This window comes from Cryptomeria japonica, chromosome 2, assembly GCF_030272615.1.
Source record: "Cryptomeria japonica chromosome 2, Sugi_1.0, whole genome shotgun sequence".
Taxonomy (NCBI): domain Eukaryota; kingdom Viridiplantae; phylum Streptophyta; class Pinopsida; order Cupressales; family Cupressaceae; genus Cryptomeria; species Cryptomeria japonica.
Window position 1 is genome coordinate 378,843,445 of NC_081406.1, and position 144,179 is coordinate 378,987,623.

Consider the following 144,179-nt stretch of genomic DNA (forward strand, 5'->3'; position numbering starts at 1 on the left):
GGAATCTTGATGTTAATGGAACAACCATGTATAAAGTTGCCAAAAAACTTAAATATGTCAAAACTAATATTAAGACTTGGAACAAGAAGGTCTTTGGTGATATTTTTGATTCAAAGAAAAAATTAAAGGAGGAACTAGACCAGAAACAAATTTCCATCCAGAAAGAAGGCTACAAAAAGTATTCCAAAGCCATGGAAGATAAGGTCCTTGACAACATCCACACTATTATTTCTAGGGAAGAAATATATTGGAGATAGAGATCCAGGGGTATATGGCTGAAGGTAGGGGACAGAAACACTAAGTTTTTCCACATGACTTCCCTAAAACATAAGGCAGCAAATAGAATCACAAAACTAACTATTGAGAACAACACTCTACTTAATAAGGATGACATCAGGGATGAGGCTGTTAGATTCTTCAAGCAGCTTCTATCTAGTAATGAGGACCTTGATCAGACCCATCAACTCAATCTGGTTAATAATATTCCTAAAATCATAAACCCTATTCAGAATAAGACCCTTGCTGCCATCCCGTCTACTGAAGAAATAAAAAAAGTTGTCTTCTCTTTTCAAGGGGATAAAGCTTCGGGCCCTGATGGATTCCCTATGTTCTTCTTTCAATAATTCTGGAATATTGTGGGGAAGGATACGGTTAATGCAGTGAAAGAATTTTTTGGATCCAGAAGAATCCTTAAGGAATTGAATTCCACTTTTATTGCCTTAATCCCCAAAGTTGCTGGGGTGGATTCTATGGGCAATTTTAGGCCAATTAGCTTATGCAACTCTTTCTATAAAATAATATCCAAAGTCTTGACTACTAGAATTTTGGCGGTGCTTCCCTTCATCATATCTGAAGAGAAAAAAGGCTTTGTTCCTGGTAGAGAGATTCTTGACTAAATCATTCTTGTTCGTGAGAACATTCATTCCCTCAATGCTGCTAAGTAAGAAGGTTTCTTGATAAAGTTGGATTTGGCAAAGGCTTATGATAGACTTGAATGGGATTTTCTATTTAAAATCATGGGGGCTTTTGGTTTTGATGATAAGATTATCAAAATTATTAGAGAACTAATCACTACTCCTATGTTCTCTATTTTGGTTAATGGATCTCCAACAATTTTTTTTTAAAATTCTAGAGGGCTAAGACAAGGAGACCCCATATCTCCTATCCTTTTTACCATTATGGCTGAAAGTATGAGTAGAATGATTCATAAGTTGAAACAAAGCAAAACTATCAAAGGTCTTCAACCTTCCTCTACCAATGTGTTTTGCACTCATCAACAGTTTGTTGATGACACTATCGTTATGGGATATTCTTTAGTCAAGGAGGCTGAACCCTTCAAAATAGTTCTCAACTCCTATGCTTTGGCAACTGGTCAACAAGTTAATTGGGACAAATCAGCTATGTACTTTCTCAATACTCCAGTCATAAGACAACAAATAATTGCCAATATTATTGGATGCAAAGTGGAATCACTGCCTTCCACCTACCTGGGTCTTCCTTTCAGGTTGGCACCCCCAAATTACTTTTGGAATATGATCATTGATAAAATTAATAAGAGACTTCTAGGATGGAAAGGCTCAATGTTATCTCAGGCTGGGAAAATGCAGCTCCTCCAAGCTACCCTTCAAAATCTCCTTGTTTATGCCCTCAGTCTGTTTGGGATTCCAGCTAAAATTGTTGAAGCTATGGAAAGAATTTAGAAGAGATTCTTATGGTCAGGAGTGGAAGAAAAGAAGAGAATACCTCTGATTACCTGGGACAAGGTGTGTAGACCAAAGAACAAAGGAGGGTTGGGGATTAAAATTATAAAAACTTTTAACAAAGAACTTCTTGCCAAGACGTTATGGAGAGCCTATGACACTAAGAAAGACTGGAACCAAATTTTGTTTGACAAATACATTAAGAATCAGACTATCCAAGGAATCCTTAATTCTGAAGATATCCCGGCTAGATCCTTCATCTGGAATAGTGTAACCAAATCCATAAAAGTTGCAAAAGCTGGAGTAGGATGGGTCCTTGGAAAAGGTGATAGAATAAGGTTTTGGGAAGACCCCTAGATGAAGAATGAAGCCTTATTTGATCAAAACAATAGTCAAATTATTGAAGAATGTAAAAGGAGGTTTGGGCTGATGGTTTGTGACTATTGGAAGGAGAATAAGTGTGTTAAACTTGAGGACATCCATCCTGGTTTTTCCTCTCTCCAGAAAGAGTTGCTGTCCTTTTCCCCTAACAAAAACTATTATGATGTTTTCCTTTGGAAAAGTGATCCTAAAGGTGAATTAACAGTTGCTTCTGCCTATAAAAACACTTTCTCTCAAATCAGCAATCCCATCTGGAGCAAAGTCTGGAACAACATCTTGATCCCTAAAGTCAACATTTTCTTTTGGCTTGCTTCTCATAATAGTACCCTTACTATTGATAATTTAATCTGAAGGGGCTTCAAATTCCCTAATAGATGTGAGCTCTTTCAGAAGGAGGGGGAATCAGTTGATCACCTGTTTTTTCATTGTTCCTTCACAAGGAAAATCTGGTGTAAAATGTGGGAAAAATGGAAAATTAACTGGGCCATGAACAAAAGCATTAAGGATATCATATGGCAATGGAATTATCCTACCAAATGTCAAATCATTAAGAACCTATGGTCTTTGACCCTCCCCATGATATGTTGGGGCATTTGGAAAGAAAGGAATAACAGGATATTTAGGGAAGATAAGTGTAATACTCAAGTAGTCTTTGAAAAAATATGCAGGGCTATAAAGGAGAACATCAACATCCCTCACAAGAATAATCAGCAATGGGCTATTATTGATATGAATGATATGGAAAAAGACATTCTTACTGAATGGAATCTAATTCATAAGGTCTACAGATCGGACAACAAGAAGAAGAGACATAACATTGTTTGGAGGTTTCCTGATTATGACTGGATAAAGGTTAATTTTGATGGGGCTGCCCAAGGGAACCCTGGAAAGGCTGGTGGAGGTGGAGTTATCAGAAATGCTCAAGGAATTTGTATTGCTTCTTTTTCTTCCCCTTTTGGAACCCAAAATAACTATGTGGTTGAAGCTATGGCCATGCTAAAGAGCCTCCAGTTAGCCCAGGAATTCAAATTTAAAAAATTTTGGCTTGAAGGGGACTCTTTAAATATTATACAAGCCCTCAAAGGTATTAGTTCAGTTTCCTGGAATATTGCCAATATTATTAAAAAAGCTAAAGCTATCCTAAATAACTATGTTAGCATTATTATAACCCACACATTTAGAGAGGGCAACAAGGTAGCGGATATCCTTGCCAATGAAGGGATTAAATTGGAGAAGGGCATCAAATATATAGGGGAAGATCACATCAAGTGGGAGATTAAGGAACAATTATACTTTGATCGCCTTAATGGATCAAGCTAATATCTTGATTGATTTTTAGGGAGTGAGTACCAATGATAGATTTTGGGGGCGGATGAACTACCAAATGATGAGTGTTTCTCGGCATCATAACCAAGATCATATGTGTGTGAAAGGTAATTGTAATAATAGCCGGGTTCATATGAACATGATTAGCAATCTCAAAATTGTGAAAGACTCTTTCCAAGGGGAAACCAGAAATTTAGAGCTTTACCCATGGGCTGAGATTTGTAACAAAGGATATTGTCACCTAGAAAGTAGAATGGGAGGCAACCTTAACAGGAATGAACCTTCAGGTTGTGAGCACTGGAAGAGCGAAAGAAAGGTGTGGAGAAGGCTCCATAGACATGGTTTCACTGATTATATGGAGAAGCTCCATGGTAGTAGAAACTCTGTGTCTCACGGGTTCGCTAAAAGCTAGAGCAATAACAGGGCTACCCTGTTTGGGGAAATCTGGCAAATTGATGAAAGTTTGATCTCGGAGGTCACGGGACTCAAGATGGAGGGGACAAAATTCTATAGGGATAGAAAGTACACTGCTGAGGCCTTCAAAAATTTCCCTAAGATGGAGGATGAGAAGGGCAACTTGGTGAAGAAGGACAACATATCATACTTCACCCCCCAACAGGTTAAACCTTTTTGGCAAAAAGTTCTTAGGGCTTTAATGGAATATTTAACTGTGGATGGCAGGTTTACGAAAATTTACAATTATCATTTTGCCATCCTGAACCACTTCCGCCATGGGGCTAAAATATCTTTGCCCTTCTATTTTGCCTCTTCTCTAAACGAGAGCCTGGCCGACCATGTTAAAAAGCCCAGCTCCTACCCTCTAGTGCACCAGGGACTCATTCTGTTGATTTATGAATATATTAAGGATAAGACTAGGGCTACCAAGGATGACCCTTTAATCACCAATGCTCATATTTTTGAGAAATGCATAGACTCTGATTCGACTGGGGAGACCAGCACCTCTACCCATAAAAAAAGGAAGGTTGAAATTGTGCAGGAAGAAAAGGATGTGCTTTGTGAGGAAGAAGGAAAGAATAAGGAAACTATTTCTGAAATGGAGATTAACAAGGAGGAGAATTATGGGGAAGGAGAGGAAGGGGGCAATTCTGAGAATCGTCAACCTAACCCTGAAGGCTCAGAAACTGAGAAAGAGGCACTGAAGCCTAAGGAAGGTGAAAACCCTAATGTGGAGGAGACAGAATAGAACAAGGATTCTACGGACACCATTCTGGATACCGCCCACAATTGCACCCTTGAATTCTTCAATTTTCAGAAGTGGGTGGTTGAAAACATTACCAGCATGTAGGGTAAACAAAGGGAGCTGGAAGTTAAGATCAACAAGCTGATCAACATGTCTAACTCTAGGAAACAACATGAGGAGACGGAGAATAGTGAAGCGGAGGAGGAAATGGAAATGGAAGACTAGCTGGAGAAAGATTTGATAAAAGGTGACCTAAAACATTTGGAGGACGTCATCAAAATAATGAAGGAACAGGTGGAGGAGGATAAGGACAATGTCAATGCCCGGATGGCTAGAAATGAGAAAGCCTTGAAAAGCCTTATGGACCATAGCCTCTAGGTTCTTAAAGTCTCCTCCCAGAATATGAATGCACTGGTGAATCATCTGGAAAATAAAAACTAGGAGAAGAACCTAGTAGTTATTGAAGATGCTCCTACTTCCAGCCTAAGCCACCAGACCCCTAGGCACAAAACTAGGTAGACTACAACAGAGAAGGATATGAAGATGAAAGAAAGCCAGATTGCTCAAGAAAATACTGACTTGAGGGAAGCGGCCAAGGCAATGATGCTTTTGGTGCAGGATGCAGAAGAAACCATGAATAATTTCTAAATTTATGTTTATGCTAGACTTGGGGCCAATTTCTTGCTGGCCTCTTGCTATCCTTTCCTCTGTTGTTGGTTTTTTTGCTAGTTTTTCACAGCCATTGTGTTTTGTTTCTTTCCTGAATATCTTTCATATGTAACTAGGTTTTGGGTCCCTTAAAACCTATTTTTATTTAATCAAAAACTATAGTATATATCCATTACATGTCATGATAATGTCACATAATTGTTCAAATTTCTACTCAAAGACTAATTCCATTATAAACACATAAGATTACAACTTACTAAGTACATTACATCATAACCCTGACATTTACAACACAAGTTTACAATGTTGTCCTAAAGATGAAACAACCAAGAGTCTATACTCTTTTCACATGATTACAATATTGTCTAGAAATGGCATAACCATTCCTAAGTCAATGGTACATTTGACCCATTACATCACAAACCAAAAGATGAACTCCATATAATGCCTAGGTGTAGTGTATAATCATGGATACACTACATGCTACTATTACATAATCCATATGATTCTAAGTTTGCTCAATCTTCAAATAGTTCCTACACTATTACACAACAAGTACATCTCATATGACGTGAAGTTTTATACATAAATCTGCTCCATAGAATCCATAGCCATCATGAAGAAAGATCCAAGTCCATGCATAAGAAGCACAATAACAAGAAGGAAAAGACCCCAATGGAAAAAATCCTCCAACCACCCGACTAATGTGGAACCTACAAGGAATCACCCCCCAAGCTAGGAGATGTCATTAGGTCGCAACTCACACACTAAACCTAGGTTGATGTTTTTAACTAAAGGGACTATCACCAATATACTTTCACACACACACAACCACACACCAATGTGAACAATGATCAAGAAAACTCCAGAGGCCAACACAACATCAATACAAAGATTCAAAAGTGAAACATAAGGGGAACACATGTACAAGGGAATGTCATCACATGCCAAACCAAGAACAAGGCACTTGCCTATGGGCATGCAGAGCCATCTCAACCTTTGAGAGACCAAGGGATATTGGCTTATCCTCTCCATGGTATTCTCATGCTCAACATAAAACATACTCCCTAGGAATGAGTCATGAGGCACTATCAATTTTATTATTTTAATTGTCTAACTACCCATACCCATTCATTAATTAGTTATCACTTGATTTAAATATAGTAAACTCCCTTACATCCATGAGGTCTAGACTTCATGCATCCTTACAAGGAACCTATTTATAGTCCATCTCTCATGACCCCCGAGTGTCGTAAAAGAGCCCACTCCGTTTACATGGACCCATAAGCAACAATACAAGAGGCTCAAGATTAGAGAATAAAACTGAGATAGAGCACATCATGCAACACCCAACTGAGTGTAGATACATACTTAAGAAACTCAATGTCAACACATGAGAAAGGATAAGCCACTTGACCCAATAAATACATAATTCAAGTCATTAAGTTGCTGCAACCAATTAAACATAACCCAACAAGGTCTTCACTCTTGATGTTATTAAATTTCAGCAGTAAAAATAATTCAACTTCTCATGAAAATAGCATCATGAGGCATCTCTAAATGATATCTTAATCTTGCATCAAACAATGAATGAAATCTAAAAGTAAAATTTAATCCAAACCACACCTAAATAAATGGCCTCCGATTCCCAAAGGCAATAGGCATAACACAAAGACTCCCACAGTGAGAAAAAAACAATAAAACAAGTTGGGGTTGTGATCATATCACGCTTAGCCCGTGCTATAACTCATGGGCTCTCCCCAAATCATAGATAAAATTCACAAATAAACACATATAGACTCCTTGGTTGAACATTGCTTGACTCTTACAACCAATAAACATAAACACACGGCTGGAACAAACAGTTAAAACAATCAAATAACTATCGCTTATTACATAAATACATATATTAAAACCATGACATACTCAGGCAATTTGAGAAGGAGAAACAATTCAAGTTTGAACAATAATTGGAAAAAATCACATATTCTTAAACACTATATTGCTTCCCTACCATCGAATTGGGCAACTGAAGCACAAAGGAGTGGATCATTAACAAATTGATACACAAATAGTAGACTAAAACTAAATTTTGTAATTAGTAATGCAGGTCAGGTGAATGAATTTTACACCCCATGCATCTGTAGGCAGGATAAAGTTATTTCCAGCAGGGAAATCCAAAATTGCAGGTTTGATTTAATTAATATAGTGGTGTTGTGCAACAACATCCACCACGATATTGGTGGTGTTGTGCACACACCATATCATGGGTGGTGCTGCTGCACCTCCACCCCATGGTGTTGCCATGACAACACCAAGGCGTGGGGGTGTAGGCACCCACCACAATATGGTGGATGCCATGGCATGCCCTATATCATGGGTGGTGTCATAGCACCCAACCCACAATGTGGGTTACAAAAAAACATAGCCTAAAAAGAAGAGAAAACAGGGCAACAAAACAATTAGTTGGCAGCACCAAACAAAAATAATCATGGGTGTAGAAATAAAATATTGGCAATAAATTAACTTTCCCAGAACATAATAATCCCTTCCACAGCTAGGTCCCATACTCAATTTTTACAAAAAAACCAAAATTATAAATAGAGAGCTACAAAATCATGACTTCTACATAATATATGAAGGTTTAAACAATAATTTTTTTGACATTACTACAAGATCTTAACACCAAATTTAAGAGGAGGGAAACTGCTGAATTCCTTCACAATGAAATTCTCAAATTTAGATTTCCAAACAAAAATTCAATAGAATCTAATTGAACTCAATTTCTTCCCATTTATAGAGTAAGGAACTCAAAATTTCAACAATAACAAAACCAATAGCTAAATCAATCCTTTAATATCCAATTTCTCAAACAATCCAACGCAAGAATACACAACATTCAAATTTTGAAAACAAATATAAAAAAAGAAGAAGAAGGTAAATAACTAGGGATCCTCTGAAGAAGAGCTTCCCTCTTTCAACAACAATCTCTTCTCCAAACAGATTCCCAAGCACAAGCTGCCAGCCAAGCCAAAATTTCCCCAATTCTCCAAATTTACAGCTAGAGAGAATAATTGCAGAGAGGTTAAAATGAATGCCGAAGAAGCACAATTCCATTCACGTGAAGGATTAAATCCCCCCAAAAAAGCAATTAAAACCCTAGCCAAGAAAAATAACCAATGGGGATATTTAATTTAAATATTCCCCTACTACCAACTCATGAAATTTGAAAATCTATTTTCCCATTTTCTTTCATGAGATTTTAAAATAAATCAAAATAGAAAATTGAACATTAGAATATAAAAATAGGATATTTATTTATAATTTACCCCTTATTGACATTATTATTCTATTTCCACTTATTAAATATACTGGTAAATAAACTTGATTAAATAGTCAAATAGATCGATTAATTAAATAATCGGACTCCACAATAATAGCTAAATAGAAACTAAATTCAACATTAAATAAATAATATAATTAAAGTAATCAAAGTAAATAATTAATTAAAGATTAAAATTGACAATAAGTAAATAAAATTTAAAAAATGAAATAAATAATTAACTCAATAATTCAAATCAAGTAAAAACATAAATCATTAAATTTGATCTCAAAATCCCAATTGAATATTAACTCATGTTCAAACGCATAAAAATAATAAATAATTAAAAATCATTAAATATTAATAATTTAAAATAACACTATTAGTAATAAAGTCATAAATTAGTATTATATAGTCACTTAGTCACAGTCAATCAATTACTATGATTTAAATAAATCAAATAATAAATCTATCACTATACTCAATGAACTTCAATCAAATAACCAAATAACTGAATGATCAAACTCACCATGCCACATACTCACAAGTCATGATGATGATGACGACATGGCGAACTTCACCAAGACTAACGACAAGGACTCAACATCAAACCTAGACCTAGAGTGTGGGTAGAGAACCAATGACATCTCTAAACCACATATTTTCCATCGGGAAGAGAGATGATCGCACCTGTAATGCTAGGGGAGCTCGCACCCGGTTGCCCGGGAGGAATGAATGTGTTAGTACCTACAACCCTACAGTGACAACAAAGATACATGTGCATATACATATATATACAAGACAAGTAGGTGGAGAGATATCCCAATGGCACATCCCGCTCGCAATGAGTGATGTGACATTGATCCCCCCACAAATACAATCAAACAATCAAACAATATCCATACAATGAACATATAACTCATGGAACATCGCATCATAAGTAAGTCAAACTAGGGTTAGTATATCCATTCCAAAATGAGGCATGATCCATAAAGTCCATCAAAGCACATGATAATCCAAAATGCCATTACTAACCATCTAGAAATCATAACTAGTCATGAGCACAGTCAATAACATCAATAGTATAAGATCATGTTATGTCTATCATCAAAATCATCAACTGAGAACGTAAATTGTCATAATCAAAATCCATGCACCACATAAGTGAAATCATAACTAGAATATCCATCGCACAAAATAAAGGTCTGATCGAGTCAATCCAAAATGAAATAAGAGTCTACTCAAGAATGGGCACTGCATTCTCTTCCTAAGGTAGAATCTTCATTCAAGGCTACTATTTTTCAAAATGGTAAGTAGAGATATAATCGCTGAGAAATTTTTTAAAGGAAGGTATCTAGATATGAAAAAGAGATGAAGGAAATTGAAGAAGAAGAGTGAGATCATGAGGAGATTGAAGCACTTATTTCCAAGAGATTACCTAAAGGAGCTTGTAAGTATGAAGGAAAATTGCCTCTTAAATGTTTTTCATGCAATAAGATAGGGCATTTTGCCTCAACATGTTTGGAAAGAGTTCCTAAGCCAAGACCTAACAAGGCTAGATTTTAGAGGAGATGTTATTATGCTACTAATGAAGGTGTGACAAATGATGAATCTGATAAAGGTGGTTCAAGTGATAATGAATGGGTGTTTATTTCTATCAAGGAAGATGATCCAATACCTATTGATTCTGCTAGCTGCATGAATGTGGAAAGAGTGTTAGCTACACAAATTGAAGAGAAAGATGAATGGGTGATTGACAATGGTTGCTCTCATCATATGATAGGTGATAAGAGTAAGTTTGTGAGTATGAAAAAGTATGAAGGTGGTGTTGTAAGATTTAGTGATGATAAAGTTGGAATAATCCATGGTAGAGGTTCTATTTGTCTTTATGGTGAGCACAATACTAATGATGTCTTATATATAGAAGGTCTAAAGAATAATCTTTTGAGTGTTGGATAGATGGTTGACAAGGGTTATGATCTTGAATTCAAGAATGATAAATGTATAATCTTTAGTAGCTCCTGAATAGAGATTGCATCAGGTACAAAAACTAAAGGTAATATCTTTCACTTAAATGCTGGTGGTAAAAGTTGTTTGATTGATTAGATTGATGAAATTTGGTTGTGGCATAAAAGGATGAGTCATCTGAATTTTAATAACACTATCTGGATAAGTTCTACTCAGGCTATGAGAGATCTTCCTAAGTTGATGAAACCTACTAACCCTATATGCAAGGAATGTCAGATAGGGAAGCAAACAAGAATTTATTTTAAGGGTAAGAAGCATTTTTCAAATGGATTGTTAGATCTTGTGCATACTAATTTATGTGGCCCTTATAGAGTTAGAAGATTGCACGAAGATAGATATTTCATGTTTCTCATTAATGACTATTCTAGGATGATGTGGGTTACCTTCTTGAGGGACAAGTTTGAAGCTCTAGATAAGTTCAATATTTTCAAAGCTATGGTTGAGACTGAGACAGTTTTGAAGCTGAAGTGTCTGAGATTTGATATAGGTGGTGAATTCATTTCCAGTGAGTTCAGTGCATATTATGAAGAGCATGGGATAATAAGACATTTGTCTGGTCTAAGAACCCCTCAACAAAATAGATTTGTGGAGAGGAAGAACAAAACCAATCAAGAAGCTTCTAGGATAATGATGTTTCAAGGAAATGTTTGACATATTTATTGGAGAGAAGCTGTGAGTACTATTGTTTACACTCTTAATCAAGTGCATATCAAAGGTGATATTGTTGGTAATTTGAAGGAATTGATAATGTGTTGCATTAATTTTTTATCATTAATGGCAACACTGGTTATTTTGGTTGTTTACCAGTTTTCGGTTGGTTCTGGTAGAGTGGTTGGATTATGATATTGATCTGGTATGTTCTGGTATGCTTTGGTTTGTGGAATTGATTTGGATTTGTCATTCATTCTATTCAGATGTGTATCATGATTAGTTGGATTAGGATTTGATAACTCAGGAGCTATCATTTGTTATAGTAAGCCTTTTGGTCACTGGTAATGGTTTTACTGATAGAGCTTTGTTGAAGATCTTTTGATGCACGTGATATCTGGTGTTGATGTGGCTTCTAGATGGATTTTAGGATGTTGTTGGTTATCTTGTTCGTGTTCCTATTGATCGGTGGTGTTGGATTTGGTTTATGGCGACCTATTTTGGGTTCGATGCTATCTAGGTTATGGACCAGTTTATGTAACATGTTGGAGGATGTTCCCGATGCATTACCAATGGGATTTAATAATTGGTTTACATTGTTTTTGGCCTAAGCTGACTTGGTTGATCATTGGATTGCAGGTTTATGTTATGAACTTGTTGTATTATCTTTTAGGTGTCCGACCTAATTGTTTAGGTCCTAGGTTGGTATAAATATGATGTAAGATTGCTTTGTAGATCATGGGAATGGTAATGGGATATAGGACTATTTGTGTGTGAATAATGTTGTAATAATATGAAGAGGTTTTGGTCGATCATAGGTGATCAAATTGGGTTGGTAAGAGAGGTTTAAGACCTCCAGTACTAAGCTTAATTGGAACTATTCTCAGCCATAGGAGATGCCATCTTTGCAGTTTAGTCTTCTTTTCGGATTGTAGTCTGGATTTATTTTGTAGTCAATGAGGCTCCTTTTGTGATGAGTAGTGCGCTCTAGGCTATTGGCCTTCCTTTATGTGTAGGCCCCTCATATTGTAATCACATACTTACTGTAGAAGTATTATCTGACCGTGGGTAGGCTTCCCACCGTGGTTTTTCCCTTTACTGGGTTTTCCACGTACAAATCTTGGTGTCATGTGTTCTGGATGGATGGTAACTATTTTGTGATGTCTTTTTATGTTTAATTGCTATATCAGTTATTTCGGTATTTGGTTTATGTATTCTGATATTGATTTTACGTGTTCCGGTAATAAGGTTTTGAATGATTAATATTCTTTAATTTGTTGACAACTGATTCACCCCCCCTCTCAGTTTTCCTCTAGTTATATGAGTTGTATAACAATTGGTATCAGAGCTTGGTCCTCTCTGTAGAATCTTAACCACTTGAGGAAGATCCTATGGCATCTAGCAGTTCAAATTCATCAAATACATTTGCAGCTGTTTTCCAGAGTGATTCCTAAAATTGATGGAACAAATTATAGGGTATGGAAGATTCAGATGGAGACTCACCTGAGATGTCTTTGAACAAACATTTGGGAGATCACTGATAAAGGTGTAACACCTTTTAATCTGGCATCTAGCAATGCTCCTCCGATAGGCCTAGATAAGGAACTTAAGAATGATTGTAGAGATAGAGAAGCCCTTTTGTGTGCACTTTTTGATCAACAAATGATGGGACTAATTGACAAATCAACTGCAAAGGCTATATGGGATGAATTGGAGACTCTGAATGAAGGTGACCCTACTATTAATATTGCTAAACTTGATGTTTACCGGGTGAGGTATGAGAACTTGAAGATGGAAGAAGATGAAAGGATTACTACTTTTATGGAGAGAGTTAATGAGATTGTTTTGGGAATTCAATGTTGTGGTGGATCTCTGAGTGAAGATGAAATAGTTTCTAAACTACTGAGAGATTTTCCACCGGCTTATAAGATGAAGGCTACTACAGTTAATGAGCTGAGATTTATGGAAAACACCTCTATTAATAGGGATACCTTGGTTGGGAAGTTATCTACTTTTGAACTTGTCAAATTTGAACCTTCTAAAACTATTAAATTTGAACCTGCTGTTCATGCATCTACATCATCTACTGACAAGAGTGATTTGAAAGCTTTATGTGTGAAGGAACCAGAGGATATAAATAAAGAAGATGAAGAGTCTGAGCAACTTGAATCCTTATTTGCTAGAAGAGTACCTAAAGGACTGACATGAAGTAAGTATGAAGGAAAATCACCTTTTAAATGCTTTGCATGTAATAAGATAGGTCGTTTTGCATCTAGATGTCCTAAAAGAAATTCAAGATCTGAAGAAAGAGCTAGAAGATATTTTAGGCCTAACCATGATTATCAAAACAAGCATAAGTACATGAGGAACAAAGACAAATCATGCTACTTTGTTGATGAGGAAGGTTTGACTGATTCTGATGATGAACCGACACAAGATTCAGCTAGTTGATCTGACAATGGAAAGTAATGGGTATTTTTGGCTATCAAGGAAGATGATCCGGTACCTGAAGAGAAAGCCCTTTCTGCTAAAATTGAAGACAAGGATGAATGAGTGATTGATAGTGGATGTTCACATCATATGACTAGAGTTAAAAGGAAGTTCTTATCCATGCAAGAATTTGATGGTGGTTTGGTTAGATTTGGAGATGACAAAGCATGCATGATTAAGGGAAGAGGAACAATATCATTGGATGGTAAGAATAACACTAATAATGTCTATTATGTTTAAGGTTTAAGGCATAATATTTTGAGTGTAGGACACTTGGTGGATAAGGGATTTCAATTATAGTTCAAGGATGGAAAATGCAAGATTATCAATAGATCTGGATTGGAGATTGCAACCGCTACATAGACTAAAGGTAATATCTTTCATTTGAACTCTAGTTAGAAGACATGTTTGATTGCACAAATTGATGAGAGTTGGCTATGACATAAGAGGTTGTGTAATGTGAATTTTGATTGCATTGTGAAGATCAGTTTTACTAAGGTAGTTAGAGATATACCTAAGATTGTAAAACCCTATATTCTAGTATGTAAGGAATGTCAAATGGGAAAGGAAGTCAGAACTTCTTTTAAGAGTATACAAGACAAATCTAATGATGTTCTTGATCTTATTCATACTGATTTGTGTGGTCCTGCTAGAATCAAAAGTTTTCAAGGTGATAGATATTTCATGCTAATCATTGATGACTATACAAGAATGATGTCGGTTACTTTTCTAAGGGAGAAGTCTGGAGCATTTTAAAAGTTAAAAATATTTAAAGATAAAGTTGAGACAGAGATAGGATTGAAGATTAAATGTTTGAGGTCAGATCATGGTGGAGAATTCACATCCGGTGAATTTAACAATTATTGTGAGAAGAATGGGATAAGGAGACAATTGTCTGCACCCTAGACACCTCAGCAGAATGGAGTTGTGGAAAGGAAGAACCAAACTATCTTGGATGCAACTAGAACTATGATGATGGAAGCTAATATGCCTCATGTCTACCAAAGAGAAGTTGTAAGCATGATGATATACACATTCAATAGAGTTCACATCAAAAGAGACACCAGTAAAACACCTTATGAGTTATGGTTTGGTCAAACACTGACAGTTAAGTATTTCAGAATCTTTGGTAGTAAATGCTATATTAAAAGAGATGATTCCATTGGAAAGTTTGATCTTAGATGTGATGAAGGAATATTTCTTGGTTATTCTAATGAAAGCAAAGCATATAGATGTTATAACAAAAGATTGCAGAGAATTGTGGAGAGAACAAATGTCAAGGTAGATGAGCAGAATAGAAGTCAAATCAGAACTTATGAGAGAGAACCCATAGTGGAAATGATCATAACTGAACTGGTAGTAACTACACCAGAACAAGATGTTGAACCAGTTACTCCAACAGTATCAGAAAATTCAACAGTAACTGAAGATCAGGGTAGAGGAACGAAAAATCAGAAGACTCATAGGTATGTAAGGTTGAATCATTTAGAACATCAGATCATTGGAGACAAAAATAAAGGAGTGATGACAAGACGAAGATTGGCAGTTGATGAGGTAAGTTTTATTTCTCAAGTTGAACCAGCATCAGTGTTTGAAGCTTGTAAAGATGAATGTTGGATGAAAGCTATGGAAGAAGAATTAGATCAGAAAGAAAAGAATAAAACATGGACTTTAGTTCCCCGACCTAAAAATAAGAATTTTATTGGAACTAAATGGGTTCTTAGGATTAAATTGAATGAAGATGGACAAGTTGTGAGGAATAAAGCTAGAATTGGTTTGTAAAGGATATTCTCAGAAGGAAGGAATTGATTATGGTGAAACCTTTGCACCGGTAGCTAGGATTGAAGCTGTGAGATTATTCCTTGCTTATGCTGCACATAAGAACTACAAGGTTTATCAGATGGATGTTAAGTGTGAATTTCTGAATGGAGATATTGAAGAGGAAGTTTATATTGAGAAACCTGATGGATTTTCACTTTCAGATGACAAAAACATGGTTTACAAATCAAAGAAAGTTTTATATGGATTGAAACAAGCCCCTAGAGCTTGGTATGCAAGACTGGATAAATATCTTTTGAAGCTTGATTTCACTAAAGGTAATGCTAACAGTAATTTATATTATAAGATCATTGATGATGACATATTGATTATTGAAGTCTTTGTTGATGATATCATTTTTGGAGGTGAAGATAAGTTGTGTATGGAATTCTCTAACAATATAAATAATGAATTTGAGATGTCTATGATTGCGGAGATGAAATTTTTCTTAGGTTTATAGATTACACAAACTGATAAAGGTATTTTCATCTATCAAACTAAGTATGCTAGAGAGTTGTTGAAGAAATTTGGTATGGAAAATTCTAAACTAGTTGGTACTCCTATGGTTACAAGTGATAAATTGACAAAGAAAGATGCATCTACACTGGTAAATCCTACAAGGTACAAGTCTATGATTGGAGGTTTGTTATATCTGACTTAGACTAGACCAAACATAATGAATGCAATTTATATTTTATCAAGATTTTAGAGTGATCCTGAAGAAAATCATGAGAGTGTGGTAAAAAGGATTTGCATGTATTTGCAGGGATAAAATTGAATATGGTTTGTGGTATCCTAAAAATGACGACTCTACATTATGTGCATATATACATATGTAGATTGGGCTGGATATGTTGATGACCAAAAGAGAACATCTGGTGGAGCTTTCTTTCTTGGAAAAAAAAATTGTTTCATGGATCAGCAAAAAGCAATCATGTACTTCTTTATCTATTGCTGAAGCTGAGTATGTTGTTGCTACTACTAACTATACACAAGTTCTATGGATGAAGTAAATGTTGAAGGATATAAAGGCGGATTGTAATGAACTGGTAGTTATTCATTGTGATAACTCTGCTTTTATTGATATATCAAAGAATCTAGTATTTCATTCTTAAAAAAAGCACATATCTATCAAGTATAACTTTTTAAAGGAGAAGGTGGAAGCAAATGAAGTCAGACTAGTTTATATGAACACTAAAGAGCGGATTGTAGACATCTTCACTAAACCTTTGCCTTAAGAATCATTTGAGTACTTTAGAGATAGATTGGGGGTTTCTTCCCCTCTGATAGAGACTTGAGTGATGTTGATTGTCATTAGTTTGGTATGCATTATCAGAGCTATTACTCATTATGGATTGATGTGGTGGTTCTACTACTCAGGGGGAGTAGTCAATTGTAAGAATCAGAGGATTTATGATTTTTCTTTGATGTTTATGTTAGATTTATGGCATTGATGTCAAAGGGGGAGAGTTATTTTGGTGAAAAAAATAACGGAGAGATATATTCATTAGGGGAGTTTGGTTCAGAGCTTCATTGCCATATCATTTTGTGGGAGATTGTTGATTGTCTTCCATAGGGGAGACTTGTTTGGTATTTCTTGGCACTTGGATGTTTTTCACAACTAGTGTTGTCATCAATGCCAAAGGGAGAGATTGTTGGAAATTTGGAGGAATTGATTATGTGTTGCATTGATGTTTTTCCATTGATGGCAACACTGGTTGTTTTGATTTTTTATAGGTTTTCGGTTGGTTCTGGTAGAGTGGTTGGATTATGATATTGATCCGATATGTTTCAGTATACTTTGGTTTGTGGAATTAATTTGGATCTATCATTCATGCTATTCAGATGTGTATCATGATCAATTTGTTCAAGATTTGATAACTTGGGAGCTATCATTTGTTCTAGTAAGCCTTTTGGTCATCAGTAAGGGTTTTATCGACAGAGCTTTGTTGAGGATCTTTTGATGCATGTGATAAGTGGTGTTGGTGCACCTTCTAGATGGCTTTCGGGATGTTGTTGGTTATCTTGTATGCATTCCTGTTGATCAGTGGTGTTGAATTTGGTTTATGGCGACCTATTTTGGGTCCAGCGCTATCTAGGTTATGGACCAGTTTATGGAACGTGCTGGAGGATGTTCTCAATGCATTACCTATGGGATTTAATGATTGGCTTACATTATTTTCGGCCTAAGACAACTTGGTTGATCATTGGATTGTGGGTTTATGTTATGAAATTATTGTATTATCTTTTAGGTGGCTTACCTAATTGTTTAGGTCCTAGGTTGGTACAAATATGATGTAAGATCTCTTTTTAGATCATGGGAATGGTAATGGGATATAGGACTATCTGTGTGTAAATAATGTTGTAATAATATGAAGAGGTTTTGGTCCATCGTAGGTGATCGAATTGGGTTGGTAAGAGAGGTTTAAGACCTCCAGCACTGAGCTTAACTAGAACTGTTCTCAGGCATAGGAGATGATATCTTTGTAGTTCACTCTTCTTTCTGGATTGTAGTTTGGATTTATTTTGTAGTCAGTGAGGATCCTTTTATGATAAGAAATACGCTTTATGCTATTGGCCTTCCTGCATGTGTAGGCCCCTCATATTGTAATCACATACTTACTGCAGAAGTATTATTTGACTATGGGTAGGCTTCACACCATGGTTTTTCCCTTTACCGGGTTTTCCACATACAAATCTTGGTGTCATGTGTTTTGGATGGATGGTAACTATTTTGTGATTTATGTTTATGTTTAATTGATATATCAGTTATTCTAGTATTTGGTTTATGTATTCCGGTATTGAGTTTATGTTTTTCGATAATAAGGTTTTGAAAGCTTAATGTTCTATAATATGTTGACAACTGATTCAACCCCCCCTCTCAGTTGTCTTCCAGTTATCTGAGTTGTCTAATAGATACCTATAAGACTCCTTATGAATTGTGGTTTGGTCATGCTCCTATTGTTAAATATTTCAGATTTTTTGGAAGTAAATGTTATATCAAAAGGGATGTAGATCTAGGAAAGTTTGATGCTAGATGTGATGAAGGAATATTTCCTGATTATTCTACCAAAAGAAAGGCCTACTGGTGTTATAATAAGAGACTGAGAAAGATAGTTGAGAGTGCTAATGTTAGAGTTAGTGAAGGAAAGGAAAGACAAACAAAATCCTCTGGATATGATTCAAATGATCAGAATGATAGCTCAAATAAAGGGAAACAAGTTCAAACTCAGAACCAAGTGTGGATAGTTTCAAAATAAGGAACAAGTGCAAGTGCAGAAGAAAGAGCTCAAGAGTCTGAAAATAAAAAAAATTCTAAAACTCGTAGGTATGTAAGGTTGAATCATTCTGAAAATTAGATTATAGGTGATAGAAATAAAGGTGTTTAGACTAGAAGAAGAATTGTAGAAGAGGTGTACATTGAGCAACTAGATGGATTTTGATTGACTTATCAAGGAGACATGGTTTTCCAGTTGAAGAAAGCATTGTATGGACTCAAGAAAGACCTAAGAGCATGGTATGCTAGATTGGATAAGCATTTGTTGAAGCTAGGATTCAACAAAGGTACTGCTAATAGTAATTTGTACTTTAAGATTGATCATGATAATATTCAGATTGTTGAAGTTTTTTGTTGATGATATTATTTTTGGAGGAAATGATAGTTTGTGAAAAGAGTTTGCTAATGAGATACAAAATAAATTTGAGATGTCTATTATTGGAGAGATGAAATTATTTCTAGGACTGTAAATTACCCAGTTAGAAAAAAGGAATTTTTATATCACAATCAAAGTATGTGAAAGAGTTGTTGAAGAAGTTTGGTTTGCAGGATACAAAACCAGTTGGAACTCCTATGGTGATCTGATGTAAGTTGACTGAGTATGATGATTCTCTGAAGGAAAATTAGACTAGATATAGATCTATGATTGGTGGATTACTCTATTTGACTCAGACTAGGTCTAATATCATGAATGTTATTTGTCTTGTTGCTAGATTCCAAGCTGATCCTAAGGAATCTCATGTTGTAGCTATTAAAAGAATCTCTAGATACTTGAAAGGAACTATTGAATTTGGTTTATGGTATCCTAAAGATGATGATTTTACTTTGAGTGCTTTTATTGATGTTGATTAGGCAAGTGATGTTGATGACCGAAAGAGTACTAGTGATGGTGTATTTTTCTTGGGAAAAAGGTTGGTTTCTTGGTTGAGTAAAAATTAGAATTCAATTTATTTATCTACAGCAGAGGCAAAATATATTGTTGCTACTAACAATTGTACTCGTGTAGTATGGATGAAGCAGATGTTGAAAGATATCAGAGTTGAGTATGATGAGCCTATTGCTATTTATTGTGGTAATTCAAGTATAATTAACATTTCTAAGAATTTGTTGTTGCATTTAATGAACAAGCATATATCTATCAAGTTTCACTTTTTGAGAGATAAGGTAAATGAGAAGGAAGATTGGAGTGTGTTCCTACAAAGGAATATATTGTTGACTTCTTTATGAAGCCTTTGCTTAATGATACTTTTGAGTATCTCAAAGAGAAGTTAGGGTTGATTGCTCCTCCTAATCAAAACTAAGATGCATTGGTATGTATCAGTCTGGTGCATTTCCCATTCATATCTTGTGACAAGAATTGATGAGTAGAGGCTACTACTTAGGGGGAGTAGTCAATAAATCAGTTTTATGGTGCAAATATGTGCCTTTTCCATTGATGTCAAAGGGGGAGAGATTCATGTAAAAAATTGTGTAGGGAGAGAGAGTAATATGGGAGAGTTGTTGATTTCTTTGTCATTGATTGTTTTTCACATCATATGGTGCCATCAATACCAAAGGGTGAGATTGTTGTAGATTGTTGGTAATATGTTGCAAATATGTTCTTGAGAGATATTTGAGGATGTTTGAGAGATGTGTTGTCATTGATGTCAACATATTTATCTATCTGTGATAGTAATGCAGTAAAGTTCAATGAGTTGGTTTGTTCAACATGTCAATAATTAGAGTTTGTGGATTAAAGGGTTTTAGAGGGATATCTATAGTTGATTCAGTTCAATTTGCAGAGGTCCACATGAAGATTTGATTGAGCTATGAGTATTTGTGTTGTGGTTAGTTTCTCTGTTGTTCAGTGGTGGTCGTGTTCAGTATTTTGATTTGCATTGCTCCACATTGTAATATCTTGATCTAGAGATTTGGAGTTATGTTTGGGACATTGATGTGTGTCCTCAATTAAAGTGGTTCATGATTTGGAGATCTACATGTTATTTTTCCAAGTGGACAGTCAATGCAGCTTGTGTTCTTGTAGTTAGGTATAGTGATAATGATGATTCTAGTAATTAGAGTTGGTGCAATGTTACTGTAATAATTAACGATGCTTGTGGATGATCCTAGATCATGTGACTTTTGTGTTGGTGGTTTGCACTAATCATTGAGCTTGTAATTGATGATTTTCTTTGATATGATGGTGTTATTTAGTTCTTGGCCAACTAGATGATTGTAGCATTTTGCGGATGATCAAGGCATAATTATTGGAGGTGTTCCATGTTCAAGGTGGTTGATCTAGGTCTATGACATGTCTTAGACAACATTGTCTTGGTCTGCATGTGTGGTTATATTTTTGTAATTAGGTGGTGAGTGTTGAGCCGACCTTGATGATCTTCACAAGGTTGATGTAATGTATAAATAAATTTAATATCCTTGTAATTGAGTGTGTATGGATGAGAATTAGAGTGTCTAGTGTGCGAACAATGCATTGATCTTTTGGTAGTAGAGAGGAAATGTGAGAAGAAGTAAGTCGTTATGTGTTTAACCAAAATTGTAACTAGGCATTAAGGAGATGCTATTTTTTAGTTCATGATCTTCTGGATTGGATTCAAATCTATTTGTAAGACAGTGAGTCTTCCTGGGTTGTAGCCCTTGTTGTATTTTGAGCAGTGAGCTCTAGGTAGTGTGCCTCAATGCATGTGCACTCCCCATTGTAATATTTTATATACTTCTAATAGAGTATCATCATATTGTGGGTAGGCTCCCACCATGGTTTTTCCCTTGACTAGGTTTTCCACGTCAAAAATATTGGTGTTGTGTGTTTTCTTGATGTGTTGTTGATTTATACTTTAAATTGTGTAAGTATTTGAGATAGCTGATTCAACCGCCCCTCTCAGTTGTTTGTCGGTATCAAATATATTTCATCACCTCTCATTCCAAAGTGAATTGTGCTCAAATGGAAAAGATTATTCAAATTGCCCAAGCTAATGTCAGAGCCACCAAGCATGATGCACCAAGCACCTTAGATAACATTAACACTACAATGTTGGTAGAGTATACCTTTATCTTTCTACCTGATGATGATGATAAATCAAAGGACCTTGTTTATGATGCCCAATCTTTTTAGAATACTTGTAACACTTATAATCTTAGGAGTCAAAACAAGGGTCCATTCACAACCTCAATCCCACCTAAGGATGGACAGGTTCCCTTTAGACCCAAATGCTAGCAACAAGCCACCTCCTCCTAAAGGACCCAACAATGCTTTGGTAAAGACTGTTGTAGGTCAGAGTAGTTAGTTCTCAAAAGGGAAGTTTGATGTAAAGAGGGAAATGGAAATCACCAATGCAACCATGTCATTGATGGAAATTACCAGGAATTGTCCAAAGTGGAAAGAGGCATTGTGGAAGTACTTGGAACAACCCAAACCCTCCATTACTGAAGCTAGAATGGTTGCATTCAATTATTCTAATATGACAATGTACATAGAAAAAATAGAGTTTCCCCCTTTCCTTCTGAGCATCAAGATTTTTTGGCAAGAATCTACACAATTGTTTAGTATATTTTGGATCATCTGGTAATGTCATGCCTTTTTCTATTTGCCAAAAACTAGGAATGACCCTTATCAAGAGCAATAACAAGGTGGTCCAATTGGACAAAACATAAGTCAATGTGATAGGGGAACTTAAAATGTTCATATATAACTCAATATTGATCCACATATCTACACATATATAGATATCCAGGTAGTGGATATTCCTGAAGTATATGGAATGTTACTAAGTAGGATTTGGACTAAAACCATAGGGTGATACATTTCAACTGATTTTACCCATTTATGGAACCCTGGAGAGGAGAAGCCAATAGAATCAGAGTTGATAGTGAACCAAGGTTAAAAACTATAATCACTAATTATGATGAACTCAATGAAGTCACCTTTGTGGAGGTAAGCTCAAGAATTTATTGCATCAGTGAAATTTTAACTTTATTTCTCAGTACTAATGTGTCTAAACCTATGAATTTGTAAGAGAAGAGGATTCAAGAGTTTGTAATGAGGATATCTCATGATATCTCCATGTTGGGAGATGCCATACAAGTCAATGAGTTGTTATTGCTACAATGGTGTGGGATACATCATCAAATCACTTGCTCACGTGTGGCATCTACTAAAATGTTATTGCAAGAATTGTGACACCTCCTCAAGAAGAAGGAACTAATTATGACACTACTTCTAAAGAGGCAGGAGATATGCAACCAAGTGATGCTGAAAGAGAAGAAATTGCCCTGCTCGCCATTAATTTTCAAACACATTAGGATAGAGAGGTGGTTAGCCAGCTATCTATGGAAGTAATGACTCCATATATCCAAGAGTTAGTTTAGCATGATCAAAGCACAAAAATCAATAGATCACAACCAATTGATGAGGAGAAGCATAAATCAAACACTCATCTTCCACCTTTGAGATAAGAGACTTGTTTAGAACCTATCAAAGAAGATAAAAAGGAAACATCAAAAGTTGAAATGTGAACTTTAAGATTTAATGGTTCTTGTAGACACTAAAAATTGGTAATACACTTGCATTCTTGATTTTTAACCTAATCACGTGTATAATCTTCATTATTTAGGCGATCCTGTCTTTCTTCACCTTTCCCATTTTCCATCTAGATCATTTCATTTTCTTCCCATTTTCAGTTTAGGATTTCATTTTGTCTTTATATTCATCCCCTTTATATCAGATTGTTCCCTTTTTATTGTGTAGTGTCATTTTACCTAATTTTGTCCTGATTAGGTCATTTTTCTCTTGCATGATACTATCCTGCTTCGCCTTTCCCATTTTTTGTCCAAATCATTTCATTTTATCCTCATTTCAAGTTTATGTTTTTATTTTGTCCTTAACTTCATCCCCTTGGCATCAGATCATTCCCTTATCCATCTGGTGATGTTGATTTTGTCCCGAACTTGGCTCTGATTAGGTCATTTTTGTCGCCTTTTTGGTCCTATCGCTTCTTGCTTCCCATTTTCTCGCAATTCCTATTTTATGACATTATTTGACATCTTCTCTTACCCCATTTTGTCACATTTTCCCCTTTACCATTCATTGACCCACTTTGACCCAGTTTACTCACTTTTACCTAGTTTGTATTGGCATGTTTGGCATAACTGATGAAGATGAGATGATCGTGTATGACTGTACTGGTAGAGGAAGATGACATGATCAGTTATTTATATTCATTGATGTCAACCAGGTTCAACTGATGTTTGATGATGTTTATAGTTGGTTTTTGGTGATTGACCTATGGTCTAAGTGATTTGGTCTACTAGAGTAAGAGTTTGACAATTTGATAGAGTTTACCGGCAAGACTGTGAATTAGGACCTTAACCGGTAATGCAGATAAGTTTTGATGGAATTGGGTGATTGACAATGTTTGATGACTTGTGGTTTGATACATAAGCTTTTATGACGAATTTGTGTATGTGACCGGAACCGCATCCTATGTTGATTACCGAAAGACATGTTTTGAATTTCTAATGAAGTTTTGCCAAGGTTTAAGAAGGGTTTAAGGACCGGTAAAGAATTCTCTTAACCAGTAACGATTTTTGGTTTAGCGGTGATGTACATCAAGTTCATGTGCTAATGATAATGCAACACAAACCACGTGATGATTTTAAAATATGTTTTGGCACGTTTGGAGAATGGATTTCTTAGGAATGTGCAAAGTGCTTAGCAGAATGTGCTAAGGGTTTGACTTTGTACCAGATCGACTTGATGTGATGATTCATGATCATTCAGTAGCTGATATTGATTTGTAATTGATTCTAATGATCACTATGATGATCTGTAATGAGTTGTAAAGATCTATGATGATCTATGTTGTATGTCTTAGGGTTTTGATGCTGACCTAGTTGTAAAAGTTATTTATGTCGGCAAGGTTGATGTTTTTAAGTTTTGATGATTTGGAGAAGTGTGTGAGAAGATCTGCTAAAGAGATGTAGACTTAAAAATTAATTGGATCTGATCAAGGAAGCAGTAGAGTGCTATACATAGATCATTCATTGTTGTTCTCTAACAACTACAACAACTAAAATACCTTAATCGGGTAGGTCCTAACATGCCTCACATTGTAAAATCCCCTAAAAGGGTGACTCAATATCTTAGTTCTAAATCCTCTTGCGACGTTGATCCTAACAGATCAAATCTTCTAACAGGGTTGAGGTAAATCCCTTAATTGGGTGACTCCTAACAGGGCATCATTGTAAGCTTCTAACTGGGAATCATTGTAAGCTTCTAACCGGGCTTGGCTCCTAATAGGGCGCATTCCAAAAGAGTGCAAAATATTTTTGGGTACCAATTGTCACCATGGTTTTTCCCTATTTGGGTTTCCCTGTGAAAAACATGGTGTTCATGTGTGATATGATTTTCTTGTGATGTTCATGTTTTACTTCTATTAACCGGTAAAGACAGTTTATGTTTGTTTATTAGAGATCTTAAAGTGATTACCGGTATTGATGTTTACATGATTGATGAAGCATTCTGATCAGTTACTAAGTTGGTAACTATGTTTGTTGATCTAATATTGAATTGATGGTTCATCTGATTGATAAGTTGGCATAAGAGGAAATGATTATCTAGATCTGATAAGGAAATCTATTATGAAGATTTGGTTTAAGTGTTGAATGTTTTTAGACCTGAGATAAGTCTATTTTGGTGTTGAATTTTTTTAGTTTTTGCTGATACTGATTCACCCCCCTCTCAGTATTAACCAGATCCTTTAGGTTTATCAATTGGTATCAGAGCATTGGTCCTCTTTGTGCAGAAAGCCTAACAGCTTGAGGGAAAGATTTTGTGAAAAAATGATGAAGGAGGGTCCCAAGTTTACCAAGGATAACTAACGCATATGGAGTGATCGGATGAAGATCTATATTAAAGGAATGGGTTCACAATAATGTAATCATGTGTTAACCAAGTATGTTGCACCTACTACTAGTCATCTTGGAACCCTAAAATTTTCAAATTTTAGAGTTCCAGATTCATGCCAAAAAATAGATTTCTATGTTCAATCATGTGTCACATCTATAATCAAGCAGGTTCTTCCATTTCCAACTCTAAGAAACCAGGTTTGGTGCATGAACAAGGTGGTCGATTTCCAGGTATGTATGTGGTTGCAAAGGCAAAATCATTCCAGGTATGCCTTTTTGAATCATAATTTCTTCTCACCTAAGCACTATTATGTCAATTTAATTGTTTATATGTATTTTGTATATCATAAATATGTTCTATGCCAAATTTTAGATCCTCTTGATAACAGTTCTTGTTTCTCTTGAGGCTAATCGATGTGCATTTTCTTAGAATGTATAAATCACAAATTGAAAGGTCATATTCAAGCATTGATAACTCTTTCCCATTAAACCCTTATGTCAAACTAATTATTTGTGCATATTATCTTCATCTTAGTGAAGCCTGATGTTGAATTTCAAAGTGTTGTGAATCTATTTTCTATTTTTCATTAGCTAAAACCAAATGGATTTTTTTCAAAATTGTTGTTTGCAGGATTACAATGTTGACCAAGTGCTCTCATTGGATTTTAACATCTATTGGTCGGATAGATATCTTATCAAATGAAATGGTCCACATGATTCCCTGTATGGAAATAAAACTATTTTCCAGGTTTCAAATCTTCGTTAGTCTGTTTCTCATTTTTTTGAAGGCAGAAGTAAAGACGGTTTTCAAATGTGTCAGTGAAATTTTTAGGATTAAAAAGTTGTCAACTTTCGTGATTAAAATCTCTGCGCTCAGAAAAGATCTTGGAAAACTATTTGGTCAAAGTTTCTTTGGTATATGGGACTATGTGCCTATAAGATTTCATGACAATTGGAGAAGTTCTGACCTTCCTTTTAATTGTTTTCTGACTGATCCCAACATAAAAATGCGTCAGATTTTTTTAAAATTTGAACAATCAAAGGACAACCCACTTAATATTTTGATGTCAAATGCTTCTATTTTAATTTTCACATAGATCAGAGCTTGTTTGATGTGTTATTTTAAAATTTATATTGCCCGCGACTAGCTCTAGCAAGCCAGTTTACAGAGCAAGTATCAAAATTTGGCAAGCTACTTGAAATTTGAAATAAAACCCATGTTTTATTTAAATTATCATAACTTTTGGCCAATTTTCGTGGCATTTGGATACCTAGTTAGTCGGAAATAAAATTACTCCAAAATAGGTTGTAGGAGAAATTAATTTTTTTACTTTCTTGCATAGTTTGAAGCAGTTTTAAAAGGAGAAGTCTTCATTGCCATGGGTATCGGTGTAGGATATAATGTGCTAATCCCGAGAAGGTGTGCTACCACGTTGAGGCTATAAAAGTAATATTATTTTAATTTTTGACAAGGGTAAGTATATTAATTTAATAGTTTACTTTTGTTTTAAATTAGAGGTAGAATGATTATCAAATATCATTTTTACTTTCATATCTTAAAGTTAATTATTTCTCAAATGTTTTTTATTAAATATAAATATATTTACATTTTGAGAATTTATTTTAAGTGATTTTATTTCTTAGTTCATTTCTAAGAAAAATCACTTAATGATTTGGGAAAATACACTATAATCTTTTGCCCTAAAATAATGAACAAAAAGATAAATATATCTCTATTAGGGCAAAATTATTTTTTGCATAAGGGATCATATCATTAAATATTTTATTTTTCTAATTATCCCTAATATAAAAAATTTCATTAGTAAATTGATTATGTCATTTTGTGTGCAGAAAGGTTATACTTATTTCCAACCGGGCAGTAAGTATTTCTCACTTGAGGTTTATTGTAATGATTTTCTATTTTTTAATATTTTAAATCATTATCTTGAAATGGCATTATTACATTTAATCTTGGTATGTAAATAATATTCCAATATTATTTATTTTTTGTTATCTTTTGAAAATTGAAGAGGAAATATTTTGCTAATAGGATGAAAGATATTTATTTCGAAAGTGCTTTAAGTAAAATCATGGATAACATTGGATTTTAGTATTTTAATTTTTCTTTTATCCTCTAGTAAATATTTTTACCTTTAATCAATAAATTTAATATTTTAGGGTAAATTATATTTATTCAAATGAATAAATATCTAATTATGTTTTTTATTGTGCAGAAAGTTTTCATTATTTCTTCCATGGGATAGGAAGTATCCCTTACCTTAAGAAATTCATATAATCAATATCATACAAAGAGGCATAATGATTTTTATTTTTTGCAATAGTACTTTGATAAGGATTAAAATATTATTTTATTTCTTGCCTTTGAAAAGTTATAATTGTAATATTTTTATCAAAAGGGAAAAGTGTATGTGGTATATGATGACCTAAATAGGTTTTGATATATTATTATGTCATCTTATATTCCCTTAATGTTCTTTTCACCCTAGGTAAATAAATTGAACATATTCATTAGGGTAAATTATTTACATCATATGATAATGTTTGATTGATATTGCAAAGTTGGAATAATTATCCATGGATATCATTTTCCAAGGGAAGTATTATTATTTAGTATAAAGTATTTTACCTTCTGTTATTATTTGGAAATATATACTACGGTAAATATTTTGTTTTATTATATGAATTAATGTTTTTAAAGTCCCAAATATAATATCACTTTGCAAAATATCCTCTTGATGATATACTTTGATTAAGGAGGATTAATCTTGCATTAGGGAAAGGGATTATTAGTCTTTCATAAGAAAAACCTAATCGAGAGTAATTAATTTTTTAAATCAATGAATTTGATTGGCTTATCTTGTGTGCAGGAGATATTGAGAAGATGATGAATATTTGACGAGGAATTTTATCAAGGCAGAGAATAAAAGACACATTATTAAAGCATCATTTAGTATTTTTAAGGGTTCTCATTTGTAATTATTTATTGAGCCAGAGGGTGTGTCCTTTGGAATGCAACTGTCTGTGGCTCCCTTCTGTGTATGAAAGGGTGTGTCCTTTCATATATGTCTTTTGATTCACATACTTATAGGGAGTCATTTTTTGTATGAAATAAGGGGGGAGAAAGATGGCTGGGAAGGACTGTAAGTTATTGTTTATTAGGGAAGTCTATAGGAAGAAGAAGTATCTTTTTGTGCAAACAGACTACAATGGAGTATCTTCAAGTGCATCTTATGTATGCAATCATTTCCTAAAGATCAATATACAAGGTTTGTTGTTTCTTTTCTAAATACTGTGCATACTTTTGTGTTGATGAGTTATGTTTGTCCTCTTGATAAATCTGTCATTTGATTTGCTATGATGTGCCATCACATGCTGTTACATTAAATGTGAGATTGGGTTTTCATTGTTTGTGTAACACATACTGAAACCTTCATAGTTGATGATTAATATTGTCTCTGGAGTTGATAAGATCTCTTGTCCACAAAGTGTCATAAATATCCCTGGATAGAGGCACTGGTCTGTTATTTATCTTTTAAGGTCCTAGTTTTTTAGGCATTTAAGGTCCTTGATAGAGAAACATTCCTCCCAAACCTATATGAATTGATCTTTGCATATTTATTTTAAGTCCTGAAAGCATCTTATTGACAAGATTCAATCATAATCATTTTCATTTCTTTTCAAAATCACATAATAAAGCATAATTGTAGAACAATCATTTGCCAGCTTTGCATTTGCTAACCATAAAGCTTAAATCCACTTTAAATAACTCTTTTTGTGCTTGAGAGGGAGAGGTATACCCACCTAGGTTCAGTGGAGCCTTAAGTGGAGAGGTATTTGGTCTTTGACCATCCTTGTTCATTAGCTAATGATAGTTGGATCAGTTAAGGGCATGGAAAATCCTTAAGTCTTCCAATCTGTGGTTTTGGGAACCAACAAGTCCCTTGACATCGGATGAGCTCAAAGAACAATAGGAAAATATTCAGGCTCTTGAAGCAATTGTAAGTACTTTCTCTGACTCTGAGTATATTGATGTTCATGGATTAGAAATTGCAAATGAAGTATGGGAGAAATTAAAATGAATATATGGAGGAGATGAACATGTACAAAGGGAAAAGGAAGAGAGTCTGAGAGGAAAATTTGATGGTATGAAAATGATTGATAGTGAGAACATAACTCAATATGGACAAAGGATTAAGGAAATTGTAGGTGGAATAAAGAGTGTCAGAGGTAAGATTGAATATGATCTTATTGTTAGATACTTGATCAGTCCCAAAGATACTGAGAGGGGGGGTGAATCAGTGTCTAACTGGTAAAAGAAATATTCAAACTTGTTTGCAACTTTACAACCCAAATTAACGTACCAATAAACAAGAAATAAAGCAATAAAGAGAAATAATAGTATAGCCATCAATGCACACCATAACACAAGATATTTTGGCGAGGAAACCCGGTAGGGGAAAAACCTCGGTGGGATTTGTGACCCACAATATTTACTCACTGGCCAATATGAATAAATATTACTGATATAATAGGGGCATGCACATGCAGGAAGGCCAACAGCCTAGAGCTCACTGCTAATACAAAATAGGAGTCCCACTGACTACAAAATTGGATGATTAAATCCAATGACAATGTATTGCTCAAAATAGCATCTGCAATGCTGAATTCGATACTAGTTTAAGCTCTGTCAAATACCTCTACCATAAACCTTTCTTTGCTCTGCTTTTCTCTTATTCGCTCATCAAAATTATTACATCAAAATGCATATACAGATATTCGCTCTCATAATCATTACCTAAATACATAATCTTCTTCTCTACAAAATGACCTACAAGATCTCATACATATATGAGTCTTTACAATACATCATGTCAGCTACAAATAATTAATTACATTACAATATAATTTGCATAAACAAAACTTTATCTTATGTAGGCCTGGGTGCCGGTATGATTCATTGCCAGTGTAAACTGAGTGCCAGTGTGAATGAACTTTGTGTAGCTGTCGGTGCTAGTATGCGAAGTCTATTTCCGGTGTAACCTGTGAACTATATTACTATGTGTGTGAAAAAGTGGTCTGTAGCGGCAAGCACAACACTTCAATTAAGTCATTACATGCATGGTTAGTAAACAATAATCAATAAGTAATAAACCATAACAAAGCAACTAATTGCCTTCTAAAAGATGTGAGTATAAGATTGCTCTCGTATTTTTATAAGCAATACAAGTGACTAGACTACACCAAGATGAAGGATTTAATCTATATGATATTAACTATATGGATGCAAAATGGATTAATAATTCAAGCAAATAATCTATTCAAGCAATAATGGATGTAAAATGGATGCAAGCAATCTAAAAAGCACAATAATATTCAATAACTCCAGAGCGAAATTAGTGTGATAATAATCTCCAAGTGTGTTCTCAAAAATCTCTGGGGTCAATTGGAATGAGAGCTAAAGACTGAATTTATAGAGAATTACCAAGAGAAAAGCTCAATTTAGGATTAATTGAAAACAATTGAGAAATCAGGTTTAGTTAACCTTGAGATAGATTCCAATTATAGTTTAATTGAAATGAATTCAAATTAGAAGTCTAAATTGCATTGGAAATAATAATAAATTAATTCCATGAATTTGTGATAAAAATAGATAATTATTTTATTTGTTCAAGAAAAGAGTCTTTTCAATGCAACTGAACTTCTTTTTCTAAAAAGCTTTGAGTTCCAATTTTAGAGAATAATTCAATAATTCAATTAATTGCTTTTATGATTTCAATTTCTAAATTTAGAAAAAGAAATAATATCTCAAGTTTGATTTCTCTCTCAATTCAATTTTTTTTGTTTAATTTCAATTCAACTCTTGCATTGTAATTAATTCCTCTTTTGTAATAAATTAATTCCTTTTGCATGATTAAATGGCAATTTCATTAATTAATTAAATATGCAAGGATATTTAATAAATTAAAATAGGATAATTGATCAAAATGATATTCTTGGAAATGATTCAATTAATTAAATTAATATTTAACTAATATTGAGTAATTGATTTGCCATGTGATATTTGATGGTTAAAGAATTAATAATGTGCTCAAGATTGATTTAATGCCTTTGGTTAGGACCTTGGTGATGTTTTCGAGATTAGGGGCTCATGGTTTAGATGACCAATTTTAGGGTATTACATTTGCCCCTCTTTGAATTAATGTGTGAGCAACGCGTTGGTTCAAAGAATGTGTGATGTTTAGGAGATGCCACTTCTGAACTTGAATGATCATGAACTAGATGAAGAACAAGGTGTTTAGCTTGATTCGAAGTGACAAAGATGAATGAAGTCTGATTAAAGCGATACCGTTCCTGAACTTGATTGAACTGAGGAATGATATAAACAAAAGATATCAAACTTGAACTTGATTGATCATGAAGTGGATCTTACTAATCTAGAACTTGATTGATCTAGACATAGTGAGTGATGATAAAAATCGATCTTGAACTTGATTGATCAAGACACGATGAAGATGAACTATTCAACTTGATCAAGAAAGAAATACTGAACACCTGCTTAGATTTAGTGCAATCAAAGATACTCTTTAAACTTTTGATTGAGTTTAAACAAATAATCAACTTGATTTGAAGTGATGAAACCGATTAACGTTAAGAGATTAATTCAGATGAAAGACAAATATTAGCTTGATTTGAAGCGATGAAACTAATATGCCCTTAGCGATTGATTCGATTCAAACGATCGAGAGATCTCAACTTGATGTGAAGTGATGAAGCTGAGATGCCCCTTAGCAATAAGATTTGATTTTCTTTAGTTTATTTTGCTCGACATTTGATGAAGATTTGAAAAATTTATTTCTCAACTTGTGAGATGTGAAGTCATAAGGTCGTGAGTATGCCCCCTCAGGAACGAAATCGAAAGATAGCAAGGGATTGATGATTATAGGCAATTGTGTGGCGATAATAAGTTATTTGAGCACAAATTGATTCTGAGGAATATTTGAAGAATCAACATTGATTGATGAAAAATTGAGCACATAGTTGATTGTAAAGTTGATGTGTAGAATTGAAATGGATATTTAGCATTGAAATTGAGCACAATTTGAAGAAAAAATGAGCACTTGATGAAAAGAGCGCTAAGTGGTCCATATTATGAAATTGACTAGCAAAATGATCTTGAATTTCGATTTCGATCCCGAAAATGGATTCAGAACGGTCAAATTAGCTAAGGGTACAATTTTCATGTCCATCGGAGCAAGTTGAAAAATTAGGTTTTTGGCTATATATGGGACAAAAGTGTCATTTTCAAATCATTTTAACCCTCAAAGTTTGAAAATTCAAAAAGCCTTCTACAAAGAAAATGGTGGTCCCTACTCGTTAGCATCGATTTGAGCACCAGAGACATCATAATCGACCCCAAAACTATGAGCCAGTGGTAAGTGATCGATCTTATGCCTCTTTATGTTTTCAATTTTGAATTTTTTTGCTCATTTTTCAAGTTTTTCGCATGTGTGGCGTCGGGTTTCATGTTTTATTGTGCGAGATAGGATTCTATCTCGTATGAGTAACTGGTAAATTATATTTTGTCATTTCAAATCATTAGACTTGTCGTTCGAGATGCACCCTTGTATCGTACGACAGGTTCGTAAAAAGACCATTTTGTCATGCGGAATCTAATAAATTATCATTTGGGGTTGTTTTGTCATACGAAAGCTATTCCTAACTCATGCGAGATTCTATTCCTCTATGTTTTGTCATTCGGGAGACAGTGAGCATTTTTGAAGGTCTAAACATGAAATTTTGATTTTGTATTTGACTTAGTTGGATTTGCTTGATGTTTTACTTCTCGTGTAGGCTCATTTGGAATGTTTTCTGATGCTTCATTGTTGGGTTTTTGCAGGTTCGATTACCTCTTGTGCTCTTTAGATGCATTTATCCTCCTACTATGGCATTAGTTTGACATTTATCTAAGGTTGAGTAGGCTCATATTGATGTATGTGGTTTGACTCATCTTCTTAGTTTACCAGATATCCGTGTGAATCATGGTATGCTCATGACATTGGTAGATTGTTTCCATTTAGAGAATAACACGTTTCATCTGCCGGTGGGGGAGTTGACTATCACTCCCAAGGATGTATATAGGATCCTCCATATCCCTTTTGCTAGGGATAAGGTGGATTATGATTCAGGGCACCTTCCAGGATTACAGGCAATGAGGCATGTCTTCAGAGATCCTGACATTTTAACCCGTTCCATTAGTTGGGACATAGTGATCAACAAATACATCGAGGATTTTCCTCTAGCGTGTGTTCTAACAAGATTCATGGGCTATTTTCTGATGCCAGATAGAGGATAATAGGGTTTCCAATGTGGTTGGGGTAGGATGTTGATGAGATTGATGGAGACCCCTCAGAGGCTTGGCTGGGGTTCTTGCTTGCTGGCGCACATGTATCGCAAGATGCATGAGATCATGTATGTTGGCATATGGAAACTCCAATGAGACATTGTGTGTGATTGAAGGTTTTGTCATTGATGGCAACCTTGCAATCCTATGGCACCGGCAAGACATTATACTGGCAAAGCATTACACAGGCAACCTTGCAATCCTATGGCAGCGGCAAGACATTATACCGGCAAAGCATTACACAGGCAACCTTGCAATCTTATGGCACCGGCAAGACATTCTATTGGCACAACATTATTCAAGCAAGACAGTGCACCGACATCAGCAAGAACAATCTACACCAACACCGGCACAAAAGAAAAGATGTATACCAGCACAGAGGCCGATAGGATTTTTGATATGTAATATTTTGTTTATTATTGTAAGCCGACTTGGCAAATTGTAAAATGACTCTTGTATATAAAAGATATCATTGTAGACATTTGTAGGATATGGATAGGAAGCATAAAGAAAATTATTAGGTAGACCTAATGTGTGAATTATAGCTCAAGGGTATATGTAAAGAACAAAGCAAGAATCGGTACTGAATCTGGCATTGAAGATGCTATTGTAAAGCAGTACAGATCATTGGATTTGCATAATCCTCATTGTAAGTCAGTGTGACTTCTTATTGAGTAGTGTGCTCTAGGCAGTTGGTCTTCCTGCATGTGCAGGCCCCTATTGTAAGTAATATTCTCTTATTGGCTAGTAAGTGAATATTGTGGGTCACAAATCCCACCGAGGTTTTTCCCACACTGGGTTTCCTCGTTAAACATCTTGTGTTATGGTGTCCTTTTCATTTGGATGTTTTTGATTCTGTTAATTACATTAATTCTTGCATACCGGTATACTATTACTTTATGTTCTGCATGTTTTGTTTTAAGAAAATCTCATTATCGGTCAGATATTGATTCACCCCCCCTTCTCAGTATCTATGGGAATCCTAACAATTGGTATTAGAGCTTGGTCCTCTATTTTTAGAAGCCTAACAGCTTGAGGAAGATCTTGACACTGGTAAAGATGGAAAATCTGATGAAGCAACTTGAAGGAGCTCTTACTGACTATGATGCAGAGAAGTTGAAGAATATCAAATTAGAAGATGATTTAAAAGCAGCTCAGGACATTATTCAAGCACTTCAAGAAAATATTACTGTTACAAGAAATAAGAGAAGAGAACTTTGTGAAAAATTTCAAAATGAGAATGATGAAAAGGAATCACTTAATGATATGATAAGAAAATTGAAACAAGAGATCATGACAACAAAAAATGAAATGCAGGATATGACTATGAGATTTTGCAAAGAGATTGAGGATAGAAAGAAGAATGAAGAAGAATTGACCAGAAGACTAAGTGATATAGCAAATGAGAACACAAGACTTAGCTATGAAAATGACATGTTGAAGACAAATCTGATGCATACTCAGAATGACTCGAATGAACTAATGAGACAAAAAAAAATCTTGGAAAGGGAATTGGAAATTGCAAATCAACACAAAGAAAAATTCAAGAAAAGCTCAGAAGAACTTGGTACCTTATTGAAGAATCAAAAACCCAAAGGTGACACTTTTGGAATTGGATTTGAAGCTAGAGAAAGCTCTGGTACTGCAAATACCTAGGATCACAACAAACTGGTAAGACCTTCTAATACTTACAAATTCAATGGAAAATGCTTTAACTGCAATAAATATGGTCATAGGGCAAATGAATGTAGATCTAGGAATTATCAGAATATCAATCCTCCCACCAGTCAATGCTCCAAATGCAACGAAATTGGTCATAACTTTGAAAACTATAGAATGCATGTAAGATGTTATGTTTGTGGAAGATTTGGACATTTATCAAATCAATGCAGAACACAAACCGGCATAGGTAATGGGAAAGCTATTCAAAAAAATAATGTAACTAGTTATGCATGTAACAAGATTGGTCATATTGCTAAATTTTGTAGAAGTAAAGGTACACCAGTAGACAACAAAAGTACTAGCTTGAAGGGTAAAGAAAAGGTTGAAGAGGTTAAGCAAGAATTCTCAAAGCAATGGATTAGAAAAGGTGATCTAAATATTGGGGATACTCCTCCACCGGTAGAACCAACAAATGCTCCACTGATAGGACAATATGATACTCCATCGGCAGGACAGAGCAATGCTCCACCGGCAGGAAGTTCTTCATCTAATTGAAGTAAATTATCTTGAGGGTTTGGAAAACTAAGGACACATGTGCTATTATTCCCTCGGTTAGAGAAAAGAAGTTGAAAATCACTCATTACCAGCAAATAAAGTTAAGCTAATACATTACCGGCAAGCAATTAATGTGGTAGGTAGCAGAAAAGACTTTATAAAATAAGGTTTTGGCTCCATTTCATTTCACCATGATTTCAAACTTTCAGAGAGCACGAAGATTTCTGAGCTAAGGCATTCCGAGCAAAGAGGCAAAGCATTTCAGCAATCAATCCATCCAAAGGCAGAAAAGGGTATTTATCATCATGGCATCCTCCTCTGGACCTGAATTCATAGCAAACCCTATAGTAGTCGAGGTTATAAAATGCCCTAGGCCCGTGTTTCAGCTAGTTCCCGAGGTAGCTAAGAAAGATGACAATACAGGTGCTTTTTCCCAAATTCCAAAAGGTGTTGTTTATGCAGAAGATCCTAGAATGTATGTTCATTGCAACATAGAGGAATTAGGTGATGAAAAAATTAAAAATATGTATAGGACTGTTATATGTGACAATTTGGGAAATGTGAAACCTGAACATAAAGTTGTTGAAACCCTAGGATTCCCTAAAATCCTCTGCATTCCTGAATTTCCCAAGGAAGTGGTTAGGATAGTTTTAAGCAGGGTACATGGCTCATTCTTTTGGCTTGATTCAGTTCACAAAATCACTAAGGAAGCTATGAAAGCAGTAACAGGGTTACCTTCCACCGGTAGCAGACCCAACAAGACTAAGAAGGTCTCCAATGACCTAGTAATGAACTTAACTAGTGCAACATCAGATAGAAGGTCTCTAAGGGTTAATGATGTGACCGATATAAATGTTAGATTTGTTAGCATGATTTTAGGGTACAAAGAAACTCATGCAAATAGACTCAACTCAGTCTCCAGTTTATGCATTAAGAGTGCTCATGATATGGTGAAAGAAAATGTGAAAATTGATGTATGTGAATGGTTAAAAGATGAGTTGATTGATAACTTATAGAAAATCAAGAAAGATAAGAAAGGAACCTTCAGGTTTGGAAATCTATTAGTATGCCTGATGCTACACATAACAAAATAGGTTCCCAGTATAGGCAACAAAGATTTTGGATATGACATACCGGTAGGAAAACAATTATCAGACTTATTCAACAACATGGGTGAAAACAAGGAAAAGAATATCAATGAGTATTTTCAGGCACTAAAGGTCAGAATGAACAAAAGAATCAGACTATCATAGGAAATTGTTAACAAATACAAGGATGATATATGTTTTGTAATTAAAAAGGATGAGATCTGGATGGAAGTAGTCATCCCTAGGACAATCTAGGTAACAGAGATGGGTTATGAGACCGATGATCATATCATTGAAACTTATGCCAAAGCACTTCTGGAAGCACCCAGGGAACCCAAGGAAGAAGTATTTGGTAGTGCTGAGACCATAGAAAGCCAAATTCAGTCAAAGAAAAGAGTGAAAAAGGTTGAGGCATTTGTGAGAAAAGGATCCAGACAAACAAAAGCCATAAAGGAAGATGTATTAAAGAAAACTGGCATAATCGAAGATGAGTTGGCAGCCTAACAACCTGAAACGCATCTATCACTGGTAGGTACTTCCTCAAAAGGAGATATGCTAGCAAATTTCAAAAGAGTTGTTAGGAAAAGAGATCCCTCACTGGAAACCACTCCTTCACCTAGAAGGATAAGGCAGAAGCAACAAGCTATGAGATCTCCAGTCAGAAAGGTCACACCTAAAAAGAAGTTGACCCCTAAGAAGAAGAAAAAGACAACAACTGACTTGGCACCTCTAGAAATTTTGTTAAATGAGATCACAAAGGAAGGAAAATTGAAGAACATAGGGAAAATTTATGACACCCTATCGGATGATGAGAAAGGGCAAGTTGAGGAGAGTGTAATATTACACATGGACATGTATAAAAAGTTTTTGATGCAAGTCTTAAATGAAATTCCTGATGAACTATACAAAAGACTTGAGGCCAGAAGGCAAGGAATAATTGAATTGGATAAGAAAATTAAAATAGAAAAACTACTTGCAGTATATCCGGTAAACTCACCTAAATAAATTGATGATCTGATAGCTCAGGCCAACTGGATAGTTTTTTCCACTGCACACTAGCAAATTTCACTGATGGCAGGTAGGGTTACAGAGGTTTTAGAGGAAACAGAAGATGGTTGGGATATATTCTTGGTTGAAAAAGAAAAAAAAGAAGAATATAGGAATCCCAAGCCCATTAAGGTATATCAGAAGGACAAAGGGAAAGGTAAAGTTGGTGGACCACCAAGTATCAAGATTAGAGACAACTTACCCCCACCTCCTTCAAATACTCCACCGGTAAAATCAACAACCACTAAAGATCAACCAGCAGCTGAGAGCATGGATACAAAGGATAATAATCCTAATCCTAAAGTCTTATATACTGTGAATGTTGATACTCAGAAGATCAATATAGTGGTAGATAAGGATACAATAGATAAATCAGGTATAGCCAAAGAGCCTTCGGTAATAGGAAATACAGAACAACCAGTAGCGGATATAGGGAAAAAGGTGGAATCTAAAACACAAACAGAGAAACTGACAAAGCTAAAGGCTCCAGAACAGATGCCACCAGTAAGAAATGAAGCAGGAAACTAGTGCTTAAGGAAATGCAGACACAAACTAACCTACCAGAGGTCAATACAAGCTTGGTCACTTCCACCCATACTCAATTTGTTGGGTCACCATCAAATGTGACTGAGGTATTACTTGAATCTATCAAGAAAATAACTGATTATAGCTCACAAGCTTACAAAGCAATAGATGATTCAATCCCATTTTTGAAATCAATAGCTCCTAATTGTAATATAGACAATAAAGATTCTTTAGGATAGTTGGATACACTTTGTAAATATATTTCTGAAAATTTTGAGCAAACAAAGGTAGAATCTGTAAAGGAAATTGTAGAAAAAGAGAAACAAAAATTCTTTGAGATTAAAGAAGTGTAACAGGGAGTTTGACACACTTCTACCAGAACTGTGTAATTTGTTAAAAGAGTACAAAAACCTATATAAAGATACATGTAAAACAAACTTTTTGACTGTAGATATTGACAAAAAGATAGGCAAGGCACAGGATGAGATAAATAAACTTGCAGACAATTTTGTCAACTCACCTAATTCATTATCAGTTTTTGAAGAGAAGATAGAAAATTTTGAGAAAGAATTGCTCAAATTGGAAAGAGAGAAAGAGGAAATAATAAACAAGGCAAAACTTTTGAGATCTAAACTAAGTCCAAGATTGGACTATTTAGCATCTCTACGAAAGGAAATCTCATAGGCATTAACAAAGGGAAGCAAAACACCAGCAAAGCACTTGTAGTATCTCACCGGTACAGTAAAAAGAACTGAGACAGCAATAAAAGATAGTAAGAAGTTTATGGATGGTATAAACTTAATTTTGGGAGATCTTCTTTAGATAATAACTACCCAACTACAAGGTTGAGGTTATGGATTGGTACAACTACAAACTCTACTAACCTTTGTCATTGATGCCAAAGGGGGAGTAGTAGGATGAGAAAATTTAAAACATAGGGATCATATGCTTAGGGGGAGTTCTCACATTTTTGATAGCATTTTTGGTCTACACATTTTTGGATATCTTTTTGAAATTTCCCATGAGTGTTGCCATCAATGCCAAAGGGGGAGATTGTTGGCATATGGACACTCCAATGAGACATTGTGTGTGATTGAAGGTTTTGTCATTGATGGCAACCTTGCAATCCTATGGCACTGACAAGACATTATACCAGCAAAGCATTACACAGGCAACCTTGCAATCCTATGGCACTGGCAAGACATTATACCAACAAAGCATTACATAGGCAACCTTGCAATCCTATGGCACCGGAAAGACATTCTACTGGCAAAACATTATTCAAGCAAGATAGTACACCAGCATCTGCAAGAACAATCTACACCGGCACCGGCACAGAAGAAAAGATGTATACTGACATAGAGGCCGACAGGATTTTTGATATGTAATATTTTGTTTATTATTGTAAGCCGACTTGGCAAATTGTAAAATGACTCTTGTATATAAAAGAGATCATTGTAGACATTTGTAGGTTATGGATAGGAAGCATAAAGAAAATTATTAGGTAGACCTAATGTGTGAATTATAGGTCAAGGGTATATGTAAAGAACAAAGAAAGAACTGGTACTGAATCTAGCATTGAAGATGCTATTGTAAAGTAGTACAGATCATTGGATTTGCATAATCCTCATTGTAAGTCAATGTGACTTCTTATTGAGTAGTGTGCTCTAGGTAGTTGGCCTTCCTGCATGTGCAGGCCCCTATTGTAAGTAATATTCTCTTATTGGCCAGTAAGTGAATATTGTGGGTCACAAATCCCACCAAGGTTTTTCCCACACTGGGTTTCCTCGTTAAACATCTTGTGTTATGGTGTCCTTTTCATGTGGATGTTTTTGATTCTTTTAATTACATTAATTCTTGCATACTGGTATACTGTTACTTTATGTTCTACATGTTCTGTTTTAAGAAAATCTCATTACCGGTCAGATATTGATTCACCCCCCCCTCTCAGTATCTGTGGGAACCCTAACAGTTTATAGAAATGGTCAGAGCATGGCTGCAGGTGTATATATTTTACAGGTTTGGGCTTGGGATCATCTTGCCATTTGTCGGCTAGTAGTAGATGATAGTAGAGAGCTCGGGCAACCAATTATATACAGGTATGCCAGTTATATTACGCAGATCCAGCTGGGCAAGACAGATTTTTGGTAGTGATAGTTAGATGATTTGATAGCCATAGTGTGGAGACATTATAGAGGTTTGGAGCCATGGGATGATTGGTGGCTAGTCCACAGGGACCTTTTTGTCACGTGCCCACTTATTGGGAGATCACAGACTATTGTGGAGCGGTTCGTCATTTCTCGAGTGATGAGGCAGTATGGCCGGCCTCAGGGGATCTTGCAGGAGTTTACAACATATGCGCATTACATGGATGAGGAGAGATAGGGATGGTCTCCATGATTATCTTATGCCCTATCCATGTAGGAGCTGACCGGTCTACAGTGCCTTAGATGGCATTATATGGATGATGTAGTAGATGCAGGGGTACTACCCCAATACAGAGAGTGGTTCCAGCAACATCCTTTTCCTAGGTTTACTGATCTGGGTGAGAAAGCACCATGCATTGAGGATATTGAGGATGATGCTCCTACATAGGTACAGTGACAAGGTCTGAGAAAAGGATAGAGAGCCGAAGCTCTGAGGCAGACAGGTGGGGATCTTGGTGCTAGTAGCAATAGGGTTCCAGCTGAGGGTGGACAATAGAGGGGTGAGGGCAGATCCCTTGGGAGAGTAGGAGTGAGATTGGGTGGAGCTGAGGAGCGAACAAATTCGAGACAGGTCCGGTAGTGGTGAGAGAAGCAGGGTGGTACTGGAGGTGGAGAACGGCGAGAGAGTAGGTGACAGACACAGGATGGTCGATGAGAGCATGTCTTGTAGAGCTGCAGTCATAGTTGATAGTGGCTCAGACTCAGCTGGCAGAGTGAGATCGTCAACTTATGGAGCTGAGAGTAGAGCATGATCGTTAGGTCATGGCGATGAGAGCGGAGTGAGACACCCTCTAGCAGGAGGTTTTGCATCAGAACAGGAGGACAGCCTAGTATGTTACAGCATATAGCATGGGAGTTCCAGTAGCGTAGCAGGTGATTCCTTATTCAGAGTATATGGCACATTTTGAGGGAGCTCGGGCACCTCGACAGGATCCCGATCATCAGGCTCCTCCTCCACCAAGCAATGAGGGAGAGGCTCAGAGCTAGATATTCTTGTTGTAGCTCAGAAATATTTTTTTGTAGACACACCCATTTTTTTGTAGCCTATACGATTCTTTCTCTGATGGGAGTTTGTTTATGTCATTCGACATCATTTTGTACCTTTAGACTTGACATGATATATATATATATATATATATATATACGAGAGATCTGATTTGACTTCATCGTACTTGTGTTGATTCGTTTATGAGATGTCTTTTCATATGCAAATCAATGAATGTGCAATCAAGTAAGGAATAATGCAATTCTTTTTTTTCTATGCAATAAGATGAATGTCGATGAGTGAATAATGAAATGTATGAAGGTATATTAAATGTGATGTATGCAGCTAAAATATCTCAAAACACAAGTACTCGATCGAAGAAATGATGATAAATAGACCACTTAGTGTAAGAAATGATGATGCTTTCAGCTCTCATTCTGGAGATAAAAAGATTATTACCATACTGAAATCACTCTAAATTCACAAAAATGTAGAATGATATGCAAAATGATATGTGAAATGATATGTAAAATACATCCTAAACCTAGTCATTGGATTTAAAATACTTAAGATTCATCACTGAACATAACAAACAAATAGGCAGGTTAGAGTTTCTTTCTTTTTCAATGTGCAATATTTATTATCTTGTCCGCAATGACCCTTTTTTCATTCATATCCTTGGACAGATTTCGCAGGGACCCGAATTGCATCATAAAGAAATTCCCTCAAAACAAACAAAGAAATGATATGGACCTCCCTATAGCATACAAATAAGCGGAGTCGACGTATGTGAGGCAATTTCACCTTGTTGTGAAGGCTCTTATCACAGACACCTAGCTAATTTTTATGTTTCGAGATCATTAGGATCATTCCTACAAGCAGAAAACAAAGAAAATATTATGCCCCCAATCCTTGCTCCTCTTAGTCACAATAGACTTCCTCGAGTATCTTAGAGGGATAATAATCGAAAACCAATATAAAAGACAACACACAAAGAAAATTGTTCATTCATATCTCAAACTGTTTAGTGATTGTTTTTTGTTATGTTGTTTTGCTTGTTTACTCAGTGATAAAAAAAATCTTTGGTAGTTAGGAGACAGGTGACCGACTCAGAGTGGACGACCATGAATCATTGACGGAAAGATGAATTGGTTAACACTGCTTAGGATATGTAATATTCTCTGTCATGTAACCTAAGACTAGGATGCTGATCAGTTTCAAGTCATGAAGGTTCCAATGAACCAGGATGTCACAAAAGTGACTGAAAAATATGTACAAGCGAAAGCAAGGATGCATGAAAGCAGGAAATGCCAACGTTGCGTTGATAGATGGAGTGCTTGAGTACAAGAGGCGCCTATTTGCCAGATTTTCACCTGCTTGGCAGAGATTCATTTCTTTTTTTTTACCAAGATGCCTGTTTACCAGGTTTTCACCAGGGCATTTTCTCTCTTTATATTTTCTTTTCTTTTCTTTTTCTGATTTGTTTGTATTTTATGATTTTTTTTATTTTTTATTTTTATTTTTTTTTGAACTTTTTCAGCTATACATGTTGATAGTATAGAGAATACTAAGGGAAGAATTTCTTCAAGTGGATGGTGTTAATCGGTTCATGGAGCTGTTCTCCTTCTGATTTTGAGAGTTGATAGGAACTAGAGCCGAATACTACAGTAACAATGTAGGGACCCAGCCAGTTGGGTTCAAACTTCCCTTTATTGTCGCGAAACTATTGATTTTTTGGATTTTCTCTCAGAACTAGGTCACCAACCTAAAATTCTCTTTGTCAAACTTTCTTGTTATATCCTCTGGACATTCTCTTTTGATACACTCTAAGATGATCAAACTCCACTTGCCGACGCTCATCCAACAATTCAAGTTCTTGCAATCTAGATATTCTATGATCTTCATCAGTAACAAGACCTTGCAAAGAAACTCTTAGAGATGGTATTTCTACTTCAATAGGTAGTACTACTTTGGACCCATACACCAAAGAGAAAGGTGTAGCCCCAATAGGTGTTCTGATACTTGTTCTGTAAGCCCATAGTGTAGGATTGAGCTGCAGAAGCCAATCCTTCCCAGACTTGTTCACTGTTCTGTGCAAGATAGTTAGTAGGTTTTTGTTAGATGCCTCAGCTTGTCCATTACCTTGAGGGTAATATACTGATGACCAGTGTTGCTTTATTTTAAATTTCTTACAAAGCTTGTCCAAATATTTATTCTTAAACTGTCCTCCATTATCAATCATGATGGAGGAAGGTATCCCATACCCGTAGATGATATAGTTAAGGATGAATAAGGCGACTTGTTTACCGGTTGCTTTAATGAGCAAAACTGCTTCTACCCACTTGGTGAAATACTCAGTGGCAATTATGATGAATTTATGTCCATTGGATGAAGTAGGATATATCTGACCAATGAGATCAAAGGCCCATTGCTGAAAAGGCCAATGTGTAATAAATGGTATGAGGTCCCTTGCCAGGGCATGTATGAGATTTCCATGAAGCTGAAATTTCTCACAAGTCTTAGCAAATTGGATGGCATCTTTTTCCATGTCTGGCCAGTAGTAGCCAGCCCATAGTAGTTTCTAAGCTAAAGTAAGGCCATTCAAATGAGATCCACAAATACCTTCATGAACTTCCAATAATGCACATTTAGATTCTTCAGTTTGTAGACATCTAAGTAAATGTACCATCCAAACCTCGTCTAAATAAATTGTTAGCTATAATAACATACCATGAAGCATTTTGAGTTAGGTTTCTTTTATCATTTTGGGTAAGATTTCCAGGGATAATTTGGTCACATAGATAGGAATAGATGTGGTTGTATCGAGATAAGTCGTGCCCAATAATAGAATAGACTATTTGGGTCTCAGGAGAATCATAAGCGGGGTAATATAACTCTTCCTCCAGGAAATCAAAGCAAAAATTGGACTCCTATAACTCAGGTATAGATGCCAAGGTATCCATAGCATCTGCTACTCTATTTGCAGATCTAGGAATCTACTAGAATGATACAAAAGAAAAATACTTCTTGAGATCATCGACCATCCTCTTTTAAGGAATTAATTTCTCATCCCAAGTCTGATATGTATCGTTGATTTGATTAACCACCAGCTGACAAATCTCCATAGATATACAATTCTGCAACCTTCCATTCAATAGCTAGTTTTATCCCATTCACCAAAGCTTCATATTCTGCAATGTTGTTTGTGCAAGGAAATAAAATCTTATAAGACTTTGGGATTGAATACTACTGAGGAGTAATGAATAATATGCCAGCACCTGAACCATTTTGAGTAAAGGACCCATCAAAGAACATTTTCCAAGGTTGTTGAGTAAGGTGCATTATAGATTCATCTGGAAACTCTATTTGTAGCAGTTGAGTGTCTTCAAGTGGAGCTTCAACAAGTTGATCAGTAATTACCTGTCCTTTTATGGCTTTATGTTCCACATATTCAATGTCAAACTCTGTAAGATCTTGACCCATTTCGCTAATCTTCCTGTAAGTGTTGCCTTATTGAGAAGATACTTGAGTGGATCAATTTTGGCCACTAGCTTGACTGAATGTGCTAGCATGTAGTGTCTCAGTTTTTGTGATGCAAAGACTAACGCCAAGCATGCTTTTTCTATTATAGTGTAGTTCATTTCATAAGACACCAATATCCTACTAATGTAATAAATAGCTCATTCCCTTTTATTGTCATCTTGTTGCGGCAGAAGTGCTGCCAGTGATGAATCAGTTGTTGATATATATAAGATTAGTGGTTTACCCTGAATCTATGGCATCAATATCAGTGGATTTGACAGGTACTCTTTTATTTGCTGAAGATGTTCGCACTGCTGATCCCAGTTGTAAATTACTCCTTTTCTCAATACCTTTGTGAAAGGTTGAGCTTTGTCTACTAGCTGAGAAATGAATCATCTGATAGATTGGAGATGTCCCTGTAGACTTCTCATTTGATTGATGTTCTTCAGAGGCAGCATTTCCATTATAGCTTGGACCCTCTCAGGATCAACCTCTATTCCTTTCTTTGAAATGATGTAGCCAAGTAGTTTACCAGATGTCACTCCGAATGCACACTTCTTTGGATTTAACCAAAGTTTGAACTTTTCCATTTTGTCTAGTATAGGACCTAACTCTTGAATATGCGTTGATCTTTTCATAGTCTTCACTAAGGTGTCATCAACATAATCTTCCATATTCTTATGCATCATATCATGAAAAATAGTTGTAACTGCTCTCTGATAGGTCGCTCCTATGTTCTTTAGCCCAAATGGCATGATGTTCCAGCAAAAGGTTCCCCATACATAGGTGAAAGCTATCTTTTCTTGATCTCCAAGAGCTATTTTGATTTGATTATATCTGGAGAATCCATCCATTAGTGAGTACATGCCATACCCAGCAGTCATGTTGACTATCATATCAATGTTTGGCAATGGAAAGTTGTCCTTTGGACAAGCTTTGTTAAGATCTCTGAAGTCAGTGCAAACTCAGATAGACTTGTCTGCCTTTGACATAGGTACTATGTTTGAAATCCATTCAGTACAATGTATACCTCTGATGAATCTAGCTTTGAGCAGTTTTTCTAGTTTAGCCTTGACTAATAGTGCTACATGCGGGTGCATCTTACGGAGTTTTTGCTTAACTGGTTTTACTCCCGGTGCAATTGAAAGATGGTGCATAATGAGATCAGGATCCAAGCCCGACATATCAGAATATGTCCATGCAAAGTTTCTTTTCTTTTCTAAGAATAGCTGAGTGAACTCCTTCAATTCTTTTGTTGATAGTGATTGAGCTACATGAATGACATGTGGTGTTTTTTACATGAATGATCTGTGGTGTCTCTTGACTCCCAATGTTCACTGGCTGAGTTGGCTCGATCAATATGGAGGACCTTTCCTGGAAATGACTTGGCAATATATCAAGTATCTCACCTTTAGGTGCCTCAGAGAGGTTTTCAGCTTTAGGTACGTCCTTTATTTTCTCTTTTTTAGATTCTAATACCGCCATAATGTGGTTTTCACCATCAGATCTTTTATTTTTATTTTTCTTATTTTTGCGACTATGATACTTGATATCCGCTTCAGTCATATTTTCACTCTGTTCATAGGTGGAAGAGTCTATAGGTTCGACTACATTGAGATAATAGGCTAACGTATAGTCATTGGCAAAAGTAGTTTTATTCATGGGCTGGTTTTGTAAAGTATAGTCAATCAATTCGGGGTGTACTAAGGATAAATTTTGGATAGGTTCAAGAGCATTCACGGTATTGTTATGACAGCAGCGGATCGAAAAGTCAAGTTCTAGAAGAATACCTTGCGTAAGTGTCTCGAGACCAGGAAGAGTTAGATCATGATTATTAAAGTTCACTTTAATATTTAGTTGATCTAATCTGATAGACATACTTGTAACATCATTCACTATGCCAGACTGGACGTCATATCGTGGTTTAATAGTGATAAGATTAGTAGATAGATTTTCATTGTTTGTATCAGTTGATTCATAATTTGAGGCTGAGTAGATATTATCCTGAATAGGACTGCCATCAGAGTCATCAGGTGAAGTTTCTGAGTCTTCTTCAAGTGATTTAATAAGTGTATGTATGGTATCAACACCAACATCTTTAATACTGCAAGTTCCTTCATGTTTTGGCTCATTTGTCACTTGTATCTGACACACCTGTTAACATGATCTTGATGTTTTTGTGATTTGTTGTCGTCTACTCCATTCAGCTTCTTCTGGGCTAATAACTGGTTCTTGTTCTGTAGCTTCCAACTCTTCTTGTGTAGTTCTATACCTGATTTGTTCTATTTTAGGATAGGGGTACATAGATGAGAAGCTTTCTGGTATTCTTTCTTCTTTCAGTTCTTGTTCATAATTTGCTTGTCTCTTTTGTCTAATTTCCTGTATTTCTTTCTCTAGTTTTATGCGCATCAACTCTTGAGCATCATCTATGACAACGCTAGACTCTTTTGGAGTTTCTGTAGTGGATGTGTTTGAGAGGTGGTCAGGACCCCATTCATACTCATTTGAATTAGTCTCTGAATCATCTACTTGCTGCCTGCTAGTATATGTGACTAGAACTTTTAGTGGTGCAAACAATTCTCTGATTCTTACTACTTCATCTCTTATATCCTCAGGGACCTCAATTTCCTATATTATTGTAGCTAATACCATCAAAGCTTGAGCACTAAATGTTTCTTCTTTCTTGACTGTTGATTCCTCTTTCTCTTTTCTACATTCTACTTTTTCTTGTTGAGTGTCTACTTCCTATAATGTTAAAGGCGATATTCTTTTCTGCCACTTAGACTTAGAAACATGTTTTTGGTCTGATGTCTTTTTCAGATTGTATCCTAATCCAGCCTTATCATTTGTGGATTTGGTTTGTAGTTGAATTGGCTCAATAATACCTTCCTTTTGTTTGCCTAGAGGACTAGTACCTGAGTACCCCATGCGTTGAATCATTTTTAGCCAAGACCATATTTGTTTGAGGAAATCTCACAATGTCGTACCTCCTCATTTTGACTATCTTCCTTAAAGAGTCAGTTAAGAACAACATCCTCTTCTATTTCATCCACCAAGGAGGTAGAATACTATATAAAGAGACCATCATATATGGTATTTGGAGCTTAAGTTTGTGTTCTCATAGCCTCTGATGGCTTGCCCAACTATTTTGGTGATGGAGGGAGAGAAACTAATGAAAGTACCGGTTCTATCTTGCAGCCATCCATGCCGATATTTGTAATCTTCAATCTCTTTTCTAAGTCTTTCATTAGTGCTTCTGGATCTGTATTTGGAGAGGCTACCCTATTATGAGGCACAAAAGTATTTGCACCTTTTGTCAATGCATTATAGATGACATTTGTATCAACAGGAATACTGACTTCAGCTCCGTTATAAGGAAACTTTAAGAATTGATGGTATGTTGATGATACTACCCTCATTTCATGAATCCATGGCCTGCCTAGTAATATATTATATGACAAAGGAATATCAAGTACTTGGAAAAGGACATCTCTTTCTATAGGTCCCACTCTGATAGGTAATGACACCAGACCTTTAGAAGTCCTTTCTTCCTCATCATAGGCTTTTATTGTTATTTTCTTGCCAGGATCAATGACAATTTCAGAGAATCCTAGTTGTGTAAGCAGACTATAAGTACATATATTCAACCCTGTGCCTCCATCTATCAAAATACGTTTGACTCTATGTTTGTGGATCATGGCTTCAATATGCAATGGATGGTTATGTGGATGATTTAGTGAGTTGTCATCTTCTTCAGAGAAGGTCAGATAGTGAGGTGAAGTCAGATGACCCACCATATACTGAAACCGATCAATGTCTAAATATTTTGGAATGTTGGTGGTGAGCAATGCTTTATCTAGGATCTCTTTGTGAGCAGATGAGAGTTTTAGCAATTCAAAGATTGAGATTTGAGCATTTATCCTTTTCAACTGTTCAATGACACTATATCCAGAAGATGATGATGAAGTTAACCTTTTAAATTTGTCCAAGGTTGATTCTTTTTGTTTGTTTGGCAAAGCTGGTGGGTTTGATGTTGCTTGAGCCGGGTCGAAAGAACTAGCTCCTTGGAGGGTGACTTTCTTTTGAGAATGGGTGAGAGCTCTTACATATCGTGATTCATTTGGTTTATATTGGACTATAATCACATTGCAATATTCCGAGTGGGAAGGCTCAATCACGTTGATAATGTTGTCCTGACTGGCATAAGTATAATTTACCTTGGCACCTCCTTTGGTCGTTGAAGAATCACCTTGTTTGTAAAAAGGCAAAGGGTCTTTAAATGCTTTATGATCTGCATTAGTCAGATGATTCCCAACCACAACTTTACCATCGTCTATGAGATCTTGAATCTCATGTTTTAGCTTCATGCAATTGTTTATGTTATGACTTTTATTCTGATGGAAGTCACAGTATTCATTTTCTCTCTACCATCTTGGTTTAACATTTGGATCATATGGTCTTGAGTTATCTGGTAGTGTTATCAAGTTGTTTGCCAATAGAGTTTTGAAAGCGGATTCATATGATTCTTCGAGAGGAGTAAAATAACACTTAGGTTTGGAAAGCCAAGGCTTTTCTTTGAACCATTCTTTTGTTTTCTTTGGTGGATTTTCTGTTGCAGCCTCAGTAGCTTTAAGTGCTTGTGTACCACTAGACAAGTTGAATATTGTGGGCTTTGTGTTATTTTGAATAGTGTCTACTACTCCATTGTTAACAACATTCTTGTTATTGTCTTTACCAAACTTCCAATACTTGTTCTTCTCTTTAGAGCTAGATCCTGGTTGTGTTTCTTTCCAAGGCGTGATATCCCCTTTGTTTATGAGAGCATCTTCCATTCGAATGGCATTATCTACCATTTTGCTAAATGATCGGTGTACTTGCATTTGTACACTATACTTCAGTTCGGGGACAAAGTTTTTAACAAATATATCCATTTTCTTAGAGTCTGGGATAGGTCAAGAATACCTAGAAAACATCTTTCTCCAGCGTTGGAGGAAAGTAAGAAGAGGCTCCCCTATTTCTTGTTTAGTATTGCAAAGCTCGATCATAGTCACAGGATGTTGAATGTTGTATGAGTACTATTGTGAAAATAGTTGGATTAGTTATTTGAACGTTTTTATTCCCTTGGGTAGACTTGAGAACCATTCCATTGCTTGACCCCCTAAACTCCTCAGGAAAAGGTGCATGAGGTATGTTTGATCGTGCATGAACTCCATATAGGCAGCACAAAACTCTCTGACATGATCTTGGGGATCTGAGGTACCATCATATTTGTCAAAATTTAGGATCTCCACTCGTGAAGGAAATGGAGGCATGAATAGATTCTTGTCAAATGGAAAGGGACATATTATTTCCAGAGAATATTATTTTGGGGACTTGTCCTTATTCTTCAATTCTGTGACCTCCATTAGTAAAACTAGTAATTGTTTGTGTACCATGAGTATAGGTGATTCTTTCTTTTTAGTAACGAGTGTCTGAACATCATATCTAGTAGGAAGTTTGGCACCTTGTTTTGCTAGTTCTAAGAAACAGTCTTCCTTCTCTCGGGTCATGATATCTTTCATCATTTTTCTAAAGTCTTTGTCCTTTTGACAGTCACAAATTTCTTTTTCTAGAGGTTCAATGTCTTCGTTAGCCTCACTTGATGATGAGGAATCATTATCATTTTTTGGGAATTTTATTATCGTCCTTTTTTCCGTCATTGTGTTCCATCTCATATATAGTTAGGATCATAAAAAATAGGTCCGCCTGATGATGATGGTATTGTTGGCATTTTTTATGTTCATGTTGTGATTGTCATTGATGGATACACACTTGCATTAAGATCCTCTTTATATGTGAGTTATAGCACAACCGGTATTTGTTCCAACCAGTATGTTGTATTATAGTCTTTAGACTAATGATGTTTTGTAGAATGTGTTTATCAGTCTAAAGTGGCATGTGGACCCCAAGCAGTTCATGGATACCAAGTGGTACGAGGGATTAAAGTGGCATAACACATTTTTACTAGTCTTCATTTTGACAAACTGGCAACCGGTATTTTGTATGAACCGGTAATACTCTGTGATGAGTTACCAACCGACATTTTTGCGATGAGTTACCATCCACCGATCGTTTGATGGTGCCGACTCTCTGGCGGTGCATTTTGTGTCATTTTACCATATATGTCCAGATGCATTGAACCTAGGAAATTGTATTGTAATCTTATTGGACCGACATGAAATCAGATTCCTTTATAAGGACATCATGTCCAGGGTTCTAAGGTTGTTGTTGTTGAGGTTGATATTGTTGCTAGGGTTCAAGGTAGCTGAGGAGTTAGAGAGAGTATGAATGTGTAGAAGACTGAAGTAATGCTGTAATGCATTAAGATCGAGCTATCAAGGATCTAGCCAAGCAATCTGTGCTATTTGCTAGATCACTCACTTGTTGATTACTCACATCTTCGACAAGTCTGTAGCCCTTAACTGGGTAGGCCCAAAAGCCTCTTGTAAATCCTCTAACAAGGTGGTTCACATCTGTGGATCTAAAATCCTCTAGCAAGGTAGTCTTTAATCAAACTTATCTCCTAACAGAGATTGAGATTCATAACAAGATCTGTTCTGGTAAAGAACGTTGTAAGACCTTAACTGGTTTGACATTAACTGGTCTGGTTTCTATTCTGCAGATAGTTACTTGTGAGTTCAATCTCACCGTGGTTTTTCCCATTTGGGTTTCCATGTCAAAATCTCTTGTGTTATGGTGTTTGTGCTTCTGTGGGTGAATGCATTATTAGCTATTTGGTTTGCATGTTTGTTAACCAGTTTGTTTGCTAAATTGTTTTACCAGTTTATTGTCAGTCTTGCAAAGTGTTTAAGTGCAACTATTTTTGGCATACTAATTCACCCCCCCCTCTTAGTATTAATCAATTGGTATCAGAGCCTACCTTTCTATAAGTTTAACCACTTGGAAAGAGATATGGGGGAATACACCTTGAGGGAACTTACTCAATGACTCACTCAATCTGAGCAAGCCTATGATGATCTTGTGGTCAAATACAAGGCATCTCAAGCAAAAAGGAGAGAACATGCAGAAAAGTTGATGGAGCTATCTAAAAATAGTTCTACAAATGAAGCAGACATGGAAGCCCTAATTCCAGAAGTAAATAAGTTGAATGAATCAAACTCCAACCTGAGAAAGATGTTGGAAGGACTGACTATCTGGATGTGTCAAGAGCTTGAGAACTAGAGGAAAGCTGAAGATCTAGTGAAAGAAAGAGATCATGAGATCTCCAAGCTGAAACAAGAGATCAGTGCCCTAACTACTCAACTCCATGCTAGCAAAGTAGAAAAGGATGACATGCAAGGTGAACTGAACAATGCCATCTCTGAGAATGAAAACCTGATGGAAGCAAATGCTACTATTTCCAAAGAACTCTCTGAGTCAAAGGAAATACTTGCTAAGTTCAACAAGAGTATTGTCAAGCTTGAGCAAAAGCTTGAATCTTCCAAACCGGTCAAGAATACCAATGGACTTGGTTATTCTGGTCATGAGGAAGGTGAGACCTCTGGTACAAATGTTGGAGCATCAAAGAAACAACCAGCATCAAAGGATAAAGGTAAGCAAAAGTTTAAACCTGTTTGCTTTAACTATCTTAAAAAAGGACATACTGCAAATGTGTATAGGAGTAAGGATTACAACAATTTTCCTTATTTCCTAAATGTTAAGCCTAGATCCTATAGATTCAATGGTAATTGTTATGCATGCAACAAGTATGGGCATAGAGCATCTAAATGCAGGTCTGTCATGAATGACACTAGAAGATATCCTCAGAGGACCCAAGGAGCTAGTCCTAAACTTTTTGTGAATTGGAATCACAACCAGTTTAATGTCTTCAATCATTAGCCAAGAAGTGGTGGCTATCAAGCGGCAATCGAATGGAGAGCAAATTGTATGATTTGTCATGGTCATGGTCACACTGCTGCAACATGTAGAAGGAAGAATGGAAACATGAATAATGGACCTTGGAGAGCACCTGGATTGGTTTGCTATCACAGCAACAAACCAGGTCACATTGCCAGATTCTGTAGATCAAGAAAGAACATATTTGATGATATACCGGTCACTCTGGAAGGAGATATTGATGTTCAAATAGTTCAAGCGAATATGAACAAAACCTAGAAGAAGAAACTAGTAGTGTTACAAGAGGAACCCATTTCTGCACCTAGTGTGGAAATATAAGAATCGACAAACTAAGCCTTAGAAAAGCTTAGGGGGAGCAAATAGTGAAATGTCTCGTACCCTCGGTTAACACCGTAAAAGACCTTAACCAGTGTGCGATGCCTATCAATTGGTAGAAGACTGGAAATAGTTAAAAAAAAAAGGCAAATTAGGGTTTACGCCCTAATAGAGGAGCATTAATGGTGGTAGGTGAGAGATATGTTTAAAGGCATTTTTCAAATCATTTCTCACTATCTGTTTTCGAGCGAAGAAATTTTTTTCAAAGAGCAGAGTGACAAAAAGGTGATTTGAGCTGAGATCTTGAGAAATTGAAAAACCGCGAAGGAGATTCAAACTCAAACTGCAAACGGTCAAGTGAAGAACACAAAGTGGTGATTCAACAATTGACAGAGTGTGGAGTGAAGGAGAATCAGAAAGGCCTAAATTCATGTGTTTTAAAAAGGTATTTCTTGAAGTTCTTAAAGTTTCTATCATGGCTTCCGCATCTCATACCAGTTCTAGCACATATATTCAGTTTGAAAGTTTTATTCAACGAAAGTCCAAGTATAATGCCCTATCGCAAGTTCCAATAGGTGTGATAGTAGAAGAGGGAATTTCTAACTACATAGACTACAATATTGAAGACCTAGGGTCTCTAGCTATCCACTCCCAATTAGATTTGTTTTGTGGCAAGGATAAGAAAATAACACCGGAGTATAATATCTTGGAGAAGAAGAAACTCCACAATGTTGTCTACTTCCTGGAAGATTTTATAGAGGATCACATAAGGATCATTTTGAGCAGAGTCTATGGTGACAAGATGTACCTAGAAAGAACGCATGTTATCATGCCATAGGGAATTCATGCAGTCACTAGTTTCTGCAATACAGGGAATGTGCCAGCCCTAAGAATGGTTAGCAAAACTAAAATGTCGAAGCTCACCGATTCAGTGAGTGACTCACATGGCATGATAGTCAATTCAATCAAGGATGATCTGGTGAAGTATGCATGTATGGTGATTGGTTACCGGACATTCTCAACCAGCAGAATTAACTCTATATCTGTTGCAGCGGTAAATGCCGCTTATTGGATCATAAAGGAGGATGCATCATTTGACCTATGCACCGGTATGTAGAGGCAACTCCTATTGAACCTGAAATCAATCAAACAAGATAATGCACTGAGGTTCAAGTTTGGACAACTATTGGTTGGATTGTTCTTTTACTTTCAAGGATCCTTCCCAGGAGTGGGAGACATTCAGTGGTCTGTGGACCAACCGGTTACCAAACAGATAAAGGAAAGTTTGCAAGTAGTGGGAACCAGTTAACTTGAAGTTCTAAACAAGTATTTTGATGAGTTCAGATGAAAAATGAGCCAAAGGATGAGGATCTCAGGTGATATCATCAAGAAATATCAAGATGACATCTGTTTCACCATCCAGGTGGACAAATGCATAATGGAGGCTGTTGAGCCTAGAATGGAGGAAGTGGAGCCAATGGGCTATGAGGTGATGTACGATATGCTGGAAGGGTATGCCTCTACCCTTATTGCCTCACCTCTTGATCCTAAGGCAAAGAGAACCAGAACCTATCTGGAAAGGGTTACATCGGTCGAGGAACCCTCTACGAAGAAAGGAAAAGAGCCTGTAGTAAAGAAGGCAAAGGTAGTGCCTACAGCATCAGCACTAGTTACTACTACAACTCCAAAAGTGACCAAGCAGTCACCAGCCAAAAAGAAACCAGATGCAGCATCGGCTAAAGTCTTTGAGAGGAAAAGGAAGACAAAAAGCAACTCTCCGGACTCAGAAGAAACTATGTCTGAGGAGCAACCCAAGAAGGTGAGCCAGACAAGAAAGAAGACAAAGAATGAACTGGCATCATCTGCACCGGTAAATATTGATATCTCCTCCTACAAACCTTTGACACATTGTCAAAGAACTATCAAAAACATTAGGAGAAAAGTATTGAATGAATTAATTGATTATTTTGATGACTTTAATGATGATGAAAAGGAGGCGGTGGAAAAAGAAATAATTCAATATTTATGTGTTAATGACCGGTCCCCTTCAGAAATTAGGTCTGAAACACCGGATTCTTTGTATAAGTCCTTAGACAATAAATGGTGCATTTCCATAGAGCAGGAACAGGAAATGGGAGAAAAAGTTTTTGCTGAACATTTTCCTGATGTGAACTGTTCGATGTAATGAACATATACAAAGGTTTTTTCTTCATGAGAAGAAGAAGACTTCTGTTACTGGAAGGAAAAGGAAAGGAAGTGCTCAAGGATACACACACTCATGCTCTTGATGCTTTGAAGATGCATCGAGTGGCTGAAGCCAACCGACAAACTAAGAAAGAACCGGTTATATCCAAATTGGGTAAAGTACTTGATGATGAAGGAAATCCGGTTGATGAACCGGTCGACACTATTGATGTCGATGCCCTAGATGAAGAAGATGTTACTCAAGAAATACCATCTGAGGCAACAAGACAAGATCAACAGGCTGAACAGGAGAAGAAAGCCGAGGGCAAACAGGAAGCAGCTAAGGAAGAAGAAGAGAAGCGAAAAAAGGATGAAGAGGAGAAGAAGAAGAAGGAAGAATAAGAAAAGAAGAAAAAGGATGAAGAGGAGAAAAAGAAGAAGGATGAAGAGGAGAAAAAGAGGATGAAGAGGAGAAAAAGAAGAAAGATGAAGAGGAGAAGAAGAAGAAGGAAGCAGAGAGGAAAAAAAAGGAAGAAGAAGATAAAGAACAGGAGAAGAAAAATGAAGAAGAAAAGAAAAAGGCTGAGGAGGACAAGGAAGCAGAGAAGAGGAGAGAAGAAGAGAAGAACAAAGTGGAAGAGGACAAGGCAAGAGAAGCAGTGAAGAGCACCCAGATGGAGACTCCAAAGGCAACCGGGAGTCAAGCTAAACTAGCTAATCTCACTAGTCCTATAGATCTCTAGTCTGCAAGTGAAACAGAGCTAATGCAGAGCATCAAGGTATCTCAATAGCACCTTGAAATCATTTGACGGAAGAAGGAGCAGGATGTAATCCAAGTAGCTATGGATACACTTACAGGTTTGATACCCGGTACAAATCTTCCAAACATTGATTCATCACTAGCTAGACTTAAGCTCCTATGCACAGTAGTAGATGATCAGGTGCAGAGCCTTGAAGAGGCAGCATAGGCTAATGTCAAGAAGGAGCATCAAAAATCTCTTAATATAGCTCTTGTGAAGAAGTTGAATGAGCTCTAGACTAAAGAAAGAACAAAAGGATATAAGGGATGCTCTAGATGAGGGGAATTTGCTACTTAGCAAAATCTGTCAACCCCATATGTTCTATGATGATGTGCTAGCTCAGAAGTAAAAGCTTCAAATAGACATACAGTCCTACATGAGCATATTCAAGATGCCTTATGATTCCTTTGCAACTTATGGGCAAACCGTTAACCGGTTTCACATCCAGTCAGCCAAAATGGAGCAAGAGATCAGCACACGGTCTAGAGATCTGTAGGAGTTACAACTAGTTCTACTCCCACGTCTGCAAATTCTTTAGAAGTGTTATCTGAACCTAGATGCCTTGACAGTTACATAGGAGATGAGCATAGTTGATGCCATGGAAGAACAGGTCTCCCAGATGCAAACAGAGAAAGAAGTAGCCACCTCACTACTTGAGTCCTGGTCTCTATCGATGAAACAATTCTTCCAGGACTATAAATCTGTTTTTGACAATTATTATTCCTTCTTGTCATAAAATTTTATTATTTTAATATCAAATGGAAATAGGGTTGTTCAACGGTACTTTGTCATTGTTAGCAAAGGGGGAGAAGTACTCTATCTATTTTGGAGAGGTATAGGGGAGAAGTATCTAGATTTAAAATTTTGCTATATGCTTTGATATCTCAATGTTTATGCTCTATATGCAAAATTGTTATACATCGTATTGTTAAAGGGATAGTGTATATGCTTAGGGGGAGGAATTTTGCAAATGGCATGTTTTTGTTGTAAAACACTTAGATGTCAAAATTTTATTTTCCTAAGTGTTGCCATCAATGCCAAAGGGGGAGATTGTTGGCATTTTTTATGTTCATGTTGTGATTGTCATTGATGGACACACACTTGCATTAAGATCCTCTTTATATGTGTGAGTTATAGCACAACCGATATTTGTTCCAACCGGTATGTTGTATTATAGTCTTTAGACTATTGATGTTTTGCAGAATGTGTTTACCAGTCTAAAGCGGTATGTCGACCCCAAGCGGTACGAGGGATTAAAACAACATAACACATTTTTACCAGTCTTCATTTTGACAAACCGGCAACTAGTATCTTGTATGAACCGGTAATACTTTGTGATGAGTTACCATCCACCGATCATTTGATGGTGCCGACTCTCTGGCAGTGCATTTTGTGTCATGTTACCAAATATGTCTAGATGCATTGAACCTAGGAAATTGTATTGTAATCTTATTGGACCGAAATGAAATCGGATTCCTCTATAAGGACATCATATCTAGGGTTCTAAGGTTGTTGTTGTTGAGGTTGATATTGTTGCTAGGGTTTAAGGTAGCTAAGGACTTAGAGAGAGTATGAATGTGTAGAAGATTGAAGTAATGTTGTAATGTATTAAGATCGAGCTATCAAGGATCTAATCAAGCAATCTATACTATTTTCTAGATCACTCACTTGTTGATTACTCACATCTTCGACAAGTCTATAGCCCTTAACCGGGTAGGCCCAAAAGCCTCTTGTAAATCCTCTAACAAGGTGGTTCACATCTGTGGATCTAAAATCCTCTAGCAAGGTAGTCTTTAATTGGACTTATCTCTTAACAGAGATTGAGATTCCTAATAGGATCTGTTCTGGTAAAGAACGTTGTAAGACCTTAACTGGTTTGGTTTCTATTTTGCAGATAGTTACTTGTGAGTTCCATCTCACTATGGTTTTTCCCATTTGGGTTTCCACGTCAAAATCGCGTGTTATGTTGTTTGTGCTTTTGTGGGTGAATGCATTATTAGCTATTTGGTTTGCATGTTTGTTAACTGATTTGTCTGCTAAATTGTTTTATCGGTTTACTGTCAGTCTTGCAAAGTGTTTAAGTGCAAAGATTTTTGGCATACTAATTCACCCCCCCCTCTTAGTATTCATCAGGTATGTCAGTAAGTGGATCCCCTTTGTAAAATGGATTGTCGGTGTATGAAAAGGGTATTCCTTTTCCTTTTGCTTCTTTCTTATGAGAAGTCCTGGTTTGTGTAGGTATTTTTATAGATTAGTGTGACCTAAAGTTGTTTGTGATGAAGAGGTCAAGATCAATTTCAGAGCTAGTTGTTCTGTTTAGAGTATTGTTTGGGAGAAACAATAGAGATTCAGTCTAATTTCAGGAACGATCTATCCTGTATAAGATGTTTATCTAAGTTGATTCTAAGAGTAGTGTAAGATTCAATATGGTTTCAGGAATGATCTATCCTGTATAAGATGTTATCTAAGTGACTAAAATTTGATAGGTAGTTGATTGATCTAGCTGAAAGATGATTGACCAAATCGTGCAATGCAAATGGCAGAGGTACACTGTCTTGATCTGTTTATGCTCAGGAAAATTGATAACCCATATTATGTTCGTTGTAAGTTGTTTTTAGGTAAGTTTGACTGTTCTATTCTGACAAAACCAGAGACGCATACGATAGAATTTTATGATCCGAAAAACAATTTAGCAACTACAAGACAACTAAAGTTCTATTTCATATGAGTTGTTGTCTCGTACTGTACGATAGATGGGTGCGTGCAGGATGACAAAATAATCAGAGCAGTTTTGTTTCGTACGACATAGGATATAGAGAAAGACAACAGATGAAAAATGACTCATACGACACATGATCAGGTATAGGATGACAAATCGGAAGACTTGTATGACATAGGATCAAGTGGAGCATGATAAATTATCAAACTCACATGATTGTTCACAGGACAGAGCCTAGAAATTCTAAGTTTTTTTTCAATTGCTGAGTATGATAACTGAGTATGACCAATTCTGAGATAAACTGATTTTTGACCAGGATACAAAATTTTGATTTAAGATGGACAAGTTCCTGACACGAACATAGTTTCAACTTAAGATGGACTAGTTTTTGACACAGACAGAGTTTCGACTTAGGATGGACTAGTTTATGGCACAGACAAAGTTTTGACTTAGGATGGACTAGTTTCTGACATGGATAGAGTTTAGACTTAGGATGGACTAGTTTTTGATACAGACAAAGTTTCTAATCACTGAGTTGGTTTCTTGTCTTCTCCAATTTTGGTATTTAAGTTTTTGTTTCAGGGATGAAAACACAAAAAACAAGTAGTATGTATAGTGACTCCAATCATAGCATGCAAACCCTAAGGAATTTGGTGAGGAAAGAAAACCTTTGCTTGTAGACTCAGGTACACACCCAATAGCTAATTAGAATACAACTGCTGAGTCTCACACAATGGATTCTCAACACCCTATTATCTGACTCCAAACACTAATGGGGGCACAAAATGACAAGTATCTTGAGAGAGTTACTATCTCTCTTGCACAAAGATTATCCCCCTTTCAGAGATAAACCGGGTAGCTTCTAATTTTAATTGGAACTAGTTAGGGATCTATTTGGTGCATCGAGGTATAAACTCAATTAAGAGGTCTCCCAGCCTTGAAAACCAAGGTTTAATATACCCAAAGGTACAGAGGAGAGCTATTCCTGAGCACTGTCATTGACTTGATTTTCAACAAATCATGTTTATTTTATAGTGGGTTGGAGTACTTGGCATTTAGTCATTCCCACTTAGGTCATTCCCCTCACATCGGTCGTAACGGTTTTATGAGTTTTTCAACCCCTCAAGAGGGTAGGCCTGCTAAAGATGTACAAATCTCAAACAAAGAAAAAGCCTCAAAGTTCTGGATTTCTAATTGTCTAGAAAAAGACAAGAGCATACTCTCCTACCTCTCAGATTCTTCTAAAAACATGAAAGACAGTTTTGTTCTTTAACTAGATAGAAAGTTAGGTTCCTAAAAATGAATTTAAAGAATACACAATGTTTAGTCGATTCTCCTTAGGTAACCTGTAAAGACAATGAATCAGTAGTAATATTGTCTTTGTGCGACAAGCATATTCTTTGACAAGCGTTTTGCAAAAACTGATTAGGTTGTGAAATATTTAAAAAATATAGAGTCGTACGATAGTATTCCAACTCGTATGATATAGGATTCCAACTCGTATGAGACAGGATTCCAGTTCGTACGACACCTACAGTTTGTCATTTCAGCTTGTGGGAATTGTCGTATGAGATGTACGAACGAAAAATCAAAAAATCCAAAATCTGGAAAATAACAAAAAAAATAAGCAGTCAGTCTTGGAGGCCGAAAAATGTAGTCTTCTGCCCAACGGTGGGCACCAAATATGTGTGTGTGAAAAAGTGGTCTGTAGGGGCAAGCACAACATTTCAATTAAGTCATTACATGCATGGTTAGTAATCAATAATCAATAAGTAATAAACCATAACAAAGTGACTAATTGCCTTCTAAAATATGCGAGTATAAGATTGCTCTAAGATTTTTATAGGCAATACCAGTGACTAGACTACACCAAGACAAAGGATTTAATCTATATGATATTAACTATATAGATGCAAAATGGATGAATAATTCAAGCAAATAATCTATTCAAGCAATAATGGATGTCAAATGGATGCAAGCAATCTAAAAAGCACAATAATCTTCAATGACTCCAGAGCAAAATTAGTGTGATAATAATCTCCAAGCGTGTTCTCAAAAATCTCCGGGGTCAATTGGAATGAGAGCTAAAGACTGAATTTATAGAGAATTACCAAGAGAAAATCTCAATTTAGGATTAATTGAAAATAATTGAGAAATCAGGTTTAGTTAACCTTGAGATAGATTCCAATTATAGTTTAATTGAAATGCATTCAAATTAGAAGTCCAAGTTGCATTGGAAATAATAATAAATTAATTCCATGCATTTGTGATAAAAATAGATAATTCTTTTATTTATTCAAGAAAAGAGTCTTTTCAATGCAACTGAACTTCTTTTTCTGAAAAGCTTTCAGTTCCAATTTTAGAGAATAATTCAATAATTCAATTAATTGCTTTTATGATTTCAAGTTCTAAATTTAGAAAAAGAAATAATATCTCAAGTTTGATTTCTCTCTCAATTCAATTCTTTTTTTTTAATTTCAATTCAACTCTTGCTTTGTAATTAATTCTTCTTTTGTAATAAATTAATTCCTTTTGCATGATTAAATGACAATTTTATTAATTAATTAAATATGCAAGGATATTTAATAAATTAAAATAGGATAATTGATCAAAATGATATTTTTGGAAATGATTCAATTAATTAAATGAATATTTAATTAATATTGAGTAATTGATTTTCCATGTGATATTTGATGATTAAAGAATTACTAATGTGCTCAAGATTGATTTAATGCCTTTGGTTAGGACCTTGGTGATGTTGTCGAGATTAGGGGCCCATGGTTTAGATGACCATTTTTAGGGTATTACAATTACTAGTTGGTTGCCATCAATGACAACATAAACAATTCTCATCTGAGTGTAGAATGCCAACAATCTCCCCCTTTGGAATTGATGGCAACACTCATGAGAAAAATCCAAAACTTGATATCCAAAAATGAAGTGCAAAACTGATCCAAAAATAGGAGTGCTCCCCCTAAGAAAATGATCTCTTCTGTACATTTTTCTTCATACTACTACTCCCCCTTTGACATCAATGACAAAGGATGCCAAAAAGAATCAAAGAGTTCAAAATTCTACCTCATAGACTGTATCTGGTTATGTACAATTTCAAAGATATCCACCAAAAGCAGATTAAGACTCTGCATAAATTTGGTGTTGTCAGAGATAATGGTTTTCAGTCTGTTGGATCATACCGGTCAGATAATGCATATGTTTCTCTGGTGATCTTTCTCCTTGAATTTTTTCTTTAGACAACTCAATCCACTAGGTTATAAGGTTGTCCAATCTAGGACCAAGTTTTTTTTCCAGCTCACGTGCCTTCATTATTATCCTTTCTTTTTCTTTTTCTAGTTTCTCAATCTTTTCATAAAAAACTACCATTTCTTGATAAAAAACTGAGGTGAGTTCTGAAGAACCTATCATATTGTCTACTATATCATCAATCTCTTTTTGTGTTTTCTTTATCTCTTCCTCAATGTCTTATGTCAGGTTGTGAGGCTTGCATGCTTCCTTATACAATTCTTTATATTCCAGAATAGTGGAATTAAGTACCAGTAATAAGGAATCAACATGCTCAGTGTAGTCCTTGAAATTTTTATCAAAGAATTCACTTTTCTCCTTATTCACCCTTTCCTTAATAGTCTCCTTATTAATCCTATCTATAGTTAGAATATTTGAAGCAATGAATTTGGACAATGTGTCCAATTTACCTAAAGATCCATCAACATGATCTATCTTACAAGCTGGTGCAATCATTTTCAATCTAGGTAATGTATCATCAATAGCCTTAAATGCTAAGGCATTGCAATCTGTGATCCTCTTTATTGAATCCAAAAGTACATCAGTCACATTAGTAGGTCTATAATCCATGGTGGAAGTGCTAGGCTTAGCAATAACTTTCTTTTCTTCAAATACTTGTCCAATTGTCTTAACCACTTATTCCTTGTTTCCATCATTGACCTCTTCTTTATTCATTGTTTCTGCCTTTTGCTCACTCTGTGTTTCAACTTTTTTTTCAACCTGACTGTCATCCTTACTTTCTGCCTTGCTAACTATCAATTCAACTATACTCTATTCAGGTTGTTTCTCTGTCGGTTTCTCTACCTTCTGTTGAGTGTCAACATTTATAGGTTCAATTTGTGCTTTTACCTTTGCTTCTTCTTGTGCTTCTGTCATTTTCTCAATGTTAGGCTGAGTAGCATCTAGGATGGTATTAGGTTTCTCAATGTTCTGAGAGTCAATAGTGTTGATCGGTGACTCAAAGATTTCAATATTTGTAGCTTCAGTTTGCTTTACCTCTGTGGTTTCCTTGTCCATGACAATGTTGAATTCTTGTGTGTCCACATTCATGGTAAAAATAACTTCAGATTTTGGATTAGTGTCATCTCTTGTTATTTCCTCTGCCTTCTCTTTCGGTTGACTATCAATTTGTACCGGTGCCTTTGCAGTTATTAGAGGGGTGTCCTGTGCGAGTGGAGGAAGGTTATCCTTGACCGTTATATTGGGTACACTACCAATTTTACCTTTACCATTATCCTTCTAATATACCTTTGCAAAACACATCCATTTTCTATCTATCCTTTTCTTCTTTCTTCTCTCTTTCCACAAAAAATATTTCCCACTTGTCTGTTGTTTCATTTATAATTTCCTTTACTCAGCCTTCCATAAGGCTAACCTGTCAATGACCACTTACAAAAATTGTTCTATTTGCCTTTGAAATTAAGTCATCAATTTCTTGTTTGGAATTAACAGGGTGTACAACAAGTAGAGTCTCTACTTTCAATTTCTTATCTAATTCCATTACCGACATTCTTTTAGCTTCTAACCTCAAATACAAATCATTAGGCAGATCATCTACAACCTCAATGAGAACTTTCTTGTAGATATCAAGGTGCAAAATAATGCTTTCCTCTATATTATTTTTATCTAAATCCTTGAAGGAATGATAAAGTTTATTTACATTGCTAAGGTTACCTTCTTGTGTGATTTCATTTATCAACTCTTCCGGTGTAAGAGTATCCGGTTCCTTAGGTTCTTGTTTCTTCTTTGGAGTTACCTTCTTCTTCGAACCACTAGGCTCTCTTACAGCCCATTGCTTCTTTCTTTATGTCCTTGACTTCTTTGGAGATGGAGCAGGTTTCGGTGAAGGTTTTCTTTTCTTCCTTTCAACTCTTTTAAATTTAGCTACTTTATCACTTTCTGTCTTAGAAGAACTAACAACCAGGGAAACATGAGCTACTGGTGTTTTCTTTGATTGACTTTCTTTCATACTAGAAGCAATACCGCCAAGACTCATCAAACCTTCTGTAAATTCTTTTACCATTTTAGAAGAATCTTTCATGAATTTGTCTCTTTTCTTTCTCTGCTTCATCATGGCTACATCACTTTCAATTGTTTCAACACTACCAAATATTTTCTCTGATGGTTCCGGTGGAGCATCTAGGAGTATTTTTGTATAAGATTCCAAAATGTGAGAGTCCACCTCATATCCCATTTCAATAATCCATACAGTTCTAGGTCTAACTGCTTCCATCCAGATTTCATCTCTCTTTACTACAAAGCATATTTGTTTATCATATTTGTCTACAATGCTTTGGGAAATCCTTTCTCTCTATTTCATTCTGGTTTGGAAATTCTTGAAGTAATCTTTAACCAACTCATCACTATTAGCTCCCATACCAGTGATTGCCTCCTTTATCTATTTTCCAATAGAAATATCATAGGAAAAATCCTTATGACCTATGTTGAAGATCTCCTTTTACAACTAAACCATTAAACATACTAACAAATTTCCAAATTTCAATGTTCCTTTCTTGTCACCTTTTACCTTATCCAAATTTTCTAGCAATTCATCCTTCAACCATTCACAAATATCAATCTTTGCATTGTTTACAATCATCTCATGTGCACTGTGAATGCATGAACTTGACACAGAATTCAACCCATTTGTAGGACCAACTTTATATTCAATTATCATGCTACCAAATTTAAAATTTTTATCCTTTATGTCATTAACCCTAAGTGATTAGTTGTCATATGTAGCTCCGGTTAAGCTTATAACTTCCTTGTTAGGGATTTTCTTCTTCTTGTCAGGTATAGAACTAGTGGAGGGTAAACCAGTAACAACTTTAATAGCTTCCTTGGTTATCTTGAATACCGAGTCCAACCACACAAATTATTTGTGAACCCTGCTAAGGACATAACGGATGACTTCATCTGAGAATTCTGGCATATGGAGGATGTCTATGAAACCTAAATCCTCAACTACCTTATGTTCCAGTTTCACTATCCCATCCTTGTTAGTAACTACATTCATGTACATGTTCATCAGATCTTCGGATCCTAAACTTTCTATGTTGCAATGTATGTATGCCCTAGGGTCTTTTGTGAACACGACTCCCTTCAAGATTTTGGAAAATGCACCAATAGAATCATCCTCTTTTTCTATCTTGGGAATGATCTTAAAAATGGGTCTAGGTCACTTAATGTTTTCCACAATGGTAGGGTTTTCTATGAATTTAGGAACAGAAGATGAAGATACCATTGTGAAAGATAAATACCTTTTACCTATGAAATCCTTGAATTCTCATAAAAGACCTTTGTTGCTTCACCTTTAGAATGCTTTTTTCTCAATTTCACTCTCTTCAAATGCTTGGATGCTGGGTGAATTGAAATGAGAGGTTACAATGCCTTTATAACCAAAATCTGACTTACAACTGCAATAAATGCTCATCGGTGAAGTGAAAAAATCCACATATCTGCCGATAAAGAAGAAATATAACTTCTTACCATCAATTGAGGGTAAATGCATAATTTTCAATTTGTTGCCTTACCCCTAAGGATTATTCCTTAGTTGGATGAAGAATCTCCTATCGGTGCAGGATTACCTAGTTCTGTCGGTGCAGTGACAGATTCATCACCTCTCTGATCTCTCTTCCTAATCCATTGTTTTGAAAATTCTTGTTTGCTTTCAATCACCTTTTCTTTTCCTTTTTTATTAGATCCTTTATTGTTCACCCTTATAGTCTTGCTTCTACAAAATTTTGCAATATGTCCAATCTTGTTACATGCATAACAAATTACATTGTTTCTCTGAATAGCCTTTCCATAACCTTGACCGGTTTGAGTTCTACATTGATTAGATAAATGTCCAAATCTACCACAAACATAGCATTTCATATTTATTCTACAATTGTCTAAGTTATGACCATTTTTATTGCATTTGGAACACTAACCAGTGGGTAAATTTGTATTCTGATTATTCCTAAATCTGCATTGATTTGCTCTATGACCAAATTTGTTGCAATTAAAACATTTCCCATTAGATTTATAAGCATTAGGTTGCCTTACCAGTTTGCTGTGATTATGGTTGTTTGCAGTCCCAAAACTTTCTCCATGTTCAAATCCAATTTCAATTTTTTCTCCATCAAGTTTCTGACTTTTCAGCATATCATCAAGATTATCTGAACTCTTCTTGAATTTGTCTTTGTATTCATTTACCGTGACCAACTCACTTTCCAAATTGCTAAATTGTCTCAAAAGTTCCTCTTTGTCATGTTGCATGTGAATCAAATCAGTTTTGAGCACATCATTTTCATAACTAAGCCTTTGAGATTCATCTGATCTTTCATTTAGTCTTCTAGCCAAATCTTCTTCATTCCTCTTTCTATCTTCAATATCTTTGCATAGTCTATGGTTAAATCTTGCATCTCATTCTTCATGTGACTGTTCTCTTGTCTTAATTTTTCTGCAATATCTCTAAGAGTTTCTTTTTCTTCATCATCTTGATTTTTTGATTATGCATGTAATTATTTTCTCTTATTCTTTGCTATAATTAGGTTACCTTGAAGTGTTGTAATAAATTCTCGAGTAGTTCTGAGTTCATCTTCCAGTTTGATATTATTCAATTTTTTTGCATCAAAATATTCAAGAGCTCCTTTCAACTATTGTCTCAATCTTTCCATTGATACTAGTTTTAGAATCTTCCTCAAGCTGTTAGGCTTCTACAAATAGAGGACTAGGCTCTAATACCAATTGTTAGATACTTGATCAGTCCCAAAGACACTGAGAGGGGGGGCTGAATCAGTGTATAACCGGTAAATGAAATATTTAAACTTGTTTGCAACTTTACAACCCAAATTAATGTACCAGTAAACAAGAAATAAAACAATAAAGAGAAATAACAGTATAACCATCAATGCAAACCATAACATGAGATATTTTGGTGAGGAAACCCGATAGGGGAAAAACCTCAGTGGGATTTGTGACCCACAATATTTACTCATTGGCCAATATGAATAAATATTACTGATACAATAGGGGCCTGCACATGCAGGAAGGCCAATAGCCTAGAGCTCACTGCTCAATACAAATTAGGAGTCCCACTCACCACAAAATTGGATGATTAAATCCAATGACAATGTACTGCTCAAGATAGCATCTGCAATGCTGGATTCAGTACTGGTTTAAGCTCTCTCAAATACCTCTGTCATAAACCTTTCTTCACTCTTCTCTACTCTTATTCCCTCATCAAAATTATTACATCAAAATGTATATAGAGATATTCTCTCTCATAATCATTACCTAAATACATAATATTCTTCTCTACAAAATGACCTACAAGATCTCATACATATATGAGTCTTTACAATAAATCATGTCGGCTACAAAAAATTAATTACATTACAATATAATTCACATAAACAAAAACTTTATCTTATGTCGACCTGGGTGCCGGTATGAATGAACTTTGTGTAGCTTCAGGTGCCAATATGCGAAGTTTGTTTCCAGTGTAACCTATGAACCATATTACCAGTTGGTCTCCATCAATGACAACATCAACAATTCTCATCTGAGTGTAGAATACCAACACTTATTGTCAGTAAAATGCTTAGAACTCTTTTACAACAGTATTGTATTAGAGTATCTTCTATTCAAGAACTGAGATCCATTTCAAAAGATAAAGTTGTTGTTGATTCTTTAATTGGAAAGTTAACTACATTTGAACTCAACAGTTTTGATAATAGTGTTTCCAAACCCTTAGAATCTTCTTTTAAGGCTTAAGTAACTCATACATCAGCAAGGAAAGCAAAAGATGTTTGTCATAATCATGACTATAGGTCTAGTCATGGCAGTAGAAGAGGTGATGGTGATGATGAAGATCATTTGATGAAACTTGAGGCATTACTGGCTAGAAGATTCCCTAGAGGAACATGTAAATATAAAGGTAAATTACCCTTGAAGTGTTTCTCTTGTAGTAAGATTGGTCACATAGCTGCTAACTGCCCTAATGCTAATAAGAAAGATAAGTTTAGGAGATTCAAAGGAAAAATCAAGAAACATTTTTATGTTGCAGTGGATGAAGGTGTGTTCGATGATGAATCAAAAGAAGATGACTAGATTAGTGCAATGAATGAGGAGTTAGATCAGATAGAAAAGAACATGATATGGACACTTTTTCCCAGACCGAAAGATAAGAATGTGATTGGAACCAAATGGGTTTTCAGAAATAAGTTAAATGAAGGAAAGGTTGTGAGAAATAAAGAAAGATTGGTTTGCAAAGGCTATGCACAAGAAGAAGGAGAAGATTATAGTGAAACCTTTGCACCTATGGCGAGATTGGAAGGAGTAAGAATGCTACTTGCTTATGTTGCATTTAATGGATTTAAAGTCTATCAAATGGATGTTAAATCAACTTTTCTCAATGGCATCCTTGAAGAAGTATACATAAAACAACCAGATGGATTTTCTTTGTCTGAAGATACATATATGGTTTGCAAACTACATAAGGCATTGTATGGATTAAAGAAAGCACCAAGAGCATGATTTGAAAGGTTGCATGCACACCTGGTCAAGATAGGATTCCAGTGTACTAGTGAGGACAGTAACATATATCTAAAGACTGATGGAGAGAAAGTATTGATAGCTAAAGTATTTGTGGATGACATTATATTTGGTGGTAATGATGACTTATGCATGGATTTTGTTGAGGAGATGAAAAAGGAATTTGAGATGTCTCTTATTGGAGATTAATTTTTTTATTGGGTTGCAGGTCTAACTGTTGGATGGTGGATTTTTTATCTGTTAGAGTAAGTATGTCAAAGAGGTATTGAAAAAATTTGGCATGGAAGATTGCAAACTAGTTGGTACTCTGATGGTGACTCGCTACAAGTTGTCTAAGAAAGATGACTCGCCATCTGTGGATGAGAAAGAATACAGGTCTATGATTGGTAAATTGTATTATGTTGTTCATAGAAAACTAGATATTGCACATGTTGTTGGATTGGTTGCTATATTTTATAAGGATCCCAAGGAGACTCACTTGGTAGCGGTGAAAAGGATATCCTGGTACCGAAAAGGCACAATAGATTATGGTTTGTGGTATCCTTATAAAGGAAATTTCTCTTTGGATGTGTTTACTGATGCAGATTGGGCAGGCAATGTAGATGACCAAAAAAGCACTACCGGTGGAGCTTTTCTTCTTGGAGGAAGATTGGTTGCTTGAACAAGTAAGAAGCAAACTTGTGTTTCTTAGTCAACAACAAAGGTAGAGTATGTTGCAGCATCAATGAATTGCATGCAGGGAATCTAGATGAGACATGTGCTTGAAGGATTCAAATTTGATATGTGTGAACCAGTAACTATTTACGGTGATAATACTAGAGCAATTAATATTTCAAAAAATCTTGTGTTACATGCAAGAACAAAACACATAGAATTGAAATATAATTTTCTAAGGGAAAGAGTACAAGAAAAACAAGTCCGCATGGAGTATGTGACAAGCAAAGAGCAACTAGCATATATTTTCACTAAACCATTGTCAAATATAACCTTTGAGTATCTCAGAGGTAAATTAGGGGCCATACCCCTACTCTGACAACACTAGAATGCATGATGCATTAATCTAGTGGGCTTCATGACTATTTTTCACTTTGGATTGATGGGATGGAGGCTACTCCATAGGAGGAGAAACTTAGATGTGTTTTGCAGACATGTTGAAGACATAAATTGCAGCAGACTTAATGACTTGTGATACTTATGCACCTTTGTCATTGTTGTCAAAGGGGGAGAAGAAATATGATTGGGAGAAGAAATATTATTAAGAGAATACATATGATTAGTTGGAGTAGATATAGTGTAGCCGACAGATGAGATGCAAAAAAATAGAGAAGAGTTAGAGAGAAAGTCTAGAATAGAGCGGAACAATATGAGTTGAGTATGTTGATATTTAGTTACTGTTGCCATCAATGCTAAAGGGGGAGATTGTTGGCATGTTTAGCATAATTGATGAAGATGAGATGATGGTGGATGACTGTACCAGTAGAGGAAGATGACATGATCAGTTATTTATACTGTCACTGATGTCAACTAGGTTCAACTGATGTTTAATGATGTTTACAGTTGGTTTTTGGTGATTGACTTGTGGTTTCAGTGATTTGGTATACCGGAGTAAGAGTTTTACAATTTGACAGAGTTTTTCAGCAAGACTGTGAATTAGGACCTTAATCGGTAATGCAGGTAAGTTTTGATGGAATTGAGTGATTGACAATGTTTGATAACTTGTGGTTTGATACATAAGCTTTTATGATGGATTTGTGTATATGACTGAAACCGCTACCTATGTTGATTATCGAAATGCATGTTTTGAATTTTTGATGAAGTTTTGCTAGGGTTTAAGAAGGGTTTAAGGACCGGTAAAGAATTCTCTTAATCGATAATGACTTTTGGTTTCGCAGTGATCTACATCAAGTTCACATGTTGATGATAATGCTGCACAAACCACATGATGAGTTTGAAAGATGTTTTTGTGTGTTTGGAGAATGGATTTCTTGGGAATGTGCTAAGGGTTTGAATTTGTACCAAATCGACTTATTGTGACGATGTATGATCATTCAATAGCTGATATTGATTTGTAATTGATTGTAGTGATCCCTATGATGGTTTGTAATGAGTTGTAAAGATCTGTGATGATCTATGTAGTAAGTCTTAAGGTTTTGATGCTGACCTAGTTGTAAAAGTTATTTATGCTGGCAAGGTTGATGTTTTGAAGTGTCAGTGATTTGGAGAAGTGTCTGAAGCCGAACTAGAGTGTGTGAGAAGATCTGCTAGAGAGATGCAAACTTATAACTTAATTGGATCTGATCAAGCAAGAAGTAGAGTGCTATACATAGATCATTCACTATTGTTCTCTAACAATTACAATAGCTAAAATCGCTTAATCAGGTAGTTCCTAACATACCTCACATTGTAAAGTCCCCTAATAGGGTGACTCATTATCTAAGTTCTAAATCCTCTTGCAAGGTTGATCCTAATAGATCAAATCTTCTAACAAGGTCGAGGTAAATTCCTTAACCGAGTGACTCCTAATAGGGTCTTCTCCTAATAGGGCATCATTGTAATCTTCTAACGGGGCTTGGCTCCTACCACGATGAATTTTGAAAGAGTGCAAAATATTTGTGGGTACCAGTTCCCACCATGGTTTTTCCCTATTTGGGTTTCCACGTGAAAAATGTGGTGTTCATGTGTGATATGCTTATCTTGTGATGTTCATGTTTTATTTCTCTTAACCGGTAAAGATAGTTTATGTTTGTTTATCAAAGATCTTAAAGTGATTATCGATATTGATGAATATATGATTGATGAAGCATTTTGATCAGTTAATAAGTTGGTAACTGTTTTTATTGATCTAATATTGAATTGATGGCTGATCTATTTAATATGTTGGCATAAGAGGAAATGATTATCTAGATCTGATAAGGAAATCTGTTATGAAGATTTGGTTTAAGTGTTGAATTTCTTTAGATCTAAGATAAGTCTATTTTGGTGTTGAAAGTTTCAGTTTTTGTTAATACTGATTCACCCCCCTCTAAGTATTAACCAAATCCTCTACGGATATGAGTTTGACCTAACCATTTGCACTCAATTTGGTCCATCCACTTGATCAATAGTCTTTTTGATCCTGTCTATTCGTCAAGTCTCTGATTTTCTATTAATTGGGACTTCTCTTTCAATCAAATCATCTAACTTTTATGCATTGTTATTCTATCTAACTTTGAAGCAATCTTAATCATCTAGTTTAATAAGTTTCATTTAGGTGAGCTCATTTAATCTTAGAATCACACTTTCAAGTTATCCTTTCTATCACCCTTGCTTTCATTCATACTTGCACCTGCACGATAAGAGTGACATCAATTAGATGAGAAAGAACGAACAATGGAGCCATGCTAAAGGAATGGTGATATCTACATTTAGTTTTCATGTTATTTACATTTTATTTTAGTGTCTCTATTGGTAGGATTAGGATAGATTAGCATATTTGTTTCAAAATTTTGCAATTTTCTTTATATTATGCTTTGTTTTGATCTCTCTGACTAACCATATGAATATTTTCCCAATCTACATCTAGTGAACCTGATGTGAATCACATGTCTTTTAAAATATTTTTGTAAGTTTTTGGTCATTTGCAGGTACTCGAGAAGCAATTTTTCATCAAAAATCAACTTTTGTGCCTTCTGAGCTCCCAAAGGTCAAACCTGTACACTTGAACTTGGTGCCCAGTTGGTTCACAGAGTTGTGTAGTTAGCACATAGAACTACGCAATTGGTTCATAAAACTATGTATTTGGTCATTAGATTTGCATAGTTGGATCAAGAAGTTACGTAGTTGGTTAGGCTTGTTCATGTACATCATTGATCTTTTTACATGTAGGGTTTGTCTTATATGATTTGTCACATGTAAGAATTTCATTAATTAGTGTTTTGATTTGTAGATTTGAAAGACCTAATGTGTGCATGTAGGTTAATTGATTTCAACTTTGGTTCACAATCCTCACCTAGATCTTAATTAGGGGTTAATTTATTTCAATTTCTGCAACAATCCTCACCTAGATCTTAATTAGGGGTTAATTTATTTTAATTTTAAGCTACAATTGTCACTCAGATTCTAATTATGAGGTCAATTGATTTTAGTTTCAACCTACAATCTTCACTTAGATTCTACTTAGGAGGTCAGTTGATTTCAATTTTAGTTTAAAATCTTCACTCGGATCTAAATAAGAACTCAATTTACTCTCTTCATTTTAATTGTAACCATGCATATCTTAAAGGGTTTCTATTTCAAACATGATCCAAGATGGTTCTCCCTGCTGATAACATTTCCCCTGTGCTTCAACCCAAGCTAGGATTTGACAATGACCAAGAGGACGTTATCACTAGATTACACAACCTTGCATGGAAAACCAAAAATAGTTATGCTAAATACATGTACACTATCTTTGTCATAGAAGAAGAATAGGATAGAGTCGAATGTCTCGAAGCAGTTATAAGAAGAGAACTTGAGAAAGAGAGAGAACAACAAAGATAGAGAGAATAAGAGAGAATCCAAGATTTTCAACCACCTCCTCAATCTCGATAGGATTTGAGTCTTTCTTTAGTTAGTCCTAAGTGTCTTGCATCCTTATTTTAGGGTTTTTATCTCATATCAATGAAATTTAATAAAAAGGAGCAGTGCCTCATACAGTGAATGTTGGCCATTTGGTGGAATTGATTATATGTTTCATTGATGTTTTGTCATTGATGCCAACACTAGCTGTTTGGATGCTTTACCGACACCCTTCTGGTCTCGGTAGGTTGAGTGATTTCTGGTTGATTTGGATCTGGCATGATCCGGTAGGATCTGATATGATTTGGTTATGAAATTAGCTTGTTCATGATACTCATGCTCATATTTAGTAAGTTGGTTTTGGTCTAGTGATCGGATGCTATCATGTTTGCTTAGAAGCTTGGTTTCTAGTTTCGACGAGGGTTTCACCGACAGAGCTTTTGATTAAGATCTTTGATGAATTGCATAAGTGGTGTCAGTGCATCTTCTGCTGGAGTTTCAGGATGTTGTTGGTGATCATGTTTGAGACTTGGCAGATGGATATCATTGTTGTAGCGTGTGGACCTATACTGGGTACTGGTTGATCTAGGTTATGGAGCAACTTTAATGTAACATGTGGATTGGACCTCTCGATGTGTTTTCAGGTTGTCTTAAGTGTTGGATATTATTTGTTTGGTCTAAGGCCGACATGGTTTTTATTTATCTAATTGTTTTATTATCTAGTGGCTGACCTAATTGTTTATGGTCGAGGGTTTGTATATATAGATGTAAGATCTCATTGTAGATCATATATGGTTAGGGAAAGGAATGTAATGTGAAAATAATGTAATACCATTCAGGAAGAGGATTTGGTCGATCATTAGAGATCAAATTGGGTTTATTTAAGAGTATTTAGTCCTCCGGTATTGAATTTAACTGGAACTTTACTCAAGCATAGGAGATGCTATCTTTTGCAGTTCAACACTTCTCTGGATTGTAGTCTGGATTTATATGTAGTTAGTGAGACTCCTTTTGTGGTGAGCAGTGTGCTCTAGGCTATTGGCCTTCCTACAAGTGCAGGCCCCTCAATTGTAATTCACATACTTACTGCAGAAGTATTATCTAACTGTGGGTAAGTTTCCCACCATGGTTTTTCCCTTTATCGGGTTTTCCTTGTATAAATATTGGTTTCATGTGGATGGTATTTATTTTGTGATTATTGTTTATGCTTAATTGGTTTAACTTATATTTTGGTATTAATGTTTTGGGTTTCGGTATTAAATTTTTAATTGCTAATGGTTCTGGTAATTTGTGGCAACTGATTCACCCTCCCTCTCAGTTGTCTTCCATTTATTTGAATTGTCTAACAATTGGTATTAGAGCTTTGGTCCTCTCTACAAAAAGCTTAACCACTTGAGGAAGATGCTATGGTGACTAACAGTTCAAGTTCATCCAATTCTTCTGGAGCTATCTTTCAGAGGGATATTGCGAGGCTTGATGGAACAAATTACATAGTATGGGAGATTCAGATGGAGACTCATCTGAGATGTCTTAGCAAGGAGATTTGGGAGATCACATAAAATGGTGTCACACCTTATAATCTGGGATCTAGAAATCCTCCTCTGGAAAAACTAGATAAGGAGCTTGAGAATAACTATAGAGAAAGAGAAGCCCTCTTGTGTGCACTTTTTGATCAACAAATAATGGGATTAACTGATAAATCATCTAGAAAGGCTATATGGGATAAGTTGGAGACTCTTAATGAAGGTGACCGTACAATGAAGATTGCTAAACTTGATGGTTACCAGGTGAGATATGGAAACCTGAAGATGGAATAAGATGAAAGGATTACTGCATTCATGGAAAGGGTAAATGAGATTGTTATGGGAATACAATGTTGTGGTGGAACTTTGAGCGAAGATGAAATTGTTTCTAAAGTTCTGAGAGCCCTACCATCAGCTTACAAAATGAAGGCTATTGCTATTAATGAGTTGAGAACAATGGCTAATACATCTTTCAACATAGATACCATGGTTGGGAAACTATCTACTTTTGAGCTTGAAGAATTTGGACCTTCTGGAGCTATGAAGACTGAACCTGCTTTTCATGCATCTACATCTACAACCGGTAAGCAAGATTGGAAAGATTTATATGCAAAGGAATTGGAAGATATGAAGAGATAAGATGATGAGTTTGAGAAACTTGAAGTACTATTTTCTAAAAGAGTACCTAAAGGACCGATAGGAAGTAAGTATCAAGGAAAAGCACCTTTTAAATGTTTTGCATATAATAAGATTGGTCATTTTTCATCTAGATGTCCTTAAAGGAATTCAATATTTGAAGAAAGAGTTAAAAGATCTTTTAATGCTAACCTTGGATATCAGAACAAGTATTAGTATAGGAAAAACATAGATAAATCATGCTACATAGCGGATGAGGAAGGCATTACTAATTTTGATGATGAACCGACAGAAGACTCTGCTAGTGGTTCCGGCAATGGAAAGGAATGGGTGTTCCAGGCTATCAAGGAAGATGATTCGGCACTAGAAGAGAATGTACCTAAAGAGAAGGCACTTGCTACTAAAGTTGAAGATGAGGTTGAATGGGTAATTGATAGTGGTTGTTCACATCATATGACTGGAGATAAAGGTAAGTTTCTATCTTTGCAAAAATTTGATGGTGGTCTAATTAGATTTGGAGATGACAAAACATGTATGATCAAAGGAAAAGGAACTATATTATTGGATGGTAAGAATAATACTGACAATGTTTATTATGTTGAAGGTTTAAGGAATAATCTTTTGAGTGTAGGACAATTAGTGGATAAGGGATTTCAATTACAGTTCAAGGATGGAAAATGTAAAATCATTAACAGATCTGATTTCGAGATTGCAACTAGTACACAAACTAAAGGTAGCATATTTCATTTAAATTCTAGTGAGAAGACATGTTTGATTACACAGATTGATGAGAGTTGGCTATGGCATAAAAGGCTATGTCATGTGAATTTTGATTGCATTGTAAAGATCAGTTCAACTAAGGTAGTTAAAGATATACCTAAGATTATGAAGCCCTATAATCCGATATGTAAAGAATGTCAAATGGGTAAACAGGTCAGAACCTCTTTTAGGAGTATACAAGATAAATCTAATGATGTTCTTGATCTTATTCATACAGATTTTTGTGGCCCTGCAAGAGTTAAATGTTTTCAAGGTGATAGATATTTCATGCTAATCATTGATGATTATTCTAGAATGATGTGGGTTACTTTTCTAAAACAAAAATCTGAGGCATTTGAAAAGTTTGAAATCTTTAAGGCTAAAGTGGAAACTGAGATAGGGTTGAAGATTAAATGTTTGAGGTTAGATCATGGTGGAGAATTCACATCCAGTAAGTTTAATAAATTTTGTGAGAAGCATGGTATAAGAAGACAATCTTCTTCTCCCCGGACACCTTAGCAGAATGGAGTTGTGGAAAGGAAGAACAAAACTATCTTGGATGGCGCTAGAACAATGATGATGGAAGCTAGTCTACCTCATATCTACTGGAGAGAAGTAGTGAGCATAACTGTTTATACATTCAATAGAGTACACATCAAAGGAGAAATCGGTAAGACACCTTATGAATTATGGTTTGGCAATACACCTATAGTTAAGTATTTCACAATATTTGGTAGTATATGTTATATTAGGAGAGATGATATCATTGGGAGATTTGATCCTAGATGTGATGAAGGCATATTTATTGGTTATTCTAATGAAAGTAAATCATATAGATGTAATGACAAGAGATCGCAGATAATTGTGGAGAGTGCTAATGTCAAAGTAGATGAGCTGAACAAAAATCATATCAGAGTTTATGAGAAGGAACCGACAGTGGAATTGATTATATCTGAATCGGTAGCACCTTAACCAGAACAAAGTGTTGAACCTATTACTTAGGAAGTATCAGAGAATTCTATAGTGACTGAAGAACAAGGAAGAGGAACAGAGAGTCAAAAGACTCCTAGGTATGTGAGATTGAATCATGCAAAAGATCAGATCATTGGGGATAAGAGCAATGAAGTGATGACAAGAAGAAGACTGGAAACTAATGAGATATGTTTAATTTCATATGTTGAACCAGTATCAGTAATTGAGGTATGTAAAGATTAATATTTGTTGAAAGCTATGGAAGAAGAATTAGATCAGATTGAGAAAAACAACACATGGACTTTGGTTCCCCGACCTAAAAATAAAAATCTTATTGGAACTAAATGGGTTTTTTAGGAATAAATTGAATGAGGATGGTCAATTTATAAAAAATAAGGCTGGATTGGTTTGTAAAGGATATTCTCAGAAGGTTGGAATTGATTATGGAGAGACTTTTGTACCTGTAGCTAGGATTGAAGCTGTAAGATTATTTTTTTGCCTATGTTGCTTATAAAAATTACAAGGTTTATCAAATGGATGTTAAATGTACATTTTTTAATGGAGTTCTTGATGAGGAAGTTAATATTGAGCAACCTAATGGTTTCTCACTATCATAGGATACAAACATGGTTTGCAGGTTAAGGAAAGCTTTATATGGATTGAAATAGGCACCTAGAGCTTGGTATGCAAGGTTGGATAAATATCTTTTGAAAATTGGTTTTACTAAGGGCAGTGCTAATAGTAATTTATATTATAAAATCACTGATGATGATATACTGATTATTGAAGTATTTGTTGATAACATTATTTTTGGAGGTGAATATAAGTTATGCATAGAATTTTCTAAAAATATGGAGAAAGAATTTGAGATGTCTATGATTGAAGAGATGAATTTTTCTTAGGTTTGTAGATTACTCAAACTAACAAAGGTAATTTCATCTATCAAACTAAATATGCTAAGGAATTGTTGAAGAAATTTGGTATGGGAGATTCTAAATTGGTAAGTACTCCTATGGTTACAAGTGAGAAATTGACAAGAAAATATGTTTCTGCATAGATAAATCCTACAAGATACAAATATATGATTGGAGGTCTGCTTTATTTGACTCAAACTAGGTCTGGCATTATGAATGTTGTTTGTATTGTTTCGAGATTTTAGAGTGATCCTAGAGAAAATCATGAGATTGTGGCGAAAATAATTTTTAGATACTTGCAAGGTACATCAGAATATGGTTTGTGGTTCCCTAAGGATAATAACTTTACTTTATGTGCATATACAAATATTGATTGGGTTGGAGATGTTGATGACCGGAAAAGTACTTCCGGTGGAGATTTCTTTCTTGGAAAGAAGTTGGTTTCATGGATCAACAAGAAACAGTCATGTACTTCTTTATCTACTATTGAAGCTGAGTATGTTGTTGCTGCTACTAACTGTACATAAGTTTTATGGATGAAGAAAATGTTGAAGGATATAAAGGTGGATTGTGATGCACCGGTAGTTATTCACTGTGATAACTCTGTTTCTATTGATATATCAAAGAATCTGGTATTTCATTCTAAGACAAATCACATTTCTATCAAGTACAACTTTTTGAAGGAAAAGGTGGAAGCAAATGAAGTTAAACTGCTTTATGTGAACACTAAAGAGAAGATTGCAGATATTTTCACTAAACCTTTGCCTAAGGAATCATTTGAGTACCTGAGAGACAAATTGGGAGTTTCTGCCCCTCCGATAGAGACTTTATTGTTGTAGTTTGACATCAGCCACACATGGATTATCAGAGATACTATTCATTTTGGCACTGATGTGGGGATGCTACTGCTCAAGAGGAGTAGTTAGCTTTGTGATTCAGTGGTTTATGTTTTTGCTTTGATAATTTTGTCCAATTTCTAGCATTGATGTCAAAGGGGGAGTGATATTGATGTGAAAAAGGAAGTGAAAAAGAAAAAGAAAAGGGGAGAGATATATGTATAATTTATAACTTTATAGAGATATTATTTACAGGGGGAGTTTTGTCTTTATTTTACAGCTATATGAGGGAGATTGTTGGCTATCTTCCATTAGGGGAGACCTGTTTGGCATTTCTTGGTACTTAGATGTTTTTCATATCTAGTGTTTCCATCAATGCCAAAGGGGGAGATTGTTGGCCATTTGGTGGAATTGATTATGTGTTGCATTGATGTTTTGTCATTGATGCCAGCACTAGCTGTTTGGATGCTTTACCGACACCCTTCTGGTCTTGGTAGGCTGAGTGGTTTCTAGTGGATTTGGATCTAGCTTGATCTAGTAGGCTCTGGTATGCTTTAGTTATGGAATTGGCTTGTTCATGATATTCATACTCATATTCAGTAAGTTGGTTTTGGTCTGGTGATCGGATGCTGTCCTGTTTTCTTAGAACTTAGTTTCTAGTTCCGGCAAGGGTTTCACTGACAGATCTTTTGATGAAGATCTTTGATGAATTGCATAAGTGGTGTCGGTGCAGCTTTTGGTGGAGTTTAAAGATGCTTTTGGTGATCATTTTCGAGACTTGGTGGATGGAGATCATTGTTGTAGCGTGTGGATCTATACTGGGTCCCGGTTGATCTAGTCTATTGACAGACTTTAATGTAACATTTGGATTGGACCTCTCAACGTGTTTCTGGGTTGTCTTATGTGTTTGATATTATTTGTTTGGTCTAAGGATGACATGGTTTGAATTTATGTAAATGGTTTATTATCAGGTGACTGACCTAATTGTTTATGGTCGAGGGTTTGTATATATAGATGTAAGATCTCATTGTAGATCATATATGGTTAGGGAAAGGAATGTAATGTGTGAATAATGTAATATCATTGAGGTATAGGACTTCATCAATTATTGAAGATCAAATTGGGTTTATGTAAGAGGATTTAGTCCTCCAGTATTGAGCTTAACTGGAATTGTACTCTGGCATAGGAGATGCTATCTTTTATAGTTGAACACTTTTCTAGATTGTAGTCTAGATTTCAATGTAGTTAGTGAGACTCCTTTTGTGATGATCAGTGCACTCTAGGCTGTTGGCCTTCCTAGAAGTGTAGGCCCCTCAATTGTAATTCACATACTTACTCCAGAAGTATATTTGACTATGGGTAGGCTTCCCACCATGGTTTTTCCCTTTATCGGGTTTTCCATGTATAAATCTTGGTTTCATGTGGATGGTATTTATTCTGTGACTATTGTTTATGCTTAATTGGTTTAACTGCTATTCCGTTATTAATTTTTTGGGTTTCAGTATTAAATTTTAAATTGCTAATGGTTCTGGTAATCTGTGACAACTAATTCACCCCTCCCTCTCTGTTGTCTTCTGGTTATTTGAACTATCTAACAGTGAAGTCTAGGTTTGCAGGATATCATCAAAGAGTGGAACATAAGAAATCAAACAAATGTTCTCAAAAAATCCAACTAGTAGGGTGACTATTCAACAAACCTGACGAGTATATCACTCTTATTGTATATGAGATGCATGTTTTGTCCTATACATAGAAGTATAACATGCACCCAACCACACCTATCCTAATATTTTGAGAAATTGATAACTTGTGTACTTGAAAAATAATCGAGATGGTTCTCCCTAGTGAGGAAGAAGAAGAATCTCCTGTACTCCAACCTAATTTTGGGTTCCACGATAATAAAGAAGGCATAATCTCTTAATTGCATGTTTTAGCTTGGAAAATGAAGACTAGTTGGGCCAAGTTTAGACCAACAACCTCTGTTTTGGAAGAAGAAGAAGAGAAATCATGACACTTCAAAGAATCTTTGCAAAGAGAACAAGAACAAGAATGCAAATGATGACAAGCTTTCCAACTAGCTCTCGCACATCAATATTTTACACTTGTTTTTCATCATTTCACTTATTTCATGCTTAATTTGTTGTTTTACATTACCAATTTATGAAATTGAGTGGAATGTCTCTCTAATTTGCAAGAGTTGTTAAGAGTTGCGTAATTGGTCTATGAAACTGCACACTTGGTCAAATTGGTAGTGCAATTAGTCTATGAAACTGTGCACTTGGTCAAACTAGTAGTCCAGTTGGTCTATGAACATACGCATTTGGTCAACAGAACAATGCAGTTGGATCAAGAAGCTGCCTAGTTGGTAGATATAGGAAATTTGCAAATTAGGGTTTTGTCTATTGATTTCAAAGATTTCAATTTGCTTTGGTCATAAGTTTCAGACGTTACAAATTAGTTTTAGTAAAATCTTGGCATCCATGGGAAAAAGATTAAGACATCAAACTATTAATTTTTTTGGTGCAAAACTATTGTCAAAGACTAAAAGCTCCAACAAACTCATGTGATTGATTTTCCATCAGATTAGCTCACAACTAAATTTCTTAATGGGAATTGACATAGATTGTCTTATGTTTAGCTTAGCTAACAACTAATTTATTTAGAGGAATAAACCTATATATTCTATGTTTTGAGCACTTGCTCATTCTGTAGGGTGGGCCCACTATTGCATCAAGTATCTTTCCACCCACCTTTGAGGTCTTGGGAGAAAGAGAAAAATGATAATGACACCTGCTTTTCTTCTATAGTAGAGGGATATTTTTGGGGGGATTTCATCACCTCATTGGGGTATTTTGAAATAGGGATAACTCTGGGAATGTTGTTACCTCTTAGAAATTTTCAAGAGGTATCTCTCTTTGGGCCACCATATAAAAGGCTTTACCAAAAGGTTGCTTGCATTCGGAGTGCCATCTGAATTCAGGTCTTTCGATAAGGGATGTTAGAGATTTAAGTAGCTCTCTTTGCAACTATTATTATGAACCACTGTTTTAGTAGTCCCTTTGCTTGCTAGTACAGGAGGTCAAACCTTCAAAACCACCCCACATCGCTACTATTCAATGTTGATACAAATTTCCCTTGGTTCATAAGGTCTCTTAATATTCAAGGTATGAGATTTTGGTGTGCATGAGAATTGTGTGCCATGTAAGGGGGAGCCAGTATCACTAAAATATCTATATGTCCACTTTGTTTTATTATTTAAATTTATTCAAGTGGGGACTCAACAAGTAGTATCATATTTCTATCCTAGGAAGTGCATGCTTCAAAATTGTTTTTATCTATTGATACCTATAAAATCTGGGCTAATTCAGGCCCCTTTCTCAAAACCTGAGTGTGTTCCAAAGATAAATCACAAAAAACCATCTCTGTCTACTTTGTCTTTTGTGACTTTTCTTGCTAAACATTTTCAAAATCCAAACTTGTCCAAAATATTTCAAACATTTCCATCCAACAAAGAGACCTATCCAGCTGGTCAAACTCAAACATTGCAAAATCTCAAACTTGTTTCAACTATACATAAATTTTAACATAGAGTTTCATATTTTCATATTCGTCATCCTAAAGTAATATCATAAGTTAGCCTAAAGTCTTAAGTCCATTCATATTTGTTCCATATCATTTCATAATATCTCAATAAGTCTTAAGCTTTTGCACAAGTCATAGACCCATTTCACTTATCTTACTTCATTATAGCTTGCATATTGCCTCATATCACAAGTTTGCATAGATATTAGGTTCATTTTTATCTTTCCTAGATCATTTCAAATAGTTTGCATTTGGCAAAATTGTCATATATTCCTAGTCTTAGATTCATTTAATGCAAAACACCTTAGGATAGATTTATACTCTTTCCATCTTCTTAGAATCATGTTTGCATTTGTCCCCATCATTTCCATAGGATATCTTTGCATAGTCTTCATTTCACCTAGGTCATTGGTGTAATTTTCTGCATCACTATCCTAATTTTGGATCCTATCATTTCCTAAGTGTCAATTTTCACTTTGCACATAGATCCTGAAATCAAAATTTTGGAATCCAAGAAACATCAAATCTCAAGATTAAATATTGCATTATTGTCAAAGAAGTCAAAATCCTTGTCAACATCCCTTTTCATTTTTTATCACAATCAAGTCAAATCTAAGCTCATCAATCTAGCTACAAGAATAACACTATTATACTCTTGTCCCTTAAAGGTCTCAACTTCATCGCAATCTCTCAGAGGTCACATCCTTGAGTTTGTGGTCTCAAAGATCCCAAAATAACAAAAAAATAGATTATATCATTTAGTTACATTCCAAAATCTGAAATCCAAAAAAAAAATATCAACATAATTCATAGGGCATTGTTGGCAGCAACAATGCAGAAACTTAACCAGATTAACCTTAACTTTGTTGGCAATTTTGAGGAATTGATTATGCGTTGCATTGATGTTTGTCATTGATGTCAACACTAGCTGTTTTGTTGTCTACTAGGTTCCGGTAGAGTGGTTGGTTTATGATGTTGATCTAGAGATCTTCTCTGGTATGCTCCAGCTTGAGGAATTGGTTTGGATTGGTTATTCATGTGTTCTTGATATGTATCACATTTATTTGGTTCAAGATTTGATGATCTAGAAGCTATCATTTGTTCTAGTAAGCCTTTTGGTTACTAGTAAGGGTTTTACCGACAGAGCTTTGTTGAAGATGTTTTGTTGAATCTGATAAGTGGCATTGGTGCGATGTCTAGAAGGTTATTAGGATGTTGATGGTTATCATGTTAGTGTTTCATTTGGATTATGGTGACCTATTTTGGGTCTGGTGTTATTCTGCTGGGTTATGGACCAGTTTATGTAATGTGTTGATTGATGCTCTCGATGTGTCACCGATTGGATTTATTATTTGGATTATGTTGTTTCGGTCTTAGGCCAACTTGGTTTATCATTGGTTTGCAGGATATGTGCCAGATTTATTGTATCATCTTTAAGGTGGCCGACCTAATTGTTTAGGTCTCGGGTTGGTATAAATATGATGTAAGATCTCTTTCTAGATCACGATGGATGGTTATGGGATTATCTAGATGCAAATAAAGTTGTGATCATATGCAAAGCTTTTGGTCAATCATAAGTGATTGAATTGGGTTGGTTAGAGAGGTTTAAGACCTCTAGTATTGAGCTTAACCAGAACTATACTCAGGCATAGGAGATTCTACACTTGCAATTCAATCTTCCTTCTGGATTGTATTCCAATGTTTTCTGAGTCAGTGAGGCACCTTTTGTGATGAGAAGTGTGCTCTAGGATGTTGGCATTCCTACATGTGTAGGCCCCTTTTTGTAATATTTATTCATCTGATTAGTGGATAGATATTGTGGGTCTCCAATCCCACCATGGTTTTTCCTCTTTGAGGTTTTCCATGTATAAATTTGTGGTGTTATGGTGTTCATCTTTGTGGTTGCATTATTGCTTATTGTTATATGCTTTTTTGTTTACCGATTGCTAAGTTGTGTTAATAAGGTTAAAAAATACTCTAACCGACAGAACATTGATTCACCTGCCACCTCAGTGTTCTTGGATTCCAATAATTGGTATCAGAGCCTAGTGCCTTGGAGTAAGTCTAACAGTTTAAGGAAGATCCTGAATTCAGAATCCATGGAGATGATTATGGAGAAACATCTTGAAGTAGCACTTGAGGACTATGATGTTGAAAGGATGAAGAACTTCAAGTTTAAAGATGAATTGAACTCTACAAAGGAATTCATTCTTATCCTATAGAAGAGGCTGTCATCTGTTCAAGCTAGAAGGAAGGTGTTGGTACCTATAAAATCTTGAGGGTTTAGGGTTTTTGCTTTTTCATGAAAATATTTAGAAAAATTAAACCTTTGTAGCGCATTATTGTAATTCATATTGAACTTGAAACCCTTGAGCCTTTTTGGTTCAAGGTTCCAGGTTTGACCATTTCTCTTGCGTGAGTCATGGCTTTGTAATGTTTTTTAATAAGCAAGTGAGAATGCGTTATGTCAGTTTTGAACCATTTGCAAATCGATTCAAGGTTCAAGGTTCAAGGTTCAAGCAATTGGGACTCATAAAAATTTGAGTATTTTGGGAGGCCCATTTCAAAATTTTGCATGTGCACTTCCTCCTGGTGTGTTTGTGGTAGTTTTGAATTTTTGCCTTATCGGCAAGACCTACCCCAATCAGTAGGACTCACCCTGATGAGGTCACAGATGGTGTGTGTGGTGTTATCGGGTATCAGGTGGAGTAGTTTCATGCTATCCCGACCACCCAATGACATGGTGCAAGCATGGGAGATATACATCGGTGACACCAACCATCGAAATAGCGCAATGTATTGCTACCCGATGACTTGATGGAACATCATCCGGAGCACGGTAAGTCATCAGCCATTAGAGGTCAAGTTCCAAAGTTATCCCAATGACCCAATGGATAGTGCAAAGAGGTGTGGAGCATGAAGTTTGTCATCAACCATTGGGTCAGCATATTTGGAGAGGTCTCGATGACCCGATGGAAAGGCCCAGGCATGATCCATTTATCCCACATTACCCGCAGGGAGGAGCATTTCAGTATTTAAAGGCAAAGCCCCATACATATTAAGTGTCAAAGCTTATAGGCTTTTGGCAAGTAGCATCTCAGAAGTGGTGGGCCCCCCACATGCATCTCAAAGCACCCAAATTTTGTAGTGGAAAGGCAAAATTACCAGCAAGCAAGTAAGGCAGATCAACGGTGATCGCAAAACATCTAACAACCATCACTATACCGCCATGTGAAAGTTCTCAACTGTTAATAGCCATGACTTGGCAACTGATGAGGTGGCAGACAAATGGCAGACACGTGGTGACACACAACTGATGAGGTGGAAGGTCGAGTGGTAACATGAGGAAGACAGGTGGCGTGTCATCAAAATGAACATCGATGAGACCTTGGCTTCGATGGATCACTATAGGGACTCACCGAAGGCATCAGTTTCATTGACATAAAAGGTGTCGATGAAACTAAGGTTTCGATAAGACAATAAAGTGGCTTGCCGAAGGGGAGGTTTGGCTGAAAGAGTGAGGCCTAAAAAACCAGAATAGGTGGTGGGTCCAATGGTGCTGAGGTGGTGAATGAGGCCGTGCTCAGGTGGATCTGGTGGCCAGTCATAGACTGACACATAGCACAGATGGATGAAGAGATAAAGACAGAGCAAGTTTGTGCCAATCTAACAGTTGTTGATATACCAATATGTGAAGGTGTCTGATGGTTATCCACTGTGACATGGTGACTGATGACATGGCAGTTGCGGTGGCAATCTAGGTGGGCTCAAAGAAAACTAGGAAGTGACACATGGCGGGCCCACAAGAGGAGAGAGTAGCCCAGGTGAATTAGTTGGTGGGCATGTCGAGAGGGATCTGACGGTTGAATGGATGATCTGATGGTGGTCACCATGTCATGATGGAAAGATGCTCAATGGCTAAGAAACGTGACTTGGCGACTAAGTGGTGGGACCCATAGGAAGATTAGTTCAGAGGAAGTAAAGAATAAAGAAGTTCAAGGAAGATCTACGGTTGTCACCATACTACAAGATAGAGGTGCCTGAATGTTAATGGTCATGACTGGTGAGGTGGCAATACAGGTGGAGTCCAGAGGGACTGATGAGTGAACCAGGAGGTGACATGTGGCTGAAACCTACATGGGAAAGTCAGGTTAAAATATAGTTTCAGACTGTGGTGAAAAGGCAAAAGCTTAAATGACTGACCTGTAGAGGGATTGATGGCTGAGGGTTGAATTTTTGTCAAAATATGGATTTGTCATATATCATTGGAAAGCTCTTAATCCGAGGAATCTGATTCTGTAGTCAAGTTTAGCCCACGGCAATTATTTTTGGGGCAGTGACCTTGGGATCTCAGAAGGTGATGATTTTTTGGAGGCCAAGTGTGATAGCGGTTAATGCCAATAGTTAAGGTAAGTGGTTATGATGGCAAACTAGTGGTAGCGGTTAAGTTTTTAATAGCTAGAGACCAAGTGGTGGGGCCTATTTCTAAGAGGATTACTCAGGAAAGTTAAAGGGTGTGTTAGTTTCCCATGATCGGATGGTTGTCTCTATACTGCAATGGAAACACATCCTAACTTTAATGGCTGCGACATGGTGACTAAAGGAAAGGTACTTAGAAAGAAGACCTCCTAATCCGTTGGTGCCAAAAAAATTAAATATTCAAAAGAAATAGCAGCAAAGGTGTGCAAGTTACTTCTAACATTGCTTCAAGGTGAAAAAGGGTTGGTGAGAGGTATCCAGGGAGATCTGTAGAGGACATAATGGTGCGCGGCTCTATGTTTTCTTAGGTAGAACCATCAATGCTCTATCTTGAGATAATACACTAACATTATGAAGCTGCTAGTTGTTGTAACCAATTTTGGGTAATAGGGGCCTACCCTTTCGACCATTTTCCAAATGAATGCCCAGTCAATTAATGAAGCACACATCCCAAAATGAATGTTAGATTGATCCCTCAACTACAATGGCATAGAAATATAACTTTTGCAATAAATGACTGTTAGGGTAAGATTTTTCTTCTAGCTAGTCTGAAGCTTGTTGGATCCTGATTTCTATAAAAGGATACCAAGGCTGCCTAGAAAAGGGACACAAATTTTTGTAGCTAAACTCTGGCAAAATTAATACAGGCCTTTGTCTTAGCAATTTTTGAGTCAAATATGAAGTACTTGTAACTTTCTGATAGAGGAATGAAATATACAATCTAGAGAATTTAAATTCAGATTTGTATTGTCTTTATGTCATTGTACCAGTGTTCATTTCATTTCAGTAATCAAGGATTGCTTATTTGAATGATTTGCTAGGCATCTAATGAAGTTGTTTTGAGTCTTTTTCTTAAGGAAAAAAGTATAAATATACTTTGAACAAAGTCATTGATATTAGTATTTCTGGTGTGGATTTGATGATGAAATCTAGTGCAGATCAGGACTCTGTGTATGTCAGGCATATTTAGAGTTGATAGATCAGGAAGTTGTGATTTGTGTACTAGTTTCTCTTGTCAGGTTGCAGTCTGTTGTAGATGACTCTGCTATCTGGATAAGGCACTAGTTTATCTGTTGGTTTTTGTTATATTTTGTGATCCTTTTTAAAAAAAAAGTCAAATCAATTTTCCATTTAGGTTAGTTGTAATTTGTAGGAATTTACACTGGTTTTCTGCAAATCATTCACTATTTTTGTGAGAAAATAGTCTTTAAAAGGGTTCACCTGCCCAAGCTTCTATAAGCTTAAAGTGTAGGAGGTTTCCTAATTTTGGAAACTCATATTGTTGTCTTTATTTCAAACATTTTTTGTTCTCTTCCATTGCAGCACAGAGCCAGTAATTTTCACTTTTAAAGAGAAGAAACAAGTTTTCAAAATGGAGAACAACAAAAGTGGTGACTTTGTTGGGGAGAGTTAAATAAGATAAGTCATATGTTGCAGATCTGTGTCTTTAATACATAAAAATGTTGAGATTAGGTTCCCTTGGTTTCAATGTGAAAATTAGTGAGCTTGTCTTTCTAAAGAAAATCCTTGATCTATCTCATAGCATCTTAGAATATTATTCTGTTCTTTTCTATAGATCAACAGTTTCATTCTCATGTGTCTTGTAAGTGATTCACTATGTTAAAATATATTTTATTCCCAAGATATTGGGTGGCGACTCTGAATTAAGTAAAAAACCAGTGTTCTTTTTAAAAAAATCACAGTCACTTCAAAGGGTTAGCAAGATGAATATGAGAAGGAATACTAGGTCCTATATAAAGAAAAACCCTCGAGAGACGTTGCATGAAGGGTTACCTGAACCAATCAAGAAGGGCTTGAGAGGAACTATTATTCCTGATCAGTCAAGTCAATCATGGAAACAGAAGAGCAGTCAAATGGGTAAGTCTTTTGAGCATCCTGTATATGCAAGGTCCAATGCCCCTTCTCATGTCTCTGATCATGATATTATGGGTTTTCATGTTGGCCTGTTTGGCACTAATGATGATATCCAAACCTTTCACCAAAGATTGTCTAATACCAGTGTTTCTAGGAGAGATAGGCATAGTACAAGTAATAGAGCCAGTTCCATTCCCAAAACTATGGAAGGAAATATCAGCCTAATTGATTTGGACCAATTAAATGTGTCTGATTCAGAGGAAACTTTGCTAGACCAAGATGAAGTGTCTCAGGAGATTGAGGTTCTAAATCAAAGAGTACATCAATTGATTTCCATAAGAAAAAAGAAAGAAAAGGAAAAGGAGAATGAAACCAAAGGCAAACTCATTGAAAGAGATAGGTTATTAAGATAGATTGCAGAGCTTGAGTTGTTTGCTCAAGTAGAACCTGTGAGTAAAGAGAAAGGTCTTGTTATTAGGGAAATCCTTGATCCAAAAATTGTTTTTGCACCTAAAGTTGCAATACAACTTAGTAGGGAAGTTCACAGTGATCCTCAACTTGCCAGACCCATTGTTGACAAAGGAAAACAAAAAGTAGTGGAGAATAGATATGCGAGTCTAGTGTCAGGAAGTGAAGAAGGACCCTAGGGAATGATGTTGCATGAGATTGAGGTAGAAAGGATAAGGAAAGAAAATGAAGACCTGCAAAGGGAGTTAGAAAAGGCTTAAATAGAAGCACTTAATGCCGAGTTTAGGAGAAAGATACAATTCTTGAAAGCTCCTCCTATAACTTTCCCACCTATAGATCATAGTAATCCTACGTCCCAACATAGTTTTGCCTCTCTGTTGAACACTCAACCAACGATAAAAACAAGTGCTATCCCACCCATTAATCAATCTAAAAATGCTTCCCTGAATAATTCTGCTATTCCTCCAAGTACAATTCTAGCAAATCAAACTAGTCATGGATTACCCCATAATCAAGGCCATCAAAATCCTAGAGCTGGTGGTTCAGGCCCAAGGGTGAATACTGGAAACAACTTAATTGGAAATCAGTTTCAAAGGAGGCCGATAAATGTTGAGCTGTATAGGGCGTTGTATTTTGATGGAATTCCCGGATATCCAAACCATGTCCCTATTGAAATGAGGGATAAACTCCAAAAGTTTGTTGGGAACAATGCTATCGATGCTGAAGAACATCTGAAATATTTTGGTGACATGATTAATGACTATGAAATTGCACATGAGGATGTCATCATGAAGCTGTTTGTGCAATCTTTGATTGAGGATGCTAGAGATTGGTACAGAGGATTACCTGTAGACAACATTAGCTCTTGCGAGGAATTCAAAAATTTCTTTCAAGAGAAATATGGAGATAAGCCAAATGTGAGCTTCATGCTCAATGAATTTAACAACATCAGGAAATCTGATAATGAAGTCGTCATAGATTTTAATGCAAGGTTTCAAAAGGCAATGCATAGACTTTTTCAAGTAATGAGGCTAGATGAAAATGTGTGTCTGACTACCTATTACAATGCATTCGACCCCAAAATGGTTTACATTCTTAGAGATAAGAACCCACATAGCTTGAGGGATGATTTCAGAATTGCAATCAATGTAGAGAGTAATAGAAAAGCATCGGGTAAAGTGGGAAGAAGGACTGATGGAAAATTGTGGCAGGAACAAAAACCGCAACAAAATAAATCCTCTAAAGAAGAGGATAAGATAGAGAAATTAATGACTGTTGTCAAGGATCTTGTTGCTAAAGTAAGTAACCTGAGAGGCCTCACTACAACTGCCAAGACATACCTACTAGATTGCATGATATGCCATATAACACTGCATGGAAAGATGGCAAACATGTGCAAGATAGATTAAAAGACACAAAATTAGAATACCCCTGATCCTTTGAAGGGAGGAAACATACATAATGTGGAAAATACCTCATAGTGTATGGCATGTGATGGGACACATTCCCCCTATCAGTGTGCTATGGCTCAAGCTCTAAATGAATCCATGAGAAGTGAGGATGAACCTATAGTTAATATGTTTGAGTATGCTGTGGAAACTATCTGTGAGTTTTCAGAGGATGATGCAAGTGAATATAATGTCTCAAGAAGCAATGAAAATTGCCAAGAGCATTGACAATTGATTAGCATCCCACTTTTAATGTAGTCACAATATAAGATCAAGAGATTCACGTTAGAAGGCCTAGTGAGGAGGAAGTCAAGAATCTCACTAAGGCTGCAATAGCTAAAGCTAAGCATAACTATAATCTGAGAAGCAACAAAGATGATTGAAGTCAAGGTATGTCTAGTTCTCTATTTTTTAAAGAAAATTCTTCTAAGAGGTCCACTGAGAACAAAACTTCTATCAAAGATAGTCAGGCTAAAGGTGATCAGTCAAGTAGTTCACCGAAACTTGGTATTGTTGATACAACTCGATGTAAGGTAGAAACCACTAGTGATAAGAGAACAAGTCACCAGAAGGCAGAAAAGGTTAAAACTCATGTTGAGTCTAATGTTAACACTGCTTTTGATATGACTCAAGCTTTAACACATATGAAGGTTTCAGTACCTTTGATAGAGCTGCTGAAAATAAAAGAACATAGAGAGGCTGCTTTTTCTTTGATTTCAAGTATATCAGATGGAGATGCTTCTTCTAAAAGGGGAAATGCAAAGGATGAGAAGGATTAACAACAAGGGGTCCTAGAAGTTTATGTGGGAACCACTATTAATTAGGAACCATCTCAGATAGATCCCTTTTAAGTCACACTGTTAGTAAATAACAGATTGATAAAAAGTTGCATGATAGATTCTGGTGCAGCTGCTAATGTGATGCCTTATGGGGTTATGAAAGAGCTAGGTTTGTCAGTACACACTTCATATGGGAGGTGTTATGCCATGGATAATAGACAAGTGCCTATTGTGGGTACTATGAGAGATGTAGAAGTAAAAATAGCAGCTTTCCCTGAAGCTACTTATAAAATGGATGTAATTGTTACAGACACCAAGCCACATTATGGCATGCTTCTGTCTAGATAGTGGGCTACTACTGTTGGAGGACATCTTTAGCTAGATTTGTCATATGCAACTATCCCAATGAATGGAAATTCTATAAAATTGTATAGATAACCACATGCCCTAGTGGTTATTAAAAAAATAGACCCAACCATGCTTAATTGCATGATTGATGTAGATATTGATACCTTCACGATTGAACCCATTCAGCCTCAGTTGAAGAATAATGATCCTATTGTTGATGAGATATAATCCCAACAAGGAGGCCTATGGTAGATGTAGATTGATGGAGCTTTCTCTAAGGAAGGGTCTAGAGTAGGAGTGCTTTTTGTTTCCCCATTAGGTATTACCTTCAAGTATTCTTTTATGTTAGCATTCCAATGTACAAACAATACAGCTAAGTATGAAGCTCTGTTATTGGGCTTAGACATTGCTAAAAGACATGGGGTCAAGTTGTTAAGGGTTTATGGAGACTCTAAACTTGTAGTGTCTCAGATAAGGTAAAATGACAAGTTAAAAAGCTACAAGCATGCTGTTTGGGATGTCATTGAACACTTTGATGCATTTTCCATTGATTGGATTGAAAGGTCTAAGAACATTATGGCATATTTTTTAGCTAATGTTGCATTAAAGAATGACGATGTAACATTGACTGGAGTTTCAATAATTGAGACAAAAGCCAGACTAGCCATCCCAGATAATGTGTACAATTGGCAACTTTTTGAGGATGATGATGACATCCTTAGATTTGCATAATGCATATATGACTATCAAGGTCAAAAGATTGATTGTAATGCATTGGTGGAAGTAGTAGATGGACAGGAAACCATTTTTGGAAGTGACATAGTGAAGCTAGAGACAAATGAAATACCAAGGGGACTAGTTGAACTAGAGGGTATGTTCAGTTACAGTGATGGTCACTTACATCTGATGAATACTAAGAGGGGGGGTGAATTAGTATGCCAAATTTCTTTGCACTTACACACTTTGCAACACTAGCAGTAAACCGGTAAAATAGTTTAACAAACAAACCGGTTAACAAACATGCAAACCAAATAGCTAATAATGCATTCACCCACAACAACACAACACCATAACACAAGATATTTTGATGTGGAAACCCAAATGGGAAAAACCTCGGTGAGATGGAACTCACAAGTAACTATCTGTAGAATAGGAACCAGACCGGTTAAGGTCTTACAATGTTCTTTACCAAAACAGATCCTGTTAAGAATCTCAATCTCTGTTCGGAGATAAGTCTGATTAAAGACTACCTTGCTAGAGGATTTTAGATCCATAGATGTGAATCACCTTGTTAGAGGATTTACAAGAGGCTTTTGGGCCTACCCGGTTAAGGGCTACAAACTTGTCAAAGATGTGAGTAATCAACAAGTGTTTGATCTAGCTAATAGCACAGACTACTCGGTTAGATCCTTGATATCTCATTATTAATGCACTATAGTATTACTTCAGTCTTCTACACATTCATAATCTCTCCAACTCCTCAACCACCTTAAACCCTATCAGCAATATCAACTATCGCAACAACAATAACAGCAACAACCTTAAAACCCTAGACATGATGTCCTTATAAAGGAAACTAATTTCATGTCGGTCCAATAGGATTACATTACAATCTCCTAGGTTCAATGCATCTAGACATATCTGGTAACACGACACAAAAAGCATCGTCAAACAATCGGTGGATGGTAACTCATCACAGAGTATTACTGGTTCATACAAAATATTGGTTGCCAGTTTGTCAAAAATGAAGACTGGTAACAATGTGTTATGCCACTTTAATCCCTCGTACCACTTGGTATCCATGAACCGCTTGGGGTCGACATGCCGCTTCAGACCGGTAAACACATTATGCAAAGCATCAATAGTCTAAAGACTATATTACAACATACCGGTTGGAACAAATATCAGTTGTGCTCTAACTCACACATATAAAGAGGATCTTAATGCAAGTGTGTGTCCATCAATGACAATCACAACATGAACATCAAAAATGCCAACAACGTCAAGCATCATCTACAAAGTTGGAGGAATTGGATGAGGTGAACTTAGGGATAGAAGCATCCCTTAATTTGGTGTATATTGGGAAGAACTTGTCTCCCCATATTAGGACCAACCTCATTAACTTATTAAAAGGATATAAACATGTTTTTGCTTGGTCCTATGAGGACCTAGAGGCATATAGACAAGACTTATTTCAACAGGAAATTCCTCTGCATTCTGATGCTAAGCCTTTTCAACAGAAGCAAAGACCTATTAACTTCCTTTTCGAGACCAAAATGCAACAAGAATTAACCAAGTTAAGGGAAGGGGGGATTATAAAACCTATAAGACATTCTTCATGGGTGTCAAACTTGGTCCCTATCAGAAAGAAGAATGGGGATATAAGGATTTGTGTGGATTTTAGAAATTTGAATGTTGCTTCTCTAAAAGACAATTATTCTTCCCCAAATATGGAGGCTATGTTACAAAGGGTAACTGGTTGTGATTTATTATCATTGATGGATGGGTTCTTAGGTTATAATCAAGTATTACTAAAGGAGTCTAAGAAATTTAAGACTGTTTTTACTACCCCTTGGGGGACTTATGTGTATGTGAGAATGCCATTTGGTCTAAAGAATGTTGGAGCTACTTTTCAGAGAGCAATAGATGTATCTTTTAAGGAGTTTATCAACATCATAATGGTTGTTTACTAGGATGATTTGATGTGTTTCTCAAAGAAGGTAGTTGATAACTGTGTTCACTTGGAAAAGGTTTTTTGCAAGGCTCTAGAGTTTGGTGTATCCTTGAACCCAAAAAATGTCATTTTGCAGTGACTGAAGGAAAATTATTAGGGTATATTGTCTCCAAGGAAGGGGTTAGAATAGACCCTGAAAGGATTGAAGCTATAAATAATGTACCTCGGGCAAAGAATGTTAAAGTGATTTCGTCTTTCTTGGGCAAGGTGAATTTTGTTAGGAGATTTATAGCTAACTTTGCTGAAATCGTTAAGCCAATTGTTAAATTACTTAAAAAGATGCAAAGTTTTCTTGGGATGAAGAAGCTACATAGGCTTTTGACAAAATTAAGAAGGCTATTTAGGAAGCACCAGTACTAAAATCACCTGATTACAGTAAGCCTTTCTCGTTATTTCCTTTTGCTTCTTATCACACAGTAGCAATAGTTCTGCTTCAAAAGGATGATGAAGGATATGAACATCCAATTGCTTTCTATAGCAAATCTTTATAGGCTGCTGAGTTAAAGTATGAAATCATGGAAAAATGGGTGTATGCTCTAGTCAAGGTTGTTAAAGTATTTCATCCTTATCTGGTAAATGCCCAAATTGTAGCCTATGTACCACATGAAACTGTCAAGGATATCCTACCCCAGTCTGAAGTAACCGGAAAAGGATGCAGATGGATAAGAAGAATACAAGAATTTGATCTTGAGATCAAAATCACAAAGCTGGTAAGAGGTCTAGGCTTAGCCAAGTTAATGACTAAGACAAACTTTAAGGATATTGACATAAATAATGTTGAGATTGAACAAGCTTTTATAACCAACATTGAGAGGCAAACATGGTATTCAGATGTGGTATACTTCTTGAAGAATGCTACATGTCCAGAGGGTATGACACACAGCCAGAGGAGAACATAAAAGTAAAAATCATAGAAATATGTTCTTATTCAGGGAGACCTATATTGGAGGAATGGTGATGGGATGCTACTGGTTTGCTTGGATGAATTCCAAGCTGATAAGGTTCTGAAATAGATGCACAGTGGGGTGTGTGGAGGCCACTATTCAGCTAAGACTACTACTGGTAGGATAATCAGAGTAGGGTATTATTGGCCAACTTTGTTCAAGGATGCTCATAATATGTTCAAAAATGTGATCCTTGTCAAAGGTTTTCTTCTAAACTAAGGTATGCTGGTGCTTTGCCTTTGACTTCTATTACAGTTGAGACCCCTTTTGTTCAATGGGGCATTGATTTTATTGGAGAGATAATAGAAAAATCAAGCAGAGGTCACAAATGGATTCTGGTGGCTACAGACTATTTCACCAAGTGGATTGAAGCCATACCTACCAAATAGGCCACTAGTAAGTTAGTCATTAATTTTTTGATGGATAATATAGTGACAAAGTTTGGTGTGCTAGCTAAAATAGTCATGGACAATGCTATGTGCTTTAGGTCTGAGGAGTTTGCAGAGTTTTGTGCTAATTATGGGATTATTATGTCATACTCTTCACCCTACCACCCACAGGGAAACGACCAAGCAGAATTGAGTAATAAAAGTCTCCTCAACATCATCAAGAAGATCCTAGAGGAAAATAAAAGGATCTGGGATCAAAAGCTCAGATTAGCTTTATGTGCTGACAAGGTGACTGTAAAAAATTCCATTGGTATATCCCCTTTTGAGCTAGTTTATGGAGTGAAAGCCAGGTTACCTGTGAATAATTTGCTTCCAGTTTACCAATTTTTGCAAATTGAAGAATTAGAAATGTTTGAACCCATGGAAGAAAGAATGATTCAGTTGGTAGAGCTGGAGGAAATGAGGATTGCATCCCATAAAAAGAATATGAAGCTTCAATTACAGTCGAAGTATCTTTTCGATAAAAGGACTAGTGCAAGAAAGTTCTAGATTGATGACATGGTGTTGCAATGGAATGTAAAAGACCAAGACAAAGGAAAGCATAAGAAATTTGAATCACTGTGGATAGGCCCTTTAATTGTTTGTGATATCAATGGAAAGGATTCATACTTCTTGCAAAGAATGAATGGCGAAGTATAGGAATTTCTAGTGCATGGACAATTCCTAAAATATTACTTCTCTTGATCTATTTCAGTCCATGCACAGTAGCAGTAGGTTGTATATATTTTAGGTTTTCTTCTATTAGGGTTTTGTTGGTCTGCGTTCCAAAGTTTTTGCTAGATTCTTGTGTCGGTCTTGCATCCAACCATCCCTAGTCAGAGCCATTGTTGGGACCTATAAAATCTTGAGTGTTTAGGGATTTTACTTTTTCATAAAAACATTTAGAAAAACTAAACCTTTGTAGCTCATTATTGTAATTCATATTGAACTTGAACCCTTGAACCTTTTTGGTTCAAGGTTCAAGGTTCAACTATTTCTCTTGCATGAGTCGTGGCTTTGTAATGTTTTTTAATAAGTAAGTGAGAATGTGTTATCTCAGTTTTGAACCATTTGCAAATTGGTTCAAGGTTTAAGGTACAAGCTATTGGGACTCATAAAAATTTGAGTTTTTGGGAGGCCCATTTCAAAATTTTGCATGTGCACTTCCTCCTGGCGTGTTTGTGGCAGTTTTGAATTTTTACCTTATCGGCAAGACCTACCCCAATCAGCAGGACTCACCCCGATGAGTTCGCAGGCGGTGTGTGTGGTGTTATTAAGTATCAGGTGGATCGGTTTCATGCTATCCTAACTACCCGATGACATGGTGCAAGTGGGAGATATCAGTGACACCGGCCATCAGAATAGTGCAATGTAATGCTACCTGATGACTCGATGGAACATCATCCAGAGTGTGGTAAGTCATCGGCTATCGGAGGTCAAGTTTTGAAGTTATCCTGATGACCCGATGGATAGTGCAAAGAGGTGCGGAGCGCGAAGTTTGTCATTGGCCATCAGGTTAGCATGTTTGGAGAGGTCTCGATGACCCAATGGAAAGGCGTAGGCATGATCCATTTATCCCACATTGGTTGTGGGGAGGAGCATTTTAGTATTTAAAGGCAAAGCCCCATACATATTAAGGGTCAAAGCTTACAGGCTTTTGGCAAGTAGCAGCTCAAAAGTGGTGGGCCCCCCGCATGCATCTCAAAGTGCCCAAATTTTGCAGTGGAAAGGCAAAATAACTAGTGAGCAAGTCAGGCAGATCAATGGTGATCACAAAAGATTGAACGACCATCGCTATACCGCCATGTGAAAGTGTTTGACTGTTAATAGCTGTGACTTGGCGAATGATGAGGTGGAAGACACATGGTGACACATAGCTAATGAGGTGGAAGGTCCAGTGGTAACATGAGAATGACAAGTGGCATGTCATCAAAATGAACATCGTTGAGACCTTGGCTTCGATGGATCACTATAGGGACTCACCGAAGGCATCAGTTTCATTGAGATAAAAGGTGTCAATGAAACTAAGGTTTCGATAAGACAAGAAAGTAGCTTGCTGAAAGGGAGGTTTGGCCGAAAGTCTGAGGCCTAAAAAACTAGAAAAGGTGGTGGGCTCGGTGGTGAATAAGGTCGTGCTCTGGTGAATCTGGTGGCCAGTCACAGACTGACACATAGCACAGATGGATGAAGAGATAAAGACCGAGTAGGTTTGTGCCAACCTAATGGTTGTCACTATACCGCTATGCGAAGGTGCCCGATGGTTATCCCTTGCGACATGGTGATTGATGATGTGGCAGTTGTGGTGGTGGTCTAGGTGGGCTCAGAGCAAACCAGGAAGTGACACATGGTGGGCCGCCAGAGGAGAGAGTAGCCTAGGTGAATTAACCAGTGGGCATGTCGAGAGGGATCTGATGGTTGGATGGATGATCTGACAGTGGTTGCCATGTCGTGATGGAAAGATGCTCAATGGCTAAGAGGTGTGACTTGGCGACTAAGTGGTTGGACCCGTAGGAAGAATAGTTTGGAGGAACTAAAGAATAAGTAAGTTCAAGGAAGATCTATGGTTGTCTCCATACTGCAAGATGGAGGTGCTCAAATGTTAATGGTCGCAACTTGGTGATTGGTGAGGTGGCAAGACAGGTGTAGTCCAGAGGGACTCACGAGTGAACCAGGAGGTGACATGTGGCCAAAACATGTGCGGGAAAGTTAGGTTAAAATATAGTTTCAGACTGTAGTGAAAAGGCAAAAGCTTAAATGACCGACCTGTAGAGGGATTGATGGATGAGGGTTGAATTTTTGCCCAAATATGGATTTGTCATTTATCATTGGAAAGCTCTCAATCTGCAATGCCCCTACCCTAGTCGGCCTTGTAAAACCCGTTTGACCTTGGTTGACTTCCTATGTGGCATTCTTGAATGATTGATTAACCGTGATGTAATGTTGTAGATTAGATAATATAAATAATTGTGCATACCTATTATTGTGCTTTTGCATCGATGCTTGTGTAAATGTAATTGTTCCCTAATTCTTGTTATAAATCTTGAGCTAATGCCTTCATTGAATATGTATATATATGTATACTTGCATGACTCATGGTTGCAGGAGATTGTAGGTACTATATCGCCTAGGTGCAGGGTTCATCTCCTTCAGGATTCGTAGGGTTGAGTATACCTCCTTCATCCTTAGAATTCGGATTAGGTGGTCATAGAACTCTCACCTTGCCTTAGCCATGATCAGGTGAGCATCGTGTGTGGTCCATCGAGTTCCTTTTTTGTTTGGGTTGAGTGTCATGTGATTAGTGGGCTTTCTTGGTTTGCGTGCCTTGTGTGTGGTGAACAGAGTATTTTAACCTAAGTATTTAATTCAATTTAATGTGTTGATTTATGCATTAGTAATTGAGAAATTAAAATAGATAGGTTTCTTTTAGGTGATTAATCATTAATTAAAAAGATCGCTTTATGTATGTTGTAGCGAATTTAATTTAATGGTTAATTTTAAATAATGAATTTAATTAGTTTATGCGTTTTAAAAAAAAAGAAATATTTAAAGTTATTTGAAATATAATTAATTTAACCTCTTTTGCATTTTGGAAAAAGAAAGGTTAATTTTACTTATTTAAGAAAATCATATTTTATTAGAAAAACAAGTTTAATTTATAAGTAAATTTGATATAGTGTGAAAGATTGATTTTGGGAATTAATTTAATTAAATATTTACCCTTGACAATATTGCGAAAATATAAATGTTGGCTTAATTAATATTGTGAAATTAAAACTTAATAAGAGAGAAGCATTTTAATTAAAAAATCAAGTTAAATTAATTAAATAGTTTGAAAAGAATTATTATTTCCTTTTTATTTAAAAAATGCTTAAATTCAAAATTAGAAATTACATGAGGGAGAGAAAAGCATTTTTGATTTAGTTAAAACAAAATTAAACAAAATGCTCTTTTATTAAATATTTAATTATTGGAAAATATTTCTGGGGAGAAAACCTAAAAAAGTTTAGGTTTCATATATATTTTTAAAACATTATTTTATTTGGGGAGTTCACGGAAAGAGGCGGCAGCCTGTGGAAAAGAGGAAAATCTTCATTTTTTTATGCAGGTTGGAGGAATAAAAATATGGAAAGAAGGTTGGGGGTGGATTTCTGGTTGCATGAGCTCTTCCTCAAGATCTTTTAGGAAAGCTTCCAAGGATGGATAGCTTCTGCCTATTTTTATTTTTTGGTTATTCATTAGCTTAATAAATTTATTCTTTTCTGCAGTTTTGTGTCTTTCAAAAGGAATAAATGAAAATTGGTTGTGTCTTCCATTTCTAGTTGTGCTTTGCTTTGTGTAGGAATAAATGTTTTGGTTTTCTAGTTTGAATTCACAGGGGTTATGCTGGCAAAATTTTGCCAAGATTTCCCTCCTATGCTTACAGCCTTTGCATTCCTTTGATAGATTTGTTAAAATAAAATAATTATATTCCTCTTTCCCATTCTTGTGTTGCCTAATTTATTTGAGATGTTCAGCCAATATGGATTTGTGAAAGAATTTGTCTAGGTTGTTTTGTTTTTTTCCCAATCTCTGATTTTTGGAGTATCTGGGTATATTATTTTGCTAGTATTTATTTTATGAGTTATTGTTTTGATTTTATTTTATTTTTTAAAAAAATGGTGTAAATTTAAGAAAACTTATAGTTTTTTGGAAAAAGAATTATTATTTTTAGTCTTTGTGAGACTGGTTTTCCTTTTGGCTATGTAAGTCATAGTAAATAAAATTAAAAATAAATAAAAATAAATAAATAAATAATAATATAAAATAAATGGGGGGGCAGCATGCTACCCTATGGTAACAAAGCTACTAGGCAATATTAAATTGCCTTAATTTTGTTTTTTACATGCACTTTTTTTACATGCCTCAGCATGTGGTGTTTTGTATTTTTAATTTATGTAATATATATATATATATATATATATATATATATATATATATATATATATATATATATATATATAGTTTGTTATTTATTTCATTATGTGGGGAAAGGATAAAGTAATATTTTATTGGAAGATCTTGGAAATAAAACGATAAAGAAATATTTTATTTGGAAGATCTTGGAAATAAAAGGATAAAGTAATATTTTATTTGGAAGATTTTGGAAATAAAAGGATAAAGTAATATTTAATTTGGAAGATTTTGGAAATAAAAGGATAAAGTATTTTTTGTTTTAAAAAGTCCATTTTATTTTTAGTGTTAAATATTATTATTATATAGCTATTAACAAGGGTTAATAAACATATACTATTTAATATTAAGTTTGAAATCTATGATTTATTCAATTCATTTATTAATATATATATATTTTTTAAATGAGATTAATATATATATATTTTAATAATAATAATTAAGTGAAAATCGTGTATTATTAAATTATTAATTGATTATATTTTATTATCCAGGGGCTAATAATTATATAATGATTAATATTAAAGTTGGGAATATGTTTAAATGAGGAAATACTCCTCTGGGAATAGATAGAATAACTCTCTTTCATTGGAGATGTATGAAATAAATCATATTTATTATTCGGAGATGTTTAAATTTACATATTATCCAAATGCATATTATTTTTGAATTTAGATGTTATAGGACATATGGGAAATTGCCATAGTTGGTCAAGTCCCTAGTTAGAGTACCGTCTGATAAGAAACCCCTTGTAATTGATTTAGATGTGTTCAGATGGATCCGATTCTATGAAGGGATCATTTATGTATTTATTGGTCGAAGTGGTCATTGTATAGTGGTTGTGTTCGCCTATAAGGCTGAGATGTAAATGACATGAACCTTATGTAATCTTAACTTAAATAATCATCAAAGGGGTCTTGCAGTTGAGCAGACCCAGAGATGTAGCCCTCTAGGGGTGAACTCCAAGATCATATCTGTGTTATGTGATGCTTTTGTCTCTCATGTTTCTTACTTAGAGCTAGCATGTATGGTTGCATTTTGTAAGTGTATAATGGGGATTTAATGAAGTTAATTCTTGAATGCATGAATATAGTCATCTTGTTAAATGTAGTAATTAGGGTCATAAAAGATTGTAAATATGATTATGGAAAGTATTTTGTTAATGTTAATGAAAAGAAGTAAGCATGGAAAGAAACTCGCTAGGTTACCATTATTGGATTAACTTGTTATAAAGCTTGTAAATTGAACATATTGAATGGGTAACTAATATTGGATTAACTGTCATAATATCTAAATTGAAATCTAATGGATGAACCTCATTCGGCTACTTACCATATTATCTTAATAAATGAACATCGTCATGTTAGCTATATTTCACTAAATTGGATGAATTTATTTAGTTGTTTATGTTTTGTTCTAAACAAATAATCCTCACCAAATTAGTTTTATAATTGGATGAACTCAATTGGTTACCCACATTTTAACCTCTATAAATGAACTTCATCATAATAGCTATAATTGAACTAAAATGGGAGAACTCATTTAGTTGTTTATATCTTAATCTTAGCAAATGTATTTCTTCATATTAACTTTATTTTAACTAAAATGAGTGAACTCATTAAGTTACCTATATCTTAACCCTAATGGATGATCTTCATTTGGCTATTTACATTTTATCCTCTATAAATGAACTACGATTTAATAGTTGGCTATGTTTAAACCCTAATGAATGAACTTCATTTTGTTTGTTTACATCTTAATCCCTAATGAATGAATTTCATCTTATTAGCCATATTTTAACTATAAAGGGTGATCTCATTTGGTTGGTTATTTTTAAACCTAAATAAATGAACCTCGATATATTAGTTACATTATATCTAAAAAGATGAATGCTTCATTATCTCTATAATGTTAATTCACTAAACAAATTTTAACCTTGTTCCAAGTAATAAAATGTAATTAAGTTATCCAGTTTAATTGGATCTAATGTCGTGAGTTGAGTTAGGTGTTAAGTTACGTAATCACGTTGGGAAACTCCTTAGGTTTGTTTAGTCTTCCGCTGTGTTAGCTAAGTGTTAGATAACTCCAATGCATCTTAATGTTGTGACTTAATATTAACACTCTTATTATTATTATAAAAAAAAAAAAAAATTACACTCCATTTGAGTGTTTTAGCTTTAACCCTTTGGGGTTTCCTGGCGGGGCATTACACAATCCAAGGAATCTGATTCTGCAGTCAAGTGTAGCCCACAACAAGTATTTTTGGGGCAACGACCTCGGGATCTCAGAAGTTATTTCTCAGACAGAAGGTGATGATTATCTGTAGGCCAAGTGTGATAGCGGTTAATGCTAGTAGTTAAGGTAAGTGGTTACGGCGGCAAACTAGTGGTAGCAGTTAAGTTTTTAACAGCTAGAGACCAAGTGGTGGGGCCTGTTTCTAAGCGAATTACTCATGAAAGTTAAAGGGTGTGTTAGTTTACCATGATCAGATGGCTGTTGCTATACCGCAATGGAAACATGTCCAAACTTTAAAGGTCGTGACATGGTGACTAAAGGAAAGGTTCTTAGAAAGAAGATCTCCTAATCCATTGGTGCCAAAACAATTTAATATTCAAAAGAAATAGGGACAGAGGTATACAAGTTACATCTGACATTTCTTCAAGGTGAAAAAGGGTTGGTGAGAGGTATCTAGGAAGATCTGTAGGGTGATCTTCAGAGGACATAATGGTGCGTGGCTCTGTGTTTTCTTAGGTAGAACCATCAATGCTCTAGCACGAGATAATACATTGGTATTATGAAGCTGTCGGTTGTTGTAACCAATTTTGGGTAATAGGGGCTTGCCCTTTCAGCCAATTTCCAAATGAATATCTAGTCAATTAATGAAGCACGCATCCCAGAATGAATGTTAGATTTCTCCCTCAACTACAATGACACAGAAATATAACTTTTGTAATAAATGACTGTTAGGGTAAGATTTTTCTTCTAGGTAGTCTGAAGCTTGTTGTGTCTTGATTTCTATAAAAGGATACCAAGGCTACCTAGAAAAGGGACACAAATTTTTGTAGCTAAACTCTAGCAAAATTAATACAGGTCTTTGCCTTAGAAATTTCTGAGTCAAATATGAAGTACTTGTAACCTTCTGACAGAGGAATGAAATATATAGTCGAGAGAATTTAAATTCAGATTTGTATTGTCTCTATGTCATTGTATTGGTGTTCATTCCATTTAAGTAATCAAGGATTGCTTATTTGAATGATTTTCTAGGCATCAAATGAAGTTGTTTTGAGTCTTTTTCTTAAGGAGAAAAATATAAATATACTTTGAACAAAGTCATTGATATCAGTATTTCTAGTGTGGATTTGATGATGAAATCTGGTGCAGATTAGGACTCTGTGTATGTTAGGCATATTTGTTGGCAAATGCACACTCTAATGAGATATTATAAGTGATTGAAGGTTTTGTCATTGATGGCAACCTTGCAATCCTATGACACTAACAAGACAATTTACTGGCACCAGCAACAACAGACTGTACACCAGCACATAGAACACCGACAGTGAAAGGAAGTATACCGACACCCAAGCCGATAGGAATTTTTTTAATAATATATTTTATAATTAATTGTAAAATCATTATAAGCCGACTTGGCAAGTTGTAAAATGACTCATATATGTATGAGATCATTATAGAACATTTAAAAAATGAAATATATAGGCGAAATAAGGTAGACCTATTATGCGAATTATAGGTTAAGGGTTTATGTATGAAGCAGAGCTAAAACCAGTACTGGATCTGGCATAGTAGATGTTATTTTGAAGTAGTATAAGACATTGGATTTGCATAATCCATTTTGTAAGTCAGTGAGACTTCCCATTTTGTAATTGAGCAGTGAGCTCTAGGCACTTGGCCCTGCATGTGCAGGCCCCTATTGTAGCAGAAATATTCTCTTATTGGCCAGTAAGTGAATATTGTGGGTCACAAATCCCACCGAGGTTTTTCCCACACCATGTTTCCTTGTTAAACTACTGTGTTATGGTGTTCTTTTCATGTGGTTGATGTTATCTCTATTTATTGCATTACTTTTTGTTTACCTATATACAGTATTGATATGCTTTACATGTTTTAAGTTAAGAAAATTATCATACTGGTTATATAATGATTCACCCCCCCCCCTCTTAGTATCTTTGGGAATCCTAACAATATTGAGAGTTGATAGATCAGGAACTTGTGATTTGTGTACTAGTTTATCTTGTCAGGTTGCAGTTTGTTGTAGATGATTCTATTGTTCGGATAAGGCATTGGTTTATCTGTTGGTTTTTGTTGCATTTTGTGATCCTTTTTTAAAAAAAAGACAAATCAATTTTCCATTTATGTTAGTTGTATTGGTTAGTAAGGAAAGTTTACAGGAATTTACACTGATTTTCTGCAAACCATTTACTATTTTTGCGAGAAAATAGTCTTTAAAAGTGTTCACTTCTCCAAGCTTTTATAAGCTTAAAGTGTAGGAGGTTTCCTAATTTTGGAACCACATATTGTTGTCTTTATTTCAAAATTTTGTTGTTCTCTTCCATTGCAACACAAAGACAATAATTTTCACTTTTAAAGAGAAAAAATATAAGTTTTCAAAATGGAGAACAATAGAAGGAACTTTTGCAAAATAAGGATGATGAAGAGAAGGATTCCCTTAAGGAACAATGTCAGAAGCTAAGTCAGGAGAATTTTGTGATGAAGAATGAAATGAAAACCTTAACTATGAGGATGTCCAAGGAGATTGAAGACAAGAAGAAGAATAAAGAAAATATTGGTAGATCTTCTAAAGACAGATCTAAGGAATGCATTAGGCTAGCGCATGAGATTGATATGTTGAGAATTAAACTAGTGCAATCCCAGAATAATGAGTAGAAGTTGGAAAGATTGATAACAGTCCTAAGGGGAGATCTAGATACTGCAAATGAATACAAAGACAAGTTTAAGGCCAGTTTTGCAAAACTTGATGAGCTATTGAAGGATCAAAGGTGCAAGGGAGACACTAGAGGTCTTGGATTTGAGCATGGAGAAAGCTTTGGTACTACAAATGCAAATGAGACAACCAGTTAGGAGAACCCACCTGTCAATCGGAACCAGAAATCACTGGTAAGGCAACCCAATGCACATAAATTCAATGGTAGATGTTTTGTTTGTAATAAATTTGGTCATATGGAAAGACATTGCAGAAATAGAGAAAATCGGGACAATAATTCAGTTCCCGTTCAGTGTTCAAATTGTAAAAAGTATGGTCATAGGACAGAAGATTGTAGAATGAATGTGAGATTTCATGCATGTGGAATATTTGGACATATGGCTAATCAATGTAGGTCAAGGAATGATCAAAGATACAATAAGGCAATTCAAAAGAATAATGTTACTTGTTATACATGCAAAAAAGTAGGACATATTGCTAAATTTTGCAGAAGCAAGAACCTACTGCTAGGAAGTGATAAATCTGATGAGAAGGGAAAGAAGAAGGTTGATGATATATGAAAGGAGCATGAGAAGAAGTGGGTTAAGAAGTCTAATGATCAACCGACATAATTTATTGCCTCAAATGATCATTCGGCTGAAGCATATTGCTCGATTACTCAACCGGCAGAGCAAAATGTTCCTGCACTGATAGGAAACTCATCTAGTAACTAAGGCATTCACCTTAGGGGGAGGCAAATTGATGATAGATCTTGCATTACCCCTAGTAAGTGGTCTAAAAGCCTATTTCAAATTTTGGAGTAGCCAGTTTGAAGGTTAACCGACAAAGATTTATTGAATCATGGATCTTTGATCTTGGATCTGGTTTGGTTTACCGATAAGTCACTTTATGAGTTATGGTTTAGTCATACACCTATAATTAAGTATTTCAGAATGTTTGGTACTAAATTCTATATCAAAAGAGATGATTCCATCAGAAATTTTGATCCTAGATATGATGAAGGGATATTTCTTAGTTATTCTAATGAAAGCAAAGCATATAGATGTTATAAAAAAAGATTGCAGAGAATTGTGGAGAATTGTGGAGAGCACTAATGTCAAGGTGGATGAGTTGAACAGAAATCAAATCAGAACTTATGAGAGAGAACCGATAGTGGAAATGATCATAACTGAACCAGTAGCACTTGTACCAGAATAGAATGTTGAACTAGTTACCTCGATGGTATCAGAAAATTCAATAGTAACTCAAGATCAAAGCAGAGGAACAAAAAGTCAGAAGACTCCTAGGTATGTAAGGTTGAATCATTCAGATCAGATAATTGGATAAGAAGAAGGTTGGCAGTAGATGAGGTATGCTTAATTTCTTTAATTGTACCGACATCAGTTATTGAAGCTTGTAAGGATGAATGTTGGATGTAAACTATGGAAGAGTAATTGGACAACACATGGACTTAGATATTATTGGAACTTGGCTTGATTGGTTTGCAATCGATATTCTCAAAAGGAAGGAATTGATTATGTTAAATCCTTGCTCCGGTAGCTAGGATTTTCAGATATTTTCAAGGATTTTCAGGTATGGTTTTTGTTTTATGATGACTTTACACTATGAGCATGTTTAGATGCAGATTGGGATAGAGATATAGGTAACTGGATAGACTCATCTGGTGAAATTTTATTTCTTGGAAAGAAACTTGTTTCATCGATGAGGAAGGAACAATCATGTACTTCTTTATCTACTTCTGAAGCTAAGTATGTTGTTGTTGCTACTAACTGCACAAAAGTTCTATGGATGAAGAAAATATTGAAGGATATAAGAGTAGATTGTAATGAACCGGTAGTTATTCATTGTGATAACTCTATTGCTATTGATATATCAAAGAATCTAGTATTTCATTCTAAGACAAAGCACATTTCTATCAAGTATAATTTTTGAAAGGTGGAAGCAAATGAATTCAAATTAATTTGAGGAATCATTTGAGTACTTTAGAGGCAGATTGGGAGTTTCTGCCCCTCTGGGAGAGACTTGAGTGATGCTGGTTGGAATTAGTGCAGTATGCATTTATCAGTCCTATCATTAATTTTGAATTGATATGTTGGTGCTACTACTCAGGGGGAGTAGTCAGCTATGTGGTTCAGTGGATTTATGATTTTTCTTTGATGTTGATGTCAAATTTTTGGCATTGATGTCAAAGGGGGAGAGATATATTTGAAAAACAAAGATTAACAAGGATATCAGTCTATGGGGGAGATTATTGGCACAAGGAGGAGGATCATAATTTTAGATTGGCTATATCCCATTGGGGGAGTTTGGTTCAGGTCTATCGATGGTTAATTGGTACATAAATATTTTCTTCATAACTTCATTGTTATATCATTTTGGGGAGATTGTTGGATGTCTTCCTTTGGGAGACTTCTTTGGAATTTCTTGGCAGTTGGATGTTTTTCACATCTTGTGTTGCCATCAATGCTAAAGGGGGAGATTGCTGGCAATTTGGAGGAATTGATTATGTGTTGCATTGATGTTTTTCATTGATGTCAACACTAGCTATTTTGCTGTCTACCAGGTTCCGGTAGAGTGGTTGGTTTATGATGTTGATCTAGAGATCTTCTTTGGTATGCTCCAGCTTGAGGAATTGGTTTGGATTGGTTATTCATGTGTTCCTGATGTGTATCACATTCAATTGGTTCAAGATTTGATGATCCAGAAGCTATCATTTGTTTTAGTAATCCTTTTGGTTACCAGTAAGGGTTTTATCAGTAGAGATTTGTTGAAGATATTTTGTTGAGTTCAATAAGTGGTGTTGGTGTGTCTTCTAGAAGGTTATCAGGATGTTGATGGCTATCATGTTCATGTTACAATTGTTCAAGGTGTTTCATTTGGCTTATGGCAACCTATTTTGGGTTTAGTGTTATTCTGCTAGGTTATGGACCGGTTTATGTAACATGTTGATTGATGCTCCTGATGTGTCACCAGTTGGATTTATTGTTTGGATTATGTTGTTTCAGTCTTAGGCCGATTTAGTTTATCATTAGTTTGCGGGAATATGTAATGGATTTATTGTATCATCTTTTAGGTGACTGAACTAATTGTTTAGGTCCTGAGTTGGTATAGATATGATGTAAGCTCTCTTTATAGATCATGATGGATGGTTATGAGAATTTTTGGATGCGAATAATTTTGTAATTGATAAACTTAGATAATCCAATTAATACTGAGAGGGGAGTGAATCAATATTAACAAAAACTGAAACTTTCAATTCCAAAACAGACTTATCTTAGATCGAAAAACATTTAACACTTAAACCAAATCTTCATGATAGATTTCCTTATCAGATCTAGATAATCATTTCCTCTTATGAAAAATTATTAATTAGATCAACCATCAACTCAATATCAGATTAAAAAACAATATTAGAAACTTATTAACTAATCAAAATGCTTCATCAATCATATAATCATCAAAACCAATAATCACTTTAAGATATCTAATAAACAAACATAAACTGACTTTACCGGTTATCATAAATAAAAAAGAACATCACAAGAAAAGCATACCACACATGAACACCATGTTTTTCACGTAGAAACCCAAATAGGGAAAAACCACAGTGGGAATTGGTACCCACAAATATTTTGCACTCTTTCAGAATGTGCCCTATTAGGAGCCAAGATCGGTTAGAAGCTTACAATCATGCTCTATTAGGAGCACACCCTGTTAGGAGTCACCTGGTTAAGGGATTTAACTCAACCCTATTAGAAGCTTTGATCTGTTAGGATCAACCTCACAAGAGGATTTAGAACTCAGATATTGAGTCACCCTATTAGGGGATTTCACAATGTGAGGCCTGTTAGGACCTACCCGGTTAAGGGATTTTAGATGTTGTAATTGTTAGAGAACAATACTGAATGATCTATGTATAGCAATCTACTGCTTTCTTGATCAGATCCAATTAAGTTTTAAGTCTACATCTCTTTGGTAGATCTTCTCACACACTCTGGTTCAACTTCTCACACTTCACAAAATTACCGACACTTCAAAACATCAACCTTGCCGACATAAATAACTTTTACAACTAGGTCAGCATCAAAACCCTAAGAATTACTACATAGATCATCATAGGGACCATTACAATCAGTTATAAATCAATATCGATCGTTGAAAGATCATAAATCATCACAACAAGTCGATCTAGTACAAAGTCAAACCCTTAGCACATTTCGCTAAGCACTTTACACTTTCCCAAGAAATTTGTTCTCCAAATGCGCCAAAACATATTTCAAACTCATCACGTGGTTTGTGTCATGTTATCATCAACACATGAACATGATGTAGATCACCACCAAACCAAAAATTATTACCAGTTAAGATAATTCTTTACCGGTCCTTAAACCCTTCTTAAACCCTAGCAAAACTTCATCATAAATTCAAAACATGTCTTCCGGTAATCCACATAGGATGTGGTTCTGGTTACATACTCAAATCTATCATAAAAGATTATGTATCAAACCACAAGTCATCAAACATTTCCAATCATCTGATTCTATCAAAACATATCTGCATTACTGTTTAAGTTCATAATTCACAGTCTTGCTAGTAAACACTATCAAACTCTTACTCTGGTAGACCAAATCACTTAACCCACAAGTCAATCACTGAGAACCAATTGTAAACATCATTAAACATCAGTTTAACCTAGTTGATATCAATGACAATATAAATAACTGATCATGTCATCTTCCTCTACTGGTACAATCATCCACCATCATCTCATCTTTATTAGTTATGCCAAACATGCTAACAATCTCCCGCTTTGGCATTGATGTCAACACTAAATATCAACATACTCAATTCATACTATTTTTCTCTATTCTGGACCTTCTCTACAACTCTTTTCTTCTCTGTTGCATCTCATTTGCTAGTTACACAATATCTACTCCAACTAATCATATGTCTTCTCTTAATCATATTTCTTCTCCTAATCATTTTTCTTCTCCCAATCATATTTCTTCTCCCCCTTTGACAACAATGCCAAAGGTGCATAAGCATCACAAATCAACAAGTTTTCTACAGTTGTTGTCTTCAACATGTCTACAAACACATCTAAGTTGTTCCCCCTATGGAGTAGCCTGCATCTCATCAATCCAAAGCGAAAAATAGTCACGAAACCCACTGGATTGATGCATCTTGCATTCTAGTTTTGTCTGAGTAGGGGTCTAACCCCTAATTTACCTCTGAGATACTCAAAGGTTGTCTTTGGTTATGGTTTCATGAAAATATCTGCTAGCTACTCTTTTCTTGTCACATACTCCATGTGGACTTGTTTTTCCTACACTCTTTCCCTTAGAAAATGATATTTCAATTCTATGTGCTTTGTTCTTGCATGTAACACAAGATTTTTTGAAATATTGATTGCACTAGTATTATCACAGTAAATAGTTACTGGTTTAGACATATCAAATCTGAAACCTTCAAGCACATGTCTCATCTAGATTATCTGTGTGCAATTCATTGATGCTACAACATACTCAACCTCCGCAGTAGAATGAGAATCACAAGTTTGCTTCTTACTTGTCCAAGCAAACAGTCTGCCTCCAAGAAGAAAACCTCCACTGGTAGTGCTTTTCAAGTCATCTACATTGTCTGCCCAATCTACATCAGTAAACACATCCAAAGAGAAATTTCCTTTATAAGGATACCACAAACCATAATCTACTATGCCTTTCAGGTACCAGAATATCCTTTTCAGCACTACCAAGTGAGTCTCCTTGGGATCCTTTTGAAATCTAACAACCAATCCAACAACATGTGCAATATTGGTCTACTATGAATGACATAATGCAATTTACTAATCATAGACTCGTATTCCTTCTCATCCATATATGGTGAGTCATCTTCCTTAGACAACTTGCAGCCTGTCACAATCGGAGTACCAACTGGTTTATGTAATACCCTAAAAATGGTCATCTAAACCATGGGCCTGTAATCTCGACAACATCACCAAGGTCCTAACCAAAGGCAATTAAATCATTCTTGAGTGCACATTATGAATTCTTCAATCATCAAATGTTACATGGCAAGTGAATTATTCTATATTAATTAAATATTTATTTAATTAATTGAATCATTCCAAGAATATAATTTTGATCAATTATCCTATTTAATTTATTAAATATCCTTGCATATTTAATTAATTAATAAATTTTCCATTTAATCATAAAAAAGGAATTAATTTATTACAAAAGAGGAATCAATCATAAGCAAGAGTTAAATTGAAAATAAAATAAAAGAATTGAATTGAAAGAGAAATCAAACTTGAGATATTCTTCTAAATTGAGATTAACTTGAAATCAAAAAAGCAATTAATTGAATTATTAATCATTCTCTAAAATTAGAACTCAAAGCTTTTGAGAAAAAAGAAGTTCAATTGCATTGAAGAGACTCTTTTCTTGAATAAATCAAAGAATTGCCTATTTTTATCTCAAGCGCATGGAATTAATTAATTCTTATATCTCTAATGCAAACTCAAACTTCTTTTTTGAATGCATTTGAACTAAACTATAATTGGAATCTATCTCAAGGTGAAGTGAATCTGATTTCTCAATTATTTTAGTTATCCTCAATTATGCTTTTTCTTGATCTCTCTTGTGAATTTCTATAAATTCAGCCTTCATCTCTCATTCAAAACACCTTGGAGATTTATTATTATTGTACACTTTTTTCTCTAGAGTCATTGAAGATATTGTGCTTGCTTTTTGAGATTATTGCATCTTAGTTTATTCATATTACATATTTCATATTGCTTGAATCTTTCATCCATCTTGCATCCATTTAGCTTAATATCATTCTCATGTAGATTAAATCCTTCATCTTGGTGTAGTCTAGTCACTAGTATTGCCTATACAAATCTGAGAGCAATCTTATACTCTCATCTTTTAGAAGGCAATTAGTCGATTTGTTATGGTTTTCATATTCATGCTTATATTGTTCTAACCATACATGTAATGAATTAATTGAACTGTTGTGTCTTGCATCTTACAAACTTATTCCACTTTTTCACACACACAATTCTAGTGCCCACCATGGGGCAATAGACTACATTTTTTTGACCTCGGAGACTAACCTTTTTTTTTTTTTTTCAAAAAAAAAATTGGATTTTCATCCATACAGTTTCTATGAATTGTCATATGAGTTTTCCCACAATGTTGGATGACAAACTACAATTATCGTACGATCCTGTATGAATTATCTTATGAGTTGGTGAGAATTATCGTACGAATCTGTATTTTTTGGTATAAAAAAAAAGTAGATTTCATTCTTCAGGCTCTCTATTCAATTTTGATCATACTAATGCTAACCCTGGCTTATTATCTGTCTATCTGAGAAATTTTTACAACCTAATCAATTTTTGCAAAATGCCTGTCGAAGAATATGCTTGTCGCACAAAGACAATATGACTACTGATTCATTGTCTTTGCAGGTTGCCTAAGGAGATTCGAGCAAACATTGTGTATTCTTTAAATTCATTTTTTAGGCACCAAACTTGCTATCTAGTTAAAGAAAAAATGTCTTTCGTGTTTTAATAAAATTATGAGAGGTAGGAGAGTATGCTCTTGTCTGTATAGGCAATCAAAAATCCAGACCCTTGAGGCATTTTATTTAAGTTTGAGATTTGCATATCTTTAGCAAGTCTGCCCTCTCGAGGAGCTAATAACTCTATAGCCATTACGGCCAGTGAGAGGGGAACAACCCAAGTGGGAATGACTAAATGCCAAGTACTCCAACCCACTATAAAATAAATGTGATTTGATGAAAATCAAGTCAATGGTAGTGCTCGGGAATAGCTCTCCTCTATACCTTTGGGTATATTAAACCTTGGTTTTCAAGGCTAGGAGACCTCTTAATTGAGTTTATACCCCAACATGCCAAACAAATCCCTTACTAGTTCTAATTAAAATTAGAAGCTACCCGGTTCACCTCTGAAAGGGGGGATAATCTTTATGCAAGAGAGATAGTAACTCTCCTAAGATACTTGTCATTTCGTGCCCCCATTAGAATTTGGAGTTGGCTAATATGACATTGAGAATATATTGCGTGAGACTCAGCGACCGTATTTTGATTATCTATTGGGTGTGTACCTGAGTTTACAAGTAAAGGTTTTCTTCTCTCACCAATTTCCATAGGGTTAGCATGTTGTGATTGGAGTCATTATACATATTGCGTGTTTACTGTGTTTTCATCCTTGAAACTGAAATTGAAATACCAAAACTGGAGAAAACAAGAAACAAACTCAGTGATCAAAACTTTGTCCATGTCAAAACTAGTCTATCCTAGTCAAAACTTTGTCTGTGTCAAACACTAGTCTATCCTAGTCAAAACTCTATCCATGTCAAAAAATAGTCTATCTTGATCAAAACTTTGTCTGTGTCAAAAACTCAGTCCATCTCAAAACTGGTCATCGTCAGTCATTAAAAACTCAGTCTGTCAAAATTTTTGTCTTTGTCTAATATACTATCATATGAGTCTTCTGATTTATCTTCCTACTACATATCCTCTATCATACGAAATTTTATTAGGTCTAACAGTTTGTCGTCTAAGCCTCAGTTCTGTGTCGTACAAAATCTGATAAATTGTTGTCCTGCTTAGGGAATTATCGTTTGGTCTCTGATTCTATGTCATATGAAAAACCATTACAGTCATTAGTTTTTCGTCTGAGGTATACCCATCTGACATGCAAACATAGGCAACAACTCATACAAAATTATGTTTCTGTCATCCTGAAGATATTAAACTGTTGTCTGGTCCTGTAAAACCTGTCGTACGAATCTCTGATTTTGTTAGTCCAGAACAATCAAACTTGCCTAAAATAGTCTACAATGAGCATAAAACTAGTTATCATCATTCTTAGCATAAACAAATCTAAATAGTGCACTTCTGCCATGGTGTTGCATGATTTTGTTGATCACCTTTCAGCTAGTTCAATCAACCATATATCAAATTTAAGTCACTTAGATAAAGTCTTACACAAGATAGATTGTTCCTAAAACCAGACTGAGTCTTAGTCACTTCTCTTAAATCAAACTAGGTAACTTAGATAAACGTCTTACACAGAATAGATCTTTCCTGAAACCAAACTCAATCTTAGTTTCTTCTCTCAATCAATACGTTAAACAAACAACTATCTCCAAATTTGATCTTGACTTCTACATCACAAACAACTCTAGGTCACATCAGTCAATAAAAATGCCTACTCAAAATAGAAGCTCTTCTAAAAATTCTGACAAAAGTAAGAATCCCATGGCTACCTTGGCCCAACAAATTCAAGATCTCAAGAGAGAAATATATGACATTCAAGCTCAATGAAAAGATTCAATGACCCCTCTTGAGATAAAATTTCATGATATCAAGAACACTAGACTTCAAGAAATGCTAAAACAATTACATAAGTTGGAACAAAAAGTAATTGGAAATCCAAATCCAAATCTCATACAAGATCACAAGACACCTTCACGAAGACAAAAAGACATCTATTCCCTAGATAGACAATTTACACCTTTGGGGCAATCTATTGAGTCATCTTTGGAAGAGCTTCTTAAGAACAATCTTATCATATTACCTAAAAATACCACATGGGGATGTGAAGTTTTGAGTAAATATTGTGCATACCATAGGCATAACAAACATAAGACTTCAATGTTTATGGAATTAAAACATAAAATTCAAGACCTCCTTGATGATGGTGTTATTGAAATCAAAGATCCTAATAATTCACCTAAAGAGAAACCATATGTCATTACCAAGCATGATCAAAATGATGAACCCATGTCTAGCAATGGCCCACATATAGCCTCCATTTCTTCCATGATGCTACCATCTCCTAAGGCTTCTCAAAAACAATTCATATCATATCCCTCAAATAATGAACCTAATGAAATTTTTCATGTTGACCCTCAAGGGCTATCTCAAGGGCCATCCCATCCAATGGTTGAAAAAGATCCTATCTCACTGGAATCCCATGATGATTCCCTTATACCTTTCCATTTCTTTCGAGATGATCCCATTCTATCTCGAGAACAAAGCATACTTCCTAAGCAATATCATGATGCTTCTTCTACCTTTTCAAATGAACCTATTCAAAATTAAGAGTCAAATACTCTATCCAATGGTCCTCTTCCATGTCAAGATCAAAGTATACCTTCATCTCCTTGTCATATTCCTCCACGTTCACCTCAAGGATCTGTCATGCCTAAAAATCCCTCTCATGATCCTACAAGTCAAAATATTTATAAACGCAAAGGGGTAGACCTTCACAAGCAAGAACCCCTCCATATTAAAGATAATATTAAGGGTCATGGCCTCAGTGACATTTCTCAAGATGGTGGTATCCCTACTAAACCAAAATCCAGGTACACACCTTCCCCTTCATCTTTTCCATCCATTTTAGGACTCTATATTCCTCCATCCCTTGTGCAGGATCAACAAAGGTGTACATTTTTGCATACCTTCCATCCATATAAAAGGAAACAAAGGCCCACTAAGAAAAAGAATGAGAAATCAAAAGCTATATGGGTTCCTTAGGCACTTGTAGAAGCAATGCATTCCAAGAAACTGCAAAAGCATGAAAATTCAAAAACCATGTGGATCCCTAAGCATCAACTATCTAAAGAAAAATCCAAATCAATATCTAAGATTGTTGTTCCTCCATCCAAACCTTCCAAATCCATTTCTCCATCACCTCTTTCATCCATTTTGGATCCTTATGTCCCAAAATCCTTGGTTGTTCCTCCATCCAAATCTCAAAATTTGAGATCCACTTTTCCTCCATCAATCCACCATCCCTCAAGATGTGTGCCGATGGTAATACCGCAAACATTTCCATTCGCTCATGCACCAAACTTTCAATATTTGATCCATTATCCAACACCTCCTTTTCATCCTTCCATAACCCTTATCCAATCCTTTGCATAAGACTTTATCCTAGTTTCATCAAAAAATCCAAAAAACTAAGGAAATCAACGTTAGAGATGCTGGACATGTACACTTAGCTGAGTCCTTCTTGGAAAGACATCTTTATGCTGTACCAATGAACTACCGACACAAAAATCCCTGACCCTATGAACAACATGCACCTTCAACGATATCATATCTAAGGGTTGGGTTAGTTCAGGTTTTGCTTTCTGCATTGCATATCATTTTATTCAAAGCACTGCATCACATATAGTTTCTTTTTCAAATGCATCTCATTCATACAATTTCTGCATTTGCATATAGCAACATCAATAAAACAAGGCAACTATCCAAGTTTATCATTTGTTTGCATTCAAGACAAACAAGGATCATCTCCTTTCTTAGATATTTAGACATGAAGTCCTTGAGGTCATAAGGTCATTCATTTTTAACATTACCCTATGATGATACTTTACTTATGGTTGGGTAGCAATTTCACTATTTGAGACTTGTTAACCCAAAATCTATCAATTGCTATATCTCAAACACATTAATAAAATCTCTATTTCATTCTAAAGACCTAGTTGATCATATGACTGGTGAAAAATCTAAAATTATACTTCAGCGCTACCGTAATTGTCACACCCAAGTAGGTTTTATTACTTACAAGTCAAGGCAAAAAAAGAAAAAAAAAAAGAAAAGTGCTATGCCAAATATTCATCTCAAGGCAAAAGAGAAATGATATATAACTGAAATATCACACATACAAGTGCAACAAAAAGCTTGACTATGGGACAATAAGAGTAACTCCATTAGGGCTATGAATTCCTACTGGCAATGGAGCAATATTTGAGAAATTATAGTCTATAACCTTGTCGGAGCTCTAAAAGCTTGATAGTAGCGAGGCTCTATTCGGGATGCTTTTGAAGTTAGAATAAACCATGTAGCTAGTCATATAGGATGCTAAGGATCTTTAGTGAACACAAGAGTGGGAATTAACTCATTTACACTCACATGGGAAAAAGAAGATCAAAGTTTCAAGAACCAATGGGGAAGTTTTCTGCGTCTCCATTTGTAAATCCTAGTCACTAAGTGTGTTAATTTGGATGTTCCAAGGGACCTTAAGGATTGATTGACCGCTTATTTATGAAATTTTTTGTACCTCCAATTCAATTGGTGTATTACAAAGTGCTAAACAAATGCAGTTATCCTTGTTCGAATAGGAAATGCATCTTCATCATGCATATTGCATTAACATAGGCCATATCGAAAATCATTGTCTCCATATGTATTCTACATATCATCATGTCATATAGGTCTGTATACTAGGGGCATAGATGAGAAAAAATCCTAAAAATTCATAAAATTTTTTGAACAAACTCCTAAAAATCATAAAATGTCTTGAACAAAATCCTAAAAATAAAAACTCACAAAATAAAAATAAAAACTAAAAAAAAATCAAAGCAAGAAAGCATAGACTATCATTCAAACCAAATCAACCACATAAAAACTCTCAAAGTCTATAATCAAACTTATCACATTTCTTGTTAATCAATCTATCAAACTCTATCAAACATCAACATGTCTTATACAAGGAAGGGTACACTCGAAACCAGACAGACCGGTCTTATACGGGGTACTTACTCTTTGAAAACAGACATTCCTATCAATAATCATCAAATAAAAACAATGACATCAATCAATATGGCTACTAGATTTTATCCAGGTTCATCTTATCTCCTGTACTGAAGTGTTGCATCTACGTGTTCACTTATACATATATTTTAGTCACTTTTGTGACATCCTGGTTCTTTTAGAACCCTCATGGCTTGAAAATGATCAATGTGCTACTCTTAGGGTAATCGATTGAGAAATTACATGTCCTAAGAAGTATCAACCAAGTCATCATTCTGTCAGTGATACCCAGTCGTCCAATCTGAGTCAGTCACTTGTCTCCTAGCAACTGAAGAGTTTTATCACCAAGTACATAAGAAAAACAACATTATTGAAACCAATCATTAAACAGTTTGAGATATGCATGAAATATTTCTTTGTGTGTTGTCTTTTATATTGGTTTTTGATTATTATTCCCTCTAAGTAAATTGAGGAAGTCTATGTTGACTAAGAGGAGAAAGGATTGGGGGCATAATATTTTCTTTATTTTTTGCTTGTAGGAATGATTCTGATGATCTAGAAACATCTAATCAGCTGGGTGTCTGTGATAAGTGCCTTCACATTAAGGTGAAATCACCACACATACCTCAACTCCGCTTATTTGTATGCTATACGGAGGCTCACATCATTTCTTTGTCTGTTTTGAGGGTATTTCTTTATCATGCAATCTAGTTCCCTGTGAAATCTATCCAAGGATATGAATGAAAAAAAGGGTCATTATGGACAAGATAATTAATATTGCACATGAAAAGAAAGGAACTTTAATCTGCCTGCTATGTTTGTTAGCACTCAGTGGTGAAACTTAAGCATTTCAAATCTAGTGACTAGCTTTAGGTTGCATCTCATTTTGCATTTCATTATGCATTTTGTGAATTTAGAGTGATTTCAGTATGGTAACAATGATCTCTTTATCTTTTGAATGAGAGTTGGAAGCATCATTATTTCTTAGCTAAGTGATCTCTATTTCATCATTTCTCTGATCGAGTACTTGTGTATTGAGATGTTAGCTACATACATTCATTGGCATTCATCTTATTGCATAAAAAAAAATATAAAACAATTTGCATTACTCATTACTCATTTTCATTCATTTTATTTGCATATGAAAAGAAACAAAAACAAACATTCATATTCATTTGCATTACATCCATTCTGAAAAGATATGCATACATAAAGAATAAAGCATATAGAAAACATCTCATTAACCGATCAACACAAGTACAATGAAGTCAAATCAAGATATTGTATATATAATGATAAAGTCTCAGGGTACAAAATAATGTCAACTGACATATACAAAATCCCATCGAAGCAAGAATCGTAAGGGCTTCAAAAAATGGGTGTGTCTACAAAAAAATGTAAGAGCTACACAAAAAGATCTAGCTCTCTGCCTCTCCCTCATTGCCAGCTGGTGGAGGAGGTGGAGCCTATTAACCAGGATCCTGTCTTGGTGCCCAAGCTCCCTCAAATTGTGCCATGTACTGCGAGTAGGGTACAACCTACTGTGCTACTAGAACCGCTACACTATACGCTGCAACATAGTAGGTTGCCAACTTGTCTGATGGAGTACCTCCTGCCACAAAGCATCTCACTCTGCCCTCATCTCTGCTAGCTGTCTGTATCACTCGGCTAGCTGAGTCTATGCCACTATCAACTATGACTGCAAACCCACCAAACCTTCTCTCATTGACCATGCTACATCAGTTGTTCCTTGCTCCCTCGCAGGCTCTCTGCTTCCATCACCGCCTCCATCTCCACCTTGGGCTCCACCCTTCTCATCTCTCCTCTATCTCACCTATCTAGGAACTAATCGCTCATCCTCACCTCCACCCTTTGGTACCCTAACTCCACTCAATCTGACACCAATAGCCCCTAGGGATCCACCCTCTCCTCTCTACTGCTGGCTACCACCAGTTGGAACCCTATTGCTGCTAGTGCCAGGATCGCCACATGTCTATCTAGGAGCCTCGTCTCTCTATCCCTCCCTATGTACCTACCCCTATCCCTGCATGGGGGCATCATCCTCAGCCTCCTCTATATGAGGTGCCTACTCTACTGGATCAGTAAATCTTGAGAAAGGGTGTTGTTGGAACTAATCCCTATACTAGGGCAATACCCCTACATCTGCAATATCCTCTAAATAATCCCATCTCAACCGCTATAACCCAGTTAGCTCCTACATACCTAGGGCATATGATATCCTCAGCACCTATCCCTGCCTCTCCTCATCTGCATAATGCACGTATGCAGTACTCCTGTGAGATCCCCTGAGGTCTACCATACTAACTCGTAACTCGAGTAACAACAAACCGCTCGACCATTGGCACTGATTTTCCTATGATAGGTTAGGTCATGAATAGGTCCCTACAAACAACTCTCCAATCATCCCAAGGTTCTAGACCCCTGTACGGTCTTCATATCATGACTATCAAGTCATCCAGCTGTCATCTCCAATAATCTATCTTGCCCATATGGGGTTGCGTAATGTATCCAGAATATCTATAAACAATGGGTTGTTGTGGATCTCTAGCATCATCCACAATCAATTTGCAAACTGGGAGGTGCTCCCAAGCCCATATCTATAATATCAAAACACCTGTAGCCATGCTCTTCCCCTCTCTGTAGAAAATCTCATGCATCTCACGATACATGTGTGTTAGAATATAAGAACCCCATCCTAATCTCTAAGGGTGCTCCACAAGCCTCTCTAGCATCCTGCCCCAACTGCATAAGAAACCCTGTTGTCCCCTATCTGGCATAAGGAAACAACTGATGAACCCTACCAAGATGCATGCCAATGGAAATTGATCATTGTACCTGGCCATCATGTCATCCCAACTGATAGACTATGTCAGAATGTCTGCATCATGGAATACTTGCCTTAGAGCTAATAGGCCAGGACGTTGTGCTAAATCATAATCCACCTTATCCCCAACAAATAGAATCCAGAGAATCCTATATACATCCTCAGGAGTGATAGTCATCTCCCCAACTGACAAATGAAATGTGTTATGCTCAAAATGGAATCTCTCTACAAGCGCAGTGAGTATCCCATGATTTACACGAATATCTGACATCTGTAAAAGGTGAGTCAATCTACACAAATCAATATGTGCTCTGTCTATATCAGATAACTCATGCACTAATGTCATGGTCAGTGGATAGACACATCTGAAAAGAATGTGAGGTAGTTGAACCTACAAGAATCAAACAACAGATCATCAAACAACATTTCAAATTATGCTACAAGACAAGTAAAACATCACGCAAATCCAAAATCAAATTTTCAAGTTTGCACACTCAAAAATGCTCACTGTTTTCCAAATGACATAACATAGTAGAGGCAGAAACGCGTACAAGTTAGGATTGGGCATAGGATGACAAAATAGTCTGATATGACACAAGACAAGCCCTAAGACAACAAAATGGTCTATTAAACATACTCTTGTATGATACAAGGGTATATCTGGGATGAAAAAACTAGTCAAATTAAACGACACAAGAAATTAAAGCAGTTTGTCGTACAAGACAGGATTCTATCTCACACAACAAATCGACAACGACCAACTTTTACATTGCTAAAAATTCAAAAATAAAATTATTGAAAGGCTTAAGATCGACCACTTATGTAATGCCAGCTAAAATACCCTAAAGAAACTAAACAATAATATACAAATAGAGATAAACTTTTTTTTAATTAACAGCTAATGTAACTTATAACATCTCCATCTATTTACATTCATTAACCAATTATTCAATATGAACATACATCATTGCTCATTTCGTCAAATAACGCAAGCGGAAATAGCACAACATCAATAATCTTTCTCTAGGGTACTTTAACACCATTACTTAATTCATTTCCACAATAACATACTACACACATGATAGGTATATTTCACCTTCATTAATGCATCATATTCTAATTCTTTAACCATGAGATATGCAACCTACAACATTACTTATTCCTCATGATATGCATATTATACTTTCTACCAATGCATCTATGTGAATCATTCCCATTTACTAGATCCTATAAACATCTTCTAAGATATTCAATTATTAATCTATGAATATTCCTCTTTCAAGATTAATTAACATTCTAATTAGCCTCTAAACATTCCATGAAATAATAAAACTAATCCATAAAGCAATTCCATTCTATTCTAACTATAATCCACTTATTTCCATGATTCATAAGATCACATCTCTACAATAGTACAAATACAATATGCCTAAATTCCAATTTCCTACATTTCATCTTACAAATACGAGTACATTAAATACATCATGAGCATAGCTCTTTCTACTACAAGGATCCATATACTATATACAAAAATATTACATTACATACATTCCATCTTATCCATTACATAAATATGCTACAAGGTACATCCATAGTACATCATGAAGACGAATCCACATCCATGCAAGCAGAATCCAAGGGAACATCCCAATGGATAAAAAGAACCAACCTCTCGACCATGTGGAACCAATGGAACCACCCCCTGTGCTAGGAGATGACACAAGGTCCCAACACATACTCTAAACCTAAGCTAGCACCTATAACCAGGGATACTAACCACACAAGGACTCTCAAGAAATAACTCACACATACAACAAGAATGAACTCCCAGAGGCATAAAACTCATCAAGACATAAATGCATCCAATAAGAATAATCATAAATCATAAAGGGAAAACACATGTAGGAGTGGAGTGTCATCACATGCCATCGTCATAACATAGTAACATAATAATGCAAGGCACTAGCCTGATGGACATGTGGAGCCATCTCAACCTATGAGAGACTAAGGGATATTAGCTTACTATCTTCATGACCTTCTCATGCTTATCCTTAAACATCCTCCCTAGGACTAAGTCATGAGGCACAAATCAATTTATCATCATATTAATTAATCTAACTACCCAACCCATTAGTTATTAGGTTATCACTTATTTACAAATAATGGAAAAATCCAATGTGCCCTGGTGGTCTAGACTTCATGCATCCTTACAAGGAACCTCATGCAAGCATATCTCTCATGACCTTGGTCATCACAAGGAAGCCCACTCCTCCTAACATGGCCCAACAATAAATCACAAGAGGCTCTACCAACATAATTACATGAAAATAATACTCAAAGCAACCAACAACTTCCACACATACTCTTACAACATAAACAAGGCTACAACAACATATACAACATCAATATAGTAAAATGAGCCTCTTGGCTAGCAATAACAAAGGCATATCAAGCAATCAAATGCTGCCATCAAATAAAGAATAACATCATAGAAAGTCCTACTCACTTGCTGGTCCAAAATAGCATAGAAATCATCTCAATCATCCATGGCCTATCCACATGGAAGAGAGTCTAAAATATACACAATGGATAGAGAAATAAATATACTCAAACCATCAAAATGCATAAACTGATCAAACCCAAAACTGGAAAATATTAACAGACCTCAAATAAAGCCTCTAGTGCAAAAATCAATTCAGAAAAATAACTCAAAATGACCAAAATTGAGAAAATATAAAACACAGACAGGTTAGCGCTTATGCCCCGCAAGGTAGCGCTTTTTCCAAAAAGAACAACACTTATGTCAAGAAGAACAACGCTTATGCATTCCAGAATCACACATATGCATCCTAAAACAATGCTTATGTTTCTAGATTCACACTTATGCATCTTAAAACAATGCTTATGTTGCATAGAGAAACACAAATGCAATACAAAACAACGCAAATGCAATACAGAACAACGCTTTTGCAAAAAATATGCTTTTGCACAGAACTTACGGAAAACATAGAAAAATTTTGGGTAAAATAATAAATACAGACTTAACAAAAGGGCTCGGAAAACATATGAAAAGAAACGCCCATAAACAAGGAATTCTTGGGTATAAACACAGTAAAATAACTCAACCTATATACCAAGATTTAATCAAATAACTTCACAACAATTTCTCACAGAGCCGTGGCAAAACCAAAATAAATATCTCGCAACAACTATATAAAAACTCTCATAACATAAAGTTTCCTTCCCAAATATTTCCTTTCTACACTAATAAAACTATAGATTAAAATATCATTTCAACCCAAACTCAAAACATTGCAGAAACAATGCATACACAAAGAAGCCATTGAAAACCAAAATGCAAAGTGAAGAACTCCAACCTACAACTTTGAAGTAATGGTTTGAAGCTGAAGATGAGCTCCCACAAGCCAAACAAAATCCAATCCAAGCTCCAGCCAAATCCAAGAGAGAAGAAATCCAAAACCAAGAAGAAAACTTGCTGGAAAAATTTTCCAAAGAAGAGCCAACCAACCCGAAAAACTTTACGGGAATGAAAATAAAAAGCAACAATAATCCAAAACCCTAGCCTCAATCTCGGCCAATCAAAATATTCTATTTTGGAGTATATTTTACCAACCCACCATATAATATAATTTATTCACCCATTTTAAATTTAACCAATGAGAGTGAAGGGTAGGTAAAGTAAATAAAATATACTTATCCAGCTAAGTGGGATTGTTTTTATTTCTTTATTTAATTTAATGTGTTCATACACCCCACTTAGGAATAAAATTCAATAATCCAAATGGGGATTAAAATCAAATAAACCAAAAGCTAATAAAATAAATTAAAGAACCAAATAAATGTAAGATATCAAATAAATATCAAACCATAGAAGGTCAAATAAATAATTAAATAATCAAATACCATTAAAGATTAAATCATAAATATTAAATAAATATTAAACAACAATAAAGCTTATCAAATATTAAATAATCATAAAATCAATAAACATTAATTATCAAATAAATATAAATACCAAATAATTAAATATTCCAAACTTATAAATTAAATATATTAAAATGAACATTACCAAATATAAAACTACACATCAAGAGCCACATAATTACTCTAACATAAACAAGTAAATCAACCGGCATAACTGGACTCGCAATACCATAAGACCAAGCTTACTAACTAACATGGTGAATTATGCCAAGATGCTGACTACACACGGTGAACAACTTAGACCTAGAGTATGTGAGGGGAACTCATGCCATCTCCAAACCACATAAGCCATTGGAACTAAAGACACGCTCAGACCTATGAAGCCAGGTGGGATCGATGTTTGGTACCTACAAAATCCTGTAGCCACAAAATGACAATACCACATATACATATACATATATATATATATATATATATATATATAGAACAAGCAAGTGATAGAGAATCGCGACGACACATCCCACTTGCAATGAGTGATGTGGAATCGTCTCTATCATGAAGATAGTCAAACAATAGTCAAACACATCTCATAAACATCTCATCATATGTAATCATGAAGTAGGGTTAGCATAATCATAATAATCATCAAAACCATTATAAATCTAATCTATCAATAATCTATCACATAGTGAGCATATAAAATCCATCGAGTACATATATCATCAAATAACATGATCAATCATGATAGTACCAACATCCATATAGATAATCAAAATAGCATATGTCCAATAGTGTCTAACATCAATAATAAGTCACTGAAGCACATAAGAAATCATCATCCAAGTCATCAAAATATAGTCTAGATAAGTCTATCAAGCATAATATAAAAGTCAACTCTAGTCAAAATAAGTCAAATCAAGGGTGGACACTACATCCTTCCCCCCCTTTTCCTAGGCTTACTCCTAGAAGCCTGAAAACAAATAGGGATATAGCTCTCTCATTTGAACTGCATCCTCCCAAGTAGCTGAAGAATCATCAATCAGATCCCACTGGACCCTTACTTGATCTATGCTCTGACCTCTGAGGGACATCTCTCTATGTTGAAGAATGCGCATGGGCTCCATAGAAAGTTGCCCGTCCTCGACCTATAAAGCATTCCAATCCAACACATGCAAAATATTAGGATGATATAACCTCAAAAATGAAACATGAAAGACATCATGGATACGGGACAAGCTAGGCGACAAGGCAAGGTGATAAGCCACAGGACCAATCTACTCCAAAATCTTGAAAGGTCCAACAAATAGAGGCGCCAACTTAGAGCCTTTTCCGTAATGGATCGAACTCTTTCATCAGCGAACTCTCAAAAATACCCTGTCACCAATAGAAAACTGCTTGTCCACTCGATGAGCATCCGCATATTTCTTTTGTCTATCCTGAGCGGCCAAAAAATGCTCTCTAATGCGAGCCACCTGCTCCTCCATATCCTGCAACATCTCTAATCTAATATGCACTTTATCCTCTAAACGGTCCCAACTCAAGGGCGTGTGACATGGTCTACCATATAGCGCTTGATAAGGAGATATACCAATAGAGCCATGGTAACCATTATTGTACGCAAACTCAACCAAATAGAGATAATACTACCAACGAGACTGCTGATCCATCATATACATCCTCAACATATCCTCCAAAACCTGGTCCACCCTCTCTGTTTGTCCATCTATCTTGGGGTGATAAGATGAACTAAAGTTCAATTGCGTACCCAAATCATGCTGATATGAACACTGGATCATAATCTAATATGCTCCACCGAGGAATACCATGCGACCTCACGACTCCTTCCAAGAAAACTCGAGCTATTGTAGCTACTGTATACGAAGACCTGATTGGAGAAAGGTGTGCTACTTTGGTCAATCTGTCTACAGTGACCATAATAGCATTGTGATGACATGAAGACATGGGCAATCCAACTATAAAATCCATAGATAATATTCTTTCCATCCTGGAACCAAATGTGACTGTAATAATCCTGCGGGATGTTGATGTTCTGCCTTCACTTGCTGACACTCTAGGAAACATGCCACAAAATATGCAATATCTCTCCTCATACCAAACCAATGATATATTTGTCTCAAATCTGTGTGCATCTTCTTGACACTTGGATGTGCCGAGTAAGGTGCACGATGTGCCTCCGACATGATCAAATCTTGGAGACCGTCTGATGGTGGAACATAAATATGTCCCAAATGTCTAAGAAGTCCATCTGATTCCACTGAGTAACCTGCATATCTACCCTCAAGAGCTTTACTTGCAGTAACCTCCACAATAATCTTTTGATACCATACATCTGAAGGAAGGGCACTAAGAATACGACTCTTCAAATCCACACTAAGAGATATTGCTGAAATCTCATGCCTTCTATGACTCAATGCATCTGCTACCACATTCTCCTTACCTTGAATATATCTCACCTCAAAGTCATACTCACATAAGAACTCCATCCAACACCTCTACCTAGTATTCAAATTTGGTTGCATGAAGATATACTACAAACTGTGATGATCACTGTGCAACTTGAATCTATGTCCAAGAAAGAAGTGCCTCCATCTAACCAAAGCATGAACCACTGCCGCTAACTCACGATCATGGGTGGGATAATTTTTCTCATGATTCTTAAGTTTACGTGACTCATATGAAATCACATGACCGTCCTGCATCAACACTGCTCCTAGACCCTCCAAAGAAGCATTTGTGCACACCACAAAATTCCCCAAAGGGTCTGACACTGCTAAAATAGGTGCACTGGTCAAACGCTCCTTAAAGATCTGAAATGCTATCTCACACTGTTCTGACCGAACAAACTTCTTCCCTTTTCTTTGAAGAGAAGTGATAGGATGAGCTATCCTGGAGAAATCCTAAACATATCTATGATAATATCCTGCTAAACCCAGGAAACTACACACCTCACCCACACTAGTGGGTGTTGGCCAATCGAGAATTGCCTGAATCTTCAAGTGATCAACTACAGTACCCTCTCCAGAAATTACATGACCAAGATATCTCACCTCTATCTGGAAGAAATCACACTTTGCCAAATTGGCGTATAGCTGATTCTCCCTAAGACACTACAAAACCTACCTCACATGATCCTCATGCTCCTCAATTGATCTCGAATAAATCAAAATATCATCCAGAAATACTAATACAAATCTGTCTAAATACAACTTGAATACACTATTCATCAAGCTCATGATAACCAAAGGTGCATTCGTGAGACCAAAAGGTACCACTGTGAAATCATAATGACCATATCTAGTGTGAAAAGTTGTATGATGTATGTCCGCCTCCTAAATCCTCAACTAGTGATACCTAGACTTAAGGTCAATCTTAGAGAATATTTTAGCATCCTTAATCTAGTCAAATAAATCATCTATCCGAGGAAAGGGATATCGGTTCTTCACCATCACCTTATTAAGTTGCCTGTAATCAATGCACAATCGAAGAGATCCATCCTTCTTCTTCACAAATAACATAGGTGCACCCCAAGGGGACACACTAGGACAAATAAACCCCTTTGCCAACAACTCCTCTAACTGAACCCTCAACTCATTCAACTCCTGCATGGTCATCTGATAGGGAGCTTTAAAAATAGGCCCAGCTCCTGGCACCAAATCAATCCTGAAACCTATATCTCGCCGAGGGGGCATACCTAGAATCTCACTAGGAAAAGCATCTGCAAACTCCTGAAATATGGGATACTGCTGCAATAATTCCTCTGAGCTAACTCCCTCATCCATATCCTTCATTCTAACCACAAATAACTGGAAACCCTTATGCACACACTTCTTCATCTGCATAGCAAAAATCATGCAAAGAGAGATAGGTCTCTAAATACCTACAATCTCCACACTCTTCCCACTATCATCCATCCACTGCACTCTCTTACCTCTACAATCTATCTGTGCTTGGTGAGATCCAATCCAATCCATACCAAGAACCACATCATAAGATCCCAAAGACATAACATGAAGATCCATAGAAGTATGGAAATCTCCTAAAACTAAAGGACAATTGAGCACAAGGGAATCCACTACCACTTTGGACCCCATAGCTAACTCTACTTGCCACCTATCATCTTGCTTTTCTGTAGCAATCCCACATCACTCTACTAGAAAAGGAGAAATAAAATAGTCTAACACTCCAGAATCAAATAACACTGAATAAGAGATACCACCTATCACACCTGATGTCTCTACAATGGTGGCCTGATGCTCAGCCTGACAGTTATCAACTGCTACAAAAACATGATGAGACCTGCCTGCATCTCCAACTATAGGCTCAGAAGTAGCTAGCTTCTATTGCACTGACATCTTAGAAGTACGTTGAGGACAATGAATGACAATGTGACTTGGTTGTCCACATGCGAAGAAATCTCTCCTGATAAACACTCTGCTACCTGGTGTTGTACTCAACTACTGAACACTGCCTCTACTAGAAGCTTGTTGTGAACTTTGTGTTGGATGACAAGGAGTAGGTCTCCTATCATGCTGATGACTGTGACTCCTATCAACCTAAAATCTGGCACCTTGAGCAAAGCTCTTCCCCTAAGAAAACCTCTTCTTAAACTGTTGACCACTATGGAAAGAAGAAGGATGGATCCTAGCATATCATGAAGATTGCTGCTATGGTCCTCTCACCATAGATCCTGTAATAGGTGCACTAATTATCTATCCTCCAATTGCTCCTCCTAATGCTAATGAAAGATTCCCCTCTGCTAGTCTCGCCTTCTCCACAACTGCCTCCAAGGTCTTAGGTTCGTGCATCCAAACTTCTCCACCAATACGATCATTAAGACCTCTCACAAAGTGCTGAATCAACATCAGCTCATCATCTGCATATCCAGCATATTGTCTAAGCTCAAAGAATCTATGCTCATACTGCTCCACAGTCATCCTCTATTATCTCAAATCATGGAACTCATCGGCCTTCCTCTACCTCCAATGATCTGAAAGAAATTTAGCATGAAACCGCTCCAAGAATAATTCCCAAGATATCATCGCTATGTCCAAATGTAACTTATGTTCCTCCATGTGCCACCATGTCGTCAAAAAATCATGAAGATGCAAAATTGCACATCTCACGTTGGTGTTACTAATACACTGATGCATAGAAAAACACCTACCTAAGTCTAATAACCAAGTCTCTACCTCCATACCACTTACTAAGACATCAAAAGTAGGAGGATGAGTCCTCTTCAGATCTTTGATGTGACTAGCTGCAAGCACCTCCTGATCCACATCCATTCTCCTCCTAGGAGAACATGAACTCTCTCTCTCCCAATGCTTTGAATGACGAGATCCCTCCTGCTGGTTCTCTTCATGTCTCGGTCCTAGGCGACCAAGAAGCTCCTGAAGCACGTTCACCAACTATGGAATCGGATCATTTCTAGGTTTCTTCTACTCCTATTCCTCATGGTGTGACTCTTCAGAAACCTCAGGATGAGGGTTCCTATGAGTACCCATGCGACCAACATGATGACGATCTCTACCCCTAACAGGCATCTTATCTAAGAAAATGCAAAGGAAACTATAAGCTAAACATCTAAGGGAACTATAACAAGAAAATAAATAATAGGGATAAAACTGCAGGGCTACCCCATGCCAAATGCTAAAATGCACAATGGGCTCAATCGAAACCAAAGTACCTAGTGTTGAGCATGGGCTCTGATACCAAATTGTAATGCCCGCCAAAATACCCTAAAGAAACTAAACAATAATATACAAATGGAGATATATATTTTTTAATTAACATCTAATAATAGCTAATGCAACATATAACATCTCCATCTATTTACATTCATAAACCAATTATTCAATATGAACATACATCATTGCTCACTTCATCAAATAATGCAAGCAGAAATAGCACAACATCAATAATCTTTCTCTAGGGTACTTTAACATCATTACTTAATTCATTTCTACAATAACATACTACACACATGATAGGTATATTTCACCTTCATTAATGCATCATATTATAATTCTTTAACCATGATATATGCATCCTACAACATTATTTATTCCTCATGATATGCATAATTTCCTTTCTACCAATGCATCTATGTGAATCATTCCCATTTACTAAATCCTATTAACATCTTCTAACATATTCAATTATTAATCTATGAATATTCCTCTTTCAAGATTAATTAACATTCTAATTAGCCTCTAAACATTCCATGAAATAATACAACTAATCCATAAAGCAATTCCATTCTATTCCAACTATAATCCACTTATTTCCATGATTCATAAGATCACATCTCTACAATAGTACAAATACAATATGCCTAAATTCCAATTTCCAACTACATTTCATCTTACAAATATGAGTACATTAAATACATCATGAGCATAGCTCTTTCCACTACAAGGATCCATCTACTATATACAAAAATATTACATTACATATATTCCATCTTATCCATTACATAAATCTACGCAAGGTATGTAATGCCTCGCCAGGAAACCCCGAAGGGATAAAGTTAAAACACACAAATGGAGTGCAATAAATTTTTGTTTTTTTTAAAGTTAAACACAACATTAAGATACAACGAGATATGAAAGTTTAGATTACATAGCGGAAGACTTCAACTAACACCTAAACGGTTTCCCAATGTGATTACTTAATTCCACATTTAACTTAAATCACACTAATTAATCCAATAAGTTGATTATCTTAATAACGAGATAATTCTTAAACAAGGACAATTTCTTTCAGTAAGATGAAAAATATAGATCACAAGATAAGGTTCATCCATTAAGATTTATCTATACCCTTCATTCAAACTTTTCATTTAAATTTAAGTCATGCATCTAATTTTATAACACACTTTAATTTCATCATAAACTAATGAGATCTTTCCATGCATACTTAATTTCCTTAACAATAAATGAATATATCCCATTATTCTAATCTACATTCTTTCATGATCCAATTTACTGCATTTAAAAGATGACTGCATACATGCATTTACGATTACTCTCATCTTATCCGCTTTATACATTCTAACATAATGCCATCCATACATGCTAGAACTAAATAGGAAAACATAAGAACATAACCATCACATAACACCAAATTGATATCAGAGTTCACCCCTAGAGGGCTACATCTCTGGGTCTGCTCAACTGCAAGACCCCTCTGATCATTAAATAAGTTAAGAATACATAAGGTTCACATCATTTACAATCCTGCCATCAAGGGGAACATAACCAATATACAACGACCACATTGGTCAAATAAATACATAAATGATCCCTAAATAGGAAAGGATCCAATTGAACATAATAGAAGCAAATACAAAGGTCCATTGGAGCATCCGCAAAACTAAGTCATCATAGCCCAAGGTCTAGCATGATATCAGGTTCTCACAAGGGCATAAGCAACAAGATGACTCCACAAAAGTGCTCCTATCAAGACAACACAACAACACACTGGCGAGCATAAGGGACAAGGGTCATCACACAACCTGGTATGGTTACCAAGGTAGGTCTTCATAGGTTCTGGCCCCATCCACTGGGTTACCCTAGCAACCTATTCCAAACCTCCACCCCATCCAAGCCTCATCTGGACCCACACATCCTTTCGTGAAGACAAGGATGATGGTTTTCCATTTCAGGCCTTCCCACAACATGTTGAGTCTGTGTTAGCACTCCTTCCATGTGTGAGGCACACTTATCTTACTTAGTGATTCATTAACTAAGTCTCTAATATACTATTAGGTTATCACTTATTAGACACACTTTCGATGGGTTACCCAGCAACCACTTTGGGCATGACCCCCAATCAAAAGCCACTTTCCCATACGACACTAGACTATACTAAAATGAACTCATAAACCCATACATACACAAGGTCAGGCATATAGAGATCAAAATGGAGTAAACAACCATTTGGTAAAACACGACTTGATATGAGATGAGCCGACTGATGGTACTCTAAGTAGAGACCTGACTAGCTATGGTCAACCACAAATCATCATTTGACACCCACATAAGGGACATGATCAATTACCACACCACCACAAAATAACAGTCAAACTCAAGACTGAGGATAGAAACAGGTACCCCAAATCAATCCATATGATAGGGTCCAATCAAACAAAGCAAGGCTTACCATTACTTCAGTAAAAGCGAATACAGAAATTTAAACTTGCATAGGCAATAACTAGAAAAAGACAATCTTCTTTCCTATTGATTTAAACAATAAAAGTTGATCAAGTTTTCTAAATGATCTAAGTTAGATTGTAGTTGTCTACTTCATCTAGGTATAGGTCGATTCTTGTTTTTCTAACTCACTAAGTTCATTTGCATCAAAACATAACATAAATACATCATTACAAGTTTTTAAACCGAGTTCACATGAATATAATTAAATAAACATTAACCGTCTAAATATGATATTTAATCTTGAAATAAAACATCATTGTCATACTGGTTCGTAAATAATTTTTCCAAGTTCATCTTTTCCAGAACCAAATTACACTTTTTTGATTAAGGATACATACATTTATAGGAACCAAAAATAGGCAAGATTTTCCGAAATCCACAAATTACTTCCTAATGCACATATAGAAAATTACCAAAATTAACTATTAATTAATATATATATTTATTAATCCGCGATTAATAAAATATAACAAATTAATAATTAATAATGAAATTAGCAAATCAATTATTTAATAAGAAAAATATGCATAAATAATAAAATAGGATTTGAATATTAATTAATGTAAATTTAACATTATATAATTAATGAATAACAAATTATTCATAAATTATTAATTAATACCAAATTTAATTATAGTTAAAACTTTATTTACAAATTAACATTTATTAAAAATTTTAAACTATTATATTTTTTTTGATAAAAAAAATATATATATAAAAAAAGACAATTTCAAAAAAATAAATATAAAAAAGGGGTAGGGTACCCACGTGGACCTCCACGTGGGACCCCCTTGGTAGCTCACGCTACCTATGGTAGCGCTGATACCAAAAGGTAGCAGTCCGCTACCATTGGTAGCGCTGCTACCAATAGGTAGCAGCCACTACCCTTGGTAGCGTGCTTCCTCCCGCGTGGTGGGGGGTTTTCTCCCCGCCATGTGGGTAATTTTCTTTTCTTTATTTATTTTTTATTTTTAAAAAAATAAAATTATTACTGTTAAAACAACAACTCACAAAAAACCTAGTCTCTACAGAGACTTTAAAAAATAATTTCTAGAAAATAATGAGTTTTTTCTAAAATTTTGCATTTAAAGAATAACCCAAAACAAGAAAATTTTCTTTCAATCAAACACCATATTGGCAAAATGAGATTGATTTACACATATTTAACATCAAATCTGCCAAACCCCCAAACTAAATTTCAATTTAAAACTTAAGAGAAGATTCATTGGAGTTCTAAACAAAATTTCCTCAAAAACAACCAAACCCCAATATTTGGTTTTAATTTTTGAAAACCAATTTATATAAGAAAAAATGACATTTGGAGGTTTGATAAGAGAGCAAGGAGTGTTTGAGTCTCTGATTTCAAGGTAACTCTTCCATTTTCCACACAAAATAAGGATTTATCTACAAACACAACCAGGTTTCTACAAAAACACAAAAAACTTTTTTTTTTTTCAAAACAAAGAAACCAATGAAATAAACTAGAGGCCTACCTAGTTCAGCAATCCTGGCGAGATTGAAGAAGAGCCCCACCTGCAAGCTCCAAAAATCACTTCTCCTCCAAAATCTCCAAATTTCCCCAAAATATTTTCTAATAAAATGATCCTCTCTTATTTTTCCAAAAACTAGGTTAAATGGGAAAGGTTTGACCAAAGTTTTTATTTTTGAATTTAAAATATTTTATTTAAAATAAATCTCCAAAAATCATTCTTTTAAACTATATCAATATATTAAACTTGCTTTTCAATTTAAAAATTAATTTTCTCGAATAACTAAAATTAACCTTTCTATTTCAAAATGCCAACAAGATTAAATTAATTCGATTTCAAATAAATTTAATCTTTCCTTTCCAAAAAGCATAACTGACAATACTCATTATTTAAAATTAGCCATTTAAATGAACTTGCTACCAACCTGAATTGAGCAATTCTAATTAACGATTAGTCGCATAAAAAGAACCTATTTAATTTAGTCCCCAAAATATTAATGGGTAAACACACATTAAATCAAATTAAACATTAAGGATTAAATACTCAATTTAACACACACAAACACGCAACCCGAGAAAGACAAACAAACAGACAACCCACAAACCCAACCAAAGGGAATACTAATGATGATTGACGATGCTCACTTGAGCACGACTATGGTCAAATGAGGGTCTTCTGACCACCTAATCCAAATTCTAAGGACCAAAGAGGTGCACTCAAACCTGTGAATCCAGGTGGAGATGAACCTCACACCCATGTGGTACTATATTGGAAATCTCCTGCAACCAAGAGTCGTACATGCATACATATCTATACTTAATGAAAGTGCTAGCCTGAGATTAATAACATGAAATAGGAGAACTAATAAACTTGCATACAAACTGGTGCGAAAACCACATCAATAGGTATGCACTAAAATCAAAACACCTGACTATAACACTATAATATGATAAACTAACCAAGGTCAAACCGAGATTAGAAATTGAATAGGGAAGGGGTACTACATTCTTCCCCCCTAGGTTCCGACTTACTCCTAGAAGTCATATGGCTGGATAGAGAACATGTTGCAGGCATTAGCCCTAAAACTCATTCAACAAATATCAAATTGCACATAGGAATATTTCCATAAATAAATGAAACATTATTGCTAAATCCTTTACGAATACCATTATCCATTGGCAAGGTACAACTAAATCCATTCATTTCTTAAAATATTCTAGGAATTATCCACAATCATAGCAGAGAAACAAGAATTCTCTTCCTTTCATTACACCAAATTAAAACATTAAAAGAGGTAAGAAACAATTACCATACTCATCTATCAAACATGACAAGAAAACATGCCATCATGATCAATTTCTTTTACCAATACATCTTTTTCACAAAACTTTATCGCATAGAACTAGCTTCAAAATCCAATTTCTACAACCAAGTTAGCTTCCATGAAATAAGAGCAACATATACTACACAATTGCTTACACTTGCCAGGTATATAAAAACCTTTCCAATGACTGTGTCCCATAACATAGTGACAAGTTAACACAATTTATTCCATGATTACACATAATAACCATCCACATAACTAGAATGCACAACTCAAAAGGCCACATGTGAGAATGTCTAATGCCTGGTCAAAGATAACATGCACGATCAACATCTCTGAGCCTAATCTCATAACAATAGTATGATCAAAAATACCCAATATCCCACTCAAGGCTCTATGGTGCTAGGGTACACCATAGCAGTGCTACCTTCCATACAAGACCTTTCTGAACATCCCTTGTTGAGTAAGGTGGTTAGCCTCCAAGAGATAGTCACCACACATAGGTAGGTAGTGGATACTAGCTGCATCATAGCCTCACATACCCCCATCCTCAAGGTTCCCTATGTCTACTTCCTCGTACACACTCTACCAAGACCGTCTCATACATCCTTGGAGAGGAATTTCACATTTCAACACAAGACCAACATATGTAAACAATAAGGATAAACTAGTTTAGCTACCAAAGTACAAATGAATAAAGATAATAAATCATCAATTCCAACAGCAATGGAAGAAAATAATCCGAAATTACAACACCAAATCAAGTAAGCAAAAGATCACAAGATCGTGGCTAAACCTTCAAAGTCAAAGTAGAATAAATTGCTGGTCCACAAAGAAATAAATAAGAATATCACAATTGCACATAAGATCACTATGTGACTAGCATCTAGCCACCAACGAGGAAGGAAGGAACAATCGTAAAGTTGTCGCAGAAGATCATCATGTGGTGCGGTCTAGTAACACATCCATATGTCATGGCACTGTGTATCTCGGCATCACCCCGCATCATGTCGCCATGTGGCATGGAAATAGTCCAAACGGAGAAGGCACATAATGGACGTATCCTGCATGGTAGTGTACCTCATGGAAACAAGCACGCCCAGGTCACGTCCCACATAACGATGTATCTATTAGGATACTTGCTGTAAGCTAGAGGTATGCATGACTAAGGTCCACCCACATGTCCACCAACACATACTAACTGGTAGCTCATGTGGATAAACCTACCTTTCATGACTACAAGGCAAAGGATCCTCCAAAATACACCATCAAAATGCTCAAATAAAGGAGATGAATAGGTTGTCACACATAAACCTATAAATAGATTCATCAAAAGGGAAAGTATTGAGTACACCTTTGATATAGTTTTATTGTATAACTATATCATTCCTCAAAATAGAGAAGCTAAAGTCGCTTCGCGCCGACATTACTTGTACACTGATCCATACTATTCAATGAATGGTGACTTCAAATAATACCCCTTAACATACTGAATTACCAACAACTCGAGGTTTGGTACTCAGTAGAGAAACAAATAAGCAACATCACATAAACAGTATGGTTTCCCATACTTATAAGTAACATATCCTCCATGGTTGATTACTTCACCAACCCATGGGCACATATAATAAGCATTAGTTTCTTACAATACCCATGAATACACCAGTACTGGTTTAGTCACATTTATGGTGAGTACTTTTCAGTACGCTATCATCTACTCAAGGAATATTTTAATTATGCTTTCCACATGAATAACTGAATAAATTTTACTCTAGATACAAGTGCTGAAATTCTTATCAATTCAAAACTACATAAGGAAATAACATCATTCCTATATCTTTCTCTAATACCACTAAGCATTCGTATTCACATTACTAACTATGCAAATTTCTTTCTGAAGCTTAAGAATTTCATCTTTCCATAAGAAGCCCAAATGCAAACATACAATTTCATATGCATTATAAACATTCTATTTAAATCAATGCATTCTTAGTAGCATTTCTGAAAATCTTATAATCTAGGAAAAGAGAAGGAAAAGAGAGTTTGATAATCAAACTATTTCCTACAAAGACACAAGATCAACAAGATCACACTATATACTAAAATTTCTAACTATAAGCCTATCATTTTAATTGTACGGTTTTCATTTCGCTACCATTTTTAGAAGAATGCCAATTGGACTACATGACATCTCCAATTATTATGGTTGCAAGAGGAGGTTCTATTTTTTCAAACAACAGAGATCAAAATAGGCAATCTTTTTGATAATGCAAGACCTCAAGCAAACACTCACGACTCTTAATTCAATACAAAACATATAATTGAAATTCAAATATGATAAGAAGGTAAAGGAAGAATTATCAAATAAATAATACACATTAATGCATACACATCAAACAAGCTTTTCATTTGCACTTTCTAAACACATTAAGGTAATTACATATATGCAAAAGCAAGTTCAATAGAGCATTGATAAAAAAGATCCTCAATCAAACTGGTTTATTGAAACACATAAAACAATCTTTCATGGAACACATTAATACACTCTCGAACCTACTATAACATGTTCCCTTTTGATACTTCTTTTACAAACAAAGTAGTTTCACATAATAACTATTCACATATTAATGTTGTTGGTATTTTGGTATGGTTTTGTCATTGATGTCAACACCTATCAACAATTATCAACTCTAGCACTTTGAAGGATCGACAATGTTCACCGGCAAGCGACTTATGCATAGTCACTGGTATCTGGTACATCAGCAAGATATAATGTTCACCGACACTTGGAATGATATGGAAAACACCTAGTTATGTCAAAGACATTGGTTGGACACTTTGTCTTGGAGATTTGTTCATTGGTATATTCATGTTTGCATATTTGTTGCTACTAGAAAATAGGTCAAGGTTATGCATCGACAGGCTTATCTATTCCAAATCAGCACGACATGCTTTGGAGATGATTTTGTTGTTATTGTAAATGCATTAAGCCGACATGCTAAATTGGATATTGCATCGGCTATTGATCTACTTGTAATTTTTTTATTGTAATATCTTTTAGAGCTGACCTACTAAAATTGGTCTTAGGTTATGGTATATATGTAAGATCTTATTTGTAAGATCGATATGCGATAAGGATAAGGATTTGTAAGAAGATATATGCGAGAATAAGAAGAGCTATACATGCAGACATCATTTGAAGGTGAATCAAGGTATTTGTAAAGACAATTAGAACTACACCGATACTGAATCTAGCATATGAAAATGCTATTTTGAGAAGTACATTCTTATTGGATTTAACCATCCAATTGTAGTCAGTGTGACTCCTATTTGTGTTTGAGCTGTGAGCTCTCGACACTTGGCCTTTTTGCATGTGCAGACCCCATTTTGTGTACACATACTATCTGCGGTAGTATCATCTAATTGTGGGTAAGGTTTCCTACCATGGTTTTTCCCCTTACAGGGTTTCCATGAACAAAAATTGGTTTTATGTGTTGTGGATGTTATTGTCTTTCTGTTTCATGCATTAATCTTTACCAGTACCGTAATTAACTGATAAACTGTCTACCGACATAAAGTTTGGTTTACCGGTATTAAGCATTAAGGTTGGTTAAGTTGTTTTTGGTTTGAATTTATTTGACAACTGATTCAACAATTGGTATCAGAGCTGAGTCCTCTTTTTGCAAAAGTTTAACAGCTTGAGGAGATCCAATGTCTACTAACTATTTTAGGAAGGACAATCCTAAACTTGATGGAACCAACTATGGAATATGGAAGATCATAAAGGAGACACATCTAAATTGCATTGGAAAGGACATCTGCGATGTTACAAAGAATGGCTATACAACTCCTTCAACCAGTCAACCTAATCCACCAAACTTGGCTAAAGATGAGGAAAATGGTTGCAAAGCAAGAGAAGCACTTTTGAGCGCATTAACAGATCAGCAAATCATGGGATTATCAAATAGATCTTCTGCTAAAGCTATTTGGGATCATTTAGAAACATTGAATGAAGGAGATTCCACAGTCAAAATTGCAAAACTTGAAAGCTTCCGAGTCAGGTATGAGAATCTGAAAATGGAAGAAGATGAAAGGATTTCTGCTTTTATGGAAAGAGTAAATGAAACTATTTTGGGTATTAAATGTTATGGAGGAACCTTAAGTGAAGATGAAATCATTTCAAAAGTTTTAAGAGGATTGCCACCAACATATAAAATGAAAGTTACTACTATAAATGAGTTGAGAACAATGCCTATTACATCAGCAACAAGGGATACATTGATTGGAAAACTTTCAACTTTTGAAATTGAGGAATTTGGTCATGTTGCTACTATAAAGATAGATTTAGCTTTTAAGGCATCAACATCATCTGCACCATCATTTGACAAGTCTGACTGGAAATCCTTTTATGCAAGAGAACTTGAGGAAAGTAGGAGAGAAAATGAAGAACTTGAAGCGCTATTTGCAAGAAAACTGCCTAAAGATCTAGTTGGAAGTAATTTTTGAAGGTAAAGCGCCCTTTAAATGCTTTAACTATAATAAGATTGGTCATATGGCTTCAAGATGCCCTGATACACATGCTAGACTAAGAGAAGAAGCTAGAAGAACATACAAGCCTAACCCTGAATATCAAAGATACAGATTTAAGAAGAATAAAGATAAATCTTGTTATCTCGCTGATGAAGGAGTCACTGATGATTCTGATGAAGATCCGGTAGACAATGGATGGGTTTTTGTTGCTATAACAAAAGATCAACCGACACCTACTATTCAAGTGGTAGAGAAGGCCCTGGCAGCTAAAGTTGAAGTTAAGGATGAATGGATCATTGATTCAAGATGTTCACATCACATGACTGGTGATAAAGGTAAATTCTTGAACTTTTAGGAATATAATGGAGGTCTGGTAAGATTTGGAGATGACAAAGCTTGTTTGATCAAAGGAAAAGGTACAATATCTCTTGATGGAAAGCATAATACTGACAATGTTTACTATGTAGAAGGTTTAAAGCATAATCTTTTGAGTGTTGGTCAATTAGTTGAAAAAGGATTTCAGTTACAATTGAAGAATGATTAATGCAAAATTATGAACAAAACCGGTTTGGAAATTGCAATCGATAATCAAACTAGAGGTAATATCTTTCATTTGAATAATAGTAAAAAGACATGCTTGATTGCACATATTAATGAAAGTTGGCTATGGTATAAGAGACTCTATCATGTAAATTTTGATTGCATGGTAAAAATCAGTACTACTAAGGCAGTTAGAGATTTACCTAGGATTGTCAAACCTCACAATCCGGTATGTAAAGAATGTTAATTTGGAAAACAAGTTAGAGCATCTTTTTAAAGTATTCCAGAAAAATCAAATAATGCTCTTGACTTAATTCATACTGATTTATGTGGTCTAGCTAGAACTAAAAGCTTACAAGGTGATAGATATTTCATGCTAATCATTGATGACTATTCTAGAATGTGTTGGGTTACTGTTCTCAGAGAAAAATCAGAAGCACTTGGAAAGTTCAAACTATTCAAAACAATGGTAGAGAATGAAACTGGTAATAAAATAAAATGTCTAAGATCAGATCAAGGAGGATAATTCACATCTAAGGAATTTAATACATTCTGTGAAGTGAATGGAATTAGAAGATAGTTATCAGCACCTTGGACATCACAGTAGAATGGAGTTGTAGAAAGGAAAAACATAACTATCTTGGATGCAACTAGAAGTATGTTATCTGAAGAAAATATACCACATGTATATTGGAGAGAGGTAGTAAGCACAATGGTCTGCACAATCAACAAAGTTCACATCAAAGGAGAAACTGGTAAGACCCCTCATGAACTATGGTTTGGTATTACCCCTACTCTTAAATATTTTAGAATATTTGGAAGTAAATGCTATATTAGAAGAGATGAGTATATTGGAAAATTTGATCCTAGAAGTGATGAAGGAATATTTCCTGGTTATTCATCTAAGAGAAAGGCATAGAGATGTTTTAACAAGAGTTTGCAGAAAATTGTTGAGAGTACAAATGTGAAGATTGATGAACAATTTAGAGGAACTTCAAGGTATATAGACTCTGAACCAGCAACAGAGATACTGACAAATGAACCTACATTGAATCAACAGGTATAGAATGAAGATCCAGTTACACCGGTATCATCTAAAAATTCCACTGTAACTGAGGAATAATAGCAAACAAAGACACCCCGGTATGTAAGACTAAATCACTCTGAAAATCAGATAATTGGGAACAAATATCAAGGAGTTATGACAAGAGGAAGACTAGCAAATGAAGAGGTATGTCTTATTTCTCAAATTGAACCATCATGAATAAATGAGGCATGCGAAGATAAACACTGGATTAAAGCTATGGAAGAGGAACTAGAACAAATTGACAAAAATAACACATGGACATTAGTTCCTTGGCCTAAAGATAAAAATGTGATTGGAACAAAATGGGTATTCAGAAACCAACTTATTGAAGATGGTAAGGTAATCATGAATAAAGAAAGACTAGTGTGTAAGGGATACTCTCAGAAAGAAGGAATTGATTATAATGAAACCTTTGCACCAGTAGCTAGAATTGAGGCAGTCAGATTAATCTTGGCTTTTACAGCACACAAGAACTACAAAGTATATCAAATGGATATTAAATGTGCATTTTTGAATGGAGATCTTGAAGAAGAAGTTTACATTGAGAAACTTGATGGATTTTCTTTGACAAATAACAAAGATATGGTTTGCAGGTTAAGAACAGCTTTGTATGGGTTGAAGCAAGCTCCAAGAGCTTGGTATGCTAGATTGGATAAGTATCTTTTCAAGATTGGATTTTCTAAAGGTAATACTGATAGCAACTTATACTACAAAGTGACTAATGATGACATCTTGGTTATAGAAGTTTTTGTTGATGATATAATCTTTGGAGGAGAAGATGGATTATGTAAATACTTTTGTATTGAAATGAATCATGAATTTGAAATGTCTATGATTAGAGACATAAAATTCTTAGGATTGTAGATTTCACAGACTAATAAAGGTATATTCTTGAGTCAAT